We start from the raw sequence: 119,858 nt of genomic DNA, 5'->3' as shown, positions 1-119,858 counted from the left end.
GTGTGTCTCAGAGCAGTCAAATTGCAGGTAACAATGCTTACATTACTTTGGAGGCAGGCAGCCATAGCAACAGAGATATGCAGCTGAGTGAATAATGTACATCACAATACTACAGTTTAATATGCCTAAAGTACTCTGTAAACAATCCCTGAACACATAGGTGTCACAAACACAGGAGGAGACAGACACGTTTAGGTGCACACAGTGTTTATTAAAAGCAGAGTGGTGGTGGAACGGGAACCAGATGATGGTGAGAGGATGGTGACTTGTAGAATGATGATGGTGCCGACTGAAGTGTATTCTCTGTGCAGGTGACGAGTGAACACAAAGACAGGCGATCTGGATCAGAATGACGGACGGAAGACGGACAGGACGAGACAATCTCAGGTGAGTAGATTGGTAAGGAGTCTGACATAAAGCAGTGTATACTGCACCGAGACCAGACAAGGAGTTGTAACGAGTTAGCTCAAAGAAATAATTATAATCAATCATAACTTGTTATAATTCATTATGAATATTTTGATCAGTTAATAGAATTAACTTAATGTAGTCAAATTAATATTACAATCAACCCACCTGTTCATCCCGTGAACACTCAGCGTTAATTGTTATTAATTCTAAGATATTTTCATTTTCGGGGAGGGAAATGTCTTTCTTACTGTACTGTACTACTAAGAGCCTGTAGTCAAAATCTAAATCGTAAAGTAAACCTTGTTGCAAGCAGAGAATCAGAACCAAATACGTATTGTGCACAAGTTTTATTAACTAAATCATGAACATAACTAATCTAAACACACATACATACATGCATAGGTAAAATGGTGAGTGACAGAATGAAACCGGAAGCAGGAAATGGAATTATGGAAAAGATAAATTGAACCTGAAAAGAAACTCATTAAATGTATACTTGCATGGCATTTGCAGTGAAACATATCATAAAATTCCTGAAGAAGGATTTTTGATGGTCCCATGAGTCTCAATCGATTTCTTCGGCGTTGACTGAAGAAAAGTTGGTGAACTTGAGTGGTTTGTTTGACTCTGTTCTGGTTAAAGGTTTTCTCTCTCTCCATGAGCACATGGCTGAGCACATGCAGATTGTGGCCTGCCGTCCCTGGGCCGGAGAGGCCATGAAAGCAACCAAGGAGTGAGGAAGTTGGAAGAGTTAATAGTTGCCCATTCAGTGATGGTAAAGTTGCAGTTATTCTGTTGAGAGAGTGAAGGCATAGCAGGCTGTGGTCACGGCCTGCCGGGGGTAGAGGCCTGAATAAGAGAGGGAAGGGCTTGTGTAGAGACCATTTAAAGCCTGAGAAATGTCCCACCTTTCAGGGTTGGCTCAACCAATAAGAAAGGAGGAACTTCCAAGCGGGAGATTCCTCTGTTGGGAGGATTTATGACTCTATCTCAAGTGTGGTTAGACATAGGCCTGGCCGTTTGTGTCCATTCATACTCAGATACAGTAGATATAACAAACACACACTGCATTCTAAGAGAAGGTGATTTACACTAAAGTGTGAGTCATTAAATGAGGATTAATTAGGAGACATGATACCGGTGGGGTTACATTGACCATTGGTTGTATCATAAAATATATACTAGAGTATTAAAGATATAGTACACAAGACAATAAATCATTCACACAGTGTCCTGGGGAGCATGTTCATTTATAGATCAGTTTGTCCATAAATTGATGCAGAAAATGTCTGTTTTAAGGGCTGTGGGTGTTTTCTATGGCCTTTGCTTTTTCCACGTGACCACATTTTTAACAGCAATAAAACCAACTTATCTGATCGTAGTCATGGTAACCAAGACCCTTCTTGCCCTTGTTGGGGGGATGGGACCATAGATCCAGAGTGATTTTTAAAGATTATTCGATAAGTATATCGTATATAACATTATTTATGTTATAAAGTTCGTAATTGAAATTGAGTAATAAAAAAAATTAACCAAGCCATTTAGGCATATTTAGACATAAGATTAAGAGTCAGTGTGCATATTTTAAAATAACAATATTATTTACAGTTTAAATGCATTACTTTACTATACAGTATAGATTCAAGTTCTTTTACTACTTTTCTTCCTTTAACTTTATTCCCTTTAAGTCCTTCATTTCCTTAATACCTTAAAATAAATAAAAGAACCATTACGTTTGTGATAGCATCTCCCCCCAACCAATATATAGCAATTTTTTATACGTATTATTTTTTATTTAATATAACTTCAAGCTTTGCAAATGATTGTGAGCGTTTTTTTCCCTCTGTAATCCAAATTTGATCTCCATTTGGCTGATGAGTCACTGCATAAAACCATGCAACATGTGATGCTTTGCCTTATGTCATGATGATCCAAATTGGTTCCATCAAGTGAAATGGCTAATCGTAAAATGATGGTTTAAAGGGATAGTGTACCCCAAAATGAACATTCATCATCATCATAATAATTTTTTCTCCTCTTTATGTTGTTCCACAGCTCTGACCTTTCTTTTTTCTTTGAAAAGATATTTTTGAAAGTCAGAAGCTTCCAATGACTAATATATATATATATATATATATATATATATATATATATATATATATATATATATAGTATTATATTATGTGTATCCTGAGACCCAGAAAAAAGAATTTTTAAAGACCAAAGATAAGTTGTTTTCATGGTGAAACCTCAAAACATTTGGTATCTCTGAAAAGCCCTGAATGTGCTCTTTACAGCCAAGTTGTGACATGTGACATGTACTGTATGGTGTCAGAGAAATTCAATAAAATATAATGTCCACTACAGTGGACAAAAGTCTATTCCTGGGTCCCAGGAGGATATATATATATATACTCACCTAAAGGATTATTAGGAACATATTAACATAATCAAAGCCGCGATGTACAGAAAATCACACAACGATATAGAAGAAAATGTATAAAAACATTTTGGATCAATAAAACTAAGAAATAGCATAAATAACTCCAGAAAGGCCACACTGCAGACAGGATTTGCATGCAAATCAAATTAAATCGGCTAAATTACCTGTGCGAGCAAGTACAGCACAACTTCGATGCACCGAAAAAATAAACAATTAATTTACTAAATTAAATTAGAACAGAATATACCTTTCTAATAAATAAAAATACAAAACGAAATAAATCAGAATCAAGTCACAAGATGAGGAGCAAATGTGTGCAAAATGGCTAAAGTGCATTCAAAACACCCCAGATAGCAACATTGTTTCGGCCTGGATCCGGCCCACATCTGGCACTTGTGGAATGCGGATCTGGCCCACATGCAGCAGAGAATGACGGCCCTTGGGTGGCCCACTCCTGTTTGCCAGATCTGGGCCACAAGCAGGCCATAGCAATGCCACATGTCAGCCAAGAGCAAAGAAATAAACCAGAACTGGACCTTATCTGAGCCACAAAATATGTGTATATTAAATATGGAGTCATCTCAGCCTTAATAAGCCTGTTAACAAGCAGAATCACTGAAGGAAAGAAGAGAACAGAAAAAGAGACGAGCAGAAACACAAGAACTACAACTGACTTCAGACACAGCCTTAGATGAAATCAACTGAAGAGAAAAGAAGACATTAAATCTGTGAAGATCTCAGCAGAGGAGGATTAAACAACTCCACAAACAGCATTACCAGCTTCACTTATTACTAACCAGACTGACTTTATTTCTGTCAGACGTCTACAAAAGTTTTTATTGAGAATTAACAGAGGTCTAACGCTAATGTGTTTCATTTGAAGTCACCATAACAGTGATTAGTGTTTCCATTAGTTGGGCTCTTAACTCTTAGCATATCTTTTGTCGTTTTAGGCTGCTGTGTTAGTGTGTTTGTCAAACACATTTGCAGCAGCAAAGAAAGCTAAAGTGAAAGGAGATCAGGTGATGATGGTTACCTGTTGATGGTTTTATAATCATCATGAAATAGACTGATTCACTGAGGTATTTTAATCTAACAATTGTGTTGATCCATTAATACTTTCACATCACAACCCCTGTGTTACAGCAGCATGAGGCATGGTAATGCTGTTTGTGGAGTTGTTTAATCCTCCTCTGCTGAGATCTTCACAGATTTAATGTCTTCTTTTCTCTTCAGTTGATTTCATCTAATGGCGCTTTTCCACTGCATGGTACGGCTCGGTTCGGCTCGCTTTAGCTCGGTTGCTTTTCCACCGCAGTTAGTACCGCTTCAAAGTGGGTGGGACTGATCGTTATAGTTACCGTCTCTACTGCCATTACATCATCATATTAAATGCGAATTTTTCATTCCGTGTTTCCCCATCCGCTCCTCAGCAACCAACGAGAGGAGCGTCTGCACCTCGTCCACTGACCACGATTCAGCCATTTCTTTTTTTGAAGTTTATACTCTCTTTTTTGAAGCAAATACTTTAAAAACAGGTGCTAAAGCGTTGGCTGTTGTTTACTGGCTATTTAAATCTAGCGGGTTTAGTGCCTCGTGTCGTAAATACAATGACGCTGGTAGTGATGATTCTGTCTGACCAATCAGTGATCTGCAGTGTTTTCACGTCACATTTTAGTATCGGTACGGTATGCTTGGAACCTCAACAGAGGTGGTACCATTTAAAGCGAGCCGAAGCGAGCCGTACCGTACCGTACCATGCAGTGGAAATGCGCCATAAGTGAGCCGTACCGAACCGAGCCGTACCGTACCATGCAGTGGAAAAGCGCCAAAGCGTGCCGTACCGAACCGAGCCGTACCGTACTATGCAGTGGAAAAGCGCCATAAGGCTGTGTCTGAAGTCAGTTGTAGTTCTTGTGTTTCTGCTTGTGTCTTTTTCTGTTCTCTTCTTTCCTTCAGTGATTCTGCTTGTTAACGGGCTTATTAAGGCTGAGATGACTCCATATTTAATATACACATATTTTGTGGCTCAGATAAGGTCCAGTTCTGGTTTATTTCTTTGCTCTTGGCTGACATATGGCATTGCTATGGCCTGCTTGTGGCCCAGATCTGGCAAACAGGAGTGGGCCACCCAAGGGCCGTCATTCACGCTGCATGTGGGCCAGATCCGCATTCCACAAGTGCCAGATGTGGGCCGGATCCGGGCCGAAACAATGTTGCTATCTGGGACAAGCCACAAATAGATTAGATAACCCTGACAGATCAATAAATAAAATTAAAATAAAGAAATTATTAATATAACGATAGCCAGTAGCCAGAATTTTCAACTTTGTGTTTTTAACTGCAGAAACAACAATAAATGCTAAACTGGAGTGGCAGTCTTTTTAGCTAAAAATGTTCACATCATCCAAAAATCAAATTAGAACCGGCTGAAAAGTTTTGAAATCACTTGTACCCTACCTGATCGAGAGAACAAATCCAGCTCTGTCTGTGTCCGTTGGAGTCTTTTCAAATTGTGCGCGCGGATAAAATACATTCTAAAACACTTAACGTGAAAAACGTTTATGGCTTAATCTCCTAAAATAGTTAAATAAAAATATCAAATTATGCAAAGAAAACACTTTACTATAGGAGGAACGGATTGCGTTCATATTCTGGGTTCATCTGCTTATCTGCACAGTATGGTTTCTTAATAAAGTGTGTACTGTGTACATACATCCACATTAAAGTGCTTTTTAAGCGTTTTAAAAGCTTTTTTCACGTTAAGCATTTTAGAATGTCCTGTGGAAAACCAACTTGTCAACGTTGGCCGGCAGAAGTGCGATCATGGTTTTCCTGATGCTAAATCCAGCCTTGGATAATATCCTTTCTGATGGTGTACGATTTTCTTATCCGAGACATAGTTAAAGATTTAAATCCTTGCCGCCAAGACGCTCCTCTGTTGGTCACGGATTGAAAGTGAAACTTAAATCTGTCACGTACGGTGGCCGAGAGAGCTCAACGCGCTGCAACTGAAGAAAACACATGCAAATAGAAAAACACCTGCAAATTAAGAAAACATTTTCATCAGTTTCACAACACATGTGTGCTCCAAATACTCACAACACAACCAAATACAGAAATGCGCTGCAAAAGTTCACAACACAATCAAATACAGAAATGCGCTGCAAAAGTTCACAACACAACCAAATACAGAAATGCGCTGCAAAAGTTCACAACACAACCAAATACAGAAACGCGCGCGCTGCAAATAGGACAGAACACAACGGAAATGTTTCCGGGAAACCCAATAAGTGACGGACCCGGCTGGGACGTTTTTTATTGCTCGTGAGCATTACCTATGCCCTAACGTTACTCCCTTAAAATGGCAGACGGCAGAGCCCTTGACGTGGGCACTTTGGAGGGAGCGGGGCACTTGTGTGCCATTATGTAGCCGTTTGGAACAGACTTGATGAAGGGAGCAACGAAAGCCAATGTAATTTCCTCATTATTTTCACCTGGGATGTTCCCATGACAACGCAGCGCCGTCTCATATTTGGACCTCTTATATAGCCTACTGTCTATGATTTGGACCCTTCATTCTAACATTTCTTATGAAACTTATTTTAACATAACATGAATGTGTACAATGTAACTGATGTATAATATCTTTCCCTCATGTTCTTTTTCTCTATCTTTTTTTCTTTAATTTATTTTAGTCTTCAGCTTGTTCTTTTCTGATTAGTATTCTTATGACATTGAACATATTACAAATGCATTTTGTATATTGTATACAAAGTTGTATGTCATAAACGTGTAATCTCTGTACGTTTTGCAACAAAAATTAAATAATAAATTAAATTAAATTAAAGTAGACAGCTCCGTAAGCACGTCCCAGTCGGGTCCGTCACTTATTGGCTTCCCCGGAAACATTTCCGTTGTGTTCTGTCCTATTTGCAGCGCGTTTCTGTATTTGGTTGTGTGGTGAACTTTTGCAGCGCGTTTCTGTATTTGGTTGTGTTGTGAACTTTTGCAGCGCGTTTCTGTATTTGGTTGTGTGGTGAACTTTTGCAGCGCGTTTCTGTATTTGGTTGTGTTGTGAGTATTTGGAGCACACATGTGTTGTGAAACTGATGAAAATGTTTTCTTAATTTGCAGGTGTTTTTCTATTTGCATGTGTTTTCTTCAGTTGCAGCGCGTTGAGCTCTCTCGGCTACCGTAGTCACGGGGTGTTTGGATTTATTCACGCACGTTAAAAAATATTTATTAAAAGCTTCTTTCTTTGCACATTTTTATATAGGCTACATCATTATCATAATAGGCTGAATATTAAAGTATTGACAGAAAACCGGTAGTAAATCAGACATTGAGCACCCTCATATAGCCAAAGTGGCATGATCCTCGTTTCATAACACCTCTGTGAAGATTCGACCGTGAGATCGGTAGTCGAATCAGGCTCCTCCAATCGAGGTCACCCCTAGTGTATATATGTATATATATGCATTTTTTACGTGCATGTGTGTGTGTGTGTGTGTGTGTGTGTGTGTGTGTGTGTGTGTGTGTGTGTGTGTGTGCACGTCTGTTATTATTCAACATTTCAATTAATTAAAAAAAGATATATGATTTTACAAATAAACTAGGTCTTATGATGAAAATTATTTCTCTCTCTCTCATTCTCTCTCTCTATAACTCAGCCTCTTTTTTTCATCCTCCTGTCTTTTCCTTGCCCACTGCTCCTCTCTCCGCTCCCTTTGTATTTCTTTGAAATTGCTGGCTATTGCTGGGAGATTCCTATCAGAACAGGTTTTGAACTGAGGGGAGACACAGAGCACTTGTAGAATAACAATGAGGCCATGGCTCTGGCTCTAATATTAACTTATTGAAAGAGTCCCCAGGTATTGTGTTGCCATTGCTATCTTTAGCATATGTCAGCATGAATATTAGTCTTTTGATTTCAAAGCCATTAATAATGGCCATGGAAAGGTTAGTCCATCAGAGAAGAGGCAATAAGTAACATTCAGGAGTCTCAGATGTTTCAATTTCGTGTGAGGAGGAGAACGTCTTTAAACTCTGAAATTGATGGGGGATTTTTTTCTGCATAGCTCGGTATTTCACAAATTCAGTGAAAGTATTTTATTATCCTTAGTTTTATTCAATAAATTGTCATTGCATCATGCATAACTGCAGGGAATTGTGTTCACAGTGTTCTGTTATGCAGCACAAGCAAGTTGCTGGTGCTTAGATACACCACTCTCATTTTGCAGAGACTTTTTCCAGACACAAAAATAAACCAGGATTGAAATAAACCCAGTGTTACATAACATCAGACAAATAACTCTTGCAGTCTCTCAGTCTGTGCCTGCCTTCCAATTTGTTGTTCATGATGTTCTGTTAGTTTTGCTATTCGCTTCTTAACAAGGACGCAGGTGCCTTGACGGAAATTCTATTTGATACTATTAATGAGATGATTCCCTCCGTATGAAAACGCAGAAGTGCTTAGGGGATTTTTTTGTGTGTGTGTGTAGGTTTTGTGCTACAGTCTATTAATGAAACATTATGCACACCACAGAGTTTCTCTGCCATGCTAGGTTAGAAGTGGGCATTGCTTTCCAAGGAAAGGTCCATGAAGGCCCCTAAATTGGGCATCTCTTAGCCAAAACCGTTAGAGAAGAAGGACTACCTAGACGTGTAAGCCAACAGCGAGTGCTCCTGCATAAATCACACTCTTTAGACTTTAAGCCTTCCAGTTAGTGAGCGCCTGTGTGATTTGTCTCCCATTAAGCTTAGTTTCTTGTGTCTATTCAGGCTTAATTCTGGAATTTAGAGGGTCTTAAAGGTAATAATGTATTGATCTGAAGACTGCATACTGATGTTTTCAGTTTCAGAAACTTCAAGACGTCCTCTATGAAGAAAACTCGAGAACTGATTCACAGTCATTCTTTTCATAACACTTCTTTATTGCTAATTATGGGATCGTGACAGCATTCCACAGGCAAATCATTACGGAACCATTGGATTACCAAGAGAACTCCGTAGCGGCAGAGATGAAGGTATTGTGACTTTCCTAGTAATGACAGTGTTTGCCAAGTATAGTCATTGCCTGCGGCAAACTGCACCAGCAGGTTGTGAAGACAGGAAGCTCATTGAGTGATAGGAGGGTGACGTCAATTTGAGAGTCTTTTGGGAGCTATTCTCCTGAGCTTATTCTTATTTTTAACATTCCATATAGTGCCATAAGTCTTCTGACGGCTCGGTTTGTTCTTATTTCGAGAGGGATAGGTATCATGTGTGAGGAGTCAGGCGACAGAGAGATCGGTTCCCTTTTGCTAAGCAGATAAAATGCTGTTGTCGACATTGCTGGTCCGTTTTATCTGCGACACAATACGTTTCACCCTTATACGATCTTTGCAGTGAACAGAAGGATATATGGTCCTACATTCTGCAATTTGCTGAGTCTTAATCAGACTAAATAGAGATGCCTTGGGAAGTCATTACCCTTCTATTATTTGAAAGGACATGAAGGGAATGGCTACATGGGCAAAGCTCCTGCAGAGAGCCCTTGTAAATCAGACAATCCATAGAGGAAGTGTCACAGGAGCATTGAAATACTCTGCCTGTGATTAGCCTTTGACCACGTGGCCACATATTTGCTTAAAAACCACTCTGGGCCATTATATTTCAAAGCTCTTCAAAAACACTCTTACATCCTGAATGCAAGATGGTGCTTAGATTCAACAGTATTAAAGATGAAATGGGTCTCCTCTGTGTTTGTTCCAGTCAGAAATGCTCTGATCAGCATGGCATCTCAGTAAACTGCCCAAGAGAGAAATAAATTGAAAAGTAAATACTGAACGACATATAGTGTCCTTGAAGTCAATGTCTGTTTTTTGTTGTTTTTTTATAACATATCATGCATGTTTAAGATGATGGCTAGATGATGAAGGAGCTGACTCAGCAGTTAAATTAATGGGCAATTACATTTCATTGTTGGCACAAGCATTTTGTGCATAAAAAGGAGTTAAAGGGATACTCACCCAAAAATTCTCTCATTATTTATTCACACTCATGCCATCCCAGATGTATATGGCTTTATTTCTTAAACATAAACCAATATTTTTGGGGGGGGAAACAATCCCTCTCTGTGAGTCAATATGATACAAGTATATATATATATATATATATATATATATATATATATATATATATATATATATATATATATATATATATATATATATATATATATATATTAGTGCTGGGCAAAGATTAATCGCGATTAATCGCATCCAAAATAAAAGTTTGTGTTTGCATAATACATGTGTGTGTACTGTGTATAATTATTTTGTATATATAAATACACACATATGCATGTATATATTTAAGATTTTTTTTAAGTTATATATCAATTATTTATATTTATATATAATATAAATGATGTATAACATATACATATACAGTATATACATGCAAATATTTATTAAATGAATACATGCATATGTGTGTATTTATATATACAAAATAATTATACACAGTACACACACATGTATTATGCAAACACAAACTTTTATTTTGGATGCGATTAATCGCCATTAATCTTTGCCCAGCACTAATATATATATATGTATCTGTGTGTGTGTGTGTGTGTGTGTGTGTGTGTGTGTGTGTGTGTGTGTGTGTGTGTGTGTGTGTGTGTGTGTGTGTGTGTGTGTGTGTGTGTGTGTGTGTGTGTGTGTGTCAAAACTGACAATTCAAAAACCACACAAAACAAACATGATGGTAAGCCATATGACCTAGTTGATGAATCAATGTCTTCTGAAGTGAAATGATACTCCTGTGTAAGCTAAACTATATATACTACATGTGTGTATACTATAAACCTTCGCTTTCGGCCAACTGTCAAACCCGTGTTCATGTTTGTATGTGTGATGTAAAAGTCAGCACATGATGTAGCCTAAGTTTGTTGTGAAACTTGCACGAGAAGTGGTGGTCCTCTGTTTTTTCCACGTCATTTCTCAACTTTAGAAAGCGGGTATGTCAGGCTTCACAACGCTCTCGTAAACCCAAGTACCGTTGGCTGGAAGCGATGGTTTACAGTTTAAAAAGTATTTTTCTAAGACACATCTATTGCTTCACTTCAGAAGACATTGATTTATCAACTAAGGGTCGTATGGATTACTGTCATGTTCTCTTTGTGTGGTTTAGGAAGCGTCAACTTTGGGGGTCCCAGACACTTGTATTATATATCCTTAACGAGATGGATTATTTTTCTCAATATCTTTGTGTTTATCTGAAGAAATAAAGCCATATACTGTACATCTGGGCCGCCATGAGGGTGAGTGAATGGTGAGAGTATTTTCATTATCCCTTTAAATATCCGAAAGGATGACTTCCTTGACTTTGGTTCCAGCCCAAGAGACGATTCGTTACATGTGCTTTCATAGGTTTAAAAAGAGAGCACAAACAAAAATAAACATGTCTGCTCAAGATGAATTACAAGCCCAGATCATTTTTCCCCTCGAGCCCCCTGAGATTGCGCTTGCTGACAGTATAAAGGAGTTTTTGTACTTATTGTTATGTCCACTTCATGTGTTGTTATTTTTTGTTTTTGCTTACCATGGGACTCATTCTTTTAACGTTAACCAGATATTGCCAGAGCAAATATATATTTTTCTGCTGTATCTTTTAGTACTTCTTATCACAAATTGTAAAAAAAAAAAAAAATCCCAGTTGTGGTTTGCAGTTACCAAGATAAAAAGTATTTTAATGCCATTTAGCTGAATTATATATGGAGAAACAAGGTTGAGTCTGTAGTTATATTTTGTTGATTCATGATGCAACTTGGCACATAGATTTCCGGGCATGGTGCTTGCAACTGTCCTACCAGCCGTCATCTGCTTCTGGCTTGGTTCTTATAGCACTTAAAGCTGGAGAGGAGCAAACACACATAATAATTCACATAAATCTATTTCCTTTTCTTGATGAGCATTACTTTTCAATCTGTTGCAAATAATGACTCTCAGAGGCACATTTAAAAAGTCGTGATCCAAATGGAAACAAAGGAGCAGCTAACATTGAAAGTGAAATGAATAAAAATGACTGCTCCATATGCATTTGCCATCTCAGCTTGCTAAACACCCTGAATGATAATAAACACAGTCTCTCATTCGGCTAATGACAGGCATATTGTTCCTGACACTGGCACACGAATATTGACTCTGTTCCATCTTTGTATTTTGAACCCTTGCTCCTCTTTCACTGTGAGCTCGACCAGCGTCTCACAATTGCAATGGTTGGGTAGCTTTCTCTGTAGGAGGGGAAATGAGGACAGTTTGTCATTATCAAAGCAGGCTTGAGAGGAATTTAATCACAACTGCACATTCAGCAAGTCTCTGACATTATTGAAAGAAAAAAAAATCTTTTAAAAAAGAAAGCAAGAGAAAAAATTAATACAGAGAAGCTGACAGATCACTCTCATTAATCAGAAAGCAGTGTGCCGTCCTCCAAATGCATGCTGTGCACGCTGCAGGTTCACAGGTCTGTACTGCTGTTAGTGTCCTTCCCATTCAGAGAGGTGAGACCAGCCACATGAAAATAGCTTGTGGATTTAGGACTGGTGCCATCCTTGGACTTGTGACATATTCTCTGTTTCAGATAATGAATTGGATTCAATTTGTTCCAATTTATAGAGAACAGATCAAAAGGTGCAGAGTAAGTAGAATTATTAATAAATAAGAATGGAGTCATGAGAGGAAATGTGTTTTAGAGGGATGATATGTGACTCGGAGACAAAGATAAGCAGTTTAAGCCCTTATAATCATTTAACAGCAGCGATTTAATAATGTTTGACTTTTTTCAGGATTTGATATCTGGCAATTGCCTGGACTAAAGTTTGCTTTCAAACTGGGACAAGTCCTTCCTTGTAGGAAGGATGGAGGATATTTCTAATGCCAGTAATTCAATCTTGAAATATTACGCTGCCACACCTCTAACTTTTGCCACAGAATATGAGATACTGAAAAACAGCCCAGAGACAGCTGAATAAAAGCAGACTTTTTATATTTTTGTTTAATCTTTGTCTTAGTTTAAAGTCAGCATTAAATAGTCCAACAATCCATTAGATGCCAGAAAAGTGATGTTCATAAGGTCAAAGAAATGTCCAACATGAAATTCATATGGAGGTTATGTTATGTTTTAATTTTGTATGGTTCTTAATGTGTTTTGAGTTCAGGGGATTAATACTGGTGGTAATTGCTGTCCCTTAAACCTTCACAACAGATTTTTTGACAGATGGTTGGTTGTTAGAGATTCCTGCACTCTTAAAAATAAAGGTTCTTTATTTTTGGTTCCATTAAGAACATCCATGGAATCAATCAATCAATCAATCAATCAATCAATCAATCAATCAATCAATCTATCTATCTATCTATCTATCTATCTATCTATCTATCTATCTATCTATCTATCTATCTATCTATCTATCTATCTATCTATCTATCTATCTATCTATCTATCTATCCATCTATCTATCTATCTATCTATCTATCTATCTATCTATCTATCTATCTATCTATCTATCTATCTATCTATCTATCTATCTATCTATCTATCTATCGTGTGTGTGTGTGTGCGTGTGTGTGTGCGTGTGCGCGTGTGTGTGTGTGTGAAAAGATGCCGTAAAGCATTAGTTATTGGGTTAACTGCACCTCCTGGTACTTCTCTCAGAGGACTCACTAATCTCACTATCTGCTGTGGAAAGACAGCTCTAAAGATGCACCATCCACACACTCCTTATATTCACAGAGCGTCTCCTCCATTGTGCTTCCATCTCAGATATATGACTGAGGCGAATCAGCCAGACCATGTGCTGTGGTCTCACAGGATCCACTGGTGCATAACATTGTTTATTGGCTGGTTTTAAACAGGAAAATCTCTTGCAGAGGAGAAAGTTTATAAGAAAAATTAGTCTCCAGCAGTGTGTGTTTTGTTACACTTGTGAATGTGAATAAATGTCATTTGTTGATGAAGGGACAGTGAACCTATGATGACAAGCCTTGCAAATTCTTTTTGCACAATTTGCAGGAACATGAATGACCTGGTTTAATATTAATGGTTTAGGATTTGGGCTACCTGCATAAAAGGAGCTCAGACTCTCTAATTATAGCTGACATGGTTCCTCTGCTCATAATACACATGCGTGTTCACCACACACACACACTCCTCCTTCATGAATATTCATTCCTGTGATATTATCATACTCTGAGCGGTGACTCATTGTGCTTCACATCTGACTGACATGAACAAGATTGAAAGTGAGGGTCCTCATGAATATTCATATAGCCCTAACAAAAAAGTAATTATGCATAATGTCAGAGGGAGTATTTCGTAAATATGAATGTAAAATGAAGGGAAAAAACGCAACCATATTAACTTCAATTTGCTTCTCTAATGGTGGAGCACATTTAGCCCTGAAATAACCTCATAACAAAAAAAATATATAAACACAATTATAAATATACACATAATATAATATATAAATATAAATATACATAAATATAATCACACACACACACACACATATATATATATATATATATACACACACACATGCCCATTTACTGTATTTGGACAGGGCTAAGAAAAAGCAGTTGCCATGCTTACACATCAGACAGTATATGGAAATATCTGCAGTGCAGCATCTACCCTGCTGAATTAGATTTACAGCAATAGTGTCTGACATGGAACATGGTGAGAGTAGGAAATAACAGTGTTCCATCAAAGCTATATCTTTGGGGTGCTTAAAAAGCATGTGCCTTGAAGAGACACAAATCCTGGCAAAAATGTAGACAGCTTTTGCCCTCCTTTGCTCTTTTGTTCACTTTCTATCTCCTTGTGTCTTTACTCCGCTCCAAATCTATTATTCATTCAAGCAAGTTTTTCAGCTGTTATGATTAAATCCATTATCCGATACCCTGAACAAACTTTTCAGTTTTGCCTGCAGTGTTTTCTCGCACTCTTTCATTCATTATGTATTGAATTGGAATATTCTTAAGGACAAACCACTACAGATTCATTCACCTATTTAGATTTTGCTTAAACGTCTTGATCTATCAGATTGCTATCTGTGTATGTAAATTCCATTTGATCACATAAATGTGTCTCCAGAAAACGGACCTAAATCTGATCTACTATTCATGTGCAATATGCAAATGTTCATCCGTGTTGATGCTAATAGCGGGCAGTAGAATTTTGCTGCACTTGATGTGGCTCATTAAAACTAAAAACAGCAGGCGGCTAAAATTGTTTATCATGATTGCTCGCTCACATGTGGAATTCAAGACTCCCCCACTTCCATATATGCTGACATTAGTCTTTTTGAAAGAAGTTAAGTTTATGCCTGTGCCCTCAACAAGTGATGACGTGATATCACAAGTATTTTTACAGCCATCTTTGATCATATTTACCAGGGGTGCCAATAATTCTGACCACAACTGCACTTGGAGTTTACTTCACAATACTCTGTTTCAAGTACATTTTGCTCAAACAAAATAACACTGAATATATCCATGCTTTTAAATTGTATGATTTACTTTAGAAACATTTAAGTAAAAAATACAGTAAATATTGTGGAGAGTAGACAACATAATCTACAAAATAGAAGTAAGGAGGTACCCATGCACCCGACACAGAGACCTCACTTGGTACACAATACACAATAACATTAACATTCGCTGAATCATTTTTGAGTGTGAATGTGTCATTTTGAGTAGAAAATGAACTCCAGATGTCACAAAACAGCAAGTTACTAAACCTAACAACAAAATCAATGATAAAACAGTGTAAACACAGCTGGAAAACAGTGAAAAATGCAACCTTATTAATTATGTATGCCCCAGTGCATAATGGGAACACCAGTATCAGAAAGTTGAGGAGGTTTTACTTAATTTTATAACGTTGATATTTATGTTTTCATTTCTACAAGCTTAAATTGAGTACTAATATGGAATTTAGTTTGTTTTTTAAATTCTTGCCTGAACTAACTTATTCAGGTAAATTACAATTGTTTTTTTTCTGTAGTATTTACTTCACCTCAGAATCTTTTTTATCAGTGCTGATGAATGGCTCAATATGTTATGAGCATCAGGCTGGTTAAAAGCATCTTGACAGGCCAAATCGTCAAATATGTATTCATTTAAATACAAAATCAAGCCAGAGTTTAATGAAAATGTTTGCTGAGGCAGATGCTGGCAGACTGGAACAGAAAACAAAGGCTGTTTTAAAATAACTGTAAAAAGTGAAGCCAATAACAATAGATGGGTGCCCTAAAGACTACTGAACATGTATCTAACAAGAAAACAATTTATACTGCACCCAGAAACTCCACTAGTTTCTTTTGACAACAAAATGTAGTCCAGGCTTTCTGCACTGTAAATACCAGGATAAAGAGAATCCAAGTTTAAAAGGTATCATTATACAAACAACAGGGTCTTTAAATAACTGTAAACAGCTATATAGTGAATCTTTTCAATACTCATAAAACGTGAGCTCTCAGCAGCGCTCTGATCAAGTGAACAACAGGAAGGAATGTTTTACAGATTTGTTTGCATAATTCTATAGGAACCTTTTTCCTTCTTAATGGAATCAAAAACTAGGCACTGCCCATATGCACATGACATTAGAACACTTCAGGAATCAAAGCCAATGATGACATCAAAAAGCTCCCAGCTGGTGAATGTTCCTCTCATTACACTGTTGTAAAAGCTCGTCAATCTCAGACATGCATCAAAGCATTTGTTCGCAATACTCTCTCCACTGTCCCTCTCTTTTAATTATCGGTCAATGAGACAAATGCTTTGTCAGATATACTTGGGATCAAATTATAACATGGGGAGTAGTGCACAAGGGACTGTCCTAGACCGCATGATACCTGCTTAACCCCAAGAAAGACAGGCTGTGCTCCTTTCTGCTGGCTTGCTGAGTGGATTAGTCCTCAGACAAGCTCCTAAAATTAGACCTCTGCCCAGTCTGTCAGCCGTTGGATAAACAGGTTTATTTTTGTTTGGCAACATAATCCAAAACATAGCTTTAATTAATGTAAAATGATTGCAGCTTTAGCAGTGGTTACGTTATCTATGCATCCCCCTCTACCGACTCCCTCTCTTTTCCCCCAATTCAAGTCACTGAAAGTTCACTGAGAATGTCTATATACCAAATGTGATATATCTTGTGAATCTATTGTTTTTCCCTTTCATGTTTGGTATCATTTTAAATGGTAATCATTTTAAAGCGATTGTCAGGGTTCTGTTACCTTGGTCCAGTGTGTATCTTGGTTTTGTGACAGAGCCGTGATACTCCTGTCTTTGTCTATGTGTCTTGTTGTGTTTCGGTCATGTGCTGTGTCACACGCAGCTAGTGTTTCTCACTGGCTGCGTGCATTCATGTTATCTTGATCTGTGTGAACACACGGCTTATGAGTGTCTCTCATTAGCTGCATGTTCGTGTCTTGTTCTGTGTAAGCTCATGGCTAGCGATTGGTTATTGTTGGTCATGTGCTTGTGTGTGATTTCATGTTTGATGTGAGCACATGGCTTGTCTTGTTATGCTTCCCTTTGCCATGTGCTCTCTTGTCTTTTGTCTGACCCCGCCCATCTTGTTATCTGATTATTGGTTCAGTTTCCACACCTGTCCTCATTCGTTACCTGCCTTGTTTGCTGTCCTATTTATTCCCCTTGTGTTTGCTGTCCTGTGCCAGATCGTTGTCGCACATCGTCGTATACTGTTTGTTACCCTGCCTGTCTGATGATTCCTGTTGTGCGTTTCTTGCCTAGTCAAGTCTAGTCTGTAGTGTTTTCCCTAGTGATGGGCAGATCGAGGCTTCGTGAAGCAATGAAACAGTTGAACCAAATGGGCCATATTGTTTCGAGGCTTCGAATCAATCCGACACCCGTCTCAACGGTGACACCTAGTGGTCACTTGCAGGTGTTGATCTGAAACAACCTTGACAACGAGCCATTAAAAAAATGTGTTGTTTTTTTATTATTGTATTTTTCTAATAGGCCTATGTGAAGCTTGTAACCTATAGGCTCCTCACTGTGCATAATGTTATTTTGGTCCTGCAAAATGAATATTAATAAAAGAAATCAAGCCACAATGTCTCACTTTTTTAGAGATTTTTATTCAAAAATATGAATTTCTCTGCTGTGGAAGGACTTAGCCTATTACTTTATTTACAGATAATTTCTCCAGCCTTTGAAAAAATCCTCTCACAAGGGTCACTTGTTGCTGGCATGCAAAGATATTTTTTAGCTAGGACACGTAAGTTAGTGGATCATGAGTTCTGGGCAAATACGCAAATTTCAAATTCTCCTCAAATGGCGCATCATGGATGATATATTGTTGCAGTAGGCTAGCTGCCGATCACATACACACATCTCACTTTATTTGGGGTTTCTAAACGGAAATGCTCCCACACCACAGATGTACGGCATCTCTTCTGGGGAGCCTCCATTTTATCTATCTATCCAAATCTATCTATGTATCTAGCTATATGAATCTATCTATGTATCTAGATATGTATCTATATGTAGGCTACCTAGAGGTACTATAATCTATATACGTATCTATCTATTAATCTAGCTGTCTATATATATTTATATCTATGTATCTATTAATGTGTCACTATATGTATACTCTGTCTGTCTCTAGCCTATCAGTCAATGTGTTGTGTAAATTTAAATGTAAGCCTAAATAGCCTATAGCCTATAACTAATAAAATCGCACTGTCACTATATCACCAAAAATCCGCTATCTCAAAATCAAACTCCTCTCACAAAAACCCACGAGGTCAATATGCGTTGATTTCACTTTTATACAGATGTGCGATTGTGTGGTCTGTTCCCGACCGTGTCAATCAAACGCTGATTCGGCGGACCACACCTGATGAAACACGTGAAACACTTCGAGGCTTCGTTTGGCCATAGTCACGTGACATGGGTGTTTTGAATCACGCTTCGGATCAGTGTTTCGAAACATCTGCGCTTCGGGATCTCGCAAAGCTTCAGGACGACTGTTTCGCGTCAGCCATCCCTAGTTTTCCCCCACGGGGTAGTTTCTGTTTGTGTTTTTTTTTTTTTTTTTTTTTTACTTTAACAAAGCCCATATTCCTCTGCATCCTTTAGTCCTCACTTCAACCCTAACTCAATCCGTGACAGCGATTGGTCTAAATTTCACTGCAGTCACTGGTGTTATGAGTAAGATTGAAAACTTTGTAGAATTCTGTTCTACTTTTTGAGTGGTGCCTCTTCAAGATAATCCTATGTTAATCCTCTCCTCTCCCGCAAAATCAGGTGTTTGTGTAGTAAATATTTACAACGGTTTTTGTTCCGGTCTGGGTATTTGAGGAACATAGCAGCCAATTGGGAAATTCTGTAGCCAGAAGACCCACATGCACCCATTTGAGCAATTTATGTTTTGCGTTTATTATTTCTGAATTGGCTTCTAATTGTTTACTTCTGTAATTGGCATGATATATTTTTACCTGACAAATAAGGTAAAAATATTTTTTTGCATTCGGATGAGACCGAGGTCCTGACTCTCTGTGGTCATTACCTGTGGCCTTCGGAAAAAGAGTAGGGGTTTAACCGTGGCATCCTGGCCAAATTTGCCCATTGGCCTCTGTCCATCATGGCCGCCTACTCATCCCCATATACAGTATACTGATTGGCTTCATTACTCTGTCTCCTCTCCACCAGTAAGCTGGTGTGTGGTAGGTGTTCTGGTGCAATATGGCTGCCGTTGCATCATCCAGGTTGATGCTGCACATTGGTGTTGGTTGAGGAGATGTGTAAAGCGCTTTGAGTACATAGAAAAGCACTATATAAATGTAACAAATTATTATTATTATTATTATTATTATTCTGAAATCATTATTTCTAGTAGATTAAAGTGGAGTCTGGTGTTGCCGCAAATCTGTGTTCCGGATAGATCATACCGAAGGCCCAATGAATGGAGCATGGAGCACGGAGCACATCGCCTGGGACCTACTGATTTCTGACTATCACTGACTTAGCAATTTGCAGTTCCCTATCAGTCATTCACTCTCGACATACGTTGTAACGACTGATGAATAAGAATCTAGCTAGAGAGGCCAATCTACTTCAAGTGTAACTAAACGAGCCAATGAACATTGGCATGCAATCATAGACGTTGGAACAGGGGGGGCGGGGGGGTCGGCCGCCCCCCCCACCACCCCTTTTCCCCACCCCTCTAGGGGTCAGCCAGCTGTTTTTTTCGTTGTTTTTGGTTTCCATTTTATATATACAGAATCTGAATTAAATGTGTTTGATTTAAGCCTACATTTCAACATTTTGTGTCATAAAATTTCTTGTTTTTAACCCTTTCGCACGTACGGTCACACCGTTGTGATCAGTCTAGGCTGGTCCCTGGAGCGTTTCACACCGGTGTGATCAGAACGGTCAGTGCATCACATGATCAACTACTAAATTCAAATGTTGAATTTAGCCAGAGACAGGCGCGCTCAGAGCTGTCATATATCACAACTTTTCAGTGTTTTCAACCACATACTGTTTATTTTAGGTTTCAGACATATAAATTCACATAAGTAGGCTACTAAAAAAACAATACATTTAGAATTTGTAAAATACACACTGATGTCTATGCAACATCAGTGTGTATTTTACAAATTCTAAATGTATTGTTTTCGGAGGTAATAATAATCCTTTCCATTATAATTCGACACGTTTTATTCATATCAGATACACATTGTGTAAGTTACTTTAATGTTTACTCTATTCTTCTCCCAGTTCACCAGCCACTTACTTTTATGTATTTCGGGAGAAGTGGATGAATGTGAAATTTACACGTGTTGTAAATCCAACAGATCCGATTCTCTGAACTGCGTCTGCGGCACAAACCAGGCTTTAACACGGCGGCACCCATCGCGCATACAGCTCAATTAACGCGATCGTTATAAAGGTGTTTAAACAACAATATACTTCCACTTGCATATATTTGACAATCGGAATATCAGATATTTCATGCCATAGCTAACACATTTGTGAATATTCTGAATAAAAAAGGAAAAATTACATAAAAGCAGATCATCATTCATTCAGCGCTGTTGACTTTAGAGCGCTCCGTGGATAGACTGAAGGAGTGGTCCGTGGAGCTCGCTGAACTCCAGACACACATGGCCACGTTTTCTGCGCGTTTATGACCCTGTTCTGCGTAAATGCATTGCCTCTTTTGACGCGTTTTGACATAGATTTCATTGAAGGTAAATTGGAGCGGCCACACTGAGCTGTGCGTAACGCCCACAGACTTGAAGTGAACGAGACAGAGGCTGTCCGGTAGCCTACTGTCTGAAATGGTTAACTCTGTGGCGATGCATGTGCAAAACAGGTTTAACTAATCATAAAGTCAATCAGGATACATAACACAGGCTACTATAGGCCTACACTAACACCCCCCCCCCCCTCCTCAAGAATCCCGCCCCCCCTCTCACAATATAGTTCCCACGTCCCTGCATGCAATGATTTGCAGCAGCTGCTCTGCCTCACAGTGCAGGTATATAATGAGCAGCAGGTGCATTGCATCTTCAGCTTTTCGCTTCGGAGCCGAGCGTTTCATGTTTGCTCTTGTCTGTAAGCAGTGTCTTCTGAACGAGCAAGCTCCAGGCATGAAAACTTCTCACCTTTCGGCGAAATTCGCCGTTTTAAAACCAAAATGGGTCACCTACGTGATTTGTGCAGATCCGATGAGAAAATATTTATGGGGGGGGGGGGTCGTGGTCGTGGCCAGCATTTACCCGCTATATCTCTATAGTTACCATAATCTTAGCAGCTTTAAAAAACCAATCATCATTCCTAATGCCGAAACCTGACAGCCAATCCGAGTCAGAGTAGGGCAGAATTGTTTTCAAAGTCTTTAACACTGATGACACACTGCCGAACAAAGAACCGCACGTCGGAAAGCAAGCCTGAGGTAAGTTAGCTTACAATGTTAACTGTCTTGTCAGATACAGACAGCGATGTTGCCAATGTCATTATATAATATCGCGAGCGGGCGCGGGCGCCGTGAGCGCTGAGCGAGCAGGAACGAGTAGTGAGTTGTCGTCGAAAAAGATGGATAATGCAAAAAAGCTGTCGGGGGCTAAACATAGAAAAAGAAAGAGAGAAAAGGAGATGGCATGTCAATTGATGCAACAGCAGCTAAATAAGTGGATGGTGAAAGGCTACAGGTAGGATTTTGTTTTGTGTGATGTCCAGCCAGGCATGTAGGCTAATGCCATCGGGACTACCGGGAGATTCCCGGTGGGCCGACGTGCTTTTTGGGCCGATACATCTCATACTTTTTTGTTTCGTTTTTTGTCTTAACGGCCCATAAAACTCGTACATCGGCGGCCCATTCGTTTTGTTTTGCTTAGCTTAATTGGCGGCGCTGGATTAGTGCGTAATTAGTGTGTAATGCATTGGTCAATAAAAAGTCAGCGTTCGTTTTTTTTTTTTCTGACACCCCATGTAACACGTAGATCAGCGGCCCATTTGGTTCTTTTCTTGATTGACACTGGGCTAGCCCAATCACACCTTTAATGTGAAGTATAGAAATATACTCTTTCAAGTATAGAAATTAGTACAAAACTAATTATGAAAGTTTCCTTTATTTTTCAGTGCATTTGTTTTACAATATATGGCTATTACTATCATGGGATTAATATTGTAACTATTATTATGTAGTAGTAATGTAGACAGACACTGTAACTAAAATAATTTTTCTTTGTTTAATTTGCACCAGATTGATGAATTTAACATTTAAAAAGCACTATATATATATATATATATATATATATATATATATATATATATATATATATATATATATAAGTTGATTGGATTGGATTTTTTGCTGCCGCATCCTTCTCACCTTTTTTACCCCTGACCTGTTTTCATGCCTGAAGCTCTTCAAGGAGAACCTCTCAATTTCATCGGTGTTGGTGTCATGGCACGGCAGCAAGGTTGATTTCCTCTTTTTTCTTTCTTATTAGCTGTGTCCCAATTCAGGGGCTGCATCCTTTGAAGGCAGCGTCCTTCAAGGTGCGCGGCCGATGTGTCCTTCGGAGGACGCACCGAGACTCGTTTAAAGGGGAAATTATAGCCGACTGCGTCATCGCAACACGATGAAGGCTGTCCGAATTTGAAGATCCTTCGAAGGCTCCTTTAACCCTCTGAGGTCGGCAAACGCGCCCCCGCGTTTTGCTGGATTTTCTTCACATTGTAGCACAATAAACTTAAATTACTCCGTAATTTATGGTCATACAGAAAAAAGAAATATAAAAAAAGAATCTGTGATATTTCTACTTTTGTATGTGTCCACTTACAATCAAATCAAAACATTGTACTTTTGTAAAATAAAGAAAATAAACAGGGTGTGCGTTCTGACTCTCCATCGTGGTAAACTTTTTTTTCTTGAGCACGGCTATAAACTGAAACAAAACTCAGCGAATACTTGTCACACATTTATGAGCCATATACCTTTATACACATTTAAGTGTGTACTTTTAAATGATCGGATTCAAACTGAAAACAAATATTCTCTGTTTAAGTAATTTGTATAAAACCAACAGGATGTCCAGTATCTCAAACGCTTGCTAATTACTTTTAATTCGACCACGCCCACTCGCAAAAGTGATTCACATGCAAATCGTCCACATGGAACGCGAACGCCCTCATTACCTCAAACACAAAACACCAAAAAACTTCACAAGTCTCTGCTTTTCGTCGAGTTTGGAAGACACGTCTGAGCTTACACTGGATTTACCTCAGAAGAAGAAGAACGCGATTTGAAGACAAGAAAGATGTAAGGTAAGAAATTCTTATTAGTTTATGGTATTGTTGCATAAACTTCACATTGCAGTTGAACTGTTGCTAGATATATGGTGAATATTATACTATTTAGACCCGTGTTTACTGTTAAATCCTGTTTGTGGATATCTGCTCAAACATAGATATGTATAACCATAATTTTTAATATTTTGGAGCGCGATCGCGTTTGAATGCATCATATTTTGGAGCGCGATCCCGTTTGAATGTATCATATTTTGGAGCGCGATCACGTTTGAATGTATCATATTTTGGAGCGCGATCGCGTTTGAATGTATCATATTTTGGAGCGCGCTGTGGGTTTGAATGTATCATATTTTGGAGCGCGATCGCGTTTGAATGTATCATATTTTGGAGCGCGATCGCGTTTGAATGTATCATATTTTGGAGCGCGATCGCGTTTGAAAGGAAAAATGCACCAAACATTAGGCTTTATGTTTTTACTATTATCTCATTTCATATCATCATAACGAATGGAAACATTTGAAGTAACATAAGATAATCAATATATTTTTCTAGCATTGTTACTGAAATCTTTTGGAAGATTTATAGGCTGCTATAGGTTATTGTTATTATTATTTTATGCAGTACTGCACATTGCTTGTGCCTACAAGGCACAACAAACATGGTGTTCATTATATTATATATTGTTGGAAACATTTGTGTGTGTGTGTGTGTGTGTATTCTGTGAATTTTAAAAAGCAATTTTAACCAGAAAATCTAACATTTATTCCCAAAATCGTGCAGGCCTTTTTTCGGCCTGCACGATTTTGGAAATACAAAAAAAGTTTTTTTTTTCTTTTCTTTCAGGGACCAGATGCAACTGAGTCCTGCTGACTTCAACATTCACATGAGTCTCTGTACATGAACATGGTAAAGTGAAAATCAAACACCTTGGAAATGAAAGGTATGTACAATGTTTTTAGGAATGGCACAAAGGTCTCTGTCTTTGGATCATTGTTTTCAATGTGCTCTTTTGTCATTTGTTGTGTATCTTTGGATTATGTTGTGTTGTAAATAAATCCAAACAATCTAAAAGCCATTCTTTTTTAAATCTCCTCATTCTTTGTGCAAGGTTGCTCTGAATGACAGGGCCTGATCGCTCCTAATAGGGTCGTTAGGGGAGTGTCTTTGTCTTTCTCAGGTGTTAAAGCCTTACATATTAATGAGATGATCATGCCTCTTCGCATAAGGCTTTTTCACACAAAACACGTCTTAGAAATTTTAAATCAATATATTGTCTTATCTGAATGAGCGGTCAGGGTGATTTTCACATCGTTTTGGAGCAAATATTCTAGGCTACGTGATACAATTTTCAAAAGTCTTGTGAAGAAATAATCAGTATGGGTTTCATGGCCTTATTTCAGTGACAATTTATTTTTGTATTTTCACAAACCACGCATAAATGTCATTATCTCAAAACTACAAACTTTTACACACATGCTGCTGATATATTATTGTAGCAGAGTTTGTGCTAAATACAGTGTAATAAGACTTTAGCCATGAAAATGTCACAAGTAACAGAAATAAGCACAAATGTCAGAGCATGTCAGAACACCTCCAGGGCCAGAAAACAGCTCAGACCCCAGAGGGTTAAAATGTGGCCTGCAAATGCGGCCTCCTTTTCCCGTGAATGCAGGATACATCAGAAGGATTCTTCGCAGCCTTGCCTACCCCAGAATTCATTGCGCGCCGGAGATGAAATGGCCAGATTACACTTTTAAATGTAAGTATTGGATTTCAATTTAATCGAGTAATCTAATGAATCTAATGATAAAAATGAAAATAATAATAATAAAAATAAAAATAAACTTTTTATAAAGTTTCATATATAAAGTTTTATATATAAAGTAGCCTACAGTACAAATGCTACTGCCACTCGTCACAACGGCTGTCACCAGTTGCTAGGTGAAACCAGACCGCCCCATTGAACAACTCCCGGGACACAGCTAGCAGCAATTTGTTAATGTGACAATACATTTCATTTTCCAAAGAACCAGCGGTGGAATGTAACGACATAGATTTATTCTGGATTAAAGTATAATTTTGAAGTAATTTATTGTAAAAAGTACTGTAAGTACAAGTGCCTAGAACAATTTTTGTATCAAATGTACAAATTCATTGACAAGAAAAGTACAGAATAATTTCTGAAAAAAGTCATAACTTGCATTGCAAAAATAAACAATCCACAGAAATGATTATAACTCGCATAAAAATCGCTTCCAGGAACTGGGCCCTTCCACCTCTAGCAAATCACAAGATGTGCAGCTTCTGGATGGCATTGCTGCTCCTTCAAAAAAATAAATATGGGGGACCCTAGCGTTTCATTTAGGGCTCCAGCTGAGGATCAGATGTCAATCACTGCATTGGAGAGAGGGCTGTTGTGCTCTGGAAATGAGGGTGATGCTGAGCTCCCACTATAATGGTGTGTGCTGCTGACTCAGATTCAGAATTGACAACCATGCTTTCCCGGGTCTTTTCCCGGGTGAACGTTGGAAAACTTGGCAGTATGAAGTGTCATCCTTGCCAAAAGTGCCAAAATCGGCATATGTTTTTCTTCTCTCACTACCCTCAACGGTGGGGTGGCTGTGCGCAGACCTCCTCCACCCTGCATTTGAGGCCAAGGCACTCTTAATGCACAAGGGTAGTTCTGAGCCAGGGTTGAGCTACGCATGTTGACTAACCATGATCAAGGTCACTGCTCAGGCCCTCGGCCAGATGATGTCCACCTTGCTGATCCAGAAGCACCTTACTGATCCAGAAACAACCCTGGCTTACTTTTGCAGAGGTGCGAGAGGTCGTCAAAATATGCTTTCCCGACACTCCCATCTCACAAGGTGGCCTTTTATGGCAACACTGTCGAGGACTGAGCCCAGCAGTTCTCCGCAGTCAGTAGCAGACTGAGGACCTTCCCCCAATGTGCCATCAGAGTCCCTCATGGGCCGCCCCTCAGTCTACTTGCCAAGAGTGTTGTCATCTCCACACAAAAAAACTCTGGCACAGCCTGATCTACTGTGTCCGCCGCAGGAGGACAACACCACCCGGAGATGAGTGGAACTGCTCCCCAGTCCATCTCGCTGGCTCATTCGGACCATCAGGCTGGGCTATGCAATTCAGTTAGCCCGGCATCCCCCCCAAGTTTCGGGCCATCCACTCCACTTCAGTGAGAGCAGCCAATGCCCATGTCTTGCGAGTGGAGATCACAGTCCTACTGGCAAAGGACGCCATAGAGCCGGTCCGTCCAGCCGATATGAGGTCAGGGTTTTACAGCCCCTACTTAATTGTACCCACTGGACCTGCGAGTTTTGAATTGGAGACTTCACAAGCAACCATTCAAAATGCATCTGAGGTTGCTTCGGGCCATTCACATCCCCGGTGTGCTGAACCGTTTGGCCGACGAGCTATCACAAGCTGCGCTTCCAGGAGAGTGTTGACTCCACCCCCAGGCGGTTCAGATGATTTGGAGAGAGTTTGGGGAGGCTCAGGTAGACCTGTTTGCCTCTCCAGAGACCCCCCACGGCCTACGCAAATATGCGTTTCCCCCAGTGAGCCTACTTGCACAAACCCTGTGCAAAGTCAGGGAGGACGAGGAGCAGGTCCTGCTGGTGGCTCCCTATTGACCCACCTGGACCTGGTTCCCGGAACTCATGCTCCTCATGACAGCCCCTCCTTGGCCCATTCCTCTGAGGAAGGACCTTCTTTCTCAGAGACGGGGCACCCTATGGCACCCGCGTCCGAACATCTGGAAACTCCATATCTGGTCCCTGAATGGGACGCAGAGATTCTACGTGACTTACCCCCAGAGGTACTTAACACCATCGCTTCAGCACAGGCACTGTCTACAAGATGTGCGTACGCCTTGAAGTGGAACCTGTTCGCCGAGTGGTGTTCCTCTCACCGAGAGGACCCCTGAAGATGTTCGATAGGGTCCGTGCTTTCCTTCTTGCAGCAAGGGTTGGAGCGAGGGCGGTCTCCCTCCACCCTCAAAGTACATTCTGCCACTATTTCAGCATATCACGACCACATAGATGGCAAATCAGTGGGGAAGCCACAACCTGGTTGTCAGGTTCCTTAGGTGGGCAAGACGGTTAAATCCTCTTCGACCCCTCTCCATACCCTCTTGGGACCTTTCGCTGGTGCTTCTAGCACTTCAGGATGCTTCCTTTGAGCCTTTGCAGTCAGCAGACTTAAAGCTTAAAGCTTAAAGCTTCATGCTCTGAATGACAGGGCCTGATCGCTCCTAATAGGGTCGTTAGGGGAGTGTCTTTGTCTTTCTCAGGTGTTAAAGCCTTACATATTAATGAGATGATCATGCCTCTTCGCATAAGGCTTTTTCACACAAAACACGTCTTAGAAATTTTAAATCAATATATTGTCTTATCTGAATGAGCGGTCAGGGTGATTTTCACATCGTTTTGGAGCAAATATTCTAGGCTACGTGATACAATTTTCAAAAGTCTTGTGAAGAAATAATCAGTATGGGTTTCATGGCCTTATTTCAGTGACAATTTATTTTTGTATTTTCACAAACCACGCATAAATGTCATTATCTCAAAACTACAAACTTTTACACACATGCTGCTGATATATTATTGTAGCAGAGTTTGTGCTAAATACAGTGTAATAAGACTTTAGCCATGAAAATGTCACAAGTAACAGAAATAAGCACAAATGTCAGAGCATGTCAGAACACCTCCAGGGCCAGAAAACAGCTCAGACCCCAGAGGGTTAAAATGTGGCCTGCAAATGCGGCCTCCTTTTCCCGTGAATGCAGGATACATCAGAAGGATTCTTCGCAGCCTTGCCTACCCCAGAATTCATTGCGCGCCGGAGATGAAATGGCCAGATTACACTTTTAAATGTAAGTATTGGATTTCAATTTAATCGAGTAATCTAATGAATCTAATGATAAAAATGAAAATAATAATAATAAAAATAAAAATAAACTTTTTATAAAGTTTCATATATAAAGTTTTATATATAAAGTAGCCTACAGTACAAATGCTACTGCCACTCGTCACAACGGCTGTCACCAGTTGCTAGGTGAAACCAGACCGCCCCATTGAACAACTCCCGGGACACAGCTAGCAGCAATTTGTTAATGTGACAATACATTTCATTTTCCAAAGAACCAGCGGTGGAATGTAACGACATAGATTTATTCTGGATTAAAGTATAATTTTGAAGTAATTTATTGTAAAAAGTACTGTAAGTACAAGTGCCTAGAACAATTTTTGTATCAAATGTACAAATTCATTGACAAGAAAAGTACAGAATAATTTCTGAAAAAAGTCATAACTTGCATTGCAAAAATAAACAATCCACAGAAATGATTATAACTCGCATAAAAATCGCTTCCAGGAACTGGGCCCTTCCACCTCTAGCAAATCACAAGATGTGCAGCTTCTGGATGGCATTGCTGCTCCTTCAAAAAAATAAATATGGGGGACCCTAGCGTTTCATTTAGGGCTCCAGCTGAGGATCAGATGTCAATCACTGCATTGGAGAGAGGGCTGTTGTGCTCTGGAAATGAGGGTGATGCTGAGCTCCCACTATAATGGTGTGTGCTGCTGACTCAGATTCAGAATTGACAACCATGCTTTCCCGGGTCTTTTCCCGGGTGAACGTTGGAAAACTTGGCAGTATGAAGTGTCATCCTTGCCAAAAGTGCCAAAATCGGCATATGTTTTTCTTCTCTCACTACCCTCAACGGTGGGGTGGCTGTGCGCAGACCTCCTCCACCCTGCATTTGAGGCCAAGGCACTCTTAATGCACAAGGGTAGTTCTGAGCCAGGGTTGAGCTACGCATGTTGACTAACCATGATCAAGGTCACTGCTCAGGCCCTCGGCCAGATGATGTCCACCTTGCTGATCCAGAAGCACCTTACTGATCCAGAAACAACCCTGGCTTACTTTTGCAGAGGTGCGAGAGGTCGTCAAAATATGCTTTCCCGACACTCCCATCTCACAAGGTGGCCTTTTATGGCAACACTGTCGAGGACTGAGCCCAGCAGTTCTCCGCAGTCAGTAGCAGACTGAGGACCTTCCCCCAATGTGCCATCAGAGTCCCTCATGGGCCGCCCCTCAGTCTACTTGCCAAGAGTGTTGTCATCTCCACACAAAAAAACTCTGGCACAGCCTGATCTACTGTGTCCGCCGCAGGAGGACAACACCACCCGGAGATGAGTGGAACTGCTCCCCAGTCCATCTCGCTGGCTCATTCGGACCATCAGGCTGGGCTATGCAATTCAGTTAGCCCGGCATCCCCCCCAAGTTTCGGGCCATCCACTCCACTTCAGTGAGAGCAGCCAATGCCCATGTCTTGCGAGTGGAGATCACAGTCCTACTGGCAAAGGACGCCATAGAGCCGGTCCGTCCAGCCGATATGAGGTCAGGGTTTTACAGCCCCTACTTAATTGTACCCACTGGACCTGCGAGTTTTGAATTGGAGACTTCACAAGCAACCATTCAAAATGCATCTGAGGTTGCTTCGGGCCATTCACATCCCCGGTGTGCTGAACCGTTTGGCCGACGAGCTATCACAAGCTGCGCTTCCAGGAGAGTGTTGACTCCACCCCCAGGCGGTTCAGATGATTTGGAGAGAGTTTGGGGAGGCTCAGGTAGACCTGTTTGCCTCTCCAGAGACCCCCCACGGCCTACGCAAATATGCGTTTCCCCCAGTGAGCCTACTTGCACAAACCCTGTGCAAAGTCAGGGAGGACGAGGAGCAGGTCCTGCTGGTGGCTCCCTATTGACCCACCTGGACCTGGTTCCCGGAACTCATGCTCCTCATGACAGCCCCTCCTTGGCCCATTCCTCTGAGGAAGGACCTTCTTTCTCAGAGACGGGGCACCCTATGGCACCCGCGTCCGAACATCTGGAAACTCCATATCTGGTCCCTGAATGGGACGCAGAGATTCTACGTGACTTACCCCCAGAGGTACTTAACACCATCGCTTCAGCACAGGCACTGTCTACAAGATGTGCGTACGCCTTGAAGTGGAACCTGTTCGCCGAGTGGTGTTCCTCTCACCGAGAGGACCCCTGAAGATGTTCGATAGGGTCCGTGCTTTCCTTCTTGCAGCAAGGGTTGGAGCGAGGGCGGTCTCCCTCCACCCTCAAAGTACATTCTGCCACTATTTCAGCATATCACGACCACATAGATGGCAAATCAGTGGGGAAGCCACAACCTGGTTGTCAGGTTCCTTAGGTGGGCAAGACGGTTAAATCCTCTTCGACCCCTCTCCATACCCTCTTGGGACCTTTCGCTGGTGCTTCTAGCACTTCAGGATGCTTCCTTTGAGCCTTTGCAGTCAGCAGACTTAAAGCTTCTGTCCATGAAGATTTTGCTGCTGGTTGCATTGGCCTCCATCAAAAAGGGTAGGGGACCTGCAGACATTTTCGGTCAACAAATCGTGCCTAGAGTTCAGGCCGGGTAACAACTACATAGTACTGAGACCCTGGCCTAGCTATGTGCCCAAGGTTCCTACCACTCCCTTCAGGTGGTGAACCTGCATGCTCTGCCCCTGGAGATGCCAGACCCAGCCCTGGCTTTGCTCTGTCCTGTCCGCGCTTTGCAACTGTACGTGGACAGAACTCAAAGCCTCAGGACCTCAGATCAGCTCTTTGTCTGTTACGGAGGCCAGCAGAAGGGAAAGGCTGTCTCCAAGCAGAGGTTGGCCCACTGGATAGTGGATGCCATCGCCTTGGCTTACCAAGCACAAGGTGTGCCCTGCCCACTCAGGTTGCATGCTCATTCCACGAGAGGTGTTGCATCCTCCTGGGCGCTGGCACGTGGCGCCTCGCTGACAGATATCTGTAGAGCTGCATGCTGGGAGACACCTAACACGTTCGTTAGGTTTTATAGCCTACGTGTAGATCCAGTCTCCTCCCTTGTTCTCACCCTAAACGGATAGAAGCACTGAGAGACCCGGCCCTGTTGGCTTGCTGCGCCCTACTGTGCGCTAATATTGCTCCAGAGTGAAAAACCTGTTGAGTCCTCCACCACCCTCGGAGTCGGACGTGGTAGAGCGTCCGGCGCCAAGCCTTTATCTGTTGAATCCTTGAGAACTGGGTCTAGGCTGGGAGCCATATGTGCGACCATGTGGGGATCCCATATGTGTATTCTTCCACGACTGCTCCTAAAAGGAAGCCTGTGTCTTTCCCTTCACTGTAAAAAAAAATTACATCCCCAAGTCAAAAATTTCTAGTGACTGATAACATCTAAATGTTTCAATTAGTCTGACGTATTATTTCTCATTGAGCCAATGTTAACAGACTATTGCAACAAGAATTGCACTTGGGCCAATTTAAAAATTTAGATGTGACCAGTCACTAGAAAATTTTGACTTGGAGAGGTTAGAGATTTTTTACAGTGTTGGGGTAAGTCATCCCAGTATTTCATATGCAGGACAACCTTCGGGCTAGTCCATATGTGTATCTTCAGATAACTTCTTTGAGGAAGAATGTGCCATCTGCAGCATTCTCCTTCCTAATGGAAAGGGCACGCTTTCCCAGTGTTATCCAACAGTCTCACTGTATGGGTTACCATGGAACAACAGTGACAGATTATCTCTGTGTAAGCCCTCTCCTATTGTCCTTCCAGGCAAGAAGGGGCAGGAGGCTTGCACAGGGCACTAGAAAGATTCCTATTCGTCGGTCACGACGTAAGTAGAGAGTAGATAGGGAATGTCTCTGTTACATATGGTAACCCTCGTTCCCTGAAGGAGGGAACGGAGACATAAGTCCCGCCGCCACTACTTCTGTACCCCGCTGCACGGCTGGGTCACCTGCTCGGCTCCTCAGGGAAAACTGAAGATGCAATACACCTGCTGCTCATTATTTACCTGCACTGCGAGGCAGAGCAGCTGCTGCAAATCATTGTATGCCAATGTTCATTGGCTCGTGTAGTTACATTCGAAGTAGATTGGCCTCTCTAGCGAGATTCCTATTTGTCATTCACGACGTACGTCTCCGTTCCCTCCTTCAGGAGGGATATGTACCATATGTAACCGAGACATTTCGTGACTATAAAAAAATTACACTTTTTGTTGTGAGCAAGCAGGGTGCGGCCACTTAAAGGTAAATAGTTCACCCTGCATCCTCTGACTAAGATCAAAACTCACGAGTGTGTCCGTGAGCGCATGACCCGACCGGAATGTGACTTTGTGCAATACCGTGTTTGGCTTGCAAGCTGGAAAAACCAACTCTAGTCAGCCCAATCACATCGTGTATAGAGTCGGTGGGCGGGCTTAACATAATGACGGCAGAGTTGTGATGGTTCCGTGTAAATTCCCTGCTACTTGAAAACAAAGAAGATGGCTGCTGCTGCTGGCGAACAGCGGTCTTTCGAATTGGCTTTGGCCGCGACTCTGGAATACTTGGAGTTAAGCTTTTCTTTGAGAAAAGAACAAAGAATGGCACTGAAGTTATTCTTAAAAAAGGAAGATGTGCTCGGAGTTTTGGCGACCGGATACGGCAAAAGTTTAATCTATCAACTAGCTCCGCTGGTGGGAAAACGCTCTGGTTGGTTGTAGTGCTATCCTATTGCGTGCAGAGGGAATTACAGACAACCGTTTATCCTGCCCATCGGATTGAGCCCTGCCAATGGTGTGTTCCCAGACCCAACATATTGATGTGGGTCTGGCTTGTCAGGCTAGTAGATCGGCAATTTAAGTAGGTAAGGCATGGTAAGTAGTCCTCTTCAAACGAACAAGACCAGACAATGAGCTGTGGTGAAGTGTGAGTCTAAATAGCGGCAGTGATGAGGGTGATGATGAGGTGCAGGTGTGTGTGACTCTGGTGAGGGAGTGCGTTGTGATTGGTTGGTGTGAGAGCCTGGCTGATCTGTAACAAAGTGAACATCACCAGAGTGCTGAAAAGACATACACGCATTATGCCTTCACACACGCCGATGGATTCCATCATCGGGCCGACGGGTGGTACCTTACACAAATATTGCAGACATAGTTAACAATGTCAGGTATTGCTTTTTGAGTTGCGTGAGATGAAGCTGAAGGGTGAATGAACACCAGTAAACTGAGGTGCTTTGATAGCAGTAAATTATCTCAACCAAACGCTTCCTATGCGATTAATCAGATGAAAAGTATCTACATAAAAATTAACTGGTTTTATTTAAATATATTATTTAGCATCAACAAATCAGCCTAAATACATTAATACATTTCAACAAACTAATTTGTATAGGTTAAATCAGGAAATAATTGCAGGTTACCTCTTTTTAAAGTGAAATTATTTTAACAGTGTAAAACCTAAAAAGTTGTCTCAATGTGGAAAACAATTCACTTTAATTTTGTAATTGAAATATTCTTCATTAGCCTCATTGGCTAAAATGTATCCAGCTCAAAGTTCAGGAAAGCTCAGCTCAGTACAGGACATTGTTTAACATCAGCACTGGAGCAGACCCAGTGTGTTTTACATATTTAATTTAAGAGAGCCCTGCAGGCATAACATGGTCTTCAGACAGCATTGGCTATTGTGCTACACTGAAATGTAGTGCTTCTACAAGCGACAACTGTACTGCCCTAAAAAAATCCATTTCAAGACATCTTGATACACACAGTCAAACTTGGAAGCATCACTGTAATGTGGATTCAGAGGCAGCACACACACAATCCATCTTTGCATGGCTTTTGCCAGGCAGGGGATATATCTGTGTTGTCTTCATTGCTGAGGTCTGTCAATGCTGCTGTGTGATTTGGTGGAAATCCGTCTGTGCCCTTGCTGTTTTGGTACTGTGAAACTCTCCAGTCTGCCAAAGCGATGACTTCAAGCCGGCTCTTAACACAATTGTCATCTCAAAGACAAAAGGGTCTTGTCACAGCCGTGAGATGCAGTCACATCGTAATTCAGTCACAGAGGCGCAGCTGCATCCACAACCTGATCTGAGCTTTCAACAACTTGTGTCCTTTAGAGGCGGATGTGTTCTTTCTTAGCTCTCCTCTTTTCTATTCATTTCTATTGCCAGTCCTCGGCAGATTAGATATTTCCACTTTCTTTTACCATTATTGTTGCTCTATTTTCCATTCTTATATGACTTATGTGGCTGGCAAATCAGTTAGCACATTATGCATTTTGGTTTATTTAGTTATATATAGTTTATCTAAATACTGATAAACAGAAAAAAAAACAAAAAAAAACAAGCAGACCAAAAACTATATATAAACACACACACGCCAGAACAACAGAGATGCTGGATGACAATGAACCCAATCGCAGGGAGTCTATTGCAGGCTTGTTAACTGATACAGGTGAGTAAACAGATCAACAATAGTACTGAAAATGACTTGATGAATAACAAGGTGTTTTTGCAGGACAGTCAGCGGGAGGAAGATAAAAATGAGGGAGAAAATCACAATGAAGATCAATGATGGAGATAAAGGTAGGTACTCTACAGGTAAGTGCAGAGTCTGTGCAGGCTTTTTGGAAACAGAGATGAGACCAAACACTGAGTGTGACCAGAGTGAGTATTTGTGCAGTCCGTGATTGCAGGTGAAATGAGGAACGGGTGTGGGCGTTTAATAGTCCAGAGAGAGAATTGCGTGTCGGTGAAGAGGGAGAGTGCGGTGTAGGTGTGACAATACCATAATTTGCGTAAAATTGAGGAAATTATTTGTTATTGTTGCCTCATCATACTGTAGAAAGGGTCGAATTGTGTGTCACAATTTAAAGAAATTTATAATTTTTGCTGTAACAGGAAGGACTATGTGGAAAAATGTGGGGCACAGCTCAATAATATGTGTTTTTGGTAATAATTAAAATATTTATTTCTTAATAAAATTTATTAAATATCAGTTTAGAAGAAAAATATCAAATGTTTGAGTTTTAATTGTTAGATACAGTCAGGGGACAGTCCAAAATCCAAACCAAGCTCATTGGCTAAATGTGCCTTTGACAACATTTCTGCAAAAAGATGCACAAAAAGCACATTCAGCTTTATGCGAAACAGATTAAATTAATGTTTTATTACGTTGGTTGTTAAACGTATCGAAATGCTAAAACCTAAATGCTCTATGGCATTTGAAAATAACATACCACTTACACTAAACCCTACCGTAAACCTAACCAATAGTGTTAACCAAGAAAACATTAGACAAAAAGCATTCATGCCATTTTAGCTTGATTCTACGCGTCTTTCAGCTGTTTTATCATAACTCATGGTTTAAGGTGCTCAGTGCGGTACCAGGTGAGCTACTGAGCAAGATTACAACATCAGAAAAGCCATGGAGTCGGTTATGTGATGCTAATGACAAAATGTATTAGTTCCTGCTTAGTAGTTATGTATCATGCAAGGAACCATGCAAAATAACTCTTTATTAATCAATAACATGTCCTTGTAATTATACTTTGTGAGAAAATGAAAAAAATGTTTTTGGTGTTTTACTGCCACTAGTGTGGTGTTTTACATTCACTCATTTCAGCTAGAAACTGCCGTGATTTGTATGTATAGGTACGTTTTTGGAGTTTTGCAAAAATGTGGGTAGAGTCAAGTTTTTCCATTGAGCCTATGTTCCCAAAATGAACATTTTAATGGTAGGGATATAACTGATGTGTTGCAACTTTTTATCCTAGGCTAATTTTGTCACATAATGGTTTATCAAACATAGCTGATGAGTCTCAGAAAAAACACACAAAAAAAACAACCAAAACCAAATCAATCCAATTTTACTGTATTTATGCAAATGCACAACTCGCCTTTAATGGTAAACACCAACTGACTAGTGCCAGGTCATTTTATTTTGAGACACCTGTTTTATAGATATACCCCCTCCATCAAATGCATCGCTATTAATGAGAAATCACAAAACAGAAAACAATAACTGGAATTTAATTGAACCTGAATGTCCTCAGTTTGGAGTAGCAAGAGAACTAATTAAAATGTGTTATTGCATAAATTGGAATGTCATATATCAACCCTCCTTTGTGTATTCTGGGGTTTAAGCAAAGAGTCAGAGCAAATAAGGCAAAATATTGTGGAGGACTATATAATATGAAGTGCTACAGTGTTCAGATTCATCTGATAGCCATATGTTATTAGCAGTCTGGTTGAACTCAAGCTTTGTGGGCAAATTCATCACTCAGTTTGAATCTTGATTCAATTCTCAGGTGAAGGGTCCTGATGGCTCCTCCAGTGCCTTATTTAGAAGTTTTATCACTGCTTTAGGGTAAAGAAACAGAGATAAAGTGAGAAAGATGCATCCCTGTTTCCACACTACAGAGACATGTTGTCTCTTAAAGGAACACTCCACCGTTTTTTAAAATAGGGCTTATTCACTTTCTTTCTTACATTTAGATAGGTGGGCAAATGCATTTTTGTCTCAGTGCATGCATTGTTTTAGTTTGACAGGGTCGGCACTAGCTTAGCTTAGCACAATGAATGGAATCCTTTGTTGCCAGCTAGCATGTCCTGAGTAAAAGTGATATAAAATTTTTTAAAAACCCACCTAATTACTTCTTGTGGCCTGCGTATTCACAACAAGTACAAATAGTGATGCAGATTAACACTAGGCGATTTCCTAGGCAGATATTGACTTATATATTAAGGACTATATTAGGGGGAAGCACAGGCGAAGCACTGCTACTTGGGCGTGATATCTCTGCGCCCAAGTAGCAGTGCTTCACCTGTGCTTCCCCCTAATATAGTCCCAAGTCAATATCTGCATAGGAAATTGTCTAGTGTTAATCTGCATCGCTATTTGTACTTGTTGTGAATACGCAGGCCACAAGAAGTAATTAGGTGGGTTTTTTAAATTTTTTATATCACTTTTACTCAGGACATGCTAACTGGCAACAAAGGATTCCATTCATTATGCTAAGCTAAGCTAGCGCCGACCCTGTCAAACTAAAACAATGCATGCACTGAGACAAAAATGCATTTGCCCACCTATCTAAATGTAGGAAAGAAGGTGAATAAGCCCTATTTAAAAAAACGGTGGAGTGTTCCTTTAAGCAAATGCCTGTTTTTCTCAGCTATATGCACTGGAATTCTTACTTAACCATATAAGAGAGAGTTTTTCTTTTCTTGCAAACGGTTATTTACTGTATTCAAACGAGTGTTTTTTTTTTTGCCATTGTAGCATTTATGCAGCATTCATGAACATGAATACATTTATCAAGAAATAGACTATACTAACAAATGGTGAAATGGTGAAACTATGGTGGATGGTGTGCATAGAAATAATGCAGTGAGCATTAATATAAAACAGATGTGCTAGAGGTCATTGACTGCATTTTTTGTCTCTTGTAAAGCTGTTTTTATACATAATTTTATCCTACATGCACTGATTTTTTTATTGTTCTGCTTGTCAAACAAGTTGTCATAAATATTTCATGGTCTGTTCTCTATCCAAAACTATGAGATATATCAATAGTGATGTTACTCTTGAAAGAGTAACTGAGTAATTGTCTGGCATATTCTCAATTGGTTTTAGTACTAATTATTTCTGCTTGAAGAATGGAGCTCCAGAGGATAAGCACAAGCACAACAAGCAAATGTTGATGAAAAACAAAAAAATGTCTGCATTTATAATACTGCGAGCAGGGCCGCAATCGCTCAGCTAAACCCATTTGTGCTTTATATACAGGGCTGATAATGGGAAATGAGTTGAGATAGTGCAAACATATTGCATAAATCTTATGAACCAGACATTTTGTGCAACATCTTGTCTCAGGGGTGATTTGCCTCTAATGTTTGATTTCTCTTAAAGTGCAGTTTTGTCCAAATGAAAATCCAATTGCTTAAATATAACAGGTCCTAAGTGCCATGTGGGGCTACATGTAATCTAGGGTGTAAAGATGCATTGTGTGTCGACATGCATCTGAGTAAGCCCTCTGACATGCTGTCGATTGCATGCTGTCAAAAGATTATCTATCTGTCAAGGTGGAGCCAAGGTCAAGACAGCACACATGTTCACAGGAGGTTGAACAAACAAGACCGGACCAAGGGGACTTTCCTTGACTGGTTTGCATGTGTAGAAGAAGAGTGTTGTGCCCTGAGCATGTCTATCTGTGACATACAGATCTTCGTTTGGTAACTTCCTTTCATACTCTTGTGTCTCTGAACAATAGCCAGAGGAGTTGGACGGGTTAGCTGTGAATTGATTTACTTACAAAGTTCAATTTAACTTTTTGCTAAAGTAAACTTTGTTTTGTTTTCATAGGCCGGAAGGTTGCACTGATTTGTCTGCAAAAGATGTAGTAATAAAATGTGTTATAATAAGTGGTTTTATTACATGGCTCTCTACTTGATTCTGATTGGTCAATCGTGGCATGCAATAGTTTCCTATTTCCGATTGTCTATGGCATTGCTGTATATCAGTGAGTGGTACCTGTCTATCAGCTCATGGGTAACTGAAATTGATGCTAGTTTCATATCCCTCAAATCACATTGGACTTGCTCTCTTTTTTTCATACAAACTCAACTGGTGCAATATTGTGACTCAATTAGTGATTGTAGTGAAAATGATGACCAAATATTTTCTACGTTTATAGTTGACGATTTGGTTTTCTCAGCGGAAACATTGAGACAAGACAAAGAAATAGGCTTCCCATCTGTCATGGTTGGTTGCAATAATGATAAATGCTGGATCTAAATGCAAGCAGTTTAAGTTTATTTACACAGAACTCAGGAACAATTAACATGAACAGAGCAACCAAACCTAGCGAGATGATTACAGATGCTCAACAGAACAAAACACAAATACACAGGGCAAACATAATAAGATAATTAATGAAACACACCTGAACTGAGCACTCAAATCAATCTGTAACCATGGAGACAAACGGGCAAGGTAACAGAACTAATTAACAAACTGACAGCAAAATGCTAGAACAGAAATACAAACAGGAATGAAAACAAACTCAACACATGACACCATTGTACTGGTAAAGGCATGGAGCTTCCTATTTTGATACAGTAAATTACAACCAAAACACCATTGTCTGTGCTCCCTACTCCTATATACATCTGTTCCTGTCCCAAGCATGTGCTAACATTTCAATTAATAATTTGATATACCGGTAATGCACTTATTGTGTACATACATATTATGTTGTATTATGTTTTAAAATACCTGCATGTAATTAAATCCGTAACTCATTTCTGTAGTTACATCTATAACTGTTAGCCTTGAACCTAACCATATCACAACCTTATCCCACCTCAATAGCAGCAAAGGTGTTTTGCGACACAGCATGAACACAATAATGCATTGTACCAAACAATCTTTTTTTTATTTTTTTTATGTTTGTGCATAGTCGTAAAAGACACCTAATATAAATTGACACCAGTTGTTCTTACAGTAGCTGTTTCTGTTTCATTCAGAAAATATATGTAGAGATTAAATTTATGGTAAACCTGATTTTCACCTGTGTTTTTATCACCCACAATTACACAGACTTATTTGTATCCTGAGGATAGGTTCTAATCTCAAGACATATATTTATTGTCAGCGTTTCAGCATTAAAAGAGAAGTATACCAAAATGCAGGTAAAAGCCTTTTTGAAAATGTTCCAGTTTTGCTCTCCGTAATGAGAACACTGAACAATCAGACCCTCAACAGAGTTCATTAAGATTGCTTCACAACAATAACTTCCAATCAGGCTTTAATATAAAACACTTACAGTAAAACACCAATCTGCATTCCACATTTCTTTTGAGTTTCAGAGCAGCTATATAAATAGAGGTGACTGCTGAGCAATGGGTCTGTGATTTGACCTGGTTTACTTGTGTTCAGGCTAAATAGTGTAGTTATCTTCTGCCTGCACCATATGATGGCCATATGCTTTGCTATGAGATTCCAAGCCAAGAACCCAACAGCTTCGCCCTAGAGTCTGTGCTTTTTGCTGGCCTACTTCACACATTTAAATGCTTAAATCATATATTTAAACATGTATACTCTGATTGGACACAAGGAATAGTTTATTCGTTTGGTATGTTATAGAAGTGCAATGATGAAATGAATCATATCATTATACCAGTATATATTGCAATATATATTGCAGTCAAATATTTTTGTATAATGAGGCTAAAAATTATAACTGGCCATTATCACAGCAGGCAAATCATTTCTTTCATCACTGTACTAGTTTCACATCACCCTTAAAACATTCCTGTAGCTCAAACTGTAGTGCATGGCACTATATGCCAGTCATAGGTCTGATTCCCAGGAAATGCATAAAATTGAAAATGTAAATGTGAAATGTAAGTCTCTTAAAATGCAAGTGCCTGCCAAAGACATAAATGTAAATGCATAGGCTATCACTCCATGGGGCCCTGACATAACAAAATAATTGAACTCTTATTTAATCTTTATTTCATGTCTATTTATTAGTATGTTTGTTAGTTTGTTAGTTTGTTTGTTTGTTTGTTTGTTTGTAGTAATCAATCTGTTCATTAAAATATCTACCACATTTCACAAAAAAATGTACAGTTAAGGGATTACTACTGAAGTCCAGAATACAATGGACTGAACAGCTGTGAAAATAAAATGAAGACTAAAGTTCATTTCATAAATGTCATATGCAGAGTAAAGCAAAGCAGTGCCAAGTTCATGGGTTTAATTCCCAGAGAATGCATGAACTGATAACAGGAAGCTTGAATGTAATGTAAGTCGCTCTGAATAAAAGTGTCTACTAAATGCATAAATGTAAATGTAGTAGGCCTATTTGGATGTCCCAATAGTTAGTTCAGTTATTAGGAAGCAGAAGCTACATCAAACCACCTACACATTGCCTGGATGATGTTGCTAGTCATCACTCAGAACTCTTTGAGTGACCTTAAAGGACCTAGTTGGGAATGATCACTTTCAAAGTGAAAACAAAAAAACTAAAACATTACTGAATGGTTTTACTAAAAGAAAAAAGAAAAAGAAAAAACATGTTTGCTATTGGACATTTTAGTGACCAACAGGCCAGTTCAAGGATTGTTACTGGGCTGGGACATTTTGAAAAAGTGGTTGAGAAGGTTTTCGATTCAAATCATAAGCAATTGGTGGTGTGTACCTACTTAAATGTTATTTGTTGAAATATTTGTACCCAGAAATGATCAAAACCTTACAAAATCTCCAAAAACCTCCCTTTAGGGACGTCCTCATTTGTAAATCTGGTATAAAAAATAAGGTAATTAAAAGTTTAAAATGTAAAAATGCAGAACATTTTCTGTGATGGGTGGGATAGAATATACAGTTTGTACAGTATAAAAACTTTGTGTGTGTGTGCGTGCGTGCGTGTCTGAAGATGCCACCATATACTTTGCCTAATAAGTCATTCAGAAACAAACAAGTAATGGGGGATGGTATCTGGAATCATAATGATGTACATATATTAATGTGACGATGACACATTCTGCCTCTCAGCATTGACACTTACCAATCACCATAATGGCTGTCGTCTTTCACAGCCTGTCATAAACAGACTTATCAGGAAAATGATATGAAAAGATAAATACTTGAATTTGTTGTTCTCTCTTTGCAATCAATTTCAGCAAGTGAACCAGAAAACTGCAGCTTCACCCATGACAGGGAGATCTGTCTGTTGAGTTCACGTTCAGCCCATCTATGCCTGCACTGGGTTGAATGTGCATTTTTGTGAGATTTATAGCAGTCTCTCTGTGAATTTCTGTGGAGGAAAAAAAAGAGTAAAGGTGCCTTTCATTCCTCAGGCAAATGGTAGGAGGGAGATTCAATGACAGATAGTTATGGTTCATGGCAGACAAGACACTAAATAGATTTACAGAAGTCTACAGATGTCAGGTTGAGTCAGACTCCTGAACATTATGATTATGGCAATTTTGTGATGATATAGTGGATGACACCTTAATTTAATGAGTCAGATCTTCTCACTGATATCTCTATGCTTTTGTTTCAAAGCCTGGAAATGTGCCGTGATGATGCCAAAACCCCTCATGGAAGAAGAAAGCCGTCGTGTTTACGACAATGAGCGCTTATCAGGATCAACTAAATGCTGGATTTTCAAGTAAACTTGCACAATGTTCTTGAATGAATAATCTATTAGAGTCTGTTATCATAAAGACATCAACTTTACATTTCCATGCGCCTAATCATAACACGAAACTAATTTAACTGTGATTTGTTGCTTTACATTTCAGTCAGATGTGATCTTGGGCGTTCCTTGGCCAATGAAATCAGCGATTCTGCTGTCAGTCTGAAGGTCTGGCTACGTGAGACTAGTCCATGGATAACAATGCACCAAACAGGAATGAACAAAATGTATGCAACATGTTCTGAATCCACCCAAATCACTTGTAAAGTTCTGGTCAAGTTAACATTGCTCAATTTCATTCATCACAGACAAGCAATTTTGCCCTTCCCTCTTTCTTCCTTACTGCATGGACGAGTCGGACGACACTCAGAACATAAAATTTGATCTCAAAGACACAGTGATTGTAAACATCCAAACAGCATCTTGGGAAAAGACAGTGAAATCTATTCAGAGGTGCCTATTGTGAGCAATGCACTGGAGAGCTTGATGTGTAACAATCATTTCCATCCTAACCTCATTCAGCCTGGGGTCTGTTCTCTCCTGCTGAGAACAATGTGTTTGTCAATTAGCTTAGGAAGGTGTTTTTGCACTGTGGGGACAATTTCTGTCTCCGGGCAGCAGACACCTTCCAGAGTCCACCATAATAAGCCTGAGATAATGCAAATGAGATCACACGGCATATGATTTTAGTGATGAGTGACTGAAAGTCCCTAGGGTGTGGAAATCCTCTGAGAATATTATTCCCCAGTCTCAATTCTAAAACAAACGGTCTGTTCAGCAAGACCAGAGTAACACTGGGTTATTTCACTTGGGCACAACGGATAATGAATAATAATGGTGTTTCATGGTTTAATAGAATGCTATAGAACAGGTTAGCACATATGAATCAGATTAGGATAATTTGTAATCCTAATTAATGACAACAAGGCTATGAAGTATCCCTCACAGATTTATAGGCCCGGTTTCACAGACAGTGCTTAGATTAAGCCAGGATTAGGCTTTAGTTAAATGATTACATTTAAGTATTTTTTTTAAATGTGCCTTAAAAAAACAGTTCTGATGTGCATCTTGAGACAAAGCAATGGCACTGACATATTTTAAGATATGTCAGTGCAAGTTGTTTTCAGTTAAAACAGCTCAAACATCAAATTTGGGACTATAGGGACTAGGTTTAAGCCTTGTCTGTGAAACCGAACAGTAATCTTTATGTAACCCCTCCGGTTGTACTCGCACCACTGGTTCTACTCGCACTGTGTCGCTAACAAGAATGCAAAAAAAAACACAGCCTCAATCGTCAGTTGCCGGTGCGCTTCTTGAGGCCAGGGGAGTAAGGTTTATCCGCATAGCTCTTAGTTGGCCTCCGTTGTAACGCTCAGCCTAGATTATAGGTGATGATACACAAAAAAACTTTACGGTCTTGACCCTTCTTTAAAGTTATGTTTGAATGTTTATCAAAAAGAACTCTTGGAGAACATCAATTCGGTTTAAACCCAAAGTGTATTTACAATAAGAAAAGAAAAAACACCAAGCTGTACCAAGAAATATATATATATATACACATAACACATCTCATATAAAGAAAAACAAGAAACAAATTGTAATATAAGCGGACAAATTGTCCGTATTAGTCCCGTACAATGTACTGTAAGTGTGTGTGTGTGTGTGTTGAATCGGCCTCACCGGCTGATTCCTTTAAGTCCGGGAGCTCGATGTGAAGCAACGCTGTACTGTGACGATATTCAAAAGGTAAAAAGTCCAATATGAGTACTGATAATTCCACAATGATTTCTAGTCACAGTCTGGAACAGCTTGATAGAGGAGTTAATCCAGCGATCGATCGCAAATCTCTGAGCACTGAAAAGTAGCTACTTTACTGTACAGCGTTGCTTCACATCGAGCTCCCGGACTTAAAGGAATCAGCCGGTGAGGCCGATTCAACACACACACACACACTTACAGTACATTGTACGGGACTAATACGGACAATTTGTCCGCTTATATTACAATTTGTTTCTTGTTTTTCTTTATATGAGATGTGTTATGTGTATACAGTATATATATATATTTCTTGGTACAGCTTGGTGTTTTTTTTTCTTATTGTAAATACACTTTGGGTTTAAACCGAATTGATGTTCTCCAAGAGTTATTTTTGATAAACATTCAAACATAACTTTAAAGAAGGGTCAAGACCGTAAAGTTTTTTTGTGTATCATCACCTATAATCTAGGCTGAGCGTTACACCGTTACATTTACAAAGATCACAAGAGGTGTCCTAGATCACAAGTAATTTTCACAACTTTCAAAAATGTTTCATGGAATTTTTTGCACTGAAAAATGTACTTAAACCAGAAACGATAATGTGTGAGCATGTGTACGCCTGCTGTAGCCTGGAAATCCAGACCTAAATCTAAAAGATTAATGCTCTGGCGGCGTCGACTAATGAAAATCGCCCAGCTCGAGGGGCGGCACCAAGCGTGCATTTGAAAATCTCGCTTCACGCAATTGGATAACACTACAACTAATCACAACAATAGACCCCAGCTACCAGCGGAGCTAACCTTATTAGACATTCTCTGATTATACTCTTACCGTATCCGGTCAGCGAAACAGCAAAAACGTCCTTCTTGCAAAGGAACGATTCGAGCGGCGTCTTCTGTTCCTGTTTTAGATAAAAAGCCAAGTCTAACTCGTTCATTGTAGCGGCCAAAGCCGTTTCAAACAACTGGTATTCATCCATAGCAATCTTGCAATGTTTACTAATGACTTCGACGTCACTGCGCTGTCGTCATCTGTTTAGCTCGCCTCTGGCCCGCCTATATCAGATAACCCGATGTGATTGGTGCAGATTAGATCGAGGGGCATATTTAATGAGCATTATTATTCGACACCAGAGTAACTCGCTGAGCAAATTCAACTTGTGCTCTCGCGAGAACTCTGGATTACCAGGGTACACCTGCTGTGCATTTCATCAAATTTTGAAAACTTAAAATAACATGAAGAGCCATAAGAAATAAGGCCAGTTAATTGGAGTCAAATGAAAGCATTCATTGAGCCCTGTGCTCTGATTCTATAAAACGCTAAAAAATGCTAGAACAGGCTAGGTTTCACGGATATACCAGGTTCCACTGTCACTTCCTTACAACGATCCCCATTGCCAGAATACGAATCACCTACACTTGACATCCATCATCTAACCAAAGAGCCTTTTATATAAGCACACACCTCAGCCTTATTGACTGCATCCGAAAACATAGGCAGCTGACGTGTTGCCTTCCTGCCCTTTCAGGCAATGACTTTGGTTCCTCACGAAACTGATTTCGGACAGACTTCTGAGGCAGTTAATGATTTAATGATATACTAAGTGAAACTAGTGAATATTTAATGACTACAATAGTAACTTAACAAAACATTGATAAAAAATTTACATTTAAACACAAACTGACGACCAGCCACAACTTTCAGACGTCATCTTTATTTATCTAGCTCAACTGTCACAGAATGGAAAGCACAGGATTGTGGGATATCAAAGGCAGCAAAGTATACATCTATGCTGCCTTCAAAAATCGATCAGATGAAGGTATCTCAGGAGACAGGAAGTGAAACTAACATTGCATTCGGACATGCCTTGATGCCTTCCGACCTTGAAATGCATCCTCCGAAGGCAGCATTTATCAGTTTTAGGTGGCAGCCATTGTCTGGTCTCCAACGTGGATACACGACTACTTACCTACACTGTACTTACCTGTGAAGATTATTATTCCTGCTCCTTCGTTCCAAGTTCTCCTCTCCAGCTCCTGTCTCCAACTGAGGTGTGTGCAATCCATCACTCCACTCCTGCAGACCCGATATCCACCAACGTCCTGCAAAATAGAAAGAATATGTTCAATTTATTCAAGTTACCGTTCTACAGTACCACTACTATATTCATACTCACACGTTTGATTTTCTTCATTGCTGCTTAATAAAGATCACTATTAACGTTCATCTGTTTGTTCTCTCTGAGTCTGAGGCTGTTTATGTTGTGTGCTGAATGGCATATTTCTTGGCTAAATGAGACTATGATTTTCTCATAACTTTAAGAAATTGTTCTGCAGGCATTTTTCTTCATTCTGTGGCTTTGTGCTACCCGCTTAACAACTGCAATAAAATGGTGCTTTTCCACAACTAATATTGAATTACCTCTGAATTTGCAGTAGCTAGTTCCAGTATAGGCCACAGTAAAGCATTTTGCACTGTGGTGTGTTTAGAATAATGCTTCATGATTCATATTCAAGATTAATCTGAGGGGAACACATTTTTCAGCACCCTACCTTTAAAAAAAAAAAATACTATTTGACATGAATCGTTGCCATTTAGGTGTAAATGTCATGGATAAACATGTTATACATTAACCAGTGCTATACACAACATCTTAGTGCTCCACGGGCAACTCCCAAACTCTCTCTTAAATATAACTAATGCCATTTTAAAAATTGAAAACCAAAGCATATTTATGAAGATTAATGTAAACTTGTCACAAAAATGTATGGCTGTTCTGAGGTGCTGAAGAAATGTACATCTGTCCTTTTCCAACCTGCTGGGCTGATTTTGACATTTGCTGTCAGTCTATGCCCATGTCGTTTATCTTGAACTGTGTCACCATCAGGTCTGATCAAATTGATGAAAGAGTCTTAAGTTACCATTCTGTCCTTCCCTGTCCAGACTGAGGGGAAATGGGGGAAGAATGGGTGCCTGCATCTTGATTTAGGCTTGATGGCAGTGGGAGGACCTGACTGAGTCTCTGGGCTTTCAAGAGGCCAAGGAGGAGGACATCCATCACCTAGCGCTGAGCTCAGCCGGAGAGTCTCTCCTCCAGCCACTCCATGCTGTGATGGATGAGCATATCACATAGGATTCTTATTATTTCAAAAGAGGCCAACGGAAAGGCCAGTGAGTTCAAATACTGAGCGATCAGTCGCAGTGGTGGATCAGAGTTTTATCTCAGAATCTAATCCATTTATGGGCCACTTACACATTCTTGAAGTTGTAGTTGGGGGGAGCGAGAGAAGTACAGTATTCTTCTGAGAGAACAGTGTTAGGCATGGGCCAATGCTCCCTATAGCACCGCTATGTACCAGGGTTATTATAGGTTTGAATTTAGTTTTAGTTTTTCTTTCCATTTTTTATTTTTTTTAATCTATAACTATGAAATGTATGGCGAAAAGTGATCAGCTATCAGCTGAGAGCGGCCGCCATGTGCAGAAAGAAAACAAAAAGTAGTGCAAGAGAAAAGGGACAGATCAAAACTGAGTCCTGCCACAAACAATAACAGACGAAGAATGAGTGATGTTGAGAGAGTTAAATTCACATGGTGATGAACTAAATAAGGAACTGATATGTGATGATTAAATGAATGTGCATGGTAACTGATTATGGCGGGAAAAGGAACAATGTCTAAAAGCTGCTATAACAGAAATAAGTTTGTATAAGATGTCGACCCCAAAAAACGAGCGTTTAAGGACACAAAAGTGGATACAGGCTGGAACGAATGGGTAAATTGAGGGATCCTGACACTCAGTATGCACAAAAAAATACACTATGTGTGCAGAAAACATTTTGTCACTGGTAAGTCAAATATCCAAATGGGGGCGTATAGTTCTTAGAGTAATATGACACGTTGCACATCCACTTTTGTGTCCTTAAACACTAATTTTTTAGGGTCGACACCTTATAAAAACATATTTCTGGGTTTTTTAGCTTGTTTACCTTGTCACATAGCATCTTTTAGACATTGTTTTGTTTTTTGTTATAAGTCAGAAATGACAAGGAGACAGCTTCACACAATACAAAGTCAATGGAGACGGTTTGCTCTGGCTCAGGGGTCCATGGTGGGCGCAAGCTCCCTGTCTGTGGTTGGCTCTGGTTTGTAATCCGTGTGCTGAATTGGGGGTGGCTGTCTGGGCTCTGGACTTGGCTGTGTGGTGGGCTTTGGGTCAGCAGTGGCTGTACCAGATTTTATCAGTTCGAGGTAGGTACACTGCAGACCTCCATGTGTCCTCTTTCAGTTCAGATAAGTCACGAGGGTAGTGAAAATTTGCCCCAATCAAGAGACTTTAAAGTCTCATTATCAAAGTCTGTTCGTTCAACAATCTGACAAAACTGAAGTGAAAATTCCAACAATGGAAGCCCAGCATGAGCAAGGACAATAAACTGTTCGGCTTGAGCCATTTTCCTTTTAAATGTCCGGTATTCTGTAATGGTTTAAGTCCAAGGATAAAAAAGAAGGTACAAATAGCGACAGTCTTTATTAAACATGGGTCAACAACTCGAAACAGTGTGCTATGTACAAACAATACCGGGCAAAGAAAGAGTGAAGGTGAGGAACTTTAATACACATGGTGATGAACTAAATAATGAACAGCTGTGATGATTAAATGAATATCCATGGAAACTGATTATACTGATACTGATAGAAAACAAAACCAAAACTAAGCATAACTGTGACAGATATTGAGTGTGTTATTTAGTGACATTTTCGTGTTTAACGAAGGTTTTGTATTTGTAAAGCTTTCTCTTTTTTCAATAATCTGTATATGAAACTTTAATTGCAATGTTGCTGTTTTTATTTGTTTTGACTTAGTATTGGATTCATGCAAATATATTTATACACAACATGTATGTGTATAAAAGCCTGCTGTGTGTGAAAATAAAATGTCAGTGAATGTAAAAATGTGTGAATTATTAAACTCATGGATCATGAAAGGACACATATTAGCACTTACAGTATGTGGCATCAGTGCAATAAAAAAAGACTATATGTGCTCTAAATGAGGCCCTTTGTATAATGTTCTCCAGAGTCTGTTAAATAGAAATAATGATAAAATAGCTTAATAAAATTTTGTTTGCAAATATTGTTCTTATTTTTCTCATATAATGCAACATTGCTGGGAGAAAAAAGCCATTATTGTGTTTAAGACATATGGGCCACGGATCTGATTTGCAGTCTAGACTGTCCCCTCGTGTCCTTACATGTTCTTGATGAGCGAGCGAGCAACAGAGAGAGATAGAAGGGTGGTGATGGGGATGGTTGGGGATCTGGTGCAGAATGCAATACAACACTGCCATTTATCCGTGAAGTGCTTCACAGAGAGCTGTGCCATTCTTTAATGCCACAGTAATCAGGTAACGTTATCCCAGACAGGACTACTCCATAGTACAATGTTTCTTTCTTTCACATCTTATTTTGTCTCTTCACATGCGCAAATGGGAATAACTTAGGACAAGTGTAATTCTGATCAGCAGCAGTTCTTGTTATCTTGAGTTGTAAGGCTGTGTCACCAGAGGACTGCTTTTTTGGGAGAAGTTTTCTTTGATTCTAGTCACCATCTGGTATGCCTTCATAGCCTGGGGATCAGTAACTAATCCAACTTTGTTGAGAATTGAAGAAAATAATGCTTTTTTATATAAATTTAAAGCTAAGGCAAGGCAAGGCAAGGCACTTTTATTTATAGAGCACGTTTAAAACAGCCACTGCTGACCAAAGTGCTGTACAGTCAGTTCAAACACACTATGTAACTAACACTCACACTATGTACACTATGTAACTAAGTTGAAGCATGAAACTACAAGTTACTGGCAGAGGAACATTGCTCTGTTATTTTGCACAGGTGCTGTGCCCACAATTACAGGTATATGCAACACTTTATCAGTGCAAATGACATAAAAACTCCCCCATTAACAAAAGAAAGTCAGATATCTGAAAAAAAATATATATATATAATAATGAGCATGTATGTTACATGACACTATTGTTTTGACTTGTTGAAAACAACTGTTTTAAAATAGTGTTACGAAAGTTTGGCGATGCTGACATTAGACATAATTACTATTCATATCAGATTCTATAAAATGGTCAAAACTATTATAACTTGGCTAATAGGCTATAAGGCAAATGGACAAAAGTAGTTCTACCAGAAAGACTCAGGAGATAAATTGATATAACAAGCGCATGTTTATTAAGAGCCCAGCAAGCATACATTTATAAAGTTCTTTGGCGTATAGGCCCCGTCCTTAGCGCGCAATGCGAGGGTAGCGGAAGCTGCATATCCTGCCTGAAGACGAAGGCAGGGGCGCAGCCGACCCCCTGGAGGTAAAGGAAGGGACCATCCTGGTGGTGGTGATTGAGTCTTCCTGGCAGAACTTAAGCTAAAGCTTTCATTTACTAGCTTAGAGATTGGCATTGCTTTCAGCATAAACATATAGTCTGCACATCTTTCCTTTATTTACAGATATGACGTAACCACGCCTGGTAGAATTAAATTTTGTTCATTTTGACATTTACATAATAGCTTTAAAAAAACATAACCTATTTGTGAACATTGATGTTGTTTTCAGTTCTATTCAATTATATTTATCCATTTATTGTCTCTAGATTCTTGGAATCTCTTTTTAATATTTGTACCTTTACCTGAATTAATACACTACATAATTTTGGTACCACTTTACTTAAAGCCTTTATATAACACATTATAAAAGTATTTTAATGCATCAATTATGTCTTGTAATGCATTTTATAATTTATAATAACCACAATTATAATACATTATATGTATTGAACACACATTACTGCATTAAAAAGCATTCCAAACAGCCAATTTCAAATATAACAAATAATCTGCAAATATTATAATGCATTTTAATTTTGGTTACAAATATTTATGAAAATATATAATTCATTATAACGTACATTATAATTACTATTATAGATAAAGGCTAAAGTGTTACCATACTTTTTAGAAAATAATTTGCTATCAAGCTAATTTGAATAGTCTCCTAAACGTAAAAGCACCAGCAATTAAGCATCAGAAGTCCAACAAAATGCTTCTGGGTTAAGATCAAACCCATTTTTCTTGCATGTAACAGGAAGTATCAAGAACACAGGCAAGAATAATTCCAGATGATGACCAGAGAGTGGCTTCCATGTTCCAGTTTCACAGCCCACTTGTTCCATAATGCATTGGGCACCTTTTTAAATTGGAAGGGTGATTGTGTGGTACTTCTCAAGGCAAACAGAATAAATCAACTATTGAGAGATGGAAGGTTTGATTAGAGCAAAAGGACCTGCACTGGTTTTATTTTGGAAAATTGGGGGATTTTAATCAAGTTGCTAAATATTTGCAATGTTTTGATAAAGTCACAACACATCATTGGCATTCCTCTTCCTCTTAGCACAAGTTTGCTTTTTGAGAGGGATGCACTTTTTGAGAGGGATGTACTTTCCCTTTGAATGAATTATAGATGAAGTGTTTGGTTCTTTTGATTTGCTACACCACTCAGTGCTATACTGAATTTGGCTTAATGTTGAATGTTTTAAAGTAGTACATTGCTGTACCGCTTTGTGCCTTTACTTTCCACTCTTGGACTAGACCCCAAAAGTGCAAATTATACAATTTTATTTAAATATCAGTCCTATATATTTTATTAAATGTGCTTATATTGACAGTTGCCTGTGTTTATGTGTGACTATATTTAATTACATCACCACCATTATGCAATCTGTGATATCCTTATTATCTGATCATATCACAGTGGAACCTACTTTATCATTAGAGACTAAAGATTTTTTTTCTAAACATTAAAAAATGGCTGACATATTAGTGTTGCATAATCATGAAAGCCCATCTGAAGAGTTAATGGCTTATTACAGGAGGAGACATATAAAGGGAAGCGAGTTTCATTCTCCACTGAAAAGTCAGCCAAGTCTAGAAGGGAATATAATTAATTACGGGCTTATCCACTTCAACTAACTTCAGCTTAACATGGGTCACAGCTAATTTCCAAATTCCTATGAGGCATCACATCAGAACTTTTGTTTAAAAAACAGCTGAAACTTAGTCTTATTCAGCATAAATAATTTTTACTTAGATAAGTACAGTATTGGAGTTTTAATGAATTTGCAGTGGATTGAGACATTTCTCTGTTACCCATGAGATTATTTTTAATGTCAGTGCAATCTTTTGTTGCACTATTAATGTCAGTGAAATCTCTATGCCAGTGCTGCAGTATTATTTTTATGTGCCATATTTTTCATGCCCATTTTTATGTTCCTTATAAATCAATGTGATTATGGTAATGGAATTAGTGAATATATAAATGGCATTTTTATAAATGGTGAATGGTATAGAGCTCCGTTGTTTATTGTTACATGCCCTACAGGCAGGAATAACCTATCTTTATTTTTTTATTTTATTTTATTTTTTTATTTTGGTATAGCTCTGAGAACTGAATCAGTTTACTGACTGAAGTATCTGCTTTCAACTCAAAGATGTCCACTATTTAATTGTTTGGTTCCTTATTTGGGTGTATTAGCGCACTGATTTACTGTAAACTCACATGTCTCAGAGGCGAGGGAAATCTTTAAGCCAAAGCTAGTGGAAAACAAAAAGGAATGAAACTTCAATTTATACTTTACAAATAATAATAAACTTTACAAAAATGTATAAATCCCTGCTGGTTTAGGAAAGTAACTGTGACTCATTATTTGACCTGCTCATTATTTGGCCTTTTAGGCTCCTGGCCAAAACTGTCATTAAACATTGGAGGAAATCCTATCATTTCCCACAGTGTATTCAGGAGAAATGTTTTCTTATAACCGAAATAATTTTTACACTAATGGTAATTTTAAGAATAAAACTAAACACGTCATCTTTTAAAGGTCTCTTCTGCTGTTTTTATTTTTATACATTTATTTGGGGAAGAAAGGTGCTCCTCACCAATATATTCTTCAAGTTTGTAGTTAGGTAATATGTATGGTATAAATCCCAGATTTCAAAAATAGCACCCATGTCTCTGCTCTCAGCATGGTCCTTATCATATGGAAATTCTATATTGAGGTATGAGTCATTTAATATTAAAGTGAGACAGGACAAAACAAGAGCAGTGGCAGTATTAATGATTTAAAGCAATAGCCTTAATATCTTTAGAAAGTCTTTCCTCTTGTCTTTTTTTTCTACTTTTTGAAGTCTGTCCCAGAAAGCTGACAGGTTTCTGAATGAAAGCTAGCTGGCTCTGAACTGCAGATATGTGGGATGCAGCGAAAAAGAGTAAAGAATTTATGAGTGAGATACAAAATGCTACAATCAAACAACCAACTGCTGGAAAATGACAGATTTTACAACAGATTTTACATCCGTCCATGCGGCTGTTCATCCATGTCTGACACACTGCACTGCACCATATAGCAAACAAAAATCATAAACATAGCCTACCTGCTGTAGCATTTTCTCACTCTACAGTTTTATCAGAAAATGAATTCATCCATTCTGTCAACATATGCATAAACTGCTGAGCTTCAGAAAACTGAATCAAAGAAAGCAAAATAATTGCATTTTGAATATAAAAGGGTTATCAATTCAAAGTAGTCTTATTGATGAATTTCATTTTAACAGTTGCTTGCTTTATGCGGCATACTTATTCTTCTCCCTATTCTTCTCCCTCTACTACAGGTATTAGAGCCTACCTTCTGTCCCAACAAAGAATACAAATATTTTTGAATCTGTTTATTTGCAAAGCAGATGAACCAACCATAGTAGTTGAGGCAGCATTTTTCCAACTGTCTTCGCAGCAGAACCCGCAGAAAGGGAACATCCTATAGCCATCCTATATGAAATCATTGTCAGCAAATGAAAGAGCAAAAGGCGCATAAGACAGTAAGGGGGTAATGAGGTTCGATGTATACTGACAGTCACCCACTGGCCTTCATTTAGTGTGTGGGCTGGGGGCAGAACAAAATTTACCCCAGACCTCATGAAATAATCGAAGAGTTAGTTACAAACACAATATTAAAAAGGTTTGTTTTAATATAAGCAGATTTTTTTCATACCTATAAAGCATTCAAAAGATTTAGTACAGGGATTTGTTTTTTTGTAATTTGATGTGTACCATAAATCGTACATGTATTTACATAACAAAATTTTGGAAATATGCATGTCACTGTCCACAAATTATTCCTTTTGCCGAACGATAGATTTCCACAGTCTGTTGCGAGGAGATTCGGGCAAATCAATAAGCTTTGGCGTATATACGCTCTATGGCTATGAATCATCATTATTATTATGCATTCTTGTTGGTTGTTCTTACAACTACTGTTCATATGAGATACAGTTGCCTGAAATCGATTAAAATCACCTAGAATTAAATCAAATTAACACTAAGTAAACAACAACTGTATACTATCATGTTTTCTCAAACTTTGTAAAAAAAAATCCACTGCAAACATTTTTTCACATACGCAAAATACACATTGTCTGGACACGGATTAAAATGGTATAGCTAACATATATCGTAACATAATGACAGTTTAGGAAGAGTTCTTAGTAGAGTTCAATCGCAAAGAATTATCAGAGGATTGTCTACAAATAAGGTTGAATAATGGGTATACTTTTAAATTTACACCTGCTATGGTTTTTCATCTGTGATTTTTATCTGTTGATTGAGTTTGTTCTCAGCTGACGCACTGCACCTCATTACAGTTTACTATCTGCATTTGTATGCATCATGGAAAAGGGGAGTGGGCCATTGGGACATGACAGCACACCCGGATGAAAAAGTTACCTCCCGGCACTGTGTATGTACCTACTGTATGCAGGAAATACAAAATGTACTAGAAATATATACCATCAATGCCAAGGTTTTTTACCCTGTTCAAACTCACAGCAGGGTCACATTATATAAATCAATGAGATTGGTGTTATCTGTTGTAAAAGTTTGGAGCGATGATATTATGCTTTTTCTATTTACATTAACTGTAGCGACAGTCCCCCTCAGTTAGCACCATTATGGCTTAGAAAGAGTAAGGCAATCAACCATAAAGACAGTGTTATCCGTAACTCACCTTTCATTAGACCACAGAATAATGGAATAGGGTGAAAAATATATTGCACTGATTTAACTGAAGGCTCATCTAATGGACCATGTCACCACAAACGACTGATGTTACAATTTGAACTAAGCAAAAGAACAGTTTCAGGTAGATTTGCTACGGAGCACTAAAAAAACAAATGTTATATTCTCAGTCTAAGGTTTACATATGATGCCACATCCCTCCTAAAAATAAATGTATCAAAACAATATTATGAGGCCTGACAGGGATAACAGTGCTGACATTGACCTGGTATGATAGACTCTACCAGACCAGGTTAATATCAGTCCTGGTGGTCCAAATGATCAATCATCTAGACCAGCAAATCACTGGCTTGGTCGAAGTCAAACCAGCTGCCATCATAAGCTGCATTTTCCAGAGGGGAACACGAGTGTGCTTTAGCACTGCTATAATTAGCTATTATAGCATATTAGGAATCTCCAGGCTATGACATGCTATCTCCTAATAGCATGATAATTAATGATCATAATCCAACAGAACATTATACAAAGTGTTCCACTTTATATTCTTACTTCTATATATATATAGAAGCTTATGATCATGACGAGCATGTACATTTGCAGCTAAATATGTATGTATGTATGTAACAGATGAGATTGAGAGAAGCTAGATATACATTTTGAGGATGTCAAGCAAAGTAATTTGAGGATTTAGGATACTTTTAGGATAGGCTACTTAACTTCAGCAAAAGACATCCCTTTTCCTAGTTATTTTCAATCACTTTTGTCATTTCATAATATTTCAATATGGATGGACCCACTTTGCACATGTACTGTATTTGCACATTTATTCATCCCAGAAAAAAAAAGAAAAGAAAAAAACGACTTATCAAAAATAATTATTTTAAATAATATATTTTTTAAAAAAGAGCTGAGTGATATGATTAATGGATTCACTAATAATTAATTAAAGCTACATAAAGTAGGCACCATGGTTTAAAAGAAAACAATGAGGGCACAATGCAGGAAAGGAAGAATGATTAAAACAATTACCGACGATGCTTCTCTGTATATAAAAGTTAGAGATGTAGCTAGTGTTTCTGGTGATGGTTGACAAATTGGCAGAGACCAGAAATATCGAGAGGGCGATGAAAACCGGTAGGTGGCAATCCCACGTCAATTTGTGCCCAAACAAAATCACTACGGAGAACACACACACACATAAATAAAGCCAAGTTTAAATAAAGATATTGCGCTGTTCTTTTGGCTTTGGACGAAATGACTGAGTAAAGACTGGGCGCGCGCCCGAGCGCACACACTATGATGCGCATCATTCAGCAACAGATGCGTTTCAAACGCGCAGTGTCAGGTTTAATACATCATCCGTCAATCGCTTCAAATATCCCTTCTCCTGAGCCACATTTTCTCTTTTCGTGTGCTTACACTTTCTATTTACATTTTCTGACGAAACATAGACCTGGCCGGCGCAACAGCGATATTTTGTAAGCAACACAAAACTGCAGCGCCAAACAAACGTCGCTTTAAATGAACCCAGACGCTGTGAGCTGAGATTCACGAAGGCGACGTATTAAGTTAATACGCTGACATTAAACGACAGAATTAGCCAGAAGATTCATTACCAACACGAATTAAAACGTTATTGTCGGATGTTGAGTCTCAAGTGTTCATTCGAGCCTATGGTTCAACTTTGAGGAGGCTCTGCAGTGGACATCGCTCACGAGAAATGAAGGCGTGCAGACTCAAGGAAGGAAGCTGAGGTGATGCTGTAACACATTCAACAGCATTCAGCGGAGTCAGCACGTTATGTTACATATATGGACTGCGGTGGTGGATGTGGGCAAGATCTGAAGAGCGAGGGGCCAGAATGCGTTGAAGAACGGCGGTATATGGAAGTGGTTTTAAAGGACACATCTCGATCAGAGAAACCTACCAAGTACTAACTCTTCTGGATTTTACCCAAAGGGGGGCTGTTGAAAGCCCATGTGGTTTAGACATTTCCTTTCCGGATGTGGATACTAGGCTTATTTTGTGTCCAGCAAAACATGCCAACGGTGGTAGATTTATCCCCGTTTTCTTTACAGATTTTGTAGAAGATTTGTTCTCTTCCAGCCCCCCCTCCCCCCTTTTTTTTTTTGCACCTGCTTTGCTTTGTCAAAGCTCACCGAGCGCTTTAGAGCGCACTGCTCTTACTTGCATCTCCGTACATCGTGCATGGATTCTACATGAACTGGGGTTTTGTGAGGGCTGCAGTGATGCTCCCATTTACTGATATCGCTTCACAGCTCGCATTTCCTGACAAAAATGGGTAAGGAACCGTAGCCTAATCTAACCGGTCTGTGTAGATCTATTTTAAAACGAACCTATTTTCTAGTAAGTTGACGCTGAATGGATGCATTTCATCTTTTTGAACATTTTCATATCTATCTATCTATCTATCTATCTATCTATCTATCTATCTATCTATCTATCTATCTATCTATCTATCTATCTATCTATCTATCTATCTGTGCTGCAGGGGGAAATGGTTTTGCATTATTTCTGTGGCTGTAATGTGGTAGATTGTGCAAAATTGTCCATTTTTATCTGTCTTGTGCTTTTCTGTTGCTCTACTTACCATTACTTTTGCTAGAATATGGCGTTGGGTCATTCATATTCTGTTCACATGTGCATTGCTATGCTCTAAAGAGACAAGGGGAAAGAGGCAGTGTATCCATGATGGTCGACACAACTGTCCCTCATTGCTTCTAATAGACCCCAGTGACTTTTGAGGCTTCCTGAATACTGCAAGTAAAGCTTAGTAGTAAACAGCTTGCATCATTACCCATTTTATAATTATTTTGTGATTAAAAAAATAAAAAAATAACTCCCTGCAGTGTAGTTCCAGGAAGGCTGGCATCTCGCACTGGTGCTAATCTGCATTTAACATTCAACCCTCACAAGGCTTCAGAACTTCACTAGGTAGAGACTGAGGTGCTGTATTGGACACAGTAAGCAAGTCTGATTCATTGGGAAAGCTTCTGAGCCATGTATTGGTTTTTGAGAGAGCTTACGCAATTTTTTTATGGATGATTCATGGGTTCGTGGGTTGTTGCTTCACCAGAGGTATTGAGGAGCTATCTTTTTTTGGGAAGGTGCTGAAAACCATTGCAGAAAAGCACATTATGAGATGACTACATCAGAGTAGCTCAATTACAGTATTTTAGAGAAAATGAATTCTCTCAAATTAAAAATCATTTGGGGTCACTTAAAAAATCATTATATTAATTTGTAGTTTGCAAGGATGGAGTGTTAATGTTTTCAGTAAAGTATCACCTGATAAACACATTTCCGTTGTGAAAACATTCTTCACTTATCAATGTTAACAGACAAGTATTGGCTAATTTAGTTCTATAAAAAGTTCTGTCAAATAAATCTTAGACAAGTAGGCAATTTCGTAGAGGCAAGCTATACCTTTGAAAGCATGAGATCCCACATGAACACACAGAGCAGAGTCTGCAAAGCGTCATGAGAGACGACATTAAATTACTTTATGTCTCAAAGCACACAACATTACAATAAATATGAACTTAAACAAATTACAGAGCTCGGACTTGTACCACCTGACTGCTGCAAATTGAAACGCATAAAATTGAGTCTGAGGATGTGAACAGCTCTGGGTAGAATGTCACAGGTTGCCATCTCTTCAGGTGTGAACACAGCATAAGCTCGTTGTTTTGGTTCAGGAGGAGCTATAAAAGGTGGCTGCTGTTTGTTTGCGGCACTCTGTGACTGTCTGTCTACAACTCTCTGCATAGCCTTAAGGAACGCACTGATGATGTGATGTCTGCGCGAGCAGGGTGCGCGGAGGTATGCACATACATAAGTTGACAGGCAGGTATAGGACATCCTATTATTGCATTCGGACCTAATGAAATGATTGGACAAAAAAAATAAAATTGTCTTGAGGCTTCCGCAAAATATAGAAGTATATTTTTTTTAACATTTAAACCACTTATATTATTGATTGCTATGAGGAGAGTTTCAACCAATTTAACAAAAAGTTTAAACGGAAAACATTGCCTATACCTTTAAACAAATGAGCTTATTCATGATGGGGGTTTTTATGTGTGTCCTTAATACATATTTTCCTTCAAGCACTTTTGTGCTCTGCCTAAGATCCTACGATGAAAGAGTAACAAATAATAACAGAACAGCAATAAAATTTGACAAGTTAACGCTTGCAGATATAAAAATGATTCTCTACGTTTTAGATAAATATACTAGATGGGCTTTAATTTAGTCTTTTACTGCAAATAATCCATGACAGATGTTCTGAGCATTTTCAGTCCACTGTGGACCATAATCATCTTAGCCAGCTTAAATGAAAGCATCAAATAGCTTAATTACAGAAAATGAATTCTCTAAAATTAAATGTGTGATTAAAATCGCATATCCATTGGGGTCACTATAAAAAATAAAATTAAAAAAAAGATTTGTTAAGAATGGAGTTATACTGTTCCCATTAAAGTATCACCTGATAATCACAACTTTCTGTGTGAAAACATTTTTCTTTTCTATAAGATTGTGTCCGGAAATTAATTCCTGGACATTCATTATCCCCTCGTTTGGTTGATAATATTTCACAAGCAGTTCAAAGAAACAAGGTTCAGTGTGTGATGCAGACACTGACGTGCTGTCATGAGGATGAGTGTTAATGTATTGAATGTGTCTTCTGAGCCAAAAAAATGCCAGATACCATTCAGTTCCCCTAAGGCAAGGAGAAGCCTGTAAACGAGAGAGCATTTAGCCAATATCACACACATTAACCTCAGTAATCTCTGCCATTTAGAGAAAAATGAAGCAGTTCAAATGCTTCTGCTCAACCTGATGCTTCATAAAGACCATCTCTAATGTGTGTTAGGCTGTGAAAAATTAAAAAAGTTTAACAACAGCGACTGAAGGGATTGTGTGTACTAACTTCTTAAAAAATGCAACAAAAAAAACTGTATGTGCGAAAAACGAGGAGGATTGTGCTAGCAAAATTTGTAAATGCATTTTTTTATCTCATTGCTGGAGTGTTAATGCAGTAAGGCTGAATGAATGACCGCACCGTGGTGTACTGTTCTCGGGTCAGAGGAAGTGATGTTAGACAAGATATAATCCAGCCAACAGTGAGCCCTGCTTCTGCCAAAGAAACAGCCTCACTGGCTTTCTCTTTAAAAATTGTGTTTTATTAATCATGTGGCGTCCCTTTTACTCCGTCCCAGCAGAATTTAAAGTAACAATAGTACAATGATGGAATATTAAGTGGGATAAATGTATGACTTCCTCTTTAGCTAAAATGTTTGACCTTTGGACCACTACTGTAGAATCGATAGCGCTTGTTAGATGCATTCATGCTTATGTCAGCCATTGTGAAACGTACAACAACAAACATTGAATTATTTTGTGGTTATTGATGAAATCTCTCTGTTATGTTTGAAGACAATATCAGCTACTCTATACATCGCTAATGCCAGACTAGCAAAGATAGTCACTCCAAAAAAAAAATTTGCAAAAGAATTTGTGTATTAGTATACTGCCAATAAATTAAAGAATCACTTGTGCTAAAATATTGGATACAAGAAGACTACAAGGCACAAGCTTGTAAAGCTTTGTTTAATCCTATAACTTTTAACAATCCCCATATCTGATCTAGTGCCAAGGATGACTGAGGTACGAAAACCCCTCTGGTTTTTATGTGCTTTATTCATGCTTTATGTTTATGTTTAATAAGGTCTCCAGTGGCAGATTCTTGCTGATGATAATTCTGGGAATCACCAAAAGCTGTTGCTGGGTCATGTGGCCTCTGTGAATGCCTGTTCACATTACTCTTCTGTGAATTTGTACTGGAGCGAAGATACCGTGGTTTATTACCTGCAGTATGTTGGTTGTCACAGTAGATCTCCCTTAACAATTTCGACTGCAATGAGGTGAATGTGCTCCTGGAATGGCCTAACCTGGTTTCCTTGCTCATTGCCTACTTGCCTCCCGAGCAATATTGGGGTCATGGGTTCAAATCCCACTTGGAGCCATACTAAAATTCATCAAGCATATATGTAATGAGCTTCCCTGCATAGTGACACAATCTAACAATTAGATCCATCCAAAATGGCTTCATTTATAGTCCTGTGAACTGATATGCACGCCCTTTTGATGTTTTTAGCTCGAACACATTTTAGATTCTTTATCGTCTATTTTATTATTATGTGATAGTGCAATGAATCAGTTGTTGATGTAGATATATCAGTCTGTGATTTATAATTAGTCTGCCTGTGGCCACTGCAAGGAGCAGAACGCCTGTGAATTACGTAAGCAAAAGATGTAGGTCTTGGAGAACAGGATGCAGCCCAAATGGCTACAGATAAATGATGGAGCGAACATGCTGCACTGGTTTTAGTTCTGCAGCAGATGTCTAATGCCATACACAAAAACCCTTTCTGAGAGACATTTGGCGCACTGGAGAGGAGCCAAGGAGTTGCACAGATGCATAGGCACAGAGAGGTGAACGTTCGTGCATTTAAAATCTATGATAGGTCCTTTGCGCAGCTTATTAAGCAAACCTCTCTTTTCAGTGAAAATGAAAATTGACTCCCATATCCTCAGGCCTCAGTAACTGTAATAAATGTCTGTGCATTTGAAATTCTCAGCCTTTGCGGTTCCGTCAGAGCCACCATAGAGATTGTGCTGTCACACAATAGCGACAACCTCTGTGTTGATTGTTAATTCAGAAATCCTATGTCAACACTATATCCTACAGATGAGCCAAATGGCATAAATTGTACTGTTCAGTGAGATTAGTCAGTGGAGACAGAGAGGGAGGTGTTCTCAGCTCAGCTCAGCTCAGCTTATAAATATCACTTTGCCTTGATTGCACTGTATGTTTGTCATCACCGCTGTGGAAGGCACAGTACAAATCTGGGTTGCTCATTATATTGGAACCCCTTTTCAAACAGCCACCCTCCCCTCCCCTAGAGGATGTCTTCTCCTACTCTCAGCATATTTCGGATATGGAAGAGGAACTTGAAGGCAGTTGGCTTTTTCAAGCCTCTCAGATCAGTTGGCCTGGATTCACAAACACAAGTGTGTCAAAGAGATCCATGTCTTTGAGGCTGATAAATCACAGACTTCCTAGAATACATACTGTTGTGACAGGGTCCAGGATCGAAGCTGTTCCACAATAAAAACATTTGCCAACTAACAGACTCTCCTAATATGATGGCAGAGGCGGATATAGATTGAAACAGCTTGGCATCTCAGCAGACACATCATTCTAGGGCATACTTCTATACATGAGCCAGTGTCTGAACAGAGCGCTCGAGTCGCAAATGCTGTAAATAATAAATACATCGACTTTTATTGAATTTTCATTTTATTTTATAAAAATCTATCTATCTATCTATCTATCTATCTATCTATCTATCTATCTATCTATCTATCTATCTGTCTGTCTGTCTGTCTGTCTGTCTGTCTGTCTGTCTGTCTGTCTGTCTGTCTGTCTGTTATGTCTGTCTTTCTGTTGTTGTCCTATGTCATTCTCTCATTCCATGTTGTACTGTTGTACTATCGTTTTATGATTTGCCTGTAAGGCCAATAAAGCTTTAAACGTTTAAAGGCTTTTAAAAATTTTCATAATAAAAAAAATAAAACCTGTCAAACATTTCTAGTAAAAAACAAAGTTTCTTCTTCACTCCAGATTTTAATTTCTCAATTAATTTAATCAAATTGCATGTGTTTTTGGCACATGTGTGTAAAAGAGAAATATAGTTATAGTTATAGTATACTTATAAACGTTATTTCATCGTGTGAGCCATCACATGCAAAATGATCCATTCAATTATTGTTGGACAGATTTTGTGCATCTATATTCCATAAATATCAATGACATAGGATGTTTTTGAAAGTAGCATATTGCTACAGAAATAAAAGTACTGTAAACATACAAATTTGCATGTTCTTTGTACTACAGTATCGACTTTTTATCAGTAAACTTTGGTAACACTTTATTTTGATGGTCAATTTTGAAAATTTTGTTGACTATAAGTAACTTTGCAACTACATGTGAACTAACTCTCATTATAGTAATAGAAGTCTGTCTGCTTCATATCTGCTAATACTTTATTATGATGCTCCCAACAGACATTCTACTGACTATAAGTAACTTTGCAACTACATTTCAACTTATTCTGACCCTAATCTTGACCAGTCTACTAATACTCTACTAACACTCTAATGAGAGTTAGTGGACATGTAGGTGCAACGTTACTTATAGTCAACAGAATGTGTTAAAGGGACCATCAAAATAAAGTAAAACCTAAATGTTTACCTACTGCTAAAATCTGTGTCTAAAAATCATACACACAATAGCATTTAGCTAGACAAAATGGCATTCTTATCTTAGAACATGATTTTTTATGTAACAAACAGGATTGGCTGCCTTTTCATTTTAGTTGCATTGGCCAATTTGCCGATACAATAACCATGTTTATAACTAGAGTTACTACATTTTGCAGACATGCAAAGTTGTGATGTCCCATAAAACAGTTGTGACAAAACTTACAGTTTAGAGAATCTTGAGACTGTTTTAAAAAAAAAAAAATGTTTTTTGAGAAAACTGCAATATAGAATGCAGCTGATAAGTAGTCATAGGCTTCAAATTTCACTCATCTAATCAGATTTTAGTGGCAGATCTGTTTTAAAATTGTTAATAAAAAAAATTTAAAAAATTGTTAATGCTTAAAAGCATTTGGGGGGAGCCAGGTGTTTTTTTTCTCTGTTTTATCAATCAGTTTTTGAGAGCTTGATAAGATATGGTATTACAGCATGATATGGAAACTTAACTGTTTAATCGAAATCAAAGCTTGCACGAGTAGCACATACTGCCCTAAAAATGATAGGGTAGGAAGAGAAGCAACCCGTACAGGAGTTGTAGTGGTGCTACCACTTAAAACAAGCTAAAGAAAACTGCTACTGACAACACACATTTTACATGAGAATTTTAACATGTTACCCTCGGGGAGATGATTTAAGATGTTGATGTGTAAATCAAATCATTATAAAAATTCTTAAATTATTGAATAGAGAATTCCAAAACTGAGATTTTTTAGATTGGTATATAGTAGGTTTTTAATACTACATATTGGATTGTTGCATTATTTTTATTGTATTTTATGTTATGGTATGTATTATGTGTTATGTGAGTCCAATGTTGTGCATTGGCCGTGTTATGGTTGTCCAAGGCAAATTTCCCAAAAATGGGAGATTCTATTCTATTCTATTCTATTCTATTCTATTCTATTCTATTCTATTCTATTCAAAAAACACTCGGGTAAGTTTCTGTTGGAGATTCTATCTCACACTATCCAAATATTCCAGTTGTTCTATAAAATTGAAAACCAGAATGAATTGAGGTAATGTGCAAGCCTCCTCGGAGAGCCACTCAGGGGCTTGAAACACACTGGATTTATGTGTGCCGGCATGCTAGCTGCTGAGTGCTTCAATTGGCCAGGCTTCATGCAGAGTCAATACTAATGACGGAGGAGACTATACGGCCACATTCAGATTATAGCTTGGAGGCCCTCAGCTGCTCCTATTATCATCTCAAGCAGGGAAAGTAATGCTTACCACTGTTTACCTCCCTGTCTGTGTTGCGTAGTCATTAAGGTTAATGACTAGGTGGATATATTTGTTTTGAACAGTGAAAAACATAGCTCACAGGAACATGTAGGTGTGCTGAATGAGATTTGGGGCAGTGTGCTTCACACCATGTTCCTCCACCAGAAGTAAGTTGTTGGTCTGTTGTAGCGCATTCCCTTCACTTCGGTGGAGTGAGCATTGCCGCTTGAATGCGCATGCACCAAAAGCTTGCATTGTAATTCATGTTTTTTGTATGTGACAGCACCATGTCGGTGTGATAGATACCTCGGCAGAGGCGGCACTTCAGCCACATCTCATTCCCGCAAATGGATGCTGAGTGTCCAGCCGGATAACACCTCTGCCTGCAAGAGTGCAAACAAATGAGGGCGTTCCATACGTTGCTAAATTAATCAAGATTGTCATCACCAACAGCCCATCTCATTTGAAGACTTAAACACAGGCCTCGTTTCATCCACCGCGAGTCGATACAAGAAGCGTCAGCCCCTATATGTCCTACTTTTCAAAAGAACAGTGGTAGGTGTGATAATGACAACGGCTAGTGTCTCACTAACAGGGCCTTCATCGATATTGAGCATGGTGGTTGATGAGTAAAACAGTCTTCCTTGTATTAATCGACCATGGGGGACCACTTAACTGAGTGAAACTGCCCACTTCCACACACTAAGGCATGTCAGTGCATTAGAGGAGCAAAGGCTCTTTGAGTGGATTGGCTGTGTAATGCAATCTGTATGCATGGGATGAGCACCATGCTAGCTGTGGCTCCTTCATTTGAGCTCAACCAGCAGGGTCAGGCTGTTGTTGTCTTTTTCCTCACTCATTCTTGCTTGCTGTACTTTTGCCTTCAACAATCATCAAGTTTAATTTAAACAGATGCACAAAGCAAAGCACCAAGTTCTCAATGCAACACTGAAACTGCCAGATCTGTAGTATCTGTGCTATCACACATCGCCATCGAATGATTCTTTTGAATGCAATAAAAACCCAGATGTACATTCCGACAACCTACCTATAAATCTAACAGCAGAAATGAGAGCATAGAATCATCTACTAAAGCAATTTCTGTTTTAGACAAAGATTTTGTGTTTTAATTACTACACATGGTAACTTAGCTAATGAATAATGAATGTGGCTCTGCACTGTATGTGCTCTGCCTTTTAATGCACCACTATCACTCTTTGCCTCAGTCTCCTGACTCTCACTATTCTGCTCTATCTTCGTCTGTCTCTTGAGTTCAGTTTAAGAGGAAGACAGGATGGATATGTCTTCACATCTGCAGAATGTGGAATTAGGAGATATTGAAAAGAAAGTAAAGCAAATTTAATGGCTCTTTCTGATTGTGGGCAGAGTAGCATAGTCTCATTATGAAACGTCACTCTATAGAGACTTTTATGCTACACCACCAAAATGTCACGCTTGTGTTTCAAATAGACTACCATCCCAAAATTTGGGGTTAGTATGACATTTTTTAAATGTTTTTGAAAGACGGGCTGCATTTGTTTGATCAAAATTACACCAAAACAGTAATATTTCTAAGTATTGTTACAATTTAAAGAAAATGTTTTCTACTTTAATATGTTTAATAATGTAACTCAGTATGTTTTTTTAATGTAAAATCTAATTTATTCCTGTGATGGTAAAGCTGAATTTTCAGCATCATTACTCCAGTTTTCAGTGTCACATGATCCTTCAGAAATCATTGTAATATGCTGATTTCCTGCTTAAAAAAAAAAAACATTTCGGTAACACTTTGTTTTACAGTCCTGTTCCGCATCTACATACTATGTACTTATTATACAAGAACTGTGTTATAACTAGGTACTACCCCTAAACCTAACCTTAACCCATCTAGTTACCTTATATTACCAGTACTTTCTTGTGTAAGTACACTGTAAGTACATGTACTGTAAAATAACGTGCAACCAACATTTCTTATGATTATTCTCACTGTTAAAAATTTTCACTCCAAGATTTTTTTAATGATTCCATTACTTTACCCAAGGCAGAACTGTTAAAAAGTAAAATTAAAGGGGTCATGAACTGGATTGTTTTATTATTTTATAATGTTGCCTGGGGTGCCCTTATAATGTTAGTATGATTTTTACATCAAAAATTGTCATAATTTATAAATAAAAGCCATTTTTCCAAGCCTGATTTCAGCCTCAGATTTGAACGCTCTGTTTTAAGGGGCGTGTCTGCTGTGAGACTGCAGTGCAAACGCCCACTGCTGTGATTGGCTGACATGCTTGCATATGAAATAGCTAGTATTACATGAACTCTCTCGAAAACTTTTACTACGTTTTTACTATTACAGCTATCGAAATGAACAAATCGTGAAAAGTATCGTTTAAAGCATTATATTTAAATCTATTTCATCACATGAAAGGTTGCAGCATGATGAGCACTGACTGAGCAGATGACAGACAGTCTGTTGATCGCGTGAATAAAGATCTTATCATTGCAACGCAATTTTTGCACTCTCACAAATGCTTACACCAAATCACAATGCAAACACGATGTGAATACACAGTAAGAGCTTCGTTGTGTAGTGTAACAGTGTCATTATTTCATCACGAGTTTGGTAAGTGTCCAGATAAGCTCTCGCGGCTCGCGCTGTGCTGTTTGATTGACAGCTTGGGCGATTGGAAAGGGATCGTTCTTTGATCGCTTTCTGTATATAATTTAATAACAGTTTAAAAAATATTATTTTCATAATACTACGAGAAATTATGTGAAGTTGATCGTTAAGTCACTGATGCATAAACAGTTTTGAACGATTTTAAGAGAAATATCTGAACTTGAATAATTACACAGAAATCACTGATCGCAGATCAGGCATTAGAATACACATGGTTACTTAACTTACATGTTGCTGGCAGATCCGTGTCTAAACTAATAAAGTTTAACCATGCTGGAATCCGAAGGAAGCTTATGCAGACTGTCTTCTTCCACAAACAGGCACTGCACAATATTTAGTAAACCGCATGTTTATTGCTTGGAAGTAGCTCGATCCGGTTTAGCAATTATCATGTCCTCCTATGTTATTTAGCATGTTTGGGCGAATCGGTGGGCGGGGCTAAACAGGCCATGTTGAAGTAGGCGTTGATCTTCTTTTGTGGAGGCGGTGTTTTATCCTCTTTGACGTCATAGTTCCCCACTTTGAAAAACGAGTCGTTTGCTGAGCCTGATGTCTATAAAAGCTTTTATTGGACTAACAAGGTAGTTTTCAGTTCTGAAACTTACAGGATATTATTATAGTATGATGATCTCTTATATGTCAAAAGCTCAAGGAAATTTTGATTTCTCAGTTCATCACCTCTTTAAAATAATAATAATTAATGAAAATGCTGTCATTGTTTACTACTTACTTTATCATACTTTTTATTTTTATTGCAACATAAGTATCATAAAGTAGGCTATTCCTTTATGTATGATTACCTTTATTCTGTGGAACACAAAATAATATATTTTTAAAGTCAGTGGGGTCCAAAAACACTGCACCCCATTAACTTTCATAGTATTTGGCCAACAACAAAAAAAGACTTCAAAAATGTCTTCTTTTGTGTTCCACAGAAGACAAAAAGTCATGGTTCGAAACAACATGAAGGTGAGTTTTGGCTGAACTGTGCCTTTACATTGTTATTCACTGAAAATCTTTCCCTCCACCACAACACTCTAATCTCACACTCAGAAGTTGCTGATCCCCTAGACAGAGTAAGTGAACATGTTGAAGTTTAGCCCTAATGACAGCTACATTTTGTGACTCTCAAGATCTACCTGTTTACATGTCCACAGATACATGTAGGCCTATAGGGGATGGAGATGGACCACTCATAGAAATATAGCGACTATAGGGATGGAAATTCATGCTGAGTTTGTTCACTCTAGTATGCACATTCACTGGTCCAAACAGATAAATACAGTTTTTAGTGTGATTTGTGCTAAAGAAGTACAATTTATGGTAATGATGCTGTGAGAGTATATTTGAAATATAAAAGTGTTTGCCATTTTTTGCGATTTCCCCATTCAAGAAGATATTGGCTGTACTTGTATGCCAATTGCCCGCATTAAAAATAGCACCCCTGGGGGTGTCACCATGATGGTCGCCGATTGACTTGTCTTAAAGGGACACTGAATAAATGAGAGGTATCTTGCACAAATGGAGAAGGACCCCTGGTTGTTTGCATAACGTAGTGTGCCAGCAGCATTGTAAATTCCCATTCTTTTTGATGTGAGATGAAAACAGTCATGCTGTATACTCTTGACAGTATCTCTTTCACGTTGCCAGCGCAATGCTTTATGGACTGGCTGTGCAAAAGATTTAACAGGAAACAATGACAAGCACTTCAAAATGGAATTGAACTTGGTTGATCTCAGCCATTATTAAAACACCTACTTCGAAGATACCGACCATAAAAACTGTAAACAACAGTATCAATTTGCTTTTGCAATTGTTTAGCAGTGACTGTAGAGGCTCTAATGCAAAGCCATGAATTATTCCTAAGCAAGCTGTCTGTATGAGAGAAAGGGAGACAGAAAGAAGTAGACAGACAGAGGGACCAGAGAGGGAGTGAGTGTACGCTCTGACTCACAACTGCTGTGCAACAGCCTGGACACGATGTGGGGTCCAGTCGTTGAATTAAAATCACAGCAACTTGAAAGAGGAAAGCCTGAATTCACTGCCGCAAAACATGGCACGGTTCTCTGAAAAATCATAATAGTGTGTTTTACTCTACCTGCCCCCTTTTTCTTAAATCATACTACTGTCAACCAGATGACACAGCACTGCAGAGCTGGTCATGCATTTAGCCCTGGGTTTTAGATGTTTTTTTTATATATATTTTTAGCATGTCTTTGCACTATGGGAAAGGTTGAGGAAAGTTGTAAACAGACTCAGATATGCCAGATATATGTGGGTAGGACGCTCTTTTAAATTCAGATATGCCTAATTCTCTAAAAAATCCAAAATATGTTGTAAAGCCGAAGTGTTTAATTTAGTGGTCACAATGAGTATATTCAATATTTTAGTATATTTTAATAGAGAGAGATACTAAATGCTACATACGTAGGCTAACTACCCAGGTGAAAAAGAATTCTATTAAAAATATACTTTAATAAAGTGTACTAAGTATATTTTCTACATTTTGTACTATTTTCGTCAAATCCAAGGATAGTTAAGTGTATTCAATTATGTACTGTATTAACTTCAACTTAACATCTATTTGACTACACTTCTAGTGTAAATAGTATACTAAAATGGAACAACTTTTTTTAAACTTCAAGTACACTAAAATTCACTAATGAAAATCAAGATTCATGAGCAATTAAGCACACTTACAGTACAATTGCATTGTATCGCCATTCTAATGGAAATACACTTAAAAAGGCATTGCAGTGCAAAATATAGTTGTGTTTAAGTACATTTTGTGCATACTGCTATCATACTTATAATTACTAAAAACTATGTTAATTTAGTATGCCTCTGTAATATTTCAAGTGATCTACAAATGCACTTCCTAACTATTGTGTGAATACAGTTGTTTTTTAATCATTATTATTATTGTAATTAATTTTAATCTATTCCCTATATTTTTGTATTTCTTACTTTATTTTTATTTTTGAGCTGCTGTAACATAGAAATTTCCCCAGTGTGGGATTAATAAAGTCTATCTATCAATCAATCAATCAATTTAGTGCTTTTAAAGTGTCCCGCTATGACAATAATAATGTTTTTGAAGTGAAGTTCAATTACAACCTAAACATCATAGACACGTACTTTCAGTGCAATGTTATTATAGTGTAAGGTAGAAACAAAGTTGAAGTATATTTCATCTGTACTTTTATCCCCATTTTGTTATACTTAAGAATGAATGTTGCTATTACACTACAAGTGTATTATATTACAATTCAGTTCAAGTGCATTACATCAACAGGTTACAAATGACTGTTCTTTACCTGTTACATAAAGTGACCCTTCTGTCAATCAAGTGTTTGTGCATTAATACATGATGGTACAGTGTAGATAAACCAAATGAACTTACATGTCTTACTCACTGCAGCATTGTAGAATATGACCCTTTAAGAAATCAGCAATGTCAATACACTTTCCATTAGTAGGCTACAGTAAATTACTAAATTACTAAATTTCCACTAAAAGTGTTTGTATTTTAGCATATTTTATGACAGTACTTTGATATGCTAATAAAAGTACACTTATATTTTAGTGCACTTTGTTTACAGTGTACTAAGATTACACTACCGATGAAGTGAAATCAGTGTACACTTTCAAAAAATATACTAACTCTGTATTACAAATAAGCGTACTTACTAAAAGTACACTAATTTACCACTATACATTTTTGTATTTTAACATATTTTATGGAACTACACTGAATTGCCACTCTAAGTATGTCAAATTGAATACACTTTAAAAAAATTAACTTCTATACAATTTAAAATACATTAACAACAAAATACACTTTCAAAAAGTACATTAACAAAATTATTTGATTACTGGTAAATTAGTATACTTACTTTTTGGACTCTTAAGTTAAACTTAATTACATCTTTTTTGAAGTATACTTTTAAAAAGTACATATTAAAAACTCTTGAAATAAAGCACAAGTAGAAGCATACTTGTTTTATACTTCATGTACTTCATTCATATTTATAATCCACTAAAGTATACTACTTTTTTACCTGGGTACACATGCAATATTTTTGTCTTAGAGATCAGAATGACATTGACATTTACAAATGATATCAGTTCAGGCAGTTCAGAATACATGACACTTGCTAAGCTAGATCTATTTAGTTTCTTGATGGTTTCTAATTTCTAGTCAGGATGCTATTAATTAAACATACACTTGGCCATGTTCAAACTGCCAACAAAAATCAGATTTTTTTTTTGCATATCAAGATTTTATCCAGATGGGTTTTTGAAAGTCTGGACAGCCCAAAAAAAAAAAAAAAAAAAAAAAAAAATCTGATTTTCAGGTGGTTTGAAATCAGATTTTTACAGATGTGTCACAGTCTGGACACAATTGTCGGTAACACTTTATAGTAATACTGTTCTGTCATTAATGGATAACTACACAGGAATAAACGAGTAACACACTATTAACATTCTAGAAACTACTATTAACTAAGTATTAAATTCTGATTAATGAATTATTGAGAAATAGTAAATGTGGTAGTTCACTATTAGCTTTTCAGTAACTAAACATTTTTTCATACCTCCCAGAGGATTACTAAGAACTACTATAGACAGGTCCATAATTAATGTGAATAATGCACAATGTATAATTAATTCTAAAGTGAAGGTCATGGTAACCCACTAGTAATGTCTAAAGTATCACCAAATCCTTCAGAAGGAATTACTTTTTTTTTTCTTTTTTTTTGTATACTAAAGTAAAACGCATGATAACTCCCTAATACTGACTGAAATCATTGTAAGCTTTTGAGGTTTTTGTAAGGTTTTGGATAGTAATGACTCAAGTGTTAGTACACCCTTCTAAAGAATGACTAATTATTTAGATCAGTATTCTAGAGTGAAGATCATGGTAACCTACTAGTAATAACTCAGGTGTTACCAATCCTTCGGAAGGAATTACTATCCAAAACCTTACAAAAAACTCAAAGGCTTACAATGATTTCAGTCATTAGTAGAGACTTATCATGTTTTTCGCTTTAGAATACTGATCCAAATAATTCCTTCTGAAGGATTTGGTAATACTCGAGTCATTACTTGTGGGTTACCATGATCTTCACTCTAGAATTAATTATACATTATGCATTATTCATGTTGATTTTGAACCTGTGTCTAGTAGTTATTATAGTACTCTGGGAGGTATGAAAAACAATAGTAGTTATTGATTCAATAATAGTGAACTACAACACACAACTGAGCACTACTACTTACTAATTTGTTAATAAGAGTTTCTTGTTAGTTAATAGTAGTATCTAGAGTGTTAGTCATTTGTTTCTGTGTAGTTATTCATTAATGACGGAACAGTATTCTAAAATGTTACCAAATTGTCTTTTGCATCACTCTTAACCTGACACACAACAATAACTTCAAAACTGGTGAACCCACCGCACCCCTCACTAATTTGAACAGGGAGATATGATGCCCCTCCATTTTTCCTGCATCCGTTTTTCGTCAGAAACGTGGGTACGCTTATGTCGTTACCAAAGCAACCGATGCAGATACATTGGTTATGTCTGGACACACAAATCTTATGGACTAGTTGCACGGGTTGACGTAATTCTATTTCCGCTTTATTGAGTGTACGCTTGTAAACTTCCGGACCCGAGATATAACAGCAGGATGGTGCTGTTTCACTCAAGATGCCTTCAAGACCTACCGAAGATTACCATCAGCGATGTACACCGGCTAGTACAAGCGGCAAGCTCAGACCCGAGGAGCAAACGGGAAAAGGGGTTCAAGATGTAAATATTATTATATACTCATTATTACTTCCTAGTTTGATATGGCGCTTTTCCACTGCATGGTACGGTACGGTTCGGTTCGGTACGGCACGCTTTGGCGCTTTTCCACTGCATGGTACGGTACGGCTCGGTTCAGTACGGCTCACTTATGACGCATTTCCACTGCATGGTACGGTACGGTACGGCTCGCTTCGGCTCGCTTTAAATGGTACCACCTCTGTTGAGGTTCCAAGCATACCGTACCGATACTAAAATGTGACGTGAAAACACTGCAGATCACTGATTGGTGAGACAGAATCATCACTACCAGCGTCATTGTATTTACAACACGAGACACTAAACCTGCTAGATTTAAATAGCCAGTGGACAACAGCCAACGCTGTAGTGCCTGTTTTAAAAGTATTTGCTTAAAAAAAAAAAGAGTATAAACTTAAAAAAAAGAAATGGCTGAATCGTGGTCAGTGGACGAGGTGCAGACGTTCCTCTCGTTGGTTGCTGAGGAGCGGATGGGGAAACCCGGAATGAAAAATTCGCATTTAATATGATGATGTCATGGCAGTAGAGACGGCAACTTTAACGATCAGTCACACCCACTTTGAAGCGGTACTAACTGCGGTGGAAAAGCAACCAAGCTAAAGCGAACCGAACCGTGCCGTACTGAGCCGAGTCGTACCACGCAGTGGAAAAGCGAAGCGAGCCGAACCGTTCCGTGCCGAGTCGAACCGTACCGAGCCGTACTGAGCCGTACCATGCAGTGGAAAAGCGCCAATATAGTGTCGATGTCAAAACTCTTATTAGCACAGCAGTGCGGGATAGCTGAAACCGGAAGTACTGACGCGCACTCTCACATACCGGAAGTTGATAGGCGCCATCTTGTGCACGGAGTCCATTTAATCACTTTGAGAAATGTTTTTGATTTGCCTGCAGTCTGAACATAGTTCAAGTTCAAAGTGCTTTATTGTCATTCCAACCATACAACAATAGTGTACAGCAGAATGAAATTGCGTTTCTCCAAGCTCAAATGTGCAAAGCATGTACAAGCATAAGAAAACAAAATAAGGGTAGTACAAGCAGGACAAAAACAGGTGGACAAAACATACACTATAGATAGACCAAATAACAAATCAACATATAAGACAATCAAAACTAAATATGCATAGCCTTAGTTGAGTCTCTAAATCAGGGCTGGACAACTATGGCCCTCGAGATCCAATGTCCTGCAGAGTTTAGCTCCAACCCCAATCAAACACATCTGAACAAGCTAATTGAGGTCTTCAGAATTACTAGAAAGATTAAGGCAGGTGAGTTTGATCAGGGTTTGAGGTAATCTCTGAAAGTGGATCTCAAGGGCCAGCCTTGCTCAAGTGCTACTATATATGCATATATAGCTAGATATCTTCACTGAAAACACAGTAATAAATGATATTAGTACTACAGGAACTAGACTAGCCATGATATCTTAATTAATTTTCACAACCTATCATACTATTGCCTGCAGCACTATTTTTTTTCTACACAATAACGTAAATAGTTTGATTATAAACTTTGACATAAAGATAAAGAAAAAAAAAAACACTTAAAATAATTAGTTCAGCCAAAAAAAGAAACATGTACAGTGGTGTGTCTGAGATAGAGGGCCTTATGGAAAGATCAAAGGAATGCATGTGTCTGCTTTACTTGAGTCACTGACAGAAACAAGTAGCATATGCACGATCTAAATCAACATAGAGAAATAAAAATGTTGCTGATTTTCCTCATTTTCAATATTTAGCGATAGCCTCAGACTATGATATTACCTCACTCTACAAGCAGTTACCATTGTTTGTTACCACAGCAACTATTTGCTTTCACAATAAACATGCTTCTTTAATGTAAAAAGTACCTGTACAAATGAGAGGCGGCAAGATAACAGGATGTTCTGTAAGATCTCCATTAGGAGACAATACAGTATAGGCTATTCTATTTGATAGGATATCGATTTTGGAACTGTCAACTTGATCTCACAGGACTTACAATGTGGCAATTTTGTGTGAATGTGTATGATGTAAAGTGTATGAAATGTTTAAGATTTTCTGATAGAAAGTAAGAATGAAGGTCCACCCCTGTGATCGAACGAATTCATACAAATTTGCCCAAACGGATTGTCATGAAATTGTGTTGGAACTTTTTCGGTCACAGGGGTGTCAAGAATGTTTCATTCATAGTTTTTTCTCCTTTAATCAGTATGAAATCTCATTCCAGGATGATCCCTTATATAACCGATATACTGTGGCTGGTACTAAAACCAAATTTTTTGCATTTTTCTAATGTAATCCTTTTTCTATTATTAAAAATACATTGGCAGCATAACAGTTGGAGTGAAACTAAACATCCATTTCTTAATGACTTAGTATTTGCTTTAAGAAAAGTAAAAGCATAGAAGATTTTTTTTTTTTTTTGCTTTAACAACACCATCACTCGAGCTGCATGAACAAATTTGTGTAAAATCTAATGTTCTCCATCAAACTAAATGAATGCTTGAGCATTAAATCACTTAATGGCATATTTAACAGATTTAATTAGTGACCTAGCCATCTTCAATATTTTTATACATTTTATAAAAAGTTACTTTTTCGTTTGAAACTTTTCAGTGCAAAAACGATCCAGGTTTAAATAAAAAACTGTCAAATACAGTAGATAAGATTCTCATTGTACAGCATATTTTGTGTACATGGGCAGAGGGTAAGGTATAGAATACTGTAGGTAAATGTTGAAAGGTGACTCTTGATTTTCCATTTCATATTTCATGAGGTACTGTCCCTGTGGTTCTGGATTCGTTTATATTGCATTCAGGGGTCAGAGCGGTGCGCTTTTAAAGATTGCTGTCTGCTGTGTTTTAGCATGGTCAGCACACTGCCTCCCTGATTTTCAATTTGAACACTGAAGTAAACTGAAGGGGCCAGGCTCAGGAGTGATCACTCTACTTGCATAGTCTGGAAGAAAAGCGTCTTGTGCCCTGTCACTACAAGTACTTTGACTTAGCAGGGGGAAACAGCAGGGGCAATAAGTGTTTTAACTAACCAGGTGTTACTAACTCATTTTTCCTCAACCTTTCTCTGTACTTTTTATTTTTAAAAAGCATTCACTTTTATATTGCACGCTAAGACAGGTGTAGTTGTGAGCGGCTTACTAAAAAATTCCAGAACAATGAGAATATGCGAGATCCCCGTCCCTCCAGCTGTGTATTTCCAGCAAGGCCGTCTCCTGCCAAGACTCTCTTTGTCTTGTAATTGTTTTCTTACTCAACAACTTAGCCTATTACAATATGGATATTCTCTCAGGGCTGTGGTTTGAGAGCCACATACGACTCATTCGAACACTTCCGCTCTGAAAGATTATCTGCTAGGGTCTATTGTGTCGAAGATGACTGATGTCATTAAATGGGCAAATCTGATAAAGTCCTGATGTATCTAGACTAGATATACAGTAGCTAGACAGAAATATTCAGATGCAGCTATGCCGCAGTGACATCAATTTGTCGAGAGCTGCTTTCAGTAACCCCTTTAACTGGCGCAACAGTGCTATATGTGCTTTAGCTTCATTTCCTTTTCAGCGCAACAATATGATAAAGATAGAGATTCAATTTTCAGTAAGCAACTTTTTTTCCCCACTAACCTGCTGCAGTGCTGTGGGATGTGATTTTGGCAGGAGTCCTGACAGTTTAAAAGTGCACCAATATTTTTGCTAACAAGGCCCTCACGACGTCAGGAAACATGGGGGTGCACCATCCCACAGCCAATGAATTACCCCCACGGCTTCTGCCTCTGCCTGAAATTTTGCAGTCACATGCTTACATGTCATATCTCATGGTTAAATGATTCCAGTCAATATTTAAGGCCATCGCAAGACCATAAAACTGACTATCGGCATGAGGTCCTCTAATGATTTAGCAAATGGCCATAAATATAGACAGTTGATTTGATTTAAGTCAATATCTGTAACTCATCTATAACTCTGAGTTCCCTGTAGTATTATACAGCTAAGTGTTGTTCATTAGAGAATGCAAGTTCTCTTTTTTGCTGTGAATATAAATAGGTGACTAAATTAACTGCGGAAGGTCATAATTTCCCAAGTGAGGGTTGCTAACATGCTTACAAGTAATGATTGCAATTTCATTTTCTTGATTTAATAGGTCAGAGGAAAACAATTAAATTGCAAGTGATTCTCTCTCTCTGTGTTTGTTCCTGTGTTTATCTCTGTAGATTCAAACTCTTGAAAGTTGCTCTCAGCTGAAGGCCCAAAGGGAATCTGGGCTGAGCTAATGATCATTTTTCTTTAACAAGTTCATCAGACTAATACAATTACTATATTAAAAGCTCCAAGACTAATGGAATGATCAAATATCAATAGTAATTACATTAATGTATTAAATAATTGTAAGCAGTATCCTTAAGGAGATCCTAATACTAACATTATGAAGTTTTGGCTTCATACATATTTGGTGGGAACATTAGATCCATAGACAAGATCTCCCTGCAGTCTGATCCACCCACACAGCCAGAAAAGAGGGAGAGAAAAAAGAAAAAAAAAGAAGAGTGATTACGGCCATTTCATCTGATTATTCATCAGTGTCATTATGATAATGGAGGCAGCATAAGTTATTTTGGCACAATCCAATGGTTGTGGTGATTATACCTGGCCATAGACGCTTAGATCTAAATTACATTACAAACTAAGACTCCTTCTGGATGTGCAGGGGAAGTAGAGGAGCTGAGGAAGATCTATGTGGGAGTAATTTGCATTACTCCCTCGTTTTGTATCTATTTTCCCTGGCTAAACTGCTTGAAAAGGCCTTCTAAGAGGCAAGTAAGGTATTGATTTTTTACTTGTTTAAACACACCGGTAGGATAGGGCTTCGATCATTTAAAAGATGTGCATCACTCTCTTTAGAATATACTGAAGCTCAGATGCTGAATTAAATTGTATTAGACACCCGACTGTAAATGCAGTGCATTTTGGTTGTATTTCGTTGAGCTGGAATATTGCGATAATTTTAATGTGTGTGAAATAAATCGCAGAAGGATCATACTTTTCAAAGTTACTTTAGAATCGCACTCTTTCAAAATAAAACAGTCAGTTTTATCCCATTGTTCAATGTTACTGTCTACTCAAGGTGAACATGACATGTATTTATAGTGTACTTCAGTCTTTGCAAATTTAAATGGAGGGCTTCCATTTGTAAAGCATCTTCTTTGGCTTCAACACAGTCTCCCCATTTAAGTAAAGACCTTGGCAGGCTTCCCATAAGCAAAATCCTTTCGGTATGCCATTGTTTCCAGGTCCTGAGGAGTCAACACAATGTCTCCTGAGAACTCACTTTGGTGTGTTGTTTTGGTTTGTCCTTTACTTCTAGGGCAAATAAGCAGAGCACATTATAGAACATTGTACTGTGTATGTAAGAGTTTTTACATAATATTTCAATTTAGTTAAAAACGGATTATACAATTTTATGTTGCCTCTAACCCAACAATGAAAATGCGAAAAGGAGATGCTGCATAAACTATTTACCTTTTTTAACGGCATTTAATATTTTACACAGATTTTATTAGGTGCACATTTGCTTACAGTCAGAGATGTACACTGCTTGTATTCACAACACAACCATGACTTGGCTGCATTTGGATGTGTATTCTTCCATAACACTGAATCGATTGCTGTCCTTGTGGAGACCCTTGGTGTCCTAAATGTAGGAAACGAGAGGAGCACAGAGTGTACCGAAGGATTGCTTCCAAGAATAAGCTATAAGATTCTGTGAATATTAATTGGCTGATTTACCACCAAATACATAACCCTGCTAGAAAGAAAAAAAGATCTCAGTTAATCATTCAGATTATTTTGAAACTATGTTTTATATTTATTATATTATATTTACATATGTTTTACTGAAAATAAACAACATAAAATAATAATGAGAAATAGTGGGATGAATAGAGTGCAGTTGGTATAATGATAATCAGTGTCCCTCCCAGTGTCCTTCAGGAGCTGTTATAAAATAGACCTTCATCATATGCTTTCTCTCTGATGTCTTAGAACGCATTTGAAAGAGTTATCAGATATTGATTGTGAAGGAAAATGCAGAGGATGCCAGAGAACGAGTTATAGCCACCAGTGTGCAAGAGACTTTCAGTTGTGTTTTTTGATAGCGAATAAGCCTAGACTGTAGCACTCATGTGAAAATAATATTTGAGCAAGGGTAGGGTGTCTGTTTGAGACACGATTAAAATTAATTAGTCTAAAAGCTCCACAAAAAAACCTGTTTTCAACAGCTCTCTGAAGGAGGTTAATGTTTATTAGATTTTTAAACTGATGTCCCTTGATTATATTCATCTTGAACTTAATAAAGAAGCTTGTTTTCATTTGTTTACTCATAGAACCTGTTTCATCAAACCTCATCTTTATCTTTATTTGTGTTTGTGTGTTATATGTGTTAGAGCTTTATCTGTGAAACACAGGTCATTAATTTGATTGGCATAAGAGACCTCAAGGAATATGCAAGCTTTGGAAAGAGCACTGCAGGGAAAAATTCAGTCAAAATGCACTGAATTAGCACATCACTCTCAAGATTCATCATCATCAACAAAAAGCAAGGATAAGCCTTGCATATGCGTTTGGAGGATTATTAAACTGCTGTTGTTTCTTATGTGACTCAAAAAGTGTTTGTATATCATCAAATTATTTTGAATATTTCCCTGCAGCATATTTATGTCTTGACTTTTGATTGTACAATTTCTTCTAAAAACAATTATCTGTATATAACAGCATATAATGAGGCCTTTGCAGATAGACTGGTTTGAGATACAGTATGTAAAATACATATGAGTTTGAATGTGACAATTTAGAAAATGTGTATCAGAAAACTTACTGTAGGATGATGTGTGGATTGCTATTATGTAATTAATGAGATAAAAATGGATTTTAAAGTAATTCTCGTGTTTCCGATTTTTTATGCAGGCCTCAAGCTAATCACTCAATCAATACCTGAGAGATTAGTGTGCTTCCTCTGTAAATTCCTTGGTTATTTTTGGTAATGAAAAAGAGGCTCCTGCCAGGACATGCCCTGATTATCTCACGCATCTCATTAAATGTGCGTCCATTGGAAGTTCTCTCAGCTTCTCACAGTAAGGTGTCAATTGCTGCTGCTAACTAACATTCATTGCCTACCAGCGAGATTAACGTCTCACTGTGACTAAATCAATCTCAGTCCTCAGTTTTAACAATTGTATAAGATGATCAGGAGCACAGATGCACAGTGAGACCATCTGAGACATTTCATAGTACAAATGGGGTCAAAGACAAGAAAGACAGTTCATTCAAATTGAATCATTCATTTTATCCTAAGAAGACTGAGATATGTGAGATACACATAGCCTACTATTTAGACTTGATCATCACTGACAAAAGCATGTGATATTTCCAGTCAGGATTTAGACTGCTTCTAACAACAGACTGAAGTCTAATACTCATGACAAAAGTCAAGCTCACAATCATCTGGAACGTTTATTCATTGTATAATACCATTTATCAACCAGCATACAGCCCACTCATTCATTGAGGTTGTTGAGTAGGTCTTATTGGACTTTATGGAATTACCTTTGTGCCAATAATAATGAACGCAACTTTTCAAGAAACTAATGCAAATATAAATTGAAACTGAATAAAATATCTGTGAAACTGAAGAAAAAAAAACGCTGGCAAATTTTTTTACTTCATTTTTAATACACTGCATGTTTTGCTAACTGTTTTCACTTCTTTCTTTCGCTGATCTGAACTTACAAATGCGCTCCCACAGCTTTCCAGGATTTAGTCATCTCGTCGTGCACCTCCGGGAAAAAGGGCGCGGGCCGCTGTGCAGGGGCTTGTCGACGCCCTTCGAGAAACCATTCTTCCAGCCTGCTGCGCGTCGGTTGGTCGGGCGAGGACCAATCGAGCCCGAGGTCTTGCACGGCCTTCATGAGCACGCGGATAAGTTCAGCGTCGACGCTAGACCTCGTGCTATCCTGAGTAGACGGGGCGGAAGCAGCCCACTCAGAATCCGAAGCGGCAATAGTCTTTGTCGTCCTCCTCTTCCTCATCCGAAGCTCCAAATGAGAGAAGACCTGGCGCGCACGAGGAGGGGCGTTGGTCGGCCTGTGTGAACAGGACGGGCGAGGGCGAGGACTCAGGTGTCGGAGAAGCATGCAGGGACTTGGCCGGCGTGGGTTCTCTTTCAACTGCAGGCTCAGGCTCTCTCTGCGAGCGGCGTTTCTTCTTACGCGGCTCGAGCAAGAGAGGCGGGAGAGCAGGCTCGTCGTCGAAGGCCGCTAACCTCTGACGTAGCGAGGTGTAGGTCCAGGAAATCACATTCAGGGCAGCCGCCCTTGGTCAGCACGGCCTCCACGTGGCCGCGACCCAGGCAGGAGGGGCATAGGATGTGACGATCCTCGGCGACGAACGGGCCTCTACACGAGGCACAGGTGGAACGAGGCATTAGAATGCCTCAATTTGCTCTTTTAGAATAACGTGAACGCGGCGGCGAACACGCTAATGCGTATAAAAGGATATAGTAGCACGCCGGATGGCGCAGCAAAACAGCGGGCTGAAGGCGGCGGGGCCGACGTCTTCAGAAACTGCATGGCAGCGGCTTGTCCTGCTGATGGTGCTTTCTACAGCGGAGAATCTTTCTTTCCGGAGTCCAGCGAAGAGCAGAGAAGTCCACGCTGAAAGGAATTTGATCTGATTTCCTATGGCGTGTCATGGGGTTTTATAGACATAAGTCACGCCCATCTTGGCGGGCTATGACGCGCCAGGGTGGGAGCGCCCTGAGCCGGCGCGCCCGCGCCGCCACGCCATAGGTTCATGCAGTTGCCGCAGCACAGCCAATGACCGTGCTCGCGCTCACTGTGCTAGCTATGCAGCTGCACTGCATTTTAAAAGTTAGCTTTCATATTCTCGAGAAAAAGGATTTTCCCATAGCATATAGCTACGCAATAGGAGAGACCTCATTGAAAGGGAACTTAAGAAGCATAGATGAAAAGTCTGGAAGCGCATTTGTAAGTTCAGATCAGCGGAAGAAAGATGTGAAAACAGATAGCAAACATGCAGTGTATTAAAAATGAAGTAAAAAAATTTGCCTGCGTTTTTTTTTTTTTCACAGATATTTATTCAGTTCTCTTACGAGAGGTTCTCTCGTATTGCGTAAGTAGCTTACGCATCGGGAAAGTCTTCTTTCTTCGAGATCTGAAGCCAAAAATTATCCTTAATTTTGTATTCATTGTCAACGCATTGCGGCAGCCGGCAGACCTAGACAGGCTGTATAAGCGTGCTCATTGGCTGCTCGGCGGCAACTGCTTAAGCCTATCAGTGAGCACTCTGCAACGTGGCCACCAACGTGGCCACCTCCACACCCTTCTAACCGTCAGAATGGGTGTGGCCAGCGTGTATATAACCCGTGCTCACAGGCTAAAATCTGATTTTCTTGTCTTCAGCGAAGCTCTTCGCATCGCTGGATCTTGAGAGCCGCCGCCGTTGAAACCAGCGACCAGCAAGCTTAGGACAGCGCCTGAAGAAGCCGGCCGCCTTAGCCGCCTTCAGCCCTCCGTGCCTGCTCCGCTATCCGGCGTCATATCCTTTACTGCTGTGTGCTCGCCTACTGCGACACACGTTTCCTCTCTCTCTAAAAGAGCACGGGGCGTTTTTTTCAAAATGCCCCGTTTTTCCTGCGGCTCGTGCCCCGCTCCGCTCAGCAACGGAGACCGCCACCTCATCTGCGCACTCTGCCTGGACAGCGAGCACGCCGCCACCGCGCTCTCCACGGGCGGCTGCCCTGAGTGCGAGGAACTTTCAATGTCGACCCTGCGGGCTCGACTTGAAGTTTTTGACCAGAATGTCGCTCTGCCTGTCCCTGCTGGGCCGCGCAAAAAGAAGCGCCGCTCACAGCGACCACCGGAGGCCGACGAGGCGCTTCGAAGTTCGCCGGATCCTCTCCCTCGAGCTTCCCTCTCGCCTTCCCCGCCCCCCCCTCCCGGCCGCGCAGAAATGCTGCTCCATTCTCCGCGAGAGTTTCCTCACATGCCTCATCGGCGCTCTCACAGGTTGACGGCGCCGCTGAGAAGGGGTATAATGCCATTCCCCCCGTGGAAGAGGCGGTCGCAGCGCACCTTTGCCCGCCCTCTGGTTGGCGCTCAAAGGCTGCCCTCCCGTCCAAGGCTTGCAGGACTACATCAGCCCTCGTCGGCCGCGCTTTCACCGCCGCCGGACAGGCTGCATCTGCACTCCACTCTATGGCCATACTGCAGGTCCTCCAAGCTAACCTCCTCCGTGATCTGGACGAGAAGGGCTCGGAGTCTGCTCCCATTACAGATTTGAGGAGTGCGACGGACCTCTCCCTTCGCGCCACGAAATCCGCTGCCCAGGCCATTGGACGGTGCATGGCCTCTCTGACTGTCGCAGAAAGGCATCTCTGGCTCACGCTCGCGGATATGAGGGAGTCTGAGCGCGCGGTGTTCCTTAACGCCCCCCTCTCCCCCACCGGCCTGTTCGGCCCAGCGGTTAGCGGGATCGTAGACCGCTTTTCAGAGGTTCAGAAGACCACACAGGCGATGAATTTGTTTCTGCCCCGGCGCTCCAGGCCTGCTGCACGCCGTCCTCGTGACCAGCCTGCGCAAAGCTCTGCCCAGCGCCCAGCTCGGCCTCAGTCCTCGCAGCGACGACAGGGTGGCCGCCCTCGCTCTCGCTCGACCAGCCGAGCCAGGCCGCCTCCTCCCCGGGGACCCCGGCAGAGGATCGCGGTGAAACCTGAGCCTGCAAAAACCTCCTAGCCCGAGGAAAGAAGCGACGATTGTGTCCCGCCGCGGCCGGACCATCGCCGAAGCTTCACGCTCTGTCAGTCCCCGTTGCTACGGTTACTGCAGACCCTCACCTCACAGCCAACGAGCCGGTGAACTCACCCTCTCGCCTGCACACAACCGCCGTTTTCACGGCGACTCAGAGATATCTCGAAAAGAGCATTTTGCCTGGTCGCGCGACTCGCGCTGTATGTGTTTCAAATGCAGTAAATGTGCCCACTTATCTGTGTTCACCTCTGCACACAAGCACCATAAACCCCATGTTTCTCACAGAGCCCGCTCGCATAAAGCAGGCAGAAGCCGCTCGAGCGTTAAAAGTAGGTCACGTGTCCACCCCGCTGTGCCCACACCTACTCACTGCCCGCTCTGTTACACAACCCCTCACGACCGGTCATGTTATAAATACAGATGCTGTGCCCGCCCCCACGCGCTCACACATCCTCGCGAATACTTCGCCCCCGACGCCGCCTTCAAGCGTCGTGCCCCACACTCTATGTTCCCCGTCCAAAGCCACCGGGACGCTGTGTGTAGAATGGCCAGTTATCGCTGCTTGCGACCCGCCGTATCTAAGCACAGAGAGCGCGTGCGCCGCGCCCGCCCCTCCGTTTCGAGCTCTCGAGCCCGCGATCAGAGACCGGAGGCCATTCTCCCCCTGGCTGTACACGCGAAAGTGTGGGAAGCTATTCCAGGCGTGTCAGAATGGGTGCTGCGCACAGTAAAACAGGGCTATACTCTGCAGTTCGCTCGCCGCTCTCCGCGCTTTCAAGCGCGTATCGAGACCAGAGTGAATGGGGAAGTAGCACATCTACTTCGAGCAGAAATAGCTTCACTTCTGTGCAAAAGGGCTATAGAACCGGTTTCCCCTTCCATGAGCGAGTCGGGCTTTTACAGCCGTTATTTCCTCGTTCCCAAGAAGGGCGGAGCTCTCAGACCAATCTTGGATCTGAGACATTTGAACAAGGCTTTTATGAAAAGGCCGTTCAAAATGCTCACAACCAGACAAATTCTCGTGCAGATTCGCCCGAGGGACTGGTTTATATCTCTCGATCTAAAAGACGCGTACTTTCAGATCCAGATAATACCCCGTCACAGGCCATTCTTGAGATTCGCCTTCGACGGTCAGGTATATCAGTACACCGTCCTGCTGTTCGGCCTGTCATTGGCACCCCGTACATTTACGAAGTGCATGGACACGGCTCTCGCTCCCCTGAGGGGTCGGGGAATGCGAATTCTGAACTACTTGGACGATTGGCTGATTTTAGCACAGTCAGAGGCCGAACTCATCGCCCACAGAACAGTGCTTCTAAGCCACTTGGACAGCCTGGGGCTTACGGTCAACTGGACCAAGAGCTCGCTAGTGCCCAGCCAATCAACCTCTTTTCTGGGTTTGGATCTGGACTCTGTGGCTATGACGGCCCGCTTGTCGACACAGCGCGCGCGCTGCATTCGACACCTGGCCGCGTCCTTCCGTCCGGGCAGCACCGCACCTCTCAAAACATTTCAGAGGTTGCTGGGTTGTATGGCCTCAGCTGCAGCAGTGCTTCAGCTGGGTCTCTTACGAATGCGCCCGCTACAACGCTGGCTGAATGCCCGAGTGCCTTACAGAGCCTGGGCTTCCGGCGGCATCCGAATCAGAGTGACTCAGAGCTGTGTTTCAGCACTGAAGCCCTGGTTAGCGACCGACTGGTACCAGCGGGGAGTGACAATGGGAGCCATCTCACACCGCAAAGTTATCTCGACGGACGCTTCCACCTCAGGTTGGGGCGCTCTGTTCGAGGGCAAACCGGTTTTTGGCCTGTGGTCAGACCAGGAAAAATGCCTCCACATAAACTGTTTGGAGATGATAGTGGTCGAGAACGCGCTCAAGCGCTTCCTCCCATTCATACAGGATCGCCATGTGCTAGTCCGTGGTATCCTATGTGAACCGACAGGGCGGTGTCAGATCCAGGAATCTGTGCAAGCTGACAGAACGCCTTCTTGTGTGGGCTCACCGCTCGTTGCGCTCGCTGAGAGCCGCGCACGTGCCGGGCCACCTGAATGTCGGTCCAGACAGGCTGTCCAGGGACAACATTCCCCCGGGAGAATGGTCCCTGCACCCCCAGACGGTCCAGTTTCTCTGGCGCCTATTCGGCAGAGCGGAGATCGACCTCTTTGCGTCAAAAGACAACGCTCACTGCCCGAAATTTTTCTCGAAAAGCGAGGACGCGCTGTCCCAGACCTGGCCCAGCCTCCCACTGTATGCTTTTCCTCCGATCTCCCTGTTGCCACAGGTCATTTCGAGGATCAGGGAAACGCACCACTCAGTGCTTCTTATAGCCCCGCGCTGGGAGAACCAAACTTGGTACCCAGAGCTAGTGAGGCTGTCGCACTCATCCCCATGGCCGATCCCGGTGAGAAAGGATCTCCTCTCTCAAGCCGGTGGATCGATCTGGCATCCCCATCCAGAGCGTTGGTCTCTGCATTCATGGGTGATCAACGGATACCCGTTGACCTGCCAGAAGGGGTCGTGAACACGATCACACAGTCTAGAGCTCCCTCTACGAGACGGCTCTACGCGTCTAAATGGTCAGTGTTTTCTAAATGGTGCGCTACTAAGAGCTTGGATCCACGCGCATGCAGGGTCCCGCGTTGCTCTCCTTCCTACAAGAGCTGTTGGAAAAGGGCAGGTCCCCTTCCACGCTCAAAGTGTATGTGGCGGCTATTGCAGCGTTCGCTGAGACGACGCGCGGCCGGGCAATAGGAAGGAACAAGCTCATTATCCGTTTCCTCAGAGGAGCTAGACGGATGAATCCCCCGCGGCCCCCCTCGGTTCCTATTTGGGATCTGTCCTTGGTCCTGGAGGCCCTGAAGGCTTTTCCCTTTGAACCGCTCGAATCCGTGGATTTAAAGTACCTGTCGCTTAAAACCGTTTTTCTGATAGCTCTGTCTTCAGTTAAACGTGTGGGGGATTTTCACGCGCTATCTGTTAGCCCTGCATGTCTTGAGTTCGGACCGAATGACTCGAAAGTCATTCTCAGACCGAGACACGGTTACATCCCCAAAGCGATTGGAACCCCTTTTAGGGCACAAGTAATTTCCCTCTCGGCTCTGCCAGCATCCGTTAATGGGGACAGTGATATCCTCCAATGCCCTGTCCGGGCGCTGAGAGTATACATCACGCGCTCCGCCGCTTTCAGGCGTTCAGAGCAGCTCTTTGTTTCCTTCGGCGGACGCACCAGGGGTCTCGCCGCCTCGAAACAGAGCCTGTCCAGGTGGATAGTGGACGCGATTGCAGCAGCTTATGCCTCCAAACACCTGCAGTGCCCTTTGGGTATCAGAGCCCACTCTACTAGAGGCATGGCCTCTTCGTGGGCCTGGTCCAGCGGAATTTCTATCCACGATATTTGTATGGCGGCGGGCTGGGCCTCCCCAGCAACATTCGTGAGGTTTTATAACCTGGAAGTTCCCGCCTTACAGGCAAAATTGCTGTCAGTATGAGTGACATGTATGCTCTGCCCAGTTTCTCATGTGTAGACTGCGTTCACACGCTGACGATATTTCTGGAATGATATTTAGGGTGAAGCGTTTTATACTCAGACCGGCTGGACCGCTCTGTTTCTCATTCCCCTTTACGCGCTGCTTACCGGAGTTGGCCCGCGCTGCTGGCCGCCCGTATTCTACCCTGTGGCGCGGGGGTCTATTCTCTTCATGAAAGACCAACTACGTCGGTCTTTTACCCTAATAAGCCCGTCTCTCCGACCTGCCACCTATTCCAGCAGATGTACTGTGTGGGCTCGCTACGCCGGCCCTACTATTTTGCTGAAGTGCTTGTACTGTGTTGGCCCGTCTCTCCGACCGGCCACCTATTCCAGCATATGTACTATACGGGCTCGCTCTGCCGGCCCTACTATTTTGCACTGTTATACGCTTATAGACCGGCCGCGCCGCTCTATTTTATATACTGAGTGAAGTGATTTGTACTGTGTGGGCCCGTCTCTCCGACCGGCCACCTATTCCAGCAGAATGTTTTCCCCGGTCTCCCTGGGATTCATGGGCTGGATGCTCGGCGCACACGGCGTTGACAAAGAGTTCCCGATGCGTAAGCTACTTACGCAATACGAGAGAACCCAATGAGCACGCTTATACAGCCTGTCTAGGTCTGCCGGCTGCCGCACTGCGTTGACAATGAATACAAAATTAAGGATAATTTTTGGCTTCAGATCTCGAAGAAAGAAGACTTTCCCGATGCGTAAGCTACTTACGCAATACTCGTTCCCTCTTCTAGAGAGAACCGAGGTTACATTAGGTAACCGAGTACGTTTCAATTTATATTTGCATTAGTTTCTTTAAAAGTTACATTCAGTATTATTGGCACAAAGGTAATTCCATACGACTTAAGCTCCTTTTGCCATTTTGATCGGAAAGCTCTCTGTCTCATATTTATTTACTTTCCTACTGTGATGGGAGATTCTGAGAGTAAAATGTTGTAATTATGACAGAGCTTGCTTGATCTTGTAAATGAAAGCATTTCTATTTATTTCAAGGGGTCAGGGGTCCTAAATTTCTCTCTCCTTTTATTTCCCTCTCATTATTAACGAGAATACTGATTATAGTAACCTATTTGCAAACAGCGTAGGTAATCTTATTTTTCATAAGAACACTTGAGCAGATAATGAGAGCAGAGACTTGTGGGGTGAAGGAATTTTAAATTTAGTGTGTGCTGTAGCAGTGGCACATTTCTTGTGGGTTTTGACAATTCAGTGTCTATGTATCTTCATAGTATGTGCAAGCATAGAGTGCTGAATATACAAGCCAAAGACACATCCTTATCTCCTAGATATGCCCAGAGATGGACCTGTCTGCAGCTTAATCCATCCCTCTGACAGTTTGCTGTGACAGGATTTCCATATATCTCATTTTAGTGCATAGCATACAAGATTCAGGAGTGTTTGTACTTATAATATTATAGTATAAGCACAACATTACAAGAACATCACAAAAGCATTTTCTTTACAGGGTTTGGGTGTGGAAAATGATGTTCCTATAATAAAGTGACATTTTATTATTCTCTTTTGAAACCAACTAGGATTTTTTTCCTGTGTTAATTTCAGGAAGTCTCAATTGGGTCAAGAAAATGGGGACAGAAACTTAGGTTTGGTCAAAGTTCAAGTCTGCTAATACAGTGCAAAAACAAACAAAAAAACAATCAAGAAAATTACATATTTCCGTCCCTTATTCTTTTAATTATTTGTGGTGTGTTTCTGTGTGCAGGCTCATTAAACTACTGCAACAGTAATTATGCTCAATTTATCAGCCACATTGGAGAACTATATCTTGCACGTACATTGCCTAAACAGCAATACTTGTTTTTGTTCGACATCATCAGAATATCAGAAATGTACATGCAGCGCCATTTGACAGAAGAATGTTCTTTTTGTTGTAAAAAATTGCCGAACATCAGCAGAATTTGATGTTCTGTTTGACTGCCATCATGCTTCACTGACATTCACTATATGACACATTTTGCTAACAGATTTATTTTCCTCTTCCTCTTTTTCAGACAGCCTGTAAATGTTTGGGGAGAGAAAATCAGCTGGCATTAAATTATGAATGTTGAACAAGATGACCTCTTACCATCAGCGCCAGATGTTGAGAGGTCCTAGATGGAAAGGGGCTTGGTTTGACCCCTTGTTTCTCCTGCTTTTAGCCCTACAGTTGCTTGTTGTCGCCGGATTGGTGCGAGCCCAGACCTGTCCCTCTGTATGTTCCTGCAGTAATCAATTTAGTAAGGTCATCTGCACGCGCAGAGGGCTAAAGGATGTCCCTGATGGCATCTCCACAAATACACGGTATCTAAACCTTCAGGACAATCAAATCCAGGTCATCAAAGTAGACAGTTTCAAGCATCTACGACACCTTGAGATTCTTCAGCTTAGCAGAAACCACATCCGCAACATCGAGATTGGCGCCTTCAACGGCCTAACCAGCCTTAACACTCTGGAGCTTTTTGACAATCGCCTCACGACCATCCCAAATGGCGCCTTTGAGTATCTATCAAAACTGAAAGAGCTGTGGCTTAGGAATAACCCTATTGAGAGCATACCGTCTGATGCCTTCAGTCGCCTACCCTCCCTGCGGCGGTTGGACTTGGGAGAGCTGAAGCGTCTCTCCTACATCTCGAGTGGAGCATTTCAGGGCTTGAGTAACCTTCGCTACCTGAATCTGGGCATGTGTAACCTCAAAGAGGTCCCCAACATTCAGCCCTTGATTCGCCTGGATGAGCTGGAGATGTCCGGGAACCAGCTCACCGTCATCCAGCCCAGTTCTTTTAAGGGTCTGGTCCATCTTCAGAAGCTGTGGATGATGCACGCCCAAGTCCAAACCATAGAGCGGAACTCCTTGGATGACCTGCACTCTTTGCGAGAGCTCAACCTGGCTCACAACAACCTTTCCTTTTTGCCCCATGATCTCTTCACGCCTTTGCACCACTTGCAACGAGTGCATTTGCATCACAATCCCTGGAACTGTAACTGTGATATTCTTTGGCTGAGCTGGTGGCTGAGAGAGACCGTACCAACGAACACCAGCTGCTGTGCACGCTGTAATTCCCCTCCTAGCCTCAAGGGGCGCTACATCGGAGAGCTGGACCAGAGCTACTTTCAGTGCTACGCCCCCGTTATCGTCGAACCACCTGCCGACCTCAATTTGACTGAGGGAATGGCGGCAGAGCTCAAATGTCGGACAAATTCAGTGACCTCAGTCAGCTGGCTAACACCAAATGGCTCCATCATAACACATGGGGTGCTCAAAATGCGCATTTCCGTTCAAAACGACGGAACGCTAAACTTCACCAACGTCACCGTCCAGGACACAGGAACATACACTTGCATCGTAAGCAACATGCAAGGCAACATTTCAGCCTCTGCTGTCCTCAACGTGACATCCGTTGACAACAGTGGCTTTAGTTACTTCACTACAGTCACCGTAGAGACAATTGAAACCCCTATCGATGGGGAGAGTAGGACACCGGTTCAGCCTTCTTTTGGCTGGGCATCCTCCTCGACCACAAGGGGAACACCCATTGCCACCGAGAGAGCGTACACTATTCCTGTGACTGACATAGACACTGATGGCTCTCTCAATGGTTTGGAGGAGGTGATGAAAACCACCAAGATTATTATTGGCTGCTTTGTGGCCATCACGCTCATGGCTGCCGTCATGCTTATAATATTCTACAAGATGCGCAAGCAGCACCACCAGCAGGATCACGATGGGCCGACCCGCTCCATTGAGATCATCAACGTCCACGAGGAGCTGACGAGGGTTCCGGCCATGGAGAGTCACCTGACTCTTCCGCCCATGGAGCATGAGCATTACAACCACTATAACTCCTACAAAACTGCTTATAACCATGTGTCTGCTCTTAGCTCGCTGCATAGTTCAGTGCATGAACCTTTACTAATCCAAGCCAGCTCAAAGGATAATGTACAGGAGACGCAAATTTGACCATGTTGGACGAAATGAATTCTACCAATGCTGTTTAAATTTTGGTTGTGGACATGCTGTCGTCATGAAGATGACAGCGTGCATTAAGACATTCAGCAATGTCAATGAGAGCCAGGGTGTATGTATCATTATTTTAACAAGTGTCTTTACAAATCTTATTTATTTAAAGATATGTGAAGTGACTGAATCATGAAATCATAAGACAAAAAAGGTTAATTTTGTCTTCTTTTTTTCTTCTTTTTCAGTTCTATATTTTGTAAACTGGGCTAATCAATGGTTTAATTTAATGTGCTAGTAGAATTAAGGTCAACTGCCATGCTTTTGAGAGCAATGAGACAACAGTTGTTGTTTTTTTGTTTGTTTGTTTTGTTTTGTTCTTTTTAGTTGTGGCATATTATATCCCATTGCTCCAGTGTGTTTTCATTTCTTTGAGACAGTGAAAACAAAAACTGGCTACTGAAAACTGCAGACTTTAAATTGCATAGGGCACTTAGAAATGAATGGTGGGCCTGATGGATACAGCGACTCCAGAGAGGTGTATAAATGGTTACATTTCCCCATGAAAAATCCTCTTACTGAACAAAAAAAGGGAAAGCTTTCATTATCAGGGCCTGGATTATTCTGCAAATGCAGCTAGTGTGAAAGGAAACATTTCTAGTATTTATAGAAGCTACTGTTCTGAACACACATCAATTGACTTCAATTCAGAAAATAGGTTTGCATAATTGCCTTGAATTACAGTTCTTAAGTCAAGTTATTATCTAAAACGTGGCATTTGAAATTCAGCATTTTTGTTTTGTTTTCCCCCCCAAAATCTGTAAATATATTTATAAATGTAAATGCCACAGACCTATAAATATAAAAAATGTATTTATATACATCAGTGAACTTTAGGGTTGTTCAAATATAGCCCCAATGTCACGTGTGTGGGATGTGATCATCAAATACAAGATATGAAAACCCTGAGTAGCCGAGGACAAGGGAATATGATTTTTGCGGCTTTAAGACCAAAATGGCTATGAGGAAATAAATAATGAAACAAAAAATAGCCTGTTAATGTCACTATGGAAACCAATAACCTAGTGAAAAACACACTGGACAAAATCAGAGTGCACCTAGTGCATAAAATGTGTATTGTTTATTTGAGTATTTTCAATTGAAGGGATTTTTTAACCACGTTTTTTACTGTGAATGTGTGCTTTTGTATGTTTGTGAGTTGTATCTGCCCCATACTGTACCATCAGTTATTATTTTATCATTGTCTATAGAATATTACGTTCATTCTGTTTTTCGGTATTTTGAAAAGAACTCTTGTATGGTTTATTTTACCGGCAACTGCATACCTCACCTAACATGATTATGATGACGAGTGTGTGAACGTGTCGTTGTGTCAGTCTACATGTGCAAAGGGTTGTATGCTCTACCATGAAATTCTGTTTTTCACCAGCTTGTGTATTGCTTTCTCAAAACATTGCTAAAAGCTTATGTGTGATATCTCTCTCCCCCCTTTTAATCATTTTGGACAGCATGATAAGAAGATGTGATACTGGTCTCACCAGTCAACTACTGAAGTAAACCTAATAGGTTCATATGTCAAAGGCATCAGAAAAGTACATGAAGAATATACCTCTAATTCATCACATGTGCTGACAAGTTTCATTTTAAATACAACCCCAAATCCAGAAAAGTTTGAACATTTTGTAAAATGCAATCAAATCAAGAATCTTATTTGTGAATTCTCTTTCAACTTTATTTAATTGACAAAAGTGAAAAGAATTCAAATGTTTTCACTGAACAGCTTAATTATATTTTGTAAATATACACAAATTTTGTTTTTGATGGCTGCAACACACTCCAAAAAAGTTGGGACAGAGGCATGTTTACCACTGTGTCACTTCACCTTTGCTTTTAACTACACCTTTCAATAGTTTGGGAATTGAGGATGCGAATTATTAAAGTTTTGCAAGTAGATTTTTTGCCCAATCTCGCCTAATACAAGACAGCTTCTCAACAGTCCATGGTCTTAGTTGCCTGATTCTCCTTTTCATGGTGGACCATACATTTTCAATAAGAGACAGATCTGGACTGCAGGCAGACCAGTCAAGCACATCGACTATGAAACCACTCTGTTGTAGCACATGCAGAATGAGGCCTGGCATTGTCTTGCTTCCCAGGAAAGATGTCATCTTGATGCCATTAAATGTCTCTATACAATCCCAATATATGCCTCCATGTCATTGGTACCTTCACACACATGCAAGGCATCCATACCGCATGCACTGATGCTCCCCCATACTAGGACAGATGTTTGCTTTTGTACCTGTTACTGATCAAAATCTGGATGGTCCCTTTCAGCCTGAGAACTCAATGTCCATTTTTCCCAAAAACAAGCTAAAATGTGGACTCATCTCCATTGTTTTTTGGAACATCTGAGATGAGCTCGGGCCCAGAGAACTCGGCAGCATCTCTGCACTGAACTGATGTATAGATTTCTCCTTGCGTATCAGATTGGAGTTTCATTTCTTGATGCAGCAGCAGACTGTGTTAAAGCAGGGCTATGCAGTTTCGGGAATTTCTTCGCTGTATTCTCGCTTTTTGCTCGCAGGTTTCTCTATACAGCTCCCCCTACAGCTTCGGAATAGATATTTGACAACACTGTCGAAAAACTCGTTGGCGACTCTCAGACACCAGAGGCTAGTAGATCAACGACATCAAAGCAGACGGGACATTCTTTAAAACGTCTTCTTCAAACGTCTTCTTCGGAACGCAATAATGACAGAATTTTAGCAGATTTTTTTGCCGTAAAGCAATTCGTTACATCGCGAGACCTGATATTACGCGATACTTCCTGATGCTGCGGCCGGCGGCCCGCCGGCTCAAAGTTGCAAGGGTGTTTTTTCGGCTCACAGGCGCTTGGGGGGTGCGAGACGACCACCATTCAACCCGAAAAAAGTCATATAACTATTCCAATGACTCCGAAGCTGTTCGGTTAAGGTAAAAAAAAAGTTACTTAGTTCACCTTTAAGTGACTGGTTTTTCAAAGTACTCCCGAGCCCACATCGCTGTATTTAACACAGTAGCATGACGGTTTCTCATGGAATGCCATCTGAGGGCTCACACGCTCATTCCTGCCTTGCTCTACATGTACTGGGATTTTTCTGGATTCCCTGAATCACTATATTATGTATGGTAGATTGTGAAAGACATAAATTCTTTGCAATCTTGCATTGAGAAATGTGATTTTTGAATTGTTTGATAATTATCTCATGATATTTGGCACAAAGGGATGAGCCATGGCCCATCTTTGCTTGCAAAGACTGAGATGTTCATTGTACGCTCAGTCACGATACCTTTAGCCTACCTAAAATCTATTACCAATTCACCTGCTTATTGTGGACTGTTTCAAAAGAGATTAACTTGGATATTCTATGAGATTTATTTTGCCTCTGTCCCAACTTTTTTGGAGTGTGTAGCAGCCCTCAAAATCCAAATGTGTTTATATTGACAAACAGTGGAGGAGAAAGAAGCATGAAGAGGGAAGTTAGCTAGAGGAGATATGTCCTAGACAACGACAACGACTAACGTTAGAATTACATTCTCTTGAATTTTGATATGGCTGACACACGACCAAAGAGACGACTTTCCGATGAACAAATAGCAAAGAAGAGGGAAAAGGAGATGGAATACGCGACGTTCCGAATTCATGACTGTTTCAGGAAGCACGGAAGGGAGGGGGAGGGGAGCTGACGAGATGAGGAGGAGGGAGGGTCGAGCTAGCCGCTTAGAGCACCTTTAAATAAAGTTGAAAGAGAATTCACAAATCACTAATTCTTGATTGTATTTAAAAAAAATGTCCCAACTATTCTGGATTTGGGGTTGTAGATGAGTTTGCCAGCAGGGAATTCATCAGACAGCATTTTGTGTGTAAAGATGCACTCTTACATTTTAGCATTTAGCGTCTACTGAATGTGTCAAATTTTATCGTACGTTTCCTTTTACATTTAATTCATTCTTCATGGTTAATTTTTTGGTGGCCCCAGTCTTTTATTTTCACCCTCATTGCCATTCATATTTGGAAGATGAATTGTAACCACATGTTAAGCATTTCATAAAGGATAAACTGTTGCTTCCCAGCATATGTGTTTTTTAATCAATTAATTAGTTTTTGTATCCAATTAAAAATGTTCCTACCATTTTTATTGTACATAATCGATGGGATAAATTGGGACAACAAAAAAACAGCATTGTGCTGTTGAAAAAAAAAAAGATGAAAATGTCTCTGTTTTCAGAGGGTCTGTACATGAATGCTAGCTTGCTCCTATCTGCTTCAGTGTTCCTGAGCACTGCATCAGTTACAGAAGCTACTATGACTAGCTCACTGAAACCTACATGGCCTACATGGAAAATCTGTGGTGTTGGACAAAGCGGATTCTCTTTTGTTTTCTTCTTGTGGTTTGTTTGTTATTGGATTTCTATGCTGAACTGAAGCGATTTTTTTGGCAAGAGAATGTCTCTTTATTGACATATTTCTACAAGAACTGTTATTGAAAATAACCAATAATATTTCTGTCAAACTACATATTTGCTGATCAATTCATAATGCTATGGGGATACAGCTAACTAAGCGTTAACCGTGAAAAGAATATAAAATACCAGAGATTGTAGTTCATACGGTACATGCTGTAAATGTAAATAAAATGTTTTTTCTAAAGTGTGGGGACTATGTATACTATGTGTTTTAAATGATGTTTGTGCTCATTTCCACAAAACCTATAATTCCCGTATTTCTTTATTTTCTCTGTCTATTACAAAAAGAAAAAAATATTTCAGACCAATGTAGAATCCAATGGTCTCAGCCCTGAACTACATTTTAATGATAAGATGTTTATGAGAAATGGAAATATTTCTGACTTGTGGCCCAAGCCTTGATCGGGAGTGTGACAAATCAAGGCTTGGGCCATAGGATGCATTGGCTCAAAGAGGAGGTTGATTATGATTCCACTTTTCTAACTTTAGTTAGTGTGTAATGTTGCTGTTTGAGCATAAACAACATCTGCAAAGTTACAACGCTCAAAGTTCAAAGCAAAGGGAGGTATTTTCTTTTAAATAAATTGCTTTTTAAGGACTACAACAAACGGCTGGTTGGGACTACACGACATTCCTAACATTTACATAAACCCCACCCCTGGGAACGCGATTAATAGATTATCATGACAGAATATGCTGATCAATGACTTGAAGACAAATCAGAAATGACATTAAGAAATGTTGTTGTCACTTCTTCTTTAGTCTATCCATCTTTGTCTGACTCCGGTTTGAACATTAAAGGCTAAAAGTTTTTGAAATTTTCATTGCATGTCTGTGTGAAGTAATCGAAGCTGCTAAGAACAAGCTGTTGAAGCTCCGCCCTCTGTACCGGGAGCAGCAGCTCATTTGCATTTAAAGGGACACACACAAAAAGGCAAGTTTTTGCTCACCCTCAAAAACTGACAATTTTAACATGCTATATACAAATATCTGTGGGGTATTTTGAGCTAAAACTTCACATACACACTCTGGGGACATCAAATACTTATTTTACATATTGTGTACTTAAGTTTAAGTTTTCAATATTTTGTTTGTATTACACCAAGTAATCTTAAGAAGTTAATATTCATTGATCATTGCTGTTGTATTACAGTTTTTCTCAATTGCTAAAACACAATTTCTGAAACCTTGCTACATTTTCTGAAAACATTAAACACAAAACCTCATCTTCAAGCACTATTTACAAAACCTCTGACTCCTCTTGCAAAATGAAACTTTTGCCTCAAAACAGTTTTACCAGTGTTCAAAATCAAACACTGCTCTCAAATCATAAACAAAGTGATCAAAATGATATACACTATCAAGCAGTCAGTAAACAATACACCAAAAAATTTATCAGAAATTACTACTCTGCTTTGCACTTTGCAATTTATTTTTGTTCTTCCTCCTCCTTGTACCCCTACTGTACCCTGCATCTCACAAACTTGTCCTTTGTGATACAGTAATTCTTGTTCTTTGTTGATATGAACCTGCAACCAGTCAAAATCTATTGAGCAGTCAGTACTGTTAACAAATGGAAAGCACAATGTTCAGGGCCATACAATTTGTTACAGTTTTTCTGGATTGTTTACACACATTTTCTGAAAGCATGCCTCATATTCTCAGAACTCTACACACAAATCCCAAAAAACACACACAATGGGCAAAACCCCTCAATTCTCCTGCAAAATGAAACTTTACATTCAAAACATGTTATTTCTTCTCAAAATGGTATTTTGTTTTCAAATTACACACACAAACCATCATATGAATAGACATTTATAAGAACCAGTTGAACACTGATGTGCTCAATGTAAAACACTATGATGAATGGAAAACACTTCTTCTCCATTCATCATAATGACTTAGGCCTTTTTTGTTCAGTGTTCACTTACTACAGACAGTACATACATAAGTGTGTTGTAAAATATTTGAGAATATTGTTTTTATACTCAGAACACACTAACAAATATATTTTATTTTTCCCACAAAAACAATGTACACAGTGTACATCCCAAACCAACACAAAGTTGTACATACAGTGGTCTACATACAAAACAACAGAAGAATTTACTGTATACAGTTACAGTAAAAAGTTAAAATCCAATGTTGGCATCCATTGCACCACTGAAGAGCTGACCTGTTGCCCTTTTATGCTAAAGCTCTGATTGCTAATTGTAAAACTGTGTGACGGGTGTTTGCCCATGTGATGAGTCAGTGTGCATATTTGAATGGCAGTGTGTTCCTTGTGAAAACGAGAGATTTTCTGCATGAAAATTGTGCCAAAAGCAGAGAATTGTGTGTAGTGTTTTGAAAAAAAGTGTCTTTTAGAACTGCAATTTGAGTGTAAAGCAGGAATTGTGCTTGTAGTTTAGCAGAATTGGTTCAGGGGGTTGGTGAATGAGTTACATGTTGCGGTCATTGTGTCTCAAGTACCAGAAAATGTGTGTAAACAATCGAGAAAAACTGTAATTGTTCAGTATACAGTATACACTGTACTACAGTATGCAATACTAAAAGGGACAAAAATCAAAGGAGTAAACATGTGATCAATGTGCTTCTTCTCGTCTTTGGGCTGGGTCAGGCCAGGCCAGTGCACTTTCGTTGACATCACAAGCAATATTGTCCCCCCCTCCTCCTCCTCCTCCTCCTCCTCCTCCTCCTCCTCCTCCTCCTCCTCCTCCTCCTCCTCCTCCTCCTCCTCCTCTTCCTCTTCCTTGCCCTCTTCCTCTTCCTTGCCCTCTTCCTCTTCCTTGCCCTCCTCCTCTTCCTCTTCTTCTTCCTCTTCCTTGCCTTCCTTCCAATTAGCTAAATGAGTTCAGGCAACTGAGAACTTTGTTCAGCCAATGGGTTTTAGTGTTTTAGCAATTGAGAAAAACTGTAAATACTAGGTATCAAATCATATAAATAACTTTTAAACTTGTAAATTAAATTATGCATAAGAGTCAGTAAGTCAGAGTCAACATAAGTCTGTTTGGAAAAGCACAAAGAGACAGTACAGTACATATATGAATAGACAAAATCATTAGCACATTTTATGTTCTTGTTGTTGTCAGATATGATTCCTGATTTGGAATATGTTATTTAAATAGAATTTTAACAAACTGCAATAGATTTCTCTCTTTCCCCATTCAAGTAAATATGAGATGAACATGGCTGGAAATAGCTGTCTGTGGGCATTAAAAACATGGCTGAATAAGTGAACTGATGTGCCTTAACAGGACTTTGGAGAAAGCCATATGTTCATGAATTCCTATGTGAATCAAAAACTATTTAGATACTATTATGAAGTCCTCCACAATAAGGTCACAATAGCTGACATCAGATCACCTATTGTTACTCTATAAATGTGTTTTCATCTTAAAAAATTTGACACACAGGTCAGACACTATAGCATTTCAGTATGTGGGTGGAATGTCAAAGATGTTGATAATGAATCCTTAGCATATCTCTATGGTCAAGATGTGTGCACTACCACTTTAGTATACTACCACAGTTAGGATACAACATCCATTGACATACAAACATGTGCAAAATCTGATGTCTATTTTAGGTTATTACTCACTCTATTTTCATATAGGATGGTTTTGAAAGCAAGCTTTTTGTGCACCTGTGGATCTGCAAGCCCATTGATACTTTATTTTCCATGCCAAGAAGAAGCTGTCTTCATGCGTTATTTCATTTAAATGAGGAAGACTGCATGAAGCAAAGCCACAGGTTCTCAGTGAACACTTTATAGCACTAACATCAAATTGAGAGACAAGTTACCCCTAGACACCCAAAGGCATATTTTGGTTTAAGATGGACTTGATTTTACTGCACCTTCTGTTGAGTTATGAGCCACTTGACATCTAATCCATAGGGCTTAGACTGAGGGCTGAACACAGCGCTACAAACTTGTGAATTGGATTTATAGGTGCCCTGCATTGTCTCGTTCACGTGATTAATTGTGCAGGGCCTCCTGACAGACGGAAGTACATCAGTTAATTAATTTTGCCAGGACAACGCCATTAGCCACACAGGAAGAGGACGGGTGTGCATTGGAATAGAATACAGGTGCAGTCTGTGTGTCTGCATGTCCCAGCCCACAGAGCCGCCTGTAATAATTAATCTCTTCAATGATTCACACGAGCTGTCAGCAGCCCTCATCATATTTACAGGTAGCAGTATCTCCCATCACTGCAATTACTGTGATATGGAAGGGATCAGTTACAACAACATACCGTTTGAGCGATGACTGGTTCTTCTACAAAGAAACTGTGCAGACTTTGGCATCTTTATCTTTTAAATAGTGCTGATATAGTTATCTGCCGTTATGATTCTGCTGTATTGGCAGCGAAGAGGCGATGAAATACGGAAAGCTTTGCCTCTGCCAGGAAGTCCACTTACTCCTCCCTCTGCAGAAACATTTAGGCACCACATCAAGTCATCTTCATCTCATATTCTTAGGCTAGGCTGCTGGAGGAGAATATATGAATATATGAATCTGACAAAAACAAATTACACATGTAAAATAAAAATAAAATATTTTCTTGTGGATTATAAATAAATTTCATTAAAGTCAGCATGAAACAGAACTTGCAATAGTTTGTTTTGGGTTTTTTCTGTTGTGATGTTAAAAAGCTTCTTTAACAACAAAACATCTAGGGCGGGACTTGATTTTGTCCATCGGGAATTAATTGAATCATTGAATTGTTGTCTTTTAATATTGCTGTGATCTCATGTGAGTGATAGGTTGTCCCGGCCTCGCTCCGAAAAACACGAGAAGAGAAGAGAAGAGAAGAGAAGAGAAGAGAAGAGAAGAGAAGAGAAGAGAAGAGAAGAGAAGAGAAGAGAAGAGAAGAGAAGAGAAGAGAAGAGAAGAGAAGAGAAGAGATGTTATTTTGATTAAAGATTACAAGGGCACAAGAAAAATATAAACCGTAATATATATATATATATATATATATATATATATATATAAACATATTTATTTTGGTCGGGTAAATCATGACCCAAAAATGCTGCAATATTCCTTAAAAAATTAAAATAAAAATAATAATAATAAATATATATATTTATATATATATTATGGTTCACTTTAAATATTGATTAAATGATTTCATAATTTTACCTGTAAATAATCTTTCTCTACAAAAAAATTATCCATTTCATTGTACAAAGTAATCAGCCATGCAACATTACGAACCCAGAAACAGTAATATTAATACCGAAGTCCTCTGTGGCCATTTTCACTATAATCGTTAATTGAATCACAAGATGGAATTTAAATGATGAGGGAGAGAGTGAGTCAATATAGTGTGATGAAAGAAGTGTGGTCTGATATAGGCTACAGCGTTGCCATGATAAAGACGAATATTAGAAAATAACGGGTTGGCAGAACACAGCGATTGACCAATCAGAATCAAGTATTCCAGAGAACCACAGAATGGGTAAATAAATTGATTTACTGGCTGAAACTCCATGCTGATGTTTGCTGTAGGCAAAATTCTGACTGTTTTGTTTTTATTCATTTGACATTATTATTTCATGAGGAAAAGCGGTCTCAATGCCAGAGAACCAACCCAACTCACAGTGTTAAAGCTGCATAAATTCTCAGGTCTGCTTTCCACCTCTTTGATTGAGGGGTAACTGTTCCATCATTAATGAATAACTACACAGGAATAAATGAGGAATGTTATATTAACATTCAGGTATTAACTAACAAGAAACTTTGATTAACAAATTAGTAAGTATAGCACTCAGTTGAATGAGGTAGTTCACTAGCTAACTTTTTTTTTCATACCTCCCAGAGGAATACTAAGAACTCCTATATAGGCCTACAGGTTTATAATTAATGTGAATAATGCATAATGTAAAATTAATTTTAAAGTGAAGATCATGGTAACCCACTAGTAATGTCTAAAGGAATACAAAATCCTTCTGAAGGAATTACTAATTATTTGGATCAGTATTCTAAAGTGAAGATCATGGTAACCCACTAGTAATGATTCAAGTGTTACCAAATCCATCAGAATAAATCGTTAATCAGAGTTCCTTGATAGTTACTTGAATGTTAATAATGTGTTACTCGTTTGTTCCTGTGTAGTTATTTATTAATGGCGGAACAGTATTGTAAAGTACGGTGGCCCAGACACACAACATTGATTTAAAAATTTAAAAAGCAAACATAAGTTCACAACACAACGAAATCAAGCCACAACACAACGAAATCAAGCCACAACACAACGGAAATGCTCCGGACCACTAGGGGGCTCTCTGAGCGTGGTAAAGTTTGTTTTCCGTGCCACTGTTCTATAGAGTTGGCATTCTTACAAATATATCAATACCACGATTATTTTTAATAGTATGTAACCATTGTATATCAACATGAAATATTTAATTCAAAATCACCTAGCTGCATATTTGTACTCGAGAATGCTTTGACGCGCTACCACGGCGCATGATGCCTGAGGGAACGTCTGCCAATTCCACCAAGGGGTTAAAACTTATAATTTGTATTAATTAAAATTATTTATAACATTTAAAAACAGACATGTTCAAATTCCATTGTATTGGTAAGACTGATTTCTTGTGCTATGGCTTGTTTTCGTTGTGTTGTAAACTTATGTTTGCTTTTTAAATGTCGTTGTCTTGTGCAATACTGGGCCACCGTAAAGTGTTACCGATTAAGCAACTGACATGGCAATTTGCGTATTATTTGATGTGATGAATTTGTATAGGTCCCATGCTGAGCAACTTCTATTAAGCGCTTGGGTTTTTGAGGCCAGGGTCACCCTGGAACATCCACAGAGATTTCTCTGCGACCCGGGGGGCAGACAGTTTTGGCAACTGATGTTCCCAGCTCTCTGAAGTCACAACACACAACATCCTTCTTCAAACAGCAGCTGTGATTATAACGCTTATCTTCAGTCTCTTCATCTTTAGCAAAGAGTAATTAACAGCTAGCAAGAAGAGTCTGTCTGGTGCTAAACCGTAATTACAAGTCCCATTACTCCAAGGGGGCGTTCAAAGCAATTAGCATTTCTCATACAGAGGTTTGAAAAGAAAGATGAGAGCATTTCATTCAATTTGATTGCGTTACATTCTGAAGATGCACGCAAACTGTTGCACCACCAAGTATTTAAGCAGAGATTTGCTTGATGTTTACCCACTTTGATCTAAACTGAATTACTCACCGATGTTCTATATATATAGTCAAGTCAAGTCAAGTTTATTTGTATAGCGCTTTTCACAATACAGATTGCATCAAAGCAGCTTCACAGTATTAAATTAAAATAATACAACAAAGTTTGTTTCAAGAGGAATTTATTGATTGATAAAATTAAATTAAATATCCCCAAAATATCCCCAACTGAGCAAGCCAAAGGCAACAGTGGCAAGGAACCGAAAAACTCCATCAAGTGACCTAATGGTGTCCTAAAACTCCATCAGGTGCCTTAATGGAGAAAAAAAACCTTGGGAGAACCCAGGCTCAGTCGGGGGCCAGTTCTCCTCTGGCATTGGATAGAGGCCGGATTGTAGTTTGAACTGTAGGATTATATGAATGCCTGGCTGAAGAGATGCGACTTTAATCTAGTTTTAAACTGGGAGAGCGAGTCTGAGCAACGAACAGTATCAGGAAGACTATTCCAGAGTTTTGGAGCCAAATGTGAAAATGCTCTCCCTCCTTTGGTGGTTCTGGATATCCTAGGTATGACCAAAAGCCTTGAATTTAGTGATCTCAAAGAGCGCGATGGATTATAGGGCGATAGAAGATCCGTTAAATAGACTGGAGCTAAGCCGTTTAGGGCTTTATAAGTCAGTAGCAATACCTTGTAATTAATACGGAACTTTATAGGTAACCAATGCAGTGATGATAAAATCGGTGTTATATGATCATATTTTCTTGATCTCGTAAGAACTCTAGCGGCGGCATTTTGGACTAATATAGTCCATTCTATAACATAAAATAATAGTCCTTTCATTGATATTATGCATCTTTAGTCTATTGTCTGTATGGTTCAAATTTTGGTATAAAAGCTAAAGGACAATAATCACAGTTTTCTTCCACAGCCATTGACAGTGCTTAGAAGAATCCTAAGCTTTGGTGTGAATGAGTTAAAACAATCTTCAAAAAATGGATACCTCGTTTACGTCAACCAGTAATAACCATAATTTGTTGTTCCACGTAACCACATAAGAAGGTACCGATACTGAAATCTCACAGCTTTTATAATGTAATATTATTCTAAATTTGTAATATTTGTTATTTAAAATTTGACTAAAAAAAGTGTTCATATTCTCATTGTTCTCATTAATGAATCCCTACTCAGACCAATGCAATACTGACTGATAAGTTTTTCTCTTTGTTTACCTGTTTTGTATTCCGCATGGGCCAGTGTCCTTGCCTAATTCTTCGTTTCACTCCTCTAATTGTGTCTAAGCGCAATCACTTTTTCTTGGTCACAGATGGGAAACATCAGCATACCGCCACAGTTCAGCGTGCATATGGGACTTTCTTCATGGGTGAAATAGAGATCACATGCATGGAATAACGAGTATTGCTCTGTGCCATATTTGAGTTGACATTTTTAGACAGAGAATTGAAAGAAAGAAAAAACATGTGGCTACACAAAGAGTGCCAGCACTGCTGGGACACCCTTTTAACTATTCTGGCACATATAGTGCTGTCTTTACGCATTCTTGATGATGTGTTGCCTCCAGAATTGGCATTCTTTGTGAGTGTTTTTGTTCCAGGCTTACTACAGAGACAGCAGTGGGTATTTGCCATCTGTAGATAGATACACCTGCTGTGCACTCCAGATTACATAGGAACTTCTCCATTGCATTCATTTGTAAATGTCATGTATGAATATAATATAATTTAGGCTTCCATTTCTGCCTCTGATTGCCTCATCCTCTTTGTTGGGAACATCACACTGTGAACTTATGAAAACTGTGAAGACTGGGGTGGTTAAAAACTTCTTTATTCAATAAAAGTGTGTATAGATGCTTTAGTTCAGGTTTTCTGAAATAATTAAGTATTTATTATTAAACCACATTTATGTGGAACAGGCTTGGCACTTTACTTCTATAAATGAGTAATGATAACATGAAAGAAAAAGAGAAGTATGCAAAAAGAATGTGTTTAGAAATGCTGCATCAATACAAATGCTGTATACACCATTATAAAAGTATCTATTACTTTATGCAAGCCGATCTGTTTCAGATGGACTGTAATGCTACAAAATCAATCACTAAAATATATTTTCAGTATATCTGCAAATACTGTTAATAGTACTGTATTGCCATATACAATACATAAAAAACCCAGTGCTTAACTGTTTTTATTTTACAGTAAATAAACCAGCACTGTAAATGCAATTGAAATCACAGTATTTATTTATTATTTCTTCTACAGTAAAACAATCAATACTGTAAATACAACTAAAATCAGTGTTTAATTGTTTTTTATTTTACAGTGAATACACAAAATACTGTAAATGGAGGTACGGTACCTTTACTGTAAAAAGTATTCACAGTAACTTACTGGCTAACTGTTGCCAGTAAGTGACTGTAAATTTAACAGTACATTTTTTACAGTGTAGTTATAAATGAAAATTAATAGACATACTGCAAGTATATTATCATGCATCTATTATCATAATAATTTGAAGATATAACAATAATATCTGATAACTCAGAAAAGAGCAAATTATTTTGCAAGCGTGTGGTTTGATTTAAGTGTTTTTTTTTTGTTTTTTTTTATAGACCAAGTAACTGGCAACAACTGTTTTGCGAGTCTAAAATTTAAGTTACTCGATAGTAACATCTTATTATATAAAAAATAATGTCACACTCACAATAGTGCTGTTTTACTTAAAGGGGACATATCATGCTTTTAAATCGTTCCTTTTTACATATAAATCATACATTTGTGGTCTATATAAAGCGGAACTGCAATGCTTTGGTCTGAATTCCTTATTATTATAGCTCCACAGGCCCCTTTTCTACCCCTTTTCTGATGTGCATCTGAGAGCAACTCGTTTTGGTGCGGTCTCTTTAAATGCAAATGAGACACTTCATACCCCGCCCCCTCTCCAGGTTGCAGAGGCGACACTCGGTTCAACTCCACCCCGTTCGGCCATTTTTGTAGTTTGATAGCAGAGATAAGATTATCTAGCGGCACAGAAACTTTTTATTCACACGTTATTAACAAAATGTCAACAACGGAAGACTTGTCCATCCAGCCTTACATGTTCAAGCCAGAGTTGGACACTGGATGAAAATGAAGACGACGAACCTGCAGAACAATGTCTTCATATGGATGTATCGCAATGGTGTGTTGCTGTATTTACATTAACTTCTCTATCCATGCCCACTACTACAATACTGCCTGTTTTACACTTTCGCCTGGCTCCGAAGAGAGAGAGTGCACGCGCGCGACCAGGTCTCTCTCTCTGCTCGTTCTTTCAGCTAAACATGCGCCCTGTCACAAGCGCGGCAGTTCATCTACATTACTCACCGATCAAATAAGACTTTGGCGGGACAAAAAAAATCGCTTAGGAGGGCGTTAACGTCGAGGGCATACAATATCGATTGTTCATAAAACTTAGAACCGGTTCTCAATTCCCATCCCTAGTCATGACACTCAACAACATAATTCTGCTACAGACGTGTACTTAAACAAAAACACGTTTTTTACAGCTTACCGAAGTGCTCTGTTCGTCGTCTCCAAAGATAGAAGGAATTGACCCCTCAATCAGACGAAGTCTATCGGCAAATCCTTCTTTATACTGGCGGAGGTTGCTGAAGTAGTTGTCCTCGAAGTGCTTCGCGCACACAAAAACTACTTTACCCACAGATGTGGGTACATTTCCGTGAAAAATAAAACTCAACCAGGCACTTCGAAGAGGTTCTGATGCTGGGAGACGGTGTAATGAAGCGTGTGGGTTACTACATCCAACAACCGAACATTTTGACTTATCCTCTCATAACTTTTGCATCCTTGAGCTTGGACTACAAAATCGCAGCGAGAAATCAAAATGGCAGATTGCTCGAAGTGTTGGGCCGGGAGTAGGTGTCCTTATTTGGCAGTTCCGCTGCAAATACTGTGACGTAATTGTTCAAAAAACGTAATAGAGAGTAGAAAAATCCAAACTGGTTGCAAAATATGACCAAAACAGAATATAAAGATATCAACGAAGCACCTGAAGAGAATAATTTCAACTTTTCTGTACTTCTAAACACTCCAAATATACAACAAAATGCATTTAAGGGCTAAAAAAGTGGATTTAGCATGATATGTCCCCTTTAATATCAGCATGGCTGGATCATAAGCATCTGCAGATATTCAGAATAAAAACAGCAGTCTTGCTTATGTGATATTGATTAATTTCATTCTATTCTATTCTACTATTCTGTGAAAAACCCAGTCTCTGTGTGACATTTGCAAATGAGGAGCTAAACGCATGCGCTACATAAAATATATAAGAGGCCAGAATTGCAGAGCTCCTTAAGCACTAAGTACCCTGATGCAGAACAGAAATGTATGTATCATGCCACAAAACAGCTTCCATCGTAAATCCATGCAAATGGCATGGTGTAAAAGCTCAGCTGACAAGGAATTTATTTCAACAGCAGGCCTGAGATCTGACATCAACCCCTGTAGCTTAAATAGGAACAAAGAGGGGGAAGAAATCCAATTTGAACAAGAGAGGAGTGGGACAGATCCACCTCAGCACCGTTCAAAGAGAGGTGTCTGACACAGACACAATGGTGGCGCTGTCATCTCTCACTGTGGAAGAGATGGACATTTGATACTGGAATGAGTAATGGAGGTTTGTGCTCAGAGCATTTGTCACCCGTGCTTGTTCGTGAAGTACAGAGCGAGGCTGATATTATGTACTGCATGTCATTAATCTCTGTGCAAACGGAATTTTTACACTGCTGAGATTCTGGCATCTGCTACTGCCATTTACATTTCTGTTGGGAGTCATAATGAATCACAACATAAATGGAAATGAAAAAAATCCACCCCTCAACAGTAGCAGTCATATCTCATTCATGTGTCCCATGACTTGAGAGAACCAATAATGTTTGTTATCGTTGACATCTAAGCTGCATTACCCTTTGCATTTCCTCGTCTTTTGTCGAGTCTTGTTTTTATAGTTGTTTGCTGATTTTTTTCCATTTTCTTTTTGGGATTCCATGTTGAAAGATCATTAAAATCTACACTTGGGTTCACAGTTCAACTCGCCTGTAGCTACATGTTACAAAAAGAGAACATACAATACAAATGACCTCTGAGATCTGAGAAAAAGGCCATTTTACAGAGTGAAACTATTCTCCGGCCTCAGGCAGTCGATTGTTGGCTTCAGCCTTTTATAGAAATGTGCTTACTCTCACAGTGAATGGCTATCATTATAATCTTCACATCGACAGCCTTGACCACCACTCTTTTGTTAAATGAAATACAAATCAAGATTACTTGCACCCTATGAGAAATAATTAAGAGTGCATTATCCTTTATCAAAAGCTGCTGGAGAAGGATAAACAACAGCTGTCTTCATATATTGTTGATATGCTCATTTAGAAGGAGAAAGTCTATTTTATTGAATCTGCATAAAAATATAGCTTTGCAATTAAGTTTTAGGATTCTCCATTTAAATTCAGTCAGCTCAACAAATATATTTTTGTTTTATAACTGCAGACAAAAAACAAATTATATAGTTGCACTGTGCCTTGCAGACAGACGTTATTTGTTTTTTGGAATATATCTTTGATTTCCTTCCAGTTATTTGGCACTAGCTCATAGAGTGGGTGATTGTTCTGCTTTACCAAGCAAGTATATAGTACTTTTACACCTGCACATGGGCTTCATTGCTTCTGTTTTCACAGAAGCATTGCAGAATTAGTCTTTGGGTGAACTGAATTCAGTTGTAGACAGTGATTGTAGAAAATGTATTTTATTTAGAATGTAAATTCAATTACTTTGTGAAGAAACTTCTTGTAACTGAATTTAGTCCAATAAAATAATAAATGATAAAGTAACTCAGATTATCTTTCAGTTTAAAAAAAAACAAACAAAAAAAAACAGAATCATTGCACTTGCATTTCCACAGTAATTGCTCACCGAGCAAATCATACGCTTCAGTCCTTATGTAGCCACTCTCAACCGAAGCACAATCTCCACCTTACTCAGCTTAATGGTAACCCTCAAAATACCAACATAACAGAAAAGTTCTCAATCCCAACATAACTAGGACATCAAAATCACTATGAAATCAACCACTCTTGTTTTTTATGGAATAAGTGTGTTATTATAAATGATTAATCCATGCACATAATTCATGTGCACTCATAATATTTAATCAAAAACATTAACTTCATTATCATTAACATAAATGCAACAACATCTCTTTTCTGATGACTTGTTCAATGATGCAAGGGCAGGACAATAATCCATCCCCTCCAGCAACCTGTCAATCCAATCAGTTCCGTCTGAGAAACTTTCAGTTGTATGTGTCACAATAGAGAAGAAAAGACAATCACAATGACAGTTTCATACTGACTTTAAACACTAAAAAGTGTCAATCTTGGTCACAAACAAATAACATTATTTTAAACTTACCTCATCCATTACCATGCTGGGAACAGGAAATGCCATGCCCTGTTTCAGTTGTAGTCTTGTAACTGTAACGTGCATGTTATGTCCCTGGTTGCTGGGAACATTTGAATCAGACATAAATAGTTACTTTGTGTTTGGTTTTGCATTTGGATATGTATATTAAGACATTAAAGACAAATTTTGTTGATTTGAATTGTCAGTTTTTGCATTAGTCAAATCTGGACACAGAGAAAGCATTTTGTTACTCATAGCTACATAATAGCTTGATCAGTCACACGAAAGTTGTTGACACAATATTGACAATCAACCAGGACTATATATTTACATTTCGGTCTCAACGGGGCGAGACTCTGGAAGGGTCGGTCTCAACGGGGCGAGACTCTGGAAGGGTCGGTCTCAACGGGGCGAGACTCTGGAAGGGTCGGTCTCAACGGGGCGAGACTCTGGAAGGGTCGGTCTCAACGGGGCGAGACTCTGGAAGGGTCGGTCTCAACGGGGCGAGACTCTGGAAGGGACTCCAAGATGGGCTTGGTTCCAGACCGGGACCCAGCGCTCTCCAGAAACCGAATCAAGGTTTCCCTCCAGTCCAGCCCTGTGGTGTCTGGCAGGTTAATGGGGTGGTGGAAAGTTGCCCCGATCTGGAACAGGGTCCTCAGAGTGTTGTTATCAAGGGAGCTGGTGATGGCAAGCCAGAGGAACTCCCTCAAACTCTAAAAGGTTGTGGCTCTCCTGAGCCACGGAGATGAACATTACCCGTTCATCCATTTGGGTTGGTCTGATCTTGTCACACTGTGGTTTCCTCAGAAACAGACTGAAGATTCCGATTATTCATACAAATTCAAACTTTAATAATAGTAATCTGGAACAAGCTGACAAGCATAGAATAAACACAACAGAGATCAGACAAGGACTACTAGAAAGGGTGCATCTTAAATAGCAAACAGAAACAAGATAATTAATCATACACAGCTGGGACAAATTAACTTAATGATAGTAACCATAGAAACGAAGGCGTGGCGGGAAAAGAACAAATGAAAACAGGAAAAGAACAAAACACAAACTGAAAGTCCAAACATGCACTGACACGTGACAATTAGATGTCAATGCAATGCCAAACCAATCCAATAACGTTAACACTAGCTCGAAATTCAGTACGAACAAATGGTAGTCAGCCTAATGGTACACAGCTTATTGTGATCTATATAAGCAATCATGCTTTTATTTATTTATGTTTACAAGTATGCGTGCCTTAAAAGTACCATTTTGGCAAAGAGAACGATGCTTCAAGAATTATGCTGCATTAGCTCTTTTTATTTAATGAAGTTCCTAAACGCAAGTTAGGGAGGAGTGAGCCCATCTAATCTTTCAATCAACAGCCTGAGTATATAAGCAGCCGCTTACCTCTCTCTAGCATCAGCTGTTCCAGTATCCGGTACTGCCGTACGGAATAATGTCCGACATCCCGGAAATCCAGCTCTTTCCTTCAGACGACGAACTGACAAGTCTTCCTGAGACACCGACAGTCACTCCCCGCGTAAGATCGGATCTTACGGGTCCAAATACGGATAATCTTCATGAGCGTTCTGGCCGGGAAATCCAGCGCTCATACAAACCACGTTCCAAAAGGCAACGCTCTCCTCCACCTTCAAGATCGCCAGTTTTAACTGAGCCTCGTCAATCTTCTCAGACTTCATCACTCCATTCTACCGCTGCTATTACACCGTTTCCACCCATTTCAAAATGTTCAGTCAACAGCCTACGTCAAGTCCTCTCCAGCTCCGGAATCCATTTCTCCCGCAGATCATCAAAAGCTCAACTCTACGATCTTTTCATCAGTTCCAGCATTCCAACAAACACTTCAACAGCTCATAAAAGCAAGACTCGCCCCTCTTCTACCTCCGTTTCTCTCCCGGTCCGGCGTTCTGAACCCACACAATCCCAACGCGCCGATTCGAAGGTCGCCGACGCTGCCACGGCTCGCACTTCCTTGTCCGCCGGTATTTCCACCCGGCCAACAACAGCGGCCGCAAAAAACAGTTCCGCTTCTTCTCCAGTTCTCACAAACTTCTTGCAGTCAGCCCCACTCTTCAGGCAAGAACCAAACTTACAAACACTTTCTACTGCACTTCCCTCTGCTTCTCCAGTTCTCTCTAATCTTCTTTATAATAACCCTTGTGCCAGGTCACTCTCACAGACAGTTACTTTTCTCTCACCCTCAAACCAACCTACTCAGATTGCGGATCCTAGCGCGAGGTTGCCTTCGCTAGCCATCCCCCCTCCTCTTTCCTTCCATTCCAATTCACCTCAATCCTTTCTTCCCCCTTCTATCCTCCAGTTGCCTCCCAATAGCCTTCCCAATACACATCCGAGCGTGAGGTTGCCTCCGCAAAGGATTTCTACACCTTTCTTTCCCACAAACCCTCTTCCTCTCATTCCAGCCCATGCCAGCCATCTTGGACACCAGTCAGTAATGGGACCCATCGATCAACATTCATCAACTTTTTTCAACACTAACACTTGCTCTTCAGATACCATCCGCTTGCCAGCCCATTCACTCTCCACAGCAGTCCATCTTCCAGCTCCTCCCAACGCAGTCGCCATGGAACCACCTCCAGTCTCAGCCCATCTCCGTTCCCTAATTCTATCAGAAATTCAGAACATTGGCTCCGGAAGCAGACTCCGATCCAACTCCAGTTCCACCTTATTCAGAACTCATATTCCTCTAGACCATCCCCTCAGATATCTCCATACCCTATCCTCGAATACCATCTTACAAGCCGTTTCTCCCAGAACACTCCAAACCTACTGGACAGCTTGGGGTTCCTTCAAAAACTTCCACAGCGCTCACAACATGGTTTTTCCTGAGTTTTCCCTCCTCTCAATATCCTCCTTCATCACATACCTCCATCACACCAGTTTAATTCAACCAGGATCAATCAAAGTCTACCTTAGCGGAATCCATTTCTTTTTCAAGCTCCTCCACGGCCAACAGTGCCCCAACATTTCGAATCCTCAGATATCCCTCCTCATCAAAGGTTTACAAAAAACCAATCCCCCTCGTCCAGACTCTAGACAACCTTTAACCATCGACATTCTTAGCATCTGCCTAACCACTCTCCGCTCAGGTCTTTTTTCTCCCAACAAAACAAGAACCCTAGACGCCATGTTCAATTTGGCTTTCTTTGGTTTCCTCAGAGTCTCAGAATTCACCACCAACTCAAAATTCAACCCATCCATCCATCCTACATTCTCCGACCTTCAAATAATAAACCATGACACTATACGTTTCAACATCAAACAAAGCAAAACCGATCAATTGAAACATGGTCATTCGATTTTCATTTTCAATTTGCCAACCCCCATCCAACCATACCAGTCCTTAAACATTTTTCTTCACCAGAGGAAATCCCAAATCACCTCTTCTCTCGACCCTCTTTTCATCGATGATAAAAACCTCCCTGCCTCCAGACATTGGTTTCAAAAGAACCTCAAATCCATCCTCAACAGTTCCGGCATCCCAACCAAACATTTCTCTTCACATTCCTTCCGAATAGGTGCAGCCACTACAGCAGCGCAAAGGGGCCTTTCCGATCACCAAATCAAAATGCTAGGTCGATGGTCGTCCCACGCCTTTGAAACATATGTTCGTTCAGATCTGCATAACATTAGACAAGCACAACAAACACTAGCATCCTTCTGAGTCCGGATCGCTTCTCCCTACTATTTGCATCTTCCCGCTTACCTAGCCCCGCTGGGCGTGCATTCATCTGGATGCAGTGAGAGCTCTCCCTTTTCAGATGTGTGTGACATACCACTCCTGGAGTGGGGTCTCCCATCTGAATCGCCGTGTGGGCTCCCCCATCCAGATGCATCGTAGGCTCTCCCGTTCGACTTGCTGTGTGGGCTCCCCCATTTTGATCACAGAGTTGAACTCCCTATTTATAAACATGGGGGAGGGCTCTCTCCTTCAAAACGCAGCGGGAGCTCTCCCGGTCGAATCGCAGTGTGAGCCTTCCGTTCGGGCGCCGTGGGGGCTCTCCCTTTCCGAATCGCTGTGTGACCCTCCATGTTTTTTAACCATGGAGACTCTCCCGTTCGGATCGCAGTGTGGGCCCTCCTATCCGAAAAGAGGACTGGAGGTACCAAGGATCGCACGTCCCTCGAGCGCGACGGGCCATTTCAGTTACGTGATCTAGGCTCCCTGCGTCAGAAGGACGGTAGTTCTGCATTTCTTCTGTATACCGTAGGCTCCCTCTCGCTGCGTAGGGAGTTTCGCTTCAGATATTGGTGGCCCGTTTGCCTTTAGGGACGAGGACCCCTTCCCCCGTTCGTGACATCTGGAGGCCCTATGTTCTTTAACTCCATGGGGCTCCATGTCATGGATGCGGCAGGGCGTTCTCCAACCTCGTACTCAAACCTCCAGTCCCAAGATACTCCCGCAGGAGTAATTTCTGAAAGTCACTGCCGCAGCAGTACAGCGGTGAGATGTACCCCAGTAAAATTTCCACAAGCTCATTTTTTTTCCAGGCTCACTCTTTCAAACACAGCTCCCGCCGGAGCTCCACTCATAGCCCCACATGGTGGGCATAGTAGGGAGACGCAGTCCAGCCAGAGTTACCACAGGTGCCCCGTTAAACATCCCTGCTGCACCAGCATCTATCCATGCCCCATACAGCTTTAGATTTCCACTTTTTGGGGGGGTAGAATGTTTTAAAGCTCTTAGGCATTCTGTATTTTCTAAGTTTCTTAATTATTCGATCATGCTATTCTAACTTGCTGTCCCAAATTTTTATTCGACACTTTTGGGGGGTATATCAGAGCTCGAGTTGAAGCTGCTTCATCGAGCCCCTCTTCAGTGGACAGCAAGCCAAATAAGTTTAACCTAATATCTTAAAGATTTTATGGGCAAGCAAACTCGTTAAATGAAGTTCCTAAACGCAAGTTAGGGAGGAGTGAGCCCATCTAATCTTTCAATCAACAGCCTGAGTATATAAGCAGCCGCTTACCTCTCTCTAGCATCAGCTGTTCCAGTATCCCTCCACCTCCCCAAACTCCACCTTCATCTCAGGTACCTTGCCCTTCAATTATCATATCCTACATTTAGCCACTGGGGGGTATATCAGAGCTCGAGTTGAAGCTGCTTCATCGAGCCCCTCTTCAGTGGACAGCAAGCCAAATAAGTTTAACCTAATATCTTAAAGATTTTATGGGCAAGCAAACTCGTTAAAGTAAATTAAATAAGCAGCAAAAGTATTTGAGTGAGGGCCAGTATCACTTATCATATTTATCTTTGTTCAAATGACTACCTTACACATAATTCACTCTCTCTTTTTTTCTCTCTCTCTCGATTTATTGAGCTGAAATCTTTTAGACCAGCTCTGCACGTCATTGTAAACCTGACAGGTGAAAAGTGAGTCTATAAATGATTTGTACAATTTGCTACACAGAAGTCAGTGGCGGCAGTCAATTGACAAAGCTGCTATCCACTTCAATAGTGGACATTTGATGATCAAACAATAATGAGTGAGTGATGCTAGAACATAATTAGGTGTTTGCAAAATGTCAGATGCTGCTAGATGCAACAGCAGAGATGTGTCGCATTACTGCTTTAGTTAGAAAAGAGTAGTACAGCTACTGCATGGCATGAATTTTGCTAACTTTAAAATATTACAAAATCTTCAAAGAACTACTACTGAAAATAATAGCATCAGGATACTAACAATTGGAGGGAAATATGTAATTGGTGATTTGCAGAATGTACAGCTGCCCATTGGTCCTGTAAGACTGTAATATATGATCCTATCATGCATCTTATAACATCAACAGACTTGTAGCTGATGTGACTCAAAGGTGACTCACAGCAATTTCTTGCACAATAGAAGAGACCTAGATCTGCCAGTGGCTTGGTGGGCTTTCCAAAAACACACACACACACACACACACAAACAACAACACAAAAACAGTCTCAGCATGACAGCCACTCAAGCTGGTCATGTCAAAATAAATGGTTCCTTTAAATACATATGGCCATTTTCTCCTTTTGCCCCCATCACACATTCCCTCGACTACCTCTCAAGAGTTTTTGGCATTAATGTGCGAACATCCACATTGCGAGCCAAGACACTCAGGCCTTGTTCCGCAGTGGGCTCAATGGACATATGGAAGCGGCAGTTTTAGACAGTATTGTCAACGCTGGGGAGTGAGTCGCCTGCAGCGCCACACCGCCTGTCAGCCAATGATATCTGGGACATGTCAAGAGGTGTCACTGGTGCTTTCATTTCTTTTGATAGAGATGTGGTTGAGAGAGAGAAAAAAAGGCTTCATGAAAGAAAAATATTAAAGTGACATCTATTCATAGTTTTTATAAATGCAGAGGCCCAAGAGGAAGAGCATTTGTCTGTATCAAATTAATTACTTTATCTATCATCAATTATCTTTCAGGAATAAACACTCTTGGAGAAGCCTCAAAGAATCTCAAAGCTTCAATATGTCTAAAAGAGTTTGAAAATTAAATGATTAGCAAATTAACTTCAATCTATCTATCAATCACGTCACTCCTTCCTATTAAGGATTAATCTAAAGGGATTTCATCTTTCAAAGACCTTTTGAAAGATGAAACAGATATTCAATAATGCTTCAGAATAATTTTAGAGTCCAAATGCTTCTAATGTTAAACTGTCAATCTTTTCATGGCAACTCTAAACCATTCGGAATGGAGAAAAGTTATGTTTACCTTGGTTGCTTGACAGAAGCAGTTGTTTATGATCCTTGGCTCATGAAATATTATTACTGAGGAGTGTAACAGCTAGTTGCTCACGGTGTCGGGCAGCAATAGCCTGCAGCTAGCTCCTTTCGAAGGTGTGTCAAAAATGTGCCCGCAAACTGTGCTGCTGCAACACACTGACCAGTGGCCACTGCTGAATTCTTTATTATTTTCTCCCTTCATTGGTTTGCAGAGGATAGAGGAAAATTAAAGGGCCCTTCAGAGCATGCAGTGTTGTCATTTGAAATGGATATCTCAATTGTGAAATTCTGCCCTCTCATCACTCTCCATTTATATGAAATATGTACCAGAGCAAAACAAATGAACAAGCAAAGACGATGCTCCGTCGTAGGTGCCATTATGATTCATAATCCAGTTATGAAAAACAGAGAATGGACATGTATCACTTACCAGCCTGATAGGACCCTACATTATTATTTTTTGCCTGCATAATATGAATTGAGCTTATTTTCTTTTGCTTTTGGGTGAAATAAACAAGAATTAATTCAATAGGACGTGAATCCAATAGGGCAGATGTTGTATTCAATGTGCAATGTTTATGTGTACAGAACTCACTTTTGCTTATAAGCCTAATAGAAGAAGGGAAAGGGTACTGTAACGTATTATCTGTGTTCAGTGGAGTGCTGGGTGGAATGAGTCTCTTACTCAGCAGAAAATCCAGGTCACAAATGATAAACAGCACCCAAGTCTTCCGTCATCAATACGACTATGCAGTTTGGGAGGGAAAGAACAGTTCAGTTTTATGACCTGTCAGCTGATAGAATTGCTCTCATTTACAAATTAGGTTATTTGTGTTTTGAAAGACTACAAAATATGTGAAAACATTATAAGGTGACAAAAAAAGGTGACTGAAATGGCATGTGCCATACAGTACAGTATAGTATAAAAATAGAGACCAATGCTTTAAGATGAAATCCTCTACTAGATGAAATGAAAGGGCTGGAAATTATGAGGGGAATCAGTATGATAAAGCAATTATCTTGGAATTGTTTGGAACTGAATACAGCCACTGGACTGTTTCCCTGCCTGTAATTAAATTCATTTTCATGCTTTTCATACTAATCTGCATTAGAATAAACAACACGCAGTGGATACACATTCAATTTCAGTTTACTCTAGAACTAACTGAAATATTTGAGGGCCACTCCAATGCATGGACCAATATCTTTAGATGTCACACCCCAGAGCTATTTTGAAAGGCTGAGTAAAACGAGATATTTTGTGCTTATCCAATAACTGCATGTCTGTGAGGAAGAGATGCGATTAGAAAAATGGTTGCACTTTAAAATTCATACTAGTAGCCTTGCCTTCAGTGTTAATAAAAATAGGGCTGTAGTGACTCAAACAATAATTATTTGACTTTTTTTTGAATGTGCACGTGTTTTATGGGATTAGTCGACTCAATTGTACTTTACAAATTAAACTTTTTTGACTTCAAAGTTACATGTAAACAAATTGCTTTGTCCCCTAGATGTAAAACTGATTTGAAAAGGTTCATTGGCAATTGCAACCTTCTGAGACATTGCTGTATTATCTTGTTGCACATGATTGCACACTTTATCAAATTTATTGTCACACAAAAACTAAAGCAAGCCCAGTTTGGTACTTTTAAATCTTGGAAGACTTCGTGGTTTGAAAACACAGCAAAGCCAGATTCAATCAGTATTTCAATGCCTCTACAGCAAATGTCAAAAATTTGAACAACAGCAATCCTCAGGCAAACATATTGTCAGGCTCGGATGCCCAAATAAGCATTTCATCAACACAATCTGTTTGCCATTGACTAAAGACAACTCATTTCATTACAAGAAAAACTATTTCACTTTATATTGACTCCTAATTCATGCTCCACATGACATTACGTTTCCAAGACACAGGGATGGTAAATAACATATCTTGCTGTAACAACCAACTGTCACTACTACTACAAGGATTTTCAAAAAGCTCTTGTTTGGCAGAAATAACCGAAAGAGACTGTTCCTCTGTAACACACAACATGTAAAGGAAATTTCCAACTGCTAGGTCATATTTTGAGGGACAAAATAATGGATTCCAGATGCTTCTTGTCACCTTAGCATCTGTCTGCTCAACATGATTTTAAATATGTTTAACAGCATCACATTAATTTAACACAGTTAATTTGACATCATGACAGTTTCATTCTAGGATTTATACAGACTAGTTGAACTATTGTGACAGCAAACACACAAATCAATAAATGAGTGAAACACACCACCATCCACAGTGGCTCCGGTTCTGGCTATTTCAAATCTTCAGGAGATCAGAAACGATTTGTACATTTCTAAAGTTGTACATGAATAAAATGGTTCAGTATGTTGTTGCATGTATACACTTCACACATGAGCACCTTTGAATATGAATGAGATCACCATGGTCCGCTACACACCCCGAGATGCTCCCTCCTCATCTTGTAAAAGCCCTATTTATTGAGCTTACTGTGCTTCCACCAGCTGCAGAATAATGTCCCTGAGTTTCTAATAACAGGCATTAATAAAGCTGACAGACTGACGTTTGTAAGATCGCAACTGATGCAAAAACGGCAAATGAAGTAGGCCTAGCATATTCTGTGCACTTAAACTTGCTTTCAAAACAAGTGACCTTTATGTTGTTTTATCATGATCATGCTGATGGTAAAACTGAGCAACTAGGACTACTGTTTATTTGCTCTCTCTCAGTACTGTGCCAGTGAAGATGTGGTTTTCCCTCGGACAGAGGAAAGTCATTCAGAAAGATGTGACAGTTTAATGGAATTGTGCATGGTTAGCGCTGAGAGAGACAG

The 119,858-nt window shown here is 39.8% G+C and overlaps 1 protein-coding gene across 1 annotated transcript; it reads left to right on the top strand.

The window, feature by feature from the left end:
- The first annotated feature begins 57,379 nt into the window (after positions 1-57,379).
- lrrc4cb (leucine rich repeat containing 4C-b) lies at positions 57,380-95,864 on the top strand. Its single transcript, XM_082161879.1, has 2 exons — positions 57,380-57,931; positions 90,151-95,864. The coding sequence occupies exon 2, from the start codon at positions 90,201-90,203 to the stop codon at positions 92,094-92,096; it is 1,896 nt and encodes a 631-aa protein (XP_082018005.1). The 5' UTR covers positions 57,380-57,931; positions 90,151-90,200; the 3' UTR covers positions 92,097-95,864.
- Positions 95,865-119,858: the final 23,994 nt, after the last annotated feature.

The sequence above is a fragment of the Leuciscus leuciscus genome (genome assembly GCF_965113295.1).
Source record: "Leuciscus leuciscus genome assembly, chromosome: 2".
NCBI lineage: Eukaryota > Metazoa > Chordata > Actinopteri > Cypriniformes > Leuciscidae > Leuciscus > Leuciscus leuciscus.
The sequence above is the reverse complement of the archived record's forward strand: the minus strand, read 5'-3'. Positions and strand labels throughout refer to the sequence as shown.

Coding starts and splice junctions, on each gene's coding strand:
- lrrc4cb (XM_082161879.1), top strand. CDS start 90,201: ATGTTGAACAAGATGACCTCTTACCATCAGCGCCAGATGTTGAGAGGT.